Raw genomic sequence first — 113,562 nt, 5'->3', positions numbered from 1 at the left:
GCCTGATTTGGAGATGGCTGGTGTACAACTGTGACCACAGGTAAATTTGTCAGGATACAAGGTCTGTTATGAACCTCAGCCAGGACATGCTTGAGATTTATTTGCAAGCACTAGAGAGACCTTTGGAGAAAACAGAGAAGAAGCACAGCAGTTTCACAGATAGCTAGGGGTTGTTCTGCACACCAGCTGTGGAAGGGTGAGAGCATTGACTTGTTTCTGTTTTGAAGGCAGTGTGTCTGCAGGGCTACATAATTGTTAAGACTGGTGACATCTTCCATCCTCTCCAGCTCTTGCCCCACCAGATGATGCCCAGGCACTCAGAGACTGCAAAAAGACAGTCTCTCTAAAAGCCTTCCGGGGTATACAGGGCAGTAGAGGTGCTTGTCACCCCCTACTCCATTTCAGCGGAGAAGTGATGGTCAGTGCTAGTACTTGCGGAGGAGAACTAGGAGCTCAGGACATGAAAATACTGATGAGATGTCTCTAAAGCACAGGTCTTCCTCTAACACACTAGCATTAAGCGTTGCAAAACAAAGCAAAACAAATTAATAAATCATTAAGTAAAGTATTTCCAGTGTCTCTTCTGAACTTTATTCCTTTTAAGTATGACTTAAGGGCCTGTTACTCTGCTTTGTTCTGCAGTTCACGATTAAAATAGAAGGGCTGTGAAGCTGCAGGGAAGATACTGATGGACGGCTCTGCAAATTGTTCCAGCTGAACCATAAAACTGTCAAAAAAATGATACATGTTAGTTGTGACGGCCCTATGCCTCCCAGAAATAAAGTGGATCCCTAATGGAAGACTTTGGTAAGGAATTAAATATTAATTAGGGCTTATACAAAATGGATATAAAAAAGATCAGAGGTAAACTATTAGGTTTGCTGTGGCAAAAGCTGGATGAAAGCCAGGACATTTATTTCTTCACTTTGGTTTCTTGGCTGATTGCAAGCAATACATATGTACAGCTGAGAAGGTCATACACTGGAAGAAAGCTTCTTTACTCCTTGTTTTGAGAGGGGTAGTGGCACCATGCCCTTACTTCAGAAGCACAGTGCTGGGGGAGTACGTAGAGATCCTGAAGGGTTGTTTCATGAGCTCATGTGATAGCCACACAATGTCTAGTATGGAAATTAAGGCTATACTCAGTGTCAAAGTGGCAGATGGCTTTGTAACGGAGGTGTGGTTTTAATCGAGTACAGTTGGGTTGGCTTGCTCTGAGAAAATGAGCCAATGATAGCTTTTCAAAGGACTCAGAGAGCAGCCGTTGTGATTTTTTTTTCTGGAGGACTTCATAATTTTTTATTCTTGTTGCCTTTGCCTCTCTGCAACCTAGGCAAAATGTCAGTTACAATACACGTCCCATGGAGCGAACAAGTGGGAATGTGGAAATCCTGTGTCTTTCAGTTTTTGAGGTTGGTCTCCAGTTTTAGTCAATACTCTGACTGGCATCTAACTCCAACTTGAAGTTCAAGCCATGAACCATCATTAGTATTATTGCAACCAGCATCACAGATTTCCAAAAGTTTCTGTCAGACCAACCACAGACAGTACTCGTTATAACTTGCAAAAAAAAATAAAAAAAAATCTGTTGGATTCTGTTTTACAATCACTGTGACCCACTAAGAACAGATATATGAAGAATAATAAATATTCACTCCTGGGCCAGCTGCAGAGCGGAAGCTGACACAAATCTTGTGCAACTGGGAGCAACTGGAAGCCCACCAGAGCTGAAGACACATGGTCCTCTACCTGCTTCAGACAGCCAAATTTTTGCACATCCAATAGTGTGGGGAATGGAGAAAAATACTCCTTAATGGCCCTGAGCAGCCTTCTCAGAAGCCCCACCTACAAATCCTGCCTACGTGTCCTGGTTTTGGCTGGGACAGGGTTAATTCCTTTCACAGTAACTGGTACAGTGCTGTGTTATGGGTTTGTAATGAAAGCAGTGTTGATAACACCCTGGTGTTTTAGTTGTTGCAGAGCAGTGCTTGCACAGAGCCAGGGACTTTTCAGCTTCTTATGCTGCCCTGCCAGGTGAGGAGGTTGGGGGTGCACCAAGAGCTGTAAAGGGACACAGCCAGGACAGCTGGCCCAAACTGACCAAAGGCATCACGGACCTACAGTATGATTTGGGTTGAAAGGGACCTAAAAGATCACCTGGTTCCAACCCCCCTGCCATGGGCAGGGACACCTCCCACCACACCAGGTTGCCCAGGCCCCATCCAGCCTGGCCTTGAACACCTCCAGGGATGGGGCATCCACAGCTTCTCTGGGCAGCCTGTGCCAGTGCCTCACCACCCATGTGGATGTCCCACACCATATGGTGTCATGCTCAGCTGTAAAAGGTGTGGGGAAAGAAGGAAGGGAGAGACATTCGGAGTTACTGTGTTTGTCTTTCCAAGTTACTGGTATGTGTGATGGAGCCCTGTTTTCCTGGAAATGGCAGAAACGGCCTGCTGATGGGAAGCAGTGAGTGGATTCCTTGTTTTACTTTGCTTGCATGCACAGCTTTTGCTCAGCCTGTTAAACTGTCCTTACCTCAGCCCACAAGTTCTTGCAGGTTTACCTTCCCAATTCTCTCCCCCATCCTCTTGGGGTGGATTGAGAGACCGGCTGTGCGGTGCTAGCTGCCTGCGGTGTTAAACTGCAACACCAGGGGCCAGGAGCACCACTGCAGGGCCAGGAGACTGAGTCCTTCAATCAGTGATCTTGTAGAAGTGCTGGTCTCAGCCACATCTATAGCAACATCTAGACACGGACCTTGCTGATCTGGGCCCTGATCTATGGACTGATTTCCCACCTTGACCTCAGACCTGCCCTGTCACTGTGAATTTGCCTGATGATAGGGACTCTGGGCTGACCACATCTACTACTTCAGGGTCTGCCCTGCTCCTCGATTCTGGGGCGGTGGACAGGACTGCTCAGGCCCGTGCCAGCCCTGTTTGTCCCGTGAGCTCCCCCTTCCTCAGGGAGCAGCTGGCCCTTTCTGCATACTGACACATTTTACCCTAAATGGTATTCAGAGAGCTAAGCTGAAAAAAAATGAGGCACTATTCACCTGACCACCAAAAAATACTTACCATAGCTGAAACAAGCTCAGGCTAAGACTGTCACGTTAACGTAGAACCTTTGGTGTTATACAGGATTATACGCACCAGGTTACACCTGAAGACAAAAGTAAATGTACAGTGCTAAACTGCAGCAAGGCAATACCCCCTTGGGTCTTGTTGAACCAAGGTGGGTTAGGGGGCAACATCTGGATGATAAGGTTCATTTTCCTGGACAAAAGACAAAGCGTTTATTGAGCAACCCTGGGTTACACACAGGTCAGTGAAAGCCTAGGTAGAATGCAGGGACATATCAAATCCTGCACTTCAATGTATCCAGCTCTGGGATTCTAGAGCTACGCGCATGGATGCCTCTAGAATTGCAAGCAACCACATAAAACTTGTTAAATTTGTTGAATCATGCAGAGCAAGATTCCCAATCACATCTTAGGTGAACTAAGTAATGAGAAGGAAAGCACTCGTGCAGAGCTAGGAAGTATTTTCTTCAGAGTCTGGCAGTTTGCATCTTCTCAAGACTGTGCTGTGTAACTATATACCAACTATTGAATTCCTCACATTGCAATGGATCTGTAGCTTACTTATAAAGTTCAGAAAGTCAACTGCAAAAGTCATAAAACACTTCCCAAACTTGTCAGAATTGTATTATTAGACCAAAAGTGGAAGTAGGGGAAAAAAATAATGATGGTTTGGCACCAGGAAAGAAGTAGACACTGAAAAATAGGAAACCTCGGGGAGGTAATGGCACATCCCAGCTTACCCAGAGGGGTAAAAGAGCATGTTCTCTCCTCTGTGACTGATCAATCCGTGCAAATCCTTGAGTCAGCTAAGTCTATCTGCCCAAAGACCAGCTGCCACCGTGTAGGAATGAGAAGTGATCTAAAAAGCGAGGGCTGTCTTAAGGTGAATGCCTCACCCTTACTAGTGCTTTGTTGTTATGGAAAATATCCACAGATATCTGACCATCATTTTCTCTGGGGGCCAAGAGCAGAACTAATGCTCTGGATGTTTTTTTAGGCTTTAGGTTTCATATTTTGTAGCAAAACATTCTTGTTCCTGCCTTGTGCCATGATTAGATGGCTGTGTCAGAAAGCAATATGGGCTTTTCTAGGCCTTTTCTTTTAGGCCAAGTTTAGAATTTTAACAAGTACTGAAGGTACAGGAGACATCTGAACTGAAAAGCCTCACAAACAAATTTTCTGTGCACTGACAGCTTTCCCCTGTGGTGCCCAGATGCCTGCTGACAGAGAAAGCTAATGCAGCAGGAAGAGTCAACTGCTCCCTGTGAAGGAGTCTGATGTGCCTCTGTTCCCAAAACATCTGCAGGGATGCTGCAGGGAGAGCAGCTGGGACCAAATGGTTTTCACAGTAAGGAGTGACTCAGCTCTGGAGTAACAGGCTCTCACATCTCTCATCTGCCCTGTTTGAGACACTGGATGGATGAATTTCTGCTCGCCAGGCAGCTGGCACTCAGGGAATGGGCGGCTTCCACTTACTGGCTGTTCTCCTGCTACTTCCTTCCATTTTCCCACTATTTCCTATACTTGCATGCCTCCTCAGGAATTGCCTCAGGACAGGAAGTTCCTAGTCTGCGCATGGAGACAGGAGGAGGCTACTGCAAAGCATCCCCACCACCCTTTTGCTGGGAGTGTCAGAAACAGGAAATCTCCCAGGTAAAACTCCCCACAGAAAACCTCCTGCTGGGGCCCTCCCACTCTCCTGGCCCTTGGATGAGCAAAAAGCCAAAGGCAATAGAGGAGCTTCTCTTCGACTAAGGTCTCTATCAGGGCTCTGCCTGATCATCTCCAGAATCATGCCCACTGCAAGCTGGGCATAGGTGTTCAGCCCTGAATCAAACTTATTCCTGGGGAAATGTTTGCTGGAGGTTACCTCTTGTAACCCTGGCATTTGCTCTGCCCCTGGCAGAAGATACCTGTGAGTGTTGTAGACAAGGCCACTGGGAGTGACCAGTGTAGCCTGACATTTGGCCTGCAAATGCCTCCATGGACTTGTTGGCTACCCAGGTTTTGAGAAAGCAAACCAATCGGCCCCAGTTGTTCTCTCTGCAGGATCTCTGCAGATGTTTTGAGAACAGAGGCATAGCAGGTTCCATCACAGGGAACAGGTGAATCTTTTTGCTGCAGTTTCTCCCTGCAAAGAATAAGTACAATCAGTTACAAGGGCATTTGTGGTGAACAGGAAAGATTTTCTGCTGGGAATTGCAGCTCTTCAGAAAATGAACCTTGGAAAATCTTGTTGATTGCTTTCTCAGGCACAGGAAAAGAAACACAGGGCTAATGCTGAGAAACCCCCAATTCTCTGACTGTCTCTCCTTTGGCAAGAATTTTGTCTTAACTTCTGTGCCCCATTTTTTGGTCTGATGTGGGTTGAGCAGGGAGCGTCCCTTGGGGAAGTTGTCCAGAACAAGGGAGACAGACTCCCAGTGAAGTCTTTCCCTTCCCTGAGCTCTGACAGATACCTTCTTCAAATGTCAACACAGCCCTCCAGACTGTTTTCCCTTGCAAGTTCTCTGATAATATCCTCAGCTATCCATTCCATGATAGCCTCATGCTGCTGTCTGCATCCATGGGTCTGTGGTGTTTCAGTACATTTTACACCATGCCCATTATTGTGTCTGAAGAGGGCCAAGATTTCCTGGACAAATGGACATAATTTAGGTTTGACACCTTGTCTTCCAGAGTAGACTTTGACTTTTCAGCCAAACTGAAATGAAACAGCTCTGCTTTGGAAGTCTCTGAGGAAAAGTCAGGATGGCCTCCAGGGCTCAAACCTTCCTCATGCCAACAAGGTCAGTCTGTAGAAGGAAACCATGGGGCCCACAGGGATTCTCCCTTGTAAATTTTCAATAAAATTTGCCGGCAGGTCTCTGGTTGAGAGCTAAGCTGACAAGCTTTTGGCTCCTCTGCAAGGGGTAGCTTCCATGCCCACTGCAGCTTCAGCAGCTAAGCGCTGGTGGTGCTGGTATGCGTGCCTGCACTGCAATGTGTTCTCCATGCTTAGAGGCACCAAGGTGCAGGGTCACTATTAAATCACCCACAAACCCCAGCATGACATTTGGTAGTCAGCTGTTCATCTCCTCCAGCCTGTCCCACTGGAAGGGAAGCCAGGACATTCAGCCCCTTCCAGGTGGCAAACTGCTTGCAGTCCTCACTCAAGCCCAGGCAGCAGCACTCATCCCAAGGACAGCTGCTGCTCCAGCTCTGGGTGCAGCTGGCAACACAGTGCTGGCTTCCATTGGCCCCCAGCTTGTCCATTCCCCCTACCACTGCTTGTTTAACACCTTCCTTGGGTCTCCTCAGAAGGCAGAGAGTTTGGAAGAGACAAGTATTTCCCTGCAGATCCCTCAGGGATGTAGTGCTGTTGCCAGAAGTGTTGGCTGCCCTTGTGCACTTTGCAAGCTCACAGTGAGTCCCAAGACGACTGAAGGTCCCAGGAAACAACTGAAGCTGCAAACATAGGAATCCCAAATCCAACACCCTTGTTGCAATCTGACAAAATCCAGCACCTCTATTGGTGATCTGACTGGAATGCCCCATCCATCCAATTCAACAGAAGTATCAAACACAGCATGGGAAGATCCCTCAGTATTTTGGGACATGAAAAGGAGGCTCAGCTTCCCTCATTTTTCTTCCAGCTCACAAAATCTGATGAAATTCCAGAACAATTTGTGACAGAGATCCTTAGGGAAGAGAGACCCACCTCCATGGCAGACCCTGTCCTGAGGTACGTCACGAGAAATAAGCATTTATAACTTTAATCTAGGCTGCCTATTTAGTGCTTTAAAAACTCCTCGCCGCACCGAGATCGTTGAATACGCTTAGGCTGAAAATAAAAATGGATATGGTTTCAATTATGCTAGTTTGTTCGTTTTTCTGAAGTCTAACACACACAAGGATGTGGTGATAGCGTAAGGGTACGTTTCCCTCCTGTGGCACACAGGCTTAAGCGCAGCAGCAACAACCGCGGGACGCGCAACAACTTGAGGGAAGCGCCTGACAGCCGGCAGAACAACAACAACAAAAAAAGACGAGTTACGAGGCCTCAAACCCAGCCGTTTCGACCCAAAAGACCACGGCCCCGCCCGCCGAAGCGGTGACACCACAGCCGGCGCCCCACACGGCCGCCAGGGGCGGGCGCCCGGCGTCGCGTCCGTGCTGCGTTTGTAAAGGGCGCCGGTGCCGGTGTGGGTGCTGGTGGCGGTGGTGTGCCCTCAGCTCGGCTCGGCTCGGCTCGGCTCGGTTTGGCTCGTCCCGGCCCCCAGTGCCGCCATGCGGCTTCTGCCCTGGCTCATCGTGCATCTCGGCGCGGGCTCCGCCGCCTACGTGGTGTCGGTGGATGTCCGGCGAGCCGGGCGGCCCCTGGAGCACTTTTGGCGGAGCACGGGTTTTTGGTAAGCCTGCCCTGGTCCTCTCAGGGCATGGGGCTGTGCACGATGGCGGGCGACCAAGCAGCGAGGGTGGGAGCCGCTGGCTGGCAGCCCGCCTGAAGGAGAGGGTCCCCGGGATGTGATGGAGGGTTCCGGGCTTCTCCGGGCCTGCTGCTGTGGGGTGAAGGGCTCAGCACCATGCTGGTGGTTGTGGTTTATCCAGAGTGTGGTACACGAGTGGAGCTGGACGTGGGGCCAGTTGAAGTAAGCGGGACGTCACCAAATGGGGCTGGTCCACAGCCCCCCTATCCTGCTCCTTTGTTTCAGGGCCCCTCCAACACGCCAAGTTCTTTCTCCTGCCCCAGAACGGCACACACAGTGATGCCCTGAGCTTATGCCCCTTCCTTTTCAGTGTTTACACTGTCACAGCCCCTAAATAGGCCCATACAAAGCTTTATTGCCTGACAGCTGTAGGAGTTTGTTCTCCCTGCAAGGCATTTTCAGCGTGGACCATCATCCCGATGTGGTCAGCAAGGCCAGTTCATCAAGGTCAGGGGAATGGGCATGAGTTGTGGACAAATCCCAGCTCCACCACTTCTCCCAGTAGTGCTTTACCTCTCAGAGAAAGGCCTGTCTTGCTGAACCAAGTGAGCCTGAGCAGCTCTCAAGAAACGTGAAGGTTTCTAGCAGGCTGAAAAACAAGAGACAGCATATTCCTCAGCTGTGTTGTTATCTTGGTTTAAGCTAACTATGACCCCCTTCACTCAGCCATACAGTGGATTAAATAATAGTTGAAGGATAAAAAGTCACAACAGGGATGGAATCAGCGGCATGTGCTTAGGACAGAAAGGAATTTGTGCACTTTTTAATATAGCATATAAAGGAACTCTGAGAAAACTTGAAAAAATTTCCATTGTTTTTTTTCACATTAGTGGAGAAACAGAGCAGGCCCTAAAAGCACCTAGAGTGTATTAATTATAATACATTCTGGTGAAGAGAAACGTTTGGGCTTTCTGGATTTTCTTTTGCTGTTTCACTTTTGGTTTTAATTTCTCCTTGCAAGGTTAGGAAACGTTCACGAAAGCCTGTCTTAAATAGTATATTTTTCTCATTTAAACTTCAGTCCAAGAAACACCGATGCTTTTAATTGTATTAAAGAAATTTTGTCAGACTACGAGAGGGAGAAGATGTCACAGAGGATGCTGAGGAGCAGAAGCAGATGCCCTCTGGTCAGCAGCTATTCAATTATAGTGTAACACATGGTCCAAACATCGTAGTTCTCAGGCTGTAGGATCCCAGCTCCCTTGAAAGGTCTCACTGTGACAGCTGGGGTCCAGTTGTTAAAGCTTCTTTCTACATCACAGTTTCAGAGAGCTGGTCACATGTGCAGCTGGGGAGCAGCAGACACTAAAACCTGGGAGACTGCAAGGCTTGAGATTCTCTTGGATGGACACTTCGAACTCAGAGAAGGAAAGGACAGATACTGGTACCAGCAGTAACAAAACCCTACTTTTTCCAGCATTCTGTTTTATCTTGTCGTCCTGGGGTTTCTCTCCATCAGGGTGTGAATTTCAGCATGCTTATTCAGCATGGACACAGCATGTGAGTGCTTTATGCCTTGATTTCTGTCTAGTTCGCCACTGAAACAGTGCATTGGTCCAAGTTTGAATCTTAGTGGAGTCATAAGGCACTGCTTCAAAATCCAGTAGTTAACATTGTCCTTATCCACTGGAACAATCAAAACCACCTAAATGGCTGGTGCGTTTTGAGTAAGAGTGAAATCAGTAACTTCTCAGTCTTGTGTGACTTGCAGCAATCCCAAGGAAATAATTTTTAAGTGCCTTGTATGCTAGGGAAGTTGCCCAGTGGGGCTCACACGTGCTGGCTGATTTGTATGAAGCACTACAAGGGTGTAGTGTATGTCAAGACTTACACTTTCAAATGAGGATGCGGGAATGGGGTGGTAGATGGGCAATGTCTTAGCTAGGAGAAAAGATGTTACAAGTCCTTTTCCAGGTCGGGTCAGGCTTTTCCCCCTTTTGGGCACAGATGGTTGTACAGTAGCAAACTCTTTCATTGGCGTCCTTGCTGGAGCTGCGATGAACATGTAGAGAGGGATGGAGGAGGAGATGGCATTGTAACTTCCTAGCATGGTTAAAGTCATCATAGAGCTCCAAAGATCTACCAGTATCTACTGCCGGTGACAGCAGCTGAGTGATTACATTTCAGAATCCCTTGCAGACCATATGTTTTGTTCCAGCAGAAGAGAGTAAAGCTTATTGCTGAAGAGCAGAAACTTGAACTTAGAAGACCTGTGTGTTAGCGTGGAAGCAGTAGTAAGTTTGGACCTCTTGTGTGACCCGCCTATCGGAGGAGGTATCACAGTATGCAAAGCATAAACTATGTTAGTGCATAACTGTATAAGTGAGTAACTATCTGTGAACAATATATTAGAGCACAAGCCATCTCTCCTTGCTATGTGAAGATGTGTACAAGCATTTTACCAGACTTTGGGAACAATTTTTTTTTTTTTTATCTGTCTTGTAATACAAACGCTTTAACACTCAGAATTTCCATATTCCCAGGAGACTTAACGAGAGTCTGAAAGGATGCCCAAACCAACTGACTTGGGCAGCGTTATAAGTTTCTGAATTGTGGAAGGTGGGGGTAAGATCACTTTCCATCTTGCAGCTATTTCTCTGTGGAGATAAAAGCAGCAGGGATTTGCCCCACTGTTTCTTAATTTTGGTGGAATAGGTAGACAGTGAAGTCTTGTTAACATGGTCATTGCTGACCAGCCCTGAGCAGGTTAAACAGTTTGCAGCATTGAATGTAGAAACAAGCCACATGTTCCAGAGCTCCTTTATGCTTAGAGGTGAACTGAGCATTGCTGAAGAATGTAGGGGCTTGGAAAGTATAATTCTGCTTCTAACCAGGTTAGCTTTTATAGCAGAGCAAGGGTTGATGTCTATGCATGGACTTCACCAGGAAGATCAAGCCCATGTTTGTTTTGCTACAGTCCTGGGCAAACCTAGTCCCCACTCCAGAGCCTAGAAGCCACTGTGCTTTCCTTATCATTGGTTACTCAGCATCAAGGTGATTTCTGTTCCGTTGTACTTTAGGCCACCACTGACTGAACTCACTGCCTGAGGAGCAATGACTGCTTGCAATACTTTGCTTTGAGCATGGCAATGAGATGCACCTGAGTAGTGTTCAAATTTGCTACACCTCAGGTGTAGACCCTTTGCCTCAGATAACTTGAATTTTGCTTTCACCTCTTGTTAAGACAGGGGTCCTCAAGCCAGGGAAGATCTTGCAGGTGGTATAGACATAGCACAGGGAGCTCTGGATACGTAGTGGAACTGCTAGCTAATGTTATAATATGTTTCCTCTTCTCTGTCCTTTTCCCGAAGCCCTCCTTTACCTCACAGCCGTGCTGATCTCTTTGACCTGAGCAAAGATCAAGAGCTGAACCTTGCATACATTTCTTCTGTTCCTCACGGCGGCATTGAACAAGTTCGAATTCACTGGTTACTGGAATTGGTTGCTGTCAGGTAAGCAAACAATTGATGTCAAAATTCAATAAAAACAGTTGTGTCTCATTAAGTGCCCAATGAGTGCTCACACTGGTAGATCTCATAGTGTAACTGCAAGATGGGTATGTTTTTGCTTTCCTGGAAGTCAGATGATGGCCAGTTGAGGGGAATCAATTTGGGGGTGTATGAGAAGAAGATAGAGAGAGCTTGTATTGAGAAAGACTTGGTTAACTTTCATCCATTACATCCTAACAACAGTTTAAGGAGCAGATCAAGGCATCTTTTCATCTGAAGAGTCCTGTGGGTGCACTTTTCAGGCTTTACCAAGACCACCTCAGGTGACATCCTGCAATCATTCCACATCTCCACTGCAGCCATTCCAAGCCCACAGTGGCTTGATTCTCAGCTGTGCCCTGACCTCCAGGGAGGCCTCAGGCCAGCAGAAGTGTGTCTCATTGACCATTACACACTTTAAGGTTATAGGGCAGCATTTTTTTACTGCATTCATCCTTTCTAAAATCCTGCTCGGCGCAGACTTGAAAATCGGACTCTAGAGGAGTCCCCAGTGCTTCTTTAAGCAAGGAAGTTTTCTGCTTTGCAGCCAGGACACTTATGCCTAGTATTATAGAGGGAACTCAGCCAGATTTCAGTCAACGGTTACTCCTGCTGTTTTCAGGACACACTAGGTTTATCACTGCCATTCCTTCAGAGTCTGGTGTTCGCACAGTAACACCTTCAGCTACTCAGTACTGAGAGGAAGAACTGGGAGAAGCCAGACTTTGAGAGTTGTTTCAGTCTACAGCCTGGCTCTGCATGTGTACCTAGAGCTCCCTCTGGCTGTAACTCTGGTTTTAATATTCAGCTCACAGTGTTAACACTCCCTTTACAGGTAGCTGTATCTTTTGGGGAAAGCTAGGAACAGAGCAGAATATGATGATAGACGTAAATTCAGTGCATTCCTTACCAAAGCGCTTCAGGTAGCAATGCTGTTCCGAACAAGACTTTTGTTGAGAAGTGTGTTATTGGCTAACAATTAGCCATTCTATGTACAGTAGGAAGGTGGCTTACATTTCTCTCCTTTAGTTTGGGAGACATGATGCAGCAAAAAAAGTCCCACAAAGATTAAAACAAGCCTGATTTATTGAGATTTCCAAATGAAAGCCGCCACTGCTATTACTACTTCTAGCGTCCTTCCCCTTGGGAATCTCTTTTTATGTCCTCAGCCTACCTATGCACTGCATCTAGTGGCAGGTAATAACAACTAAAATATTGTGGCTTTTCATACCAATTTACTACCCACTTTCTAAAGGATTCATATACAAAACAGAATTTCTAATTCAAGGGAAGACAAATATGTGGCGGCATTAAGAGGACAATATTGGAATTCCTTGTTTTTCAAGTCCCATTTAACTTATATCAATACAATGCTCAGAAAGGGAACATTAATGAAAATGTGACCCCCACCATGATAAATAAGACAGGAGAAATAGTGACAACCAAAGTGGAGAAGGCTGAGTTCCTTGACAATTTTTTGCCTCACTTTTCACTGACAGTCACTCTTCCCAAATGTCCCAGGTCCCGGAATCCCAACCCAGGGACTGGGGGAATGACATCCTTCCCATTGTAAGAGACGATCAGGTTTGAGACCACGTGATAAACCTGCACATGGACAAGTCTGTGGCACCTGATGCTTCTCAGGGCCCTGAGGGAATTGGCTGATGTAGTTGCTAAGTTGCCCCATCATATTTGAAAAGTTATGGCAGTCTGGAAAAGTTCCCAGTGGCTGGAGAGAAGGGAGTATCACACTCATTTTTTAAATGGGTAATGAGAATGCTGGAACTTACTGACCAAGTAAGATGATGGCATGTGGATCCTCCTGGATGTTATGTTGAAACATATGGAAGAAGCAGGGGTGAAAAGGGACAGCCAACATGGCTTCATTAAGGACAATTCATGCCTGACTAATCTAGTGGCCTTCTATGATGGAGTGACAGTTTGAGTGGACAAAGGATGAGCTGCGGATGTCAACTGCTATTGATGTCAACTGGACTTCTGTAAGGCCTTCAGTATGGCCTCTCACAATATTCTTACCTTTAAATTGGATAGGCATGGTTTTGAAAAATGGACGACTAGATGGATAAGGAATTGATGGATGACTGTGTCCAAAGAGTTATAGTCAATGGCTCAATGACCGAGTGGAAACCTGTAGTAAGTGGTGTCAGTCAAGGGTCCAGGCAAGGACTGATACTGTTTAATACCTTTCTTAATGGCACAGATAGTGGAATTGAGTGCACCTTCATCAAGTGTGCAGATGACATCAAGCTGAGTTGTGCAGTTGGATACACTAGAGGGAAAGGATGCCATCCAGATGGATCTTTACAGGCCTGAGAAGTGGGTCTGTGTGGGAACCTCATGAGGTTCAGCAAGGCCTAGTACAAGGTGCTGCAGCTGTGCTGGGGCAATCACCAGTAACCAGACCGGGTGATGAACGGATTGAGAGCAGCCCTGAGGAGGACTTGGGGGCACTGGTGTACAGTGAGCTCGACATGAACCATCAGTGTGCACTTGCAGCCCAGAAGTCCAACTGTATGCTGGGCTGCATCAAAAGAAGCATGGCCGGCAGTTCAAGGGAGGTGATTGTCCCTCTCTGTTCTGCTCTTGTGAGACCCCACCTGGAGCACTGCAGCTGGACTCTGGGGCCCCCAGCACAAGAAGGATGTAGCTCTGTTAGAGTGTGTCCAGAGGAACTCCACAAGGCTGACCTGAGGACTGGAGCACCTCTCCTGTGAAGAAAGGCTGAGAGAGCTGGGGTCGTTCAGCCTGGAGAAGAGAAGGCTCCAGGGAGACCTTACAGCAGCTTTCCAGTACCTAACAAGGGCTAACAGAAGGGACTCCTTGTTGGGGATTGTAGTGACAGAACAAGAAGTAATGGTTTTAAACTGAAAGATGGGAGGTTTAGATTAGATACAAAGAAGAGATTCTTCACTCTGAAGGTGGTGAGGCACTGGCACAGGTAGCCCAGAGAAGATGTGGATGCCCCATCCCTGGAGGTGTTCAAGGCCAGGCTGGATGGGGCTTTGGGCAGCCTGATCTAGTGGGAGGTCTTCCTGCCCATGGCAGGGGGGTGAGAATTAGATGATCTTTGTGGCTGCTTTCCAACCCGAACTATTCTGTGATAAGGAAAACATTTTTTACAATGAGAGTGGTGAGACACTGAAACAGGTTGCCCAGAGAACTGTAGTTCACTTGCATTGGAAGTGTTCAAAGTCAGGTTGGAGTACGTGGCTCTGAGCGGCTTGGTGTAGTGAAAGATGTCCCGGACTGTGGCTGTGTTGTGTTAAATGTTCTTTTAAGGTTCCTTCCAACCCAAACTGCTGTATTTTTCTATGATTCCATGTCCCCAGGGGAGTGGGGGGGGAGACGGCGGGGGAAGGTGCCTAGAACAGGATTGATTGGTCTAGGAGGAAATACAGACTGTGGGGAAAAACAAAACAAAATTAAAAAAAGAAAAACACCAAAAAAAACCACAAAAAACATTCAAAGCAGTAATAGCTCTTAAATTTCAGCCTCAGGCTGTTGCTAAGCTGGCCATATTTATCATGACAATCCATGTCACTATTACATCTCCTGTACCTGGCACAGGTCATAAGTTTGGTGAAACAACAACATGAAGGAAAGCTCAGACTTTGAAAAAAGGGATGTGAGCAGAGCAGTAGTGGGTTTCAGAGTGTGCATTAGGAACAGGAGAGGTTTTCTTCCTAGGTATTAGGTTGTACATAGATTTGGTTGGGAGGAATTCTGTGTTGATGCTTAATTCTGTGCATGCGCAATTCTTTTTCTGAATCATTGACTTCCAGAAGTATGTAGAGAGGTTTTGAGTAAGAAGCCTGTAACAGCAAAGCTGTATTACGTTGTGAGGTTGGTGAATAGAGAGGACTTCCTGTAAGATGATGGTAGGGACTTGACCGAAGTACCTTTCTTATAGAAGACAGTGGGCTGGGAGGTACCACCACTGTGGAAGGCTACCAGTAACGTGTGTGGCTTTTCTTCCCAGTGGTACTGTAAAAAGGTGCCTTAAATGTTCCTCCCAAAAAGTAGATGTGTCCACTTAGAAGACTTCTATTTTTTCCTTTTTCACTTCTGTAATGATCTTCCTCATTATGCCTTCTAATAATAAATGACTCAATACTGAATGCATCCCTGTATTTTAACCCTTTTCTAGGACACCAGGCCTGCCTCTTATCTTACACTTTATTGCACGTTATCCTGTTATTTTACCACCCATGAAAGGATACCATGAGGCAAGCTGTTTTCAAAGAACTGCTAGTTTTATTTTCCAACCAAAAGCACACATTTGTCTCCAGGTCATGCCACACAGGATTCAGGGTAATGGGGAACCCAAGATTTCTTTCATGGACTGGACAATTATTTTGCAACCAAAAGCACACATTTGTCTCCAGATCATGCCACACAGGATTCAGGGTAATGGGGAACCCAAGATTTCTTTCATGGACTGGACAATTCCAAGGTTGTTATTTACCAGTGCCAATAAAAGTAGCTATTTTGATCGCTGCATAGTCTGGCCATCCTGCACTCACTAGTCAACAGGAGAGCTTAAGGTAAACACTCCCAACTCTATGCCCAGCTCCATGGGACCCAGACTGTCCCCAAGTTAAGGTCCCTTTTTTATTGTTGTGTAGCAGTACTAAAATTTGTTGGATACAATATGTATGCAAGGCACCACAGTGGACAAAAAATATAGTCAATGTACACAATGGATATAATGTTTTCTAATAGGCATATAACAATTTTATTTCAAAATTAACATTAACCTATTTGGAATTACAAGACTATCCCCAGCTCCTCTCCAAGTCACAGTACATAATTCCTGGTACAATAGGAGAGAAGAGAATCAGCAGTTTTTAACATTTTCAGTCATCATACACATAATCTTGGTGTAACCTAGTATAGCAAACATTAACCTGCCAGAAAAAGGTAAACTTTTTTAGTTACCTTTTGCATACTCAGAAATAGTTCACAGCCTCCCAGTGTCCCTACATGAGAAGGCTGAAAGCTGTTTCCCTGCTGTGTTTGATGTTGTCCAACACAAATTGATTGTGAGCCAGGTCTGTCAATGAAACTGAAACAAACAATGGTTCTTATGGTTTCTTATGGTTGATAGGTTCCTTCTAGCAAAAGACTAAAAGCTCATCCCCTCTGTTATGCATAGAATAGTTTCTCTGCTTTGCTGTCCTTTGGTGTATTTTTCCTACAATAAGTAGGATGAAAAAGAGACTCTTGACTAAATTTCTCAGTCTGATGGGTAAGAAGGACTGCAAGGGCAACTTCTATTCATTTTTCTCGAAAGACTGTTGCAAGGATACACCTTCCTTAGGAATTGCTCTTTTTTTTTTTTTTTTCTCTTTTAAAATAAGATTAATCTAGAGGTAAAAGTATTTTTTCATTTTTTTTCCTTTATGTTCCTAATTGGTAGCTTGACCGATAAGGATAAAAGGTTGTTGGACTCAAAAAATTTAAGTTGACTTCCAGCAGTGGATGCTTTGTCACAACAGCCTAAGAGTGTCTGTATTGGTACTAATTGTTTAGCAGTAATTCCTGTGAACCCACTTCTTCATGTGAGGTTCTGGCAAGACATTAGAAGAGATACTCCTTGATCAAAGAATTGTTACAAAGAAAACCAGACACAAAGCAGCACTTTGTCCTTGGGCTCTGTTCATTTGCTTTTATGACAGAAATAAGCTCGTCATACCAAATCAGCACTTTAAAGAATTATGTAATTAAATTGTTTTATGGCAGGAAAACACTGCCAGTGGTCAATCCTGTAATCTCTCGATAGGCATTTCTGTCAGGTTTTACTGCTCTGGCAGTGCTAACTGTGCAGCTGATATGCTGTTTCGTAATGAGCGCATAAGAATGTCAGCATTGAGTCACTTACCTAATTCTGTGCTATTCTCAATCCCTGTGAAGACATTTTTTATTTTGTCTTTTGGGAATGCATTGCTTTTCCTTTAATGAAATATTTGTTCTTGAGAGCCAGAAAGGCTCTGGGGCACCTGGAGAACCACAGTTTGAGTGTTCTTTCATTCAGTGACCTGAAAAGTTGAAATAAGCAAGTCACATGATGTGTTGGCTCAACAATTTTTTTTTTTAAATGACACAGCAGAGAAATGGCTTCAGCATGTATAGAACTCATTTCTAGAGTCTGCTAAGTGTACAAGGCACAGCTGTGACAGTTCCCTTCCATGCGTTATTCCATGTGTGAACCAGCCATGACTAAGAAGAGAAAGGTAGGGCACCTAACCTACCTTTTATGCAGGTAATTATGATCTTAGATGTAAGAGAGGGTATTCTGCCAATGCCATATGCTAGAATACTAAGTACCAACAGTGATGCAGTCAAAATCTAGGTGTGTGCGTATTTGTAAAGAGAGAGCATGCATATAAAACAAGAAAACTGACTCCGAGGGTGTCATTTGACACAATACAGAATGAACAGCTGTTAATGCAAATTATTATAAAAAGTAACCCATCTCGTTAAAACACGGGTTATTGGACCTCTAATCAAAGACTAACATGGTAGGGAGAAAAAAAAAGTCTGTATTATGTACAAACAGTGGTGACATTTTTCTAGCGTATGGGGATACACAGCTTACAAAGCGTTGTTCACTTCACTTGTCCCAGGTATGCTACTATAAAACTTCATTAGCATTGCATCAGAGAAGACAAGCTCGACATTTTTGTCTGATGCATTGCTCCCCTACTTGGCAGATCAGACTTACCTTCCCACCCTACCCTCTTCCGTTTTCTTCTCCTGCCCTTGCACCCATGCGGGCAGTTGTAGTGGGAACATGTCATGTTGTGGCACGGTTCCGGGGTTTATATTCAGTGATCCTTACACGTCCCTGTGTTAGAGTTGAATCTACCCAACAGAGGCAACACATTTTGACAGGATGGTACTACTACTACTACAGTAACTGTATGATTGTCAGTCAAAGCCATTCAGTTTTCTTAATCACATTTATCCTGTTTTACTAGTAACAACAAAATTGTTCATCAGGGCCATGTTTTTTTTCTGCATTATTAAAGGTATGAAAACTTTTAGTAACTAATTACCACACATCAAAGTTAATAGTATAGTTGACTCCCGGAGTTTGTTTTGGAGGAGATGGTTTTGAGAGGAATTTGTGGTGAATCGTGGTTTCTTCTCGTGTGGCAGGTTGTGTCATTAAGTCCATGCAATCAAAGCGACGAGGAGAGACATAATACATCCCACAATATTTTATAGATGTTATTTGTATGCAAACAGTAGGAGTTGCATCAGAGCATGTCTGGAATGAGTGAAGAGGCAGGGCCTTGCAAGCCACATAAACTGTTATGTATCCAAGATGATAGATTCATTGCATTTTATTGAAGATGGCTCATCCCTCTTAACAAAACCAGCCATTAACCACTGGGAGAGGCAGCTGGCACTGGGCAGACTTCCCAGCACAAGAGTCTCATGATATTTATGTTTGGTCACACATGATGAGGACACAGGGAGGAAATCAGTCTCAAGGTGCCCTTAAGATTGACTTCACAGCACCTTCACATCACCTGCATTTTGAAGTGAAGATGCAGATAGTAATCCAATCTGTTCCAGCCTGGTCCTGGACTATATCCCCAATGACTGTTCTATGTAGCATCTAGCAAACCACAGAACTCTTCAGGAAAAAATGATTTGTAGGCCTGTTGCTGTACACAGACCACAGGATGTCTGATAATTTAATTATTGCAAACTGCCCCTCCCCATCTGTCACTTTTGAAGTGTATCATCAGGGGAAACACAGGATTAAACAGAACAATCTTCCGGAAGCTTTTGGTCTTGTGCAAACTGCACAGCATTGTGTATGCTGTAGAAGAGCATTTCCTGCATACTTCCAAAATCTTTCCCAAAGTAGCCTCCTCTTTTCAGAGAGTCTATCACTGCGGGATTGCAGCAAGCCAGAAGAACAGAAATGTTTAACTCCTTGTAGTCTTTCAGAATTTCCTTTAGAGTATTAACTCCAGTGGTGTCCAAAAATGAGATGGAAGAGCAATCTACAATAAGAGTTTGGAAATCGATTTGCTTAGGAACTAGTTGCAGAGTGGTGTCTCCGCCGCCCAGTCCATTAGCAGTTGTGTGATCTTCCTTTTTCATGTGCTGCTTTTCCTTCTTCTCATATTTCTTCCTTCTAGCAGCTTCTAGGTTAGGATCCAAACCAGTCAATCTGTACAGAGACTTTAGGAAATAGTTTCTGTTTGCGTAGTAAAGTGGTGCCTCAAATCTGAATATTTTGACCTTTGGAATGGAGGAGAGATTTTCATATTCTAAGTCATCCTCGTAAAAGCTGGTGTCCTGGATTTGACCAAGCAGGGCTGTCCGTGGCCGCTGTGTGCGAACAATGATGCATATCATGGAGAAAACAATACCAACCAACAGCCCTACTTCTGTGCTGATCAAGGCAGAGGCAGCCATAGTAACAACCCAAACCACTGTGTCCACCTTGTTCGCGTGGTATCGTGCCGGCACATCTCGGAATTTCCTCAGGGCTCCTCGGAGGCTGACAATGATGATACAAGCCAGGACACACTTCTGTAAGGAGTAGAAGAGAGGTGCCAAGAAGAGCAGCACCAGCAAAACCACCATTGCACTGATCACTCCAGAGACTTGAGTCTGGCAGCCTGTAGATGTCTTGACGAGTGTTTTCGCCAGAGCTGCGCTAGTTGCGAAAGAGTGGAAGAAAGAAGGAATGATGTTGCAGAACCCCACAGCGAACATCTCCTGATTGGCTCGGATGGTGTAAGCGTATTTCTTTGCACACATTTCAGAAAGGGATACGGTGAAGACAAAGCTGACTACAGCAAGAGGTAAAGCATCTACAGCAACACGGAGCATTAAGTTGAAACGTGGTACCTCAGGGGCGATAAATCCTGTTGGAATAGCTCCAGAAACACTGGATCCATAAACTTCGTTTAAGTTTCCATAATGTGACACCAGCGTTGCCACAACAATAACTACAAGCTCTGTGGGTAGAGGGAACTTCAGCTTATGCTTATACCGATCTCCCAGTTCTTTAGCAGCGACCAGCACTACAATGCAAATGGCACTTGTGATGACATCACAAATGTTAGCCTGAGAAATGTTCCGGAAAATATTAATCCAAGTAATTACAAGCATTCCGTGCCCTTGGCTACGTGGGATTTTTATTCCAATCAGATACTTCACTTGAGCTGTTAAAATGGTTAGGGAGGCACCAGTTGCAAAGCCGTCTAGTACAGACTCAGACAGGTACATAGATACAAAACCCAGACGAAAGACTCCCATTAGAACCTAGAGAAACACGGGGGGAAAAAAAGATAAGCTGTAAATGGTACTGCAAACAATTACATACAGATGGGAGAGAAGTAGCTGGAGGGAGATAGCATTTGGCTGTTTGAATCTTAAAACAGGAACTACCCTTCGATGTTTCCAGTCTACTTATAAAGTATGATTCCTTTTACTGTTGTGTGTGCAAACCCAGGAGATGAATGAGGAGTTCCCTAACTTCATCGTTGGTCTGAAGTAACTCCACTGAAGTGGCTTGTCTGAATTTTATTTTCCATGCAAAAGAGCAGTGGAACCAAAAGTGCTTCTGTTAATATGAATTTTCTTTTTCTCCTAGCTAGCAGAGATTAACATTACAATTTACAGCTGTTGCTTTATGAACAGGACTAAGACCTCTATTCTAGTGGCATTGTTACATTAAACAGCTTTTGATTTTAGCATTGTGAACAGAAAGGAGGGTGAAACACAGACAGCCTTTGTGACATGCCTGAGATCAGATTTGGCAGAAGAGACCGCAGTCTTTCCCAGATCCTGGGATATTGACCTAACTAGTTGCTTCTCCTTCTTTTGATGGCTTTGGAAAGTATGCCTTGACATGGGCATTTGGTTGCTTTTGTATGTGACCTGAAAGTTACTAGTAAAAAGAAGACAGCTAGCTCTTTCTTAATTCTTATGTATACAATTAACAGGAAAGTATGTTCTTTGGGCTTCCTTCTGTGTTCTCTTGATATCCTTATGATGGGCAACAGATTGGTGAGTCTCAAAACCATCCAGCACAGTCACTGTCTGAAAAGTGGGTTAGTTAGTCTACTTCCTTGCCTACTTTCTGCTTCTGAATTATCTCTGGATAGCACTTTGGTAGAGCGCAGCAGCCAGTATTAAAACACTGAGCAGCACATTCTGTACTGGTGTAGAAGTAGCCAAATGGGCCTGCCCTTTAATTAAAGTATCCAGGGACACAGAATTATTTAGAATCAGATAATCATTTCTTCATTGCTGAAGTACACATGTACCTCAGAACTTCCCTCATGATGAGATCTGTTTTGGATTCCTGGCCAAGAGCCAGTAGAGCATTAAAACAATGTTATCAGACTTGCGGAAGACTGTTGTTTCGCTTGTACTTGCTTTTAGCTACTACAACTGCCTACGTCATGTTTTCTGTGAGTTGGTTACTCATTTAGGCTTCCTGGAGAAAACAGTCCAAGATCATTTGAGGGAAATGATGCTGTATCCCTTATTGAAGGAGAGTCAAACCAAAGCCTAGGTCATGCAAAAGAGCTTTAGGACTTTAACACCTTGCCTCTGGATGTCAGCACCCACTTACCTGATAGACTCCAGCCACAAATGTCAAGGCTGTGGCAATGCCGATAGCATAGCATTCCTTCCCACACTCGGCATTCATCCCCCCCGCGGTAAGGTTGAAGACAGTTGTGTTGGATTGGCTGTCACTCTGAAGGGAGCCGTCACCCAAGACTGGTGGGGCATCATCATTCAAGTCGAACCCAGCCAAGATAAGTTCTCGGTCCACAACTTGTCCTACCATTAAGCTTATCAAGCTGAAAATGCCAACTGAGACGTGACGGGATGTGCCCATCAAGAAATAGATGATGTTGGCAAAGAATGATGTGTAAAGACTGTAAATGGGCTTCAGACCTGCCAGTAGTGAGTACGCAATTGCTTGGGGCACTAGAATGATCCCAATCACTAACCCAGACATAACGTCCCCCCAAATGTACTCTTTACACTGGTACTTGGGAAGCCATCGTAAAACAGGAAGGAAGTCCATGACGAAGTTCTTCAGTTTCCTTGGAGAGTAGGAGCAGCTCTTCCTCAGCTTGGCTAGCACAATCTCTTTCCAACTAGTCTTCACACGAGTCTTTCTTTCCATTAGAAAGCAGGAAGTGCTCTTTTCCATCCTGGTAGCCTCAAGTGGTCTTTCCATTGTCCCAGTGTTTACTTCAAGTATCTGTTCCTGCAGTGTGAAAACAATACCTGTTAGGTTGCAACTTGTGAAGTTTTTTGTTTTGTTTTGTTTTTTAATACAGATGCATAATGATGAAAGTTTGTCACCTTTTAAGGAAGCTTTTAAGGAGGCGTCATCCTGACACGGGCTACGGTGACCAGGCACATAACACTGAGAAATATGCAAATTGAGTCCTTTCCTGTAAACCCTTAAGTGTGCCTTTGATTGAATCCAATTTGTTTTACTAAGGAAAAGAGGAGTTAAAATAGTTATCTTGTTGTACAACAGCTCTTCCAGATGCTGCATTATAGAGGTTTCTGTCATCAGAGGCAGCACTTGATGGTGTGAAATAAGCATATAGTAAAACATATAGTAGAGACGTAGGCTATGGTCTTTCAAATAGCATATCTGTAGTCATTGATGTGGAATTCATGTGTGATATAGTGGTATGCCACTGCAGATGTCCTCAGTGCACAGGAGATGGATTTTGGTAGTAGAACTCATAAAGCAGAGTTTCCTAGGCAGCATTAATCCTTAGTCTTAGGCAAAACATTATGCACAAACCACTGATGGTTAGAAGTTGTGCCTTACGTTATTAATTGCTATGTAACATAAACGTGTTGAATTGTAGACTGCTTTGATATGCAGCCTCATTAATTAACAAACATCTCCTTAGAAAGACTGCTTTGGCAACCTATGGACCATGCTGCATAATGAAGTCTGTCACCATCTCAGAAGAGTGCTAGATGTTACTATTTTGAGGTTTTAAAATCATAGTTTTCCTAGCTTTTCTCTCCTGGGAATAACGTATACCAACTACTTCATTCTGTGGGCTGCAGAACTAATGAAGCATTTTTTCCTATGGGTCTCCTGCATTTCATTTTTCTGATAACGTAAAGGGTGGGAAAATTTGTCTTCCCCAGATGGAGGTGCTTTTGGTATCTGTTGCCCTTCTGAACACAACTCTTTTACTTCAGTGCTTTCATATGTCATTTGGTGGTAGGATGCGACTGAGAGGCCAAACAGTGTCACATAGAAATGCTTCACCTAAAGCAGTTTAAAAATACAAAAAGGAGTAGAAAGGTGGAAAATGTCAAAATTGTTATGCCAAGTAGCAAGTCTTGTCTTCTGGTTCACAGTGGAAAGAGAGAAGACTGTCAAAAGTGGATGCCTGTATATTAGTACAGATAGATACGGAATGGAGAGTATGTGATGCTATGAACAGTATGCAGAATTTAGGAAGGAAGAACTTCCCAGGCCCAGCTTCTCACATTATAATAAACAGTCAGGATCTCTGCAATACTGTGCTAACACCATTGCTAAAGCCCTTGGCCTGTCTGCTATCCCAAAATATTTTCAGTATTTTGACTTACTAATAAAAGACGCAAAGAATCGACTGCAGTTACTTAGTTAAATGAATAGCTGTTCTTATCTTCATGAGCCTGATTTTCAGAGTTAACTAAGCAAATCAGAATGTGAATTAGTGCTGTTTAGGTTTTTCAAAAGCACCTTATTCCAGTACCTAAATTGTGCAAGAATTAGGTATTTTGTCTCATTTTAGCAAAGAAGAGTTCCTGCCCAAAAGCACTTCTGCTTTTTGCAAAATATTTCATCCCCCTAAAAATTTTGCTTTTCTTGTGTCTTTAGAATTCTACATACAACATCGCTGCTATTGAAAGTTGTCAATTAACATGTCCAAGTACAGAACGGAATTCACCTGCACATCATAATGAAGTGGAAGTACCCAAAGTTCTGCAGAAAAAAAATGGAAAATGGAAATAAAAATGGAAATGCTTTTATTTTTGATAGTATAAATCTTATCTTTTTGAGGACTGTAATTAACATATTTTCAGACTTGACCCCTATTCAGAATCTTCGCTGGCATGGTTATGATGAGAGTGTGAAAAGAAAAATCATGAAAAAAAAACACCAATATAGACAATAACCTGTAAAGCTGCTACCAGCAAAAGTATAACTTTGAGGTTTGACAAGTTCTTCTGTGGTGCAAGTTGTATCTCAGTTAAGAGAGCTGGTGGAAAAATTTACTGAATAGCTATGATGACAAAGCTTTTTGATGCCAGGTATGACATTACAATAAAATGTCAAACTTGTATTAACCCAAAAGCTGAAGCTGTTTTTTAACTCCTTCAACATCTAGAGACAGAAGCCATACTCTTCAGTTTCCTGAAACTTGAAGTCACTCACTGGCACATCATTCTTTTGATATATTTTAATGATGTTAACAATTAATATTAAGTTTAGACTGCAGTGACATGAGTTGTCTTTCCCTGCGTAAACTCCATACTTTGTTGTTGTTGTTCTTAGGAAGAGTATTTAAATGTATTCGTGGTTGGTAACATTCAACTAAAGTGTAGTGAGAAGCTCAATGAGCTTATGAGGCCGACTAGGAATATGATTGATAAACAGGAATACATTGCCAACAGCCTGTAAGCGTGTAATGTATGGGCATGCCTAATAGGAAGTAGCTCATTATAAAGTATTTTCTGTCTTCTTAGGTTATCTATCCTGCTTAAGAACTTTTTTCTAGATTCTAACAGATACCTTCTGTCAGTAAATTGAAAACAATTATTAACTATGTATATGTAGCTACTGCAAAAATCTTCAAAAATGTCCCAAGTTTTATTTCAAATGATATAATGTAATTTCTAAGGCCATCCAGAGTTTAACTTCAGCTTGAAACTGAGTGCTTATATTTTCAGGTTTGTAAATCATAATACAGTAACAGGCAGAAAAGAGATTCTGGTTGGAGATGTGTGAACTGATTGTCCAAACTTTTAATGACCTGCCTAGTGTAAATATATTTTAAACTATTAGTAGATTTCTATCCATCCCAATTACATTAAATGTTTTTTAACTCCCACTGTATACATTTCTTTGTTACAGTTTCTTTCCCTCATAAAGGAAAACTAATTATAATTTTAACGTAATTATTTAGAAAGATTGATGGCTATTTTTACTTGTATTGTCAAACTTACTTTGGACTCTAATGTATTGAGAGTTATGCTAGGCAAGACGTGCCTTGACAGCAAATAGGGTGGATCTAGCCTTTGTTAGAATGCAAAGGTGAGAGAAAAGAGAGAAGTTACAGAACCAAAAAAAACCTTAAGAGCATATGATTAAAATTTACCAAATACTATATGCTAGAAACTGTAATAAAGACATTCATTTTTTTAAGATGCAAAAAACAAACACTTCCTGTCTTACCTGAATTAGTTCAGAGAACGAGAGGCTTGTACTTGAGGACAGCAAGTCCTATTCAAATGCCACCTACTTCTTTACAGGCAAGTGAATTCAGACAGCCAAGAAATAAATGTAATGGCCTTGTTTTACATAGATACAAGCTAGTGGGCAGTTCAATATCCAATGGTTGCTTTTGATAGGCTACATAAAAAAAGATTTCATTGGCTTCTGTACTCTAGGCTTAGATATTTAATTGTACAGATGCTGCCTGCCTTTCTCTAAACTCAAGCAATTTACTTACAAGTAAATTTGTATTAAAAAAAATAGTAATAATAATACATATGCACAATCTGTGCAGCTTGATCCTGAGGGTTGATAGTAGTTTTTAATACATAAGATGATTAGAATATAATTTCTCTAGAAATTCTGTTAAGAGATCTTGTGTATGAATGATAATTTTGTAATATGTCTGGGCTGTACTGGGTAACGTGTATGATATCTGGGCTGCTGGATAATCAGAATGGTAGTTGTCATAAAAGCTAAGAAAAAAGCTATTTTGATAACATATATATCTTTTCAGCAGTTTTGATGCATTTTAGCCAAAGGTCAAAAACCCTTTCTGATGGGAGAATGTGCTCAAGGCAAAACACAGACAAATGCTGACAGGAGGTCCCTTTCTTCATTTTTTTTTTCCTCCTGAAAATAAGGGTTTCCTTCTTGTGAATAACCATTTCTTCTTCTAGATACATTTTCTGAATTCTACGACAAATGAACATGCTAGCTGTAAAATACTCAGCTCTACAATGAGATATTATTGGTTTCCATTTTTGGCAGGTACTGTCAATGTTTACAGCTTAATTGATGTTTTAGAACAACATAGTAAATCCACAGCAAATAATGGAGGGGACGTTGTTACCAGCAAAACATTTTTCAGCTGTGTAAACCAAGAATTTTTAGACTGTGTTAGCTGTACCTCAGTAATAATTTAGTTGCTTCACCAGAAGGAAATGGCATTCCACTGTGGCTCCGTGCTATCACCAATACCTTTGTGCAGCCTAGCAAAGACCTAGGAGCTTCCAATGCTCTTGCCACCTCCAAAGACAGGAGAGCGAAGGGCAAATCTGCCTACTCTTGTACACAAGTAGACTCTGTCCTGCTGATTCTGATGCTGATATACCATACTGTCCTGCCACTGTGGTAACACACAGGCAATATTCAGGAATCTTCAGGCTGCCATTGAACAGATTTCTCTACTGTTTTGCCAAGCTGACCCATTTTCACCTCTGCCCATGCTCATCAGTATGTAGAAACAGGGATAACACACATTTCCAGCTTCTCCTCATACCTCAGAACTTTACAGAACACAGTATTTGCCTTTTATTCAAGTGAAGGTTTCCCATCACTTACTAAAAGAGCTATTCTTAGTAGGAACACACAGATGAAGCAACATATAGCCCAGAACATGTCTACAATTGTATTTGACTTTGATACTGGAACATCCTCAGCTGTTTAATACAGGTGAAAGCTACATGCACACACAAATGTGCCATCTGTATCTTTACAATGAGAAGTAGTCTGGGTTATTTTTAATTGCATTTTGATGTTTGGACTCTTAAAGGATAAGTTTTTTCAAATTGTCCATGAGCATATGAGCAAAAAGCATACCTTTTTTTTTTTTTTCAGTTTGAGCCCTGAACCACTTATTTGATCAGGTTAAATGCAATGACTTGGTTCATCTTGAGAAATAGTGACAGAAAGCAAGGAACCGTTCAAGCCAAACAAACTACCAGTTTTCCAGCTGGCCTTAGTCCCACCTTTCTTCCTGTCTTTTCACCATACCACAGAACTGATAAAAGCTCTCTCCATGAGAGAAAACATTCATCACAACGTGTTCAATGGGAATTCTCTTGGCAGATACCCCAACGGGCAGTCCCTACTGGGACATATGTAACTATTCTTCCTGGCTGAGTTGTTTTCTGCAAAACAGCACAAGCCAAAAAAAATGTGTCCTGATGCATCCTTTTGTCTCCATCAAAAAATCTGAAGCTTTGTATCTGAAAAGCATAGGAGGGAAAAGTAGGATAAGCCTGCCTCTCTATGCTAAGGAGATCTCAGAAATGCTATTTTGGGGACAGAAATCAGACTATGTATCACAGCTCTGTGCTAGCATCACTCCTTTCTTGCTGTAATAGTGATTGCAAGTGTAAGGTGGGATGGAACCCTTTATACAGTTCGAGCCAAGTGCTCGATGTTTTTTCAATGTTCAAATTATGAAAAGTCAGCTAAAAAGTAACGTGGGTGGAGCAAGGTTTGCATTTATGATCTGAAATTTCATTACATTTTTGTTGCATAAGTCACAAAAAAAAAATGAGACACCTCAGTTAAGCTAAGCATTTGATTTAAAACATCTGTAGGTGTTGAGTTAAACTGTTCATGTTACTTACTTGCCTTTCATATCAGCAACCTTTTCTGCCTGTAAGAAACCTCTCTTGGTCTCTAATGGCTATGACTACATTACTGTTCTGCTTTTGAGCATTAACACATTTTTGAAAAAAAATCCTAATAGCCTCATTTACTGTGCATAGATTCAATATAGAGAGGAGTGGTATGCATGCAAACCAGACTTTTTTCAAAGGAAAATACCCAGAAGCTCTTCCCCAGTGCATTCTGACCCTTTACGGTGACACAAAAGCCTAAGCCAGAAATTGGTTCTTTGGACGGATTTGAATAGATGTGGTGAAGACGATTAGTCTTCAGGACTTGAGTAGTCTGAAGAAAAATCCCCTGAACTGCTTATACTGTAATACTACTTTGGTACCAACTGCTTTGATTTATTAATCTTACTGTGCAGAATGACTTGGAAATGTCGATGTGGTAAGTTTTAGAAAGGATCAAGCAACAAAACAGAAAAAGTGAAATGAATGTTTCTCTGTCTTGCATAAGCAATTATGTTTTCAGCTTTAGATCACCAGGAGCCAAATGTACTTGGAAGCAAACTTAAGCAAGGTGCCAGCAACCAAAACCATTTATTTAGGCATTGACCTAGCAAACTTTCAGCCTTTAAACAGAATGTTGGAGTGCTTTTGAGGAAAATCAAGTGAAACTTGATGAGCTCAATTTATTTTGATTATCTGGGCAAAATAATGTAGCTTCAAAGCATTTTCCTATTTTTTTTTCAACATTATGATCATCTGAAATTGAAAGAGGAAAAAATATTACAGTTTATTGATCTGTATAAGTCAGGGAAGTCAGAGTATTTGTCTAACAGTGTTAGTCTAACAGTCTAACAGACTAATGCTGCTCATGCTAAGGGGTTATTCTGAGAGTCAATCAGTCTTTTAGAGATTAAGTATTTCTAACTGAAATCTCAACCACAACTTTTACTTCTAGCTGTAAAACTAATCTAATATTTCCAAGGCAAATTAAGCTCCTTTTCAAATGCATTCATAATTGTCTTTGATTCAATTCATGTTTCTCCAAAGGATTCCAGTGTCCCAGTGAGTAAGAAGACTGCCACGGACAGGTAACAGTCCCAGAGGTGATACAGGCAGGCCAAAAGAGAAATCATACATTCAGCCAGCAGCTGTTGTTAAGGCAGGCCCATCAGATCGCTGTGGGAATGATCAGACCATGGAAATAAATGATCAGGTAGCTCTCTGGGGACTATTTTTGCTCAGGGGTTCCAGAACATGCTGGTCAAAATACAGGCAGTCACTCGAAGGCAAGACTATGTTATTTTTTCTGGAGAGTCTTAGGGCATGACCGCCAAAGAAACATTTTCTGCGGGACCAAAGAACATTCCTAAAAATCAGACTTCTTGCTTTGGAAAGGTTGCTGGTCCAAGGTGAAAGTCTGCTTTTTAAAAATGTCTTTCAAGACAGCTCTCCAAGACCTTAGTCATCAGTCGCAATGCTAAACAGTAAACTGTGTTTGCTGCCCTGTGCTTTTGCTGGATGCCTGTTCCATGGCTGTTTAGCGACTTTAAGCTGTTGTAGAAAAAAAATAAATAGACATATCATTCTTGCGTTTTTTTATCCCCTGATACTTTCCCTGATATCTTAGGTTTAGTACAAGCAATAAGGACAATACTTATCGTCTCTCTCTCTCTCATATTTAATCACTTTGAAAATGTTCAGTTTTAATAATAACACTGAGAAACAGATAAGCTTCATGTAGTGCTTTATAAGTACAAATAAAAACAAGCCAAATGCCTTATCTTAAACTCTTAGACCACATTAGTAGGAAAGATTACTTTTGCTCCAGTTGCACAGTACATGTTTTAAAAACCTCGGCCCAGTAGCAACCTTATAAAGCAAAATTTTTGAAGCACAAAATAATGGCGAAACTTACAAAACAACACCAGTGTGCAAAATAACTGGAAAGAGGCAGTTTGGCACCTTTCAAAGGTGCCACAGGCAAACAGGCAAAGAACAAATACTGAGTTCAGAGGTGTGGGAGGGGAGGAAAATCTCTTACCTGGATAGCTTTGTGACAGGAATGTTCACCTCTGTTTTTGCATGTTCGAATGAATGAAAGTCGTCAGTCTGGCTTTGCTCTATTTGCATAAATGATAATAATTAACTAGGTATTCTTCAAGGGAGGAATTGGTAGTTAGGGAATCTTAAGCTCGCTGCTTGGTAGTGTATTGTCACTTGTACTTCTCTGAAAACTTGGATATATATGCAGCACTCACTGACTATTTGAGTTTAAATAATACATAAGATTATTAATTAACTAACGCTGATCCAAAAATTATGCTGAGTTCAGGCCAGCACATCTCTGACCTTTGAAGCTGTTTCTTATATGAGATTTGCTCTGCTTTATATACCCTCATATAGCATTAGCTTTAATTTTACATATTCGTGGTGTAAGAATTGAACTGCGGTCTTGCCTAAGATTTGTGCATTTCTTGGGCTGGAATAAGTGCTCTTCTGTTCTTTGCAGGGGACAGGACTGCTGGAGGTCAGAGTTCCATTCCTACATGTCAGCGCTTTCAGATCACAAGATCTCTGCTATTTCTGTGTAAACTAAAGACTGTAAAATGTAGTCAGGTCAATGGGACATAGACTGTCTTTCTGCTCATTCCTTGTAAAGTATATAAATGACCAAGTCCCCCCTCCTACCTTAGCTCTTTGTTGGTAGAGACCTACCCAAATGACCAATAATTATGCATCTCCCAACAAAGATGATAATTAATGTTTAATGGTTACTAGGCAGTGTAGCTTAACAGGCTGGGCAAAAGGCCATGACTCACAGGAACTGCATTCAGTTTCTGATCTTGTTCTGGGCCACTGAATTTCCAGAATTCTTATCAGGCAAATTTTCTTGGGCTACAAGCTAAAGGACGAGGAGATGTGTATGTTTCACAGGCAAGACAGAACAGGAACATTTGCATGCAGTAAGAATCTGAGATGGGAGGTGCAAGACCTGGAAAAGGTTGTGTTGCCATACAGGCAAAAATGCTTCTTCCTTGCCAGCAGAGGTACAAGGCACAAACGTATCTACAGAAGGCCAGATTCCAAGAAAAGTGTTTTATCCCAGCACAAGAAGTTGTTTCCTGTTCTTTAAGAGTAAAAAGGAAATATTAAAATGAAGGAAATGGGAAGTCACAACTCCAACACGAGAATGGAACAAAAAGAGAAGCATATCTCACCTCTGTGATGTTAAATGTCATGGATTCTGAAAACCACTGGCTGTAACCAAGAACTCAAACTTCTTTACTGTAGTTGAGACATTCTAAGCCCAACAGCTAAAGAGGTTCGTTTAAGTCTTAATAAAATCATCTCTTATCCCTTTCCTGCAGAAAGTCTTGTCAAGCATTCCTTCGACAAGCAACAATCAATACCCATCCATTTGCCATTCCCAAGGTATTTTCTAGAGTATAGTGTACATACAAGAGGGAAGCAGCTGTATAATGAATTTTGCACACAGTGAAGGCGGTAAGGCTGTGTGTCTCTTTGGCATTGTGGACCACGGACCAGAAAATGACTTCTTTGCTTCTGTTTGTTTCTTTCTAGGTCTGTGGTATTTATTCTTGAAAATAAAGTAAGTTAAAACAAACTCAGTCTTTCAAATCTGTCCTTTCATCCATTTTGCTACCTACTTCTTAGAACCAGGCATCATCTTCAGTAATGAGTTCTTAAGTTGTGCATGCCATAAACTTCAGGACCAACATAAACTTGCCTACTCTGTTTTCCTTTACAACATATCCAATATGATCATTTTTGCAGTCTTGGAAGCATCTAGATATGTGGGTTGTGTCCCACTTAACATTTTTTTTTCTTGGAAGAGGGCTCTCTGCATTTCTATCCAGCAGCACCTTTCCCAGCATCAGGTAATCACCTGATAATCACCTGATAATCAGGTAATCACCACAAGTAATACAGAACGTTCAAGTTATCACTTGATCCCTACTGGAGTCAGTTGTAAGTGTCTAACTTTTGATAGAATCACATAATAGTTTGGGTTGGAAGGGACCTTAAAGATCACCCAGTTCCAATCCTCTGCCGTGGGCAGGACACCTCCCACCAGACCAGGTTGCCCAAAGCCCCATCCAGCCTGGCCTTGAACACCTCCAGGGATGGGGCATCCACAGCTTCTCTGGGCAACCTGTGCCAGTGCCTCACCACCCTCTTAAAGTAATTTAATTAAAGTAAAGAATTTCCTCCTAAAATGTAATCTAAATCTACCCACTTTTAGGTTAAGGTCATCATCCCTTTTCCTGTCACTGCACACCATGATGAAGAGTCTCTCCCCGACTTTCCTGTAGGCCTGACTTACTTTTTTTTCATATGTACAGATGCCTAATATTAACTGGATTAAGAGCAGTGAAAGTCTAAAAGCAAAATCTACCTGATGGCACTCAGAAAAAAAAAAAAAAAGATGTTATAAAGAGATAAAATATATTTGGCTTTTTTGGCACATTTACGGCTTTTTTGGCACATTTACTTGAAGAAAGGAGAATGTTTCAGAAAATTCAAAGCATTGTTACATACAATTCATATCTGGTTACCTAGTTGTATACTTAAAAGCATAATGAACTGCTAAATTACTCATACAAGGAATCTTACAAGTGCTTGTTTATTGGGCTAAAATCAATAACATCAAATTCTCAGAAGTACATAGTGCAAACGAAATAACCTTGTTCCTCTTTTTGCGTGTTTGAAGTTCATAAATTCAGTGAATTAAAAAACAAAACAAAACCAACCAAACAAAAAACACTTAAGCCTAATTAATATCTGTGTGAATTAAAATGCCCTTAGGACTCTAATTAGTATACAATTTACCTTTATACCATGTGGTCACCTGCTCAGGTGATGTGCCTAAACAGTACTTTCAGTCATGTTTTGAAAAGAACAATTTATGGAAATGTATTACTGAGTATTCCAATTTGTGATTCTGATTTTAATATGATAGAGTATTATTTATTTTCCCTCATTACGGTTGGTGCAATCCACAAAGCAAGTCAGTGCTGCTTCAACTTACTGTGGCTTAGTTTTTCTAAAAGCTGAAATACAAGACCAAATGCACCTGGTGGGGCTAAACTGTGCTCTTGGTGGTCTTTGAAGTTGTCTAGTTTGCCATTTAGTCTACTGATTGTTATCAGGACGGTGTTAGGACTGCAGAACTCATTCAGTTCCCTTATATTGGAACTGTTTTCCTCATTTGGATGTCTTGTGCTGCTTAGCCAAACACTTTTTAGTTTTCACAGATTCACAGAATGGCTGAAGTTGGAAGGGACCTCTGGAGGTCACCTGCTGCAACCTCCCTGTGCAAGCAGGGCCACCTAGAGCCTTCTGCCCAGGACCACGTCCAGACAGCTTTTGAAGATCTCCAAGAAGGAGACTCCACAGCCTCTCTGGGCAACCTGTGCCAGTGCTCAGCCACCTGCACAGCACAGAAGTGTTTCCTGGTGTTCAGAGGGAACCTCCTGTCCTCCAGTGTGTGCCCACTGCCTCTTGTCCTGGCATTGGGCACCACTGAAAAGAGCCTGGCTAAAGTTGTGTCTGTTGACCTTCAGAATGGTTATATATTGCAGACATAGCCCTTTGTTCACCAAATGTAATTTAAGACAGCATTTAAACTCACTGAATACTGCAAGGACAGCTGCTAAGAAAAGGAGACTCAGTGCACTCCATGGTCAGTCATGTCACTCCAGAATGCATGAGGAAACTAAACAGTTATGTTTAGAAACTATACATTAACAGTACCATCACAGGAATGACTCAGCTGAGTTAAGGAAACTGCTTAAATCAGAAAAGCAGAAAGGAAGACTTCCCACTGCACTGTGATGAATTAACGTCTGTTGTGGTTTTTGTCTTTTTCCTGTACTTTTTCCAAAACACTGTTTTGAATTTAAAATTGTCATTTTGATAGCAAATCAGGTGTTCAGACTGGTGTTAGGTTGAAATGCTATTTCACTACTTTGAAATAGGAGGCATTTCTCTAAAGAGCTTTGATTTGAACACGTCCTCGAGCTTTTTAAGTCACAACATAAAATAACTATTTTAGTTTTTCAGAAAATTATACCACATTCAAATGATAATCTAGTAGTGACTACATTTTGAATACACATACAAATGCAGTTAGCTAAAAAACAAAGTAATTTGTCTGTAAGTCCATCGATGTAATATGAAGTATCATGAATTACGTTGGTTTTAATGTCTATAGAGAAACAACACTAGCAGGAGTCAGGATTTACTGGTGGAACTACAAACATTTGCAAAGTGCCTGGATCTGCAGATACTGTCTGTGAGCTCCCCTGGTGGCCCAACGGCAACCAAACCGAAGAACATTTAAACGTAGCACTGAAACATCTCGGTGAAGGATAGACTACAGGTCCCCTGAGCGTTCAGGAATAACAGTATTAAGTTTTGTCTTCAGACTATGATCAATGGTAAATATAATAAAATGCCAAGAATGTTCTCGTTGCAGTTCAGGGTTAAAAAATGTAGTATAACATTTAAAATTAGGCCTAGAAATCAGTCAGAGTAGCTGTAGGCATTTGGTAGCAATTTTATATGAAACATGGGAGCAGTAAAAATAAGCATTTACTGCAAAGTCCTCGTCAGTGCCCTCCAACACTTTCAAAGTTATAATTTTGTTATTCCAGTGCTCTAAATAAGCAGAATTAGGGAGAAACAGGTGAACGGAACACTAATGTCAAAAACAGGTGGACTCTTTGATGAACATATAACAGGAGTTTAGATCAGAACAACGTGTAGAAAATCCTTCTACATCTCTCTACTAGCTTCCACTCTCCTACTCATATGCAACGCCCATAACCACCAGCATACCAGGATGAGTTTCAGATCTTGCACCAGTGTTAGGAAAACCACCAAGTCTACAGTGTGTCCACCAGAGAGAAAATACAAGGACCAGTGCCTAAACCCTTCCAACAGCATAGAGTTTGTTAAAGAAAAATCACTAACCCTTTCCTCATCTTCCTGCCAGCATCACCTGGGAAAAGCACAAGCATGTTTTTCAGCACTTTTAAAAGCCCTTACATGCTATGCTTAACACTCCTTCTCTAGCTGTGGCAAGTCTTCAGTGCCGCTGAAAATTCTGTGTATATGGGAGTGGAAAGATGTTATTAGTTAGTTTTCTTGATTTTGTTTTTTAGTTTTCTGTAGTCCCTGCTGGCAGGAGAAATTCTGAGATCAGGAAAAAATCATTGCAAACTTGTATCTATATAAAAATGAGTAAGACCACCCTTTAGTATGCATTTTTCCTACTACAAACATAGAACCAATTGCATAGGACTTACCGAAGGCACGAAGTAGCTGTGGTAGTTCCACAACAGATTTCTTATCAGCACACAGTAGCACAGTTCCTCAGGAGCACAGCTTTCTACAGGAGTAGATTAGAAATTCTGTCATAATATAGATTGAGTCTGTCCAATTATATTACTCCAGCGGTGTTTACAGTGAGATAACATAAATAAATAGTAGCACTGGAGAAAATCTTTGTCCCGTAGAGTGTAATTACAGGTAGAAGAAGATAAGCTTAAAATCATTAAAGTACAGGGGCCGTTAATCTCTGCCTTCTTACTCATCTCTGCTATTCTGTTTTAATAGAGCCAGTTGCACTGCATGGAGACTAAATAGAAGTACAGTCATGACTTTAACATTTGCAGGGGTTCAGTATACTTACTTGATGTAAAAAAAAAAAAATGCACTGATGTGTTGAACGGAATTAAGGTAATGTAGTGTCCCTTATATGTACACAGCGTTGAGCTGTCCATGGTAATTAACGTAGATATGTCCACTGAAAAAGGATTTTCATTAATATACATCATGGGGGGGGCTTGACTAATAAATCTTATGTCCCGGAGGAATTCACATACCTTCGGGTACACTTAAGCATAAAGTGCCTGAGCTTGTCTGTCTAGTAAACAAAACTGCGTTGTTGTTTTTTTCAGCAGGTTCCCAGAATTGCTATCCTTAGTAATGATTGTCAAGAATCTGCCTTAATGTCTGAAAATTACTTGCAAAGATTTTGTTAGTTCCATTGAAAACAACAGAAAAATTACAGCCTCTCCCAGGATTCAGCTCCTGTAAAGCAATGAAATCTCTCCTATGAAAAAGATGTATTCCAGACTGGAGGCTGTCATTACTGAATTTTAGTGATCAGAGGGCTCACAGTAGTCAGAGTTAGTAGCTTTGTCCCATGGTGTCCTGTTCTTTTGACATTTTTATCCCTAAGCAGGCAGAACTGTGGAACTAAAGCTTGCTTATTCATCAGTTTAAGATGAACTTTACTAGTGATACTTGCAAACCCTTGGGGAAAATTTACTATAGCAAAGATAGTCTCTAAGGAACACTAAAGCTTCTTCAACTGTTCCTTGCATTCATGTGTAATCTTACCTGGATATTCAAAACCTTTTCTGTGTGCAAAGGAAATAGAGCATTTCTTACTGCAACGTGAGCTAAATTTTAATGTTTCATAAGTGCACAAGATAATTTACTTTTATATTGAAAAGGGAGAGATTTTCCATATTAGCGGAAGTTGTTTGGGGTAGGGGAAGAAAGAAGAAAGAAGGGTTGTACATGAACTAAAGAAGACCATGGAGTGGAAGAACTGTTGCTGCCGTGTTTAATCATACGTCACTAGCCTAAATTGTAGTGCCAAAGCCAGGTTCATAATAGAATTATCAGCTCAAGTTTTCAGAGAGCTGTAGGTTTGTATTTCACTGAAAACTGCCTATCCATTCAATTGATTAGTTTTATCTGCTTAATTGTAAAATGTTTTGCTACATTTTGCATTCAAGAGCCAGGAGGTGACACACCTGCCATTTAAAGAGCTACTCTTTCCAGATTGGGTTATAATGCTTGTTTGACAGTTCTGAAGTTGTCAGAAACCTCTCATCACAAAAACTCTGAAAAATTAAGAGCAAGACAGTGGGTGACATACTCACTGTGCCTTTTCGCCATCATCATTTAATAAGGAAATGAACTCAGTATCATTTATCGAAGATTCTTTCTAATTTTTTGTTTTGCATATAAGTGATATATTCAAATCAGACGTAGAGGCAAGGGCAGAAAAGGATTAACATAGAAAGACACACCTGAAAGCACATCTGTCCTGTGAATAGATCCAGATGGGCTTAGTCAGACACCACTTTCAATCTGTACTTCAGCTGGACACTAGAAAAGTACATCAGCTGAGAAGGCTAGCTGAGTATCTTCACACCTTCAGTGTGACATCCATGTTTTTGCTTTTCTCTGGCTGTTTGCTAGTTGTCCCATTACAGGTTCCTCCCTACAGATCTCACCAAGTGAAAACAAGTTTTGAGAACCATAGGATGGCAAAAGCTGAAGACCTGGTAAATGCAGCACACTGCATTCGTCCAAAACTTCAGATCCAGTTGCAGCATATGAGTCCAGCCTATGAGCAACGTGAGTGATTGTCAAATTTACAGAGCATTGTTGAGTTTAGTTCTCATTGCATATTTGGCAGCAGGGAGTGCAACCATTCTAACACCTTGTTGAGCTACCACACAACAGTAAATAAGCCAGGTCCTGTGCAGTAGTTGGATTCACGCACTTTTGGACTATGTTTGCACATAAAGCTAACAGGCAAAACAATAGAAGGAGCTCAAACAGAAAATAAAGATGTGAAAATGAGGAAGTAACAATAAGAGTACTGTGTATTTAAACCAGTAAGTCTGATATGTGCCACGGAGACTCCTTACAGTGAAGATGCATTATCACACTGGGTGCTTGAGTTAGAATGCTGGATATGTACAGAGAACAGTCAGCTGCCACTTGGAATGAAAAGTTCAGTGACAGCTTTCACAGGCAATGCCAAAAGGAGTTACATGCTTCACTCAAACTAGTTTTAGCACTTGGTCATCATTCCTCTTTTTTTTTTTTTTGTGCATTTGCAAAGTCGTCCTTTAACATTCACTATGGATTTAATCTCCCTACCCAACTCTCCAAAATTTTGCTTATAGGTGACGTTATTTATAGTGGCATCAGCAATGACAGCATAAAACTACAGTAAACATTTCACTTGCAGTCATGTGTTCTGCAGGAGCAAATCACTTCCACACATCAAAACCGGTCAGAAAGGAGGGTCTGCTCTCGCAGCCCGGCTTACAAAGTGGCTGAGCGTACCAATCAAATTGCCTTTAAATTTGTAGTCAAGAATCAGCCAAAAACCAATTCCTGCTACTGGATTCTGCTTACCGTTATTTGATTAATTCCCTTCACAAATGGATGTATGCTCAACGAATCTCAACAAGAGATCACAATAAGATCTCACGACATACCAAATTATCCATGCCTAGATAATCCGATAGGGTATGTTCACATGTCTGGAGAGGCCAGATACCAAAACGCCTTTAACTGTTACCTCCATTTCTACACTTCCGTAGCCTGTTTTTCTTTTTACATCTTAAATTTGTTTTAAAAGGAGGGAGGTGGGGGGTACAGACACAACAGACTAATAATATTTTCCTAGCAAGCTAACTCACCTTGGCACAGGAAGCTGCTGATGCTTTGTCTGCCTCTCTCTCTTCCCCCCTAACCAACACGCACATTGCTGAAGGAAGGACTGAGACTGTGCTCACAAAAGCAGGCTGAGTAAGAAATGGAAAATCATAGGCCACAATTAACAGCGGCTTGAGAGCATTCATTGTTTGCTTGCACTTCTGTGCATGTGAGATTTAGCCAGATCATAACAAAAATTTTGTGAGTTGCTTTGCAAGGTAAACATCAAATAATGCTGATTTCAAAGAGGAAAGAAATTAATTAAGATGCTCTATAAATGAAATTCAATTTGAATGAATTCAATCAAAAATGAATTTCAATTTTGATTTTATTTAAAAATAAAAAGATGCCGCTGAATGCACAGCTCCTGGCTGGATTGTAGAAGAGATAGTGATTTCCAGTAAATTAGCAAATGTTGTGTTTTGCATGTATGAAGCCAGTTTGTTCCTAAAATACAAAGATTCATACCCGTCCTTCATTTTGTGCATGTATCGTGCTGGTTGGTTGTGTGGATGGATTAACTGTGACAGGCTGTGACATCAGCAAGGGCTGGATGCTGCCTGGCTGTGTAGTTTGGCAATGCATCCTCCCTCCCCTTACTGCTGGGCTGACTCATTCACTCTACAGGGTGAGTGAATTATGCTTAGCACAGGCCCAGTTCTGCCCTCAGAGAGAGGCACAGCATGTGCTGAAGTCTTTGGCATTCTGCCTCTGTGCAGAAGCTGTGCCATAACCAAAGCAGGCAGATTTTCAGTCCCTGTTTACACAAATGGTATTGCTGAGAAGCAAACGAAAAGAGGTATTAATGCTAACAAATGAAGCTGGAAGTGATAAAATATGCCAGTTCTTTAGCTAGATATTATTATTATTTAGTAATATTTGATCTTGCAGCTCTGAAAAATTGTCTAAATGAAGCTTTTTTTTCTGTAAAGCCTGTGAAAAGCGCAGGCCATGTTTTGCATAGGGACTGCTAGGGACGAAGAAACAGTGTTTGTGAATCTGCAAAAGGCTGAGTGATCATGGTCATTTGGGGATACAAAGACTTCACAGAAGAGGGCCGACTACCATACCTGTAGTGACCGTAAAAAGCTAGAGCAAGTGGAGCAAGAACATGGTAGAAGCAGCTCTGATGTGAATGAGTACCATACTGTCAGCTTCTAGCTGCGTTCAGAAGGGGAGTGTTGTTTATTAATAACCCAGGAGCCTGCTGATTTCGTAGTTATTCATTAATGATCTTGTGCTTAAACCTGAGGTATCAATTTAGTAGTTTTTTTGGTTGATGTTGATGAAACCTGGAGCAATAACTGCTGAGAAGGCAGCCTCTGGAAAGGTGAATGCTAATGAAATACCCTGCCCTTCGAATACTCTGAGGTATCATTTCCATACTACTCACAGTCCCGTAGGACCTGCTTCTAAGGTCAGAAGGTTTTAAAGTACTCAGCAGAACAAGAATCTCATGTAGACAGTTGGTGGTTTTGGAGCAAACAAGGTCTTTGTAACAGCCTGAACTTTAAACTGTCTCCATTTCACTCCTCATAGCTGCCAAAAGTCAAGTGAAAAACAGGAAGTAGGATTATTTTGTGCTGTAAGAAGGACTTGGAGGGGAGCAAGCTGCCCTCTTGGAAAAGATAAACTTGCTGACATAGCCAGTCTAAAACTCTTGACCTTCATCTTGAAGATGCTGTGCCCACAGCTTGTGTGGCTCACTGTCACTTCACAGACTGCTTTCCTGGCTGAAGAAGTAAGACAGTTACTTCTGAAGACAGTTCCTTCTGGAGAAGCTGGTAGCAGCAAAAGGTTGAACGACAGAGTTTATCAGTGACTGTGCCTACATCTTTCCAGTGAATATTCTCTAGAGTCAGTTCTCCTTTCATCTGCAAAAAGTAAGACTCAGCTTTGGATGCTGAACTCTCAAGGTTATAGGGACACTTTGCTCATCGTGTACGTTAAGTATGGTCTGAAGATTCATGCTCTCTTAAAATGTCATGAGGAACACTGAAAAGGCAGTAAGCGGTTCCTTAGGACACTGTTTCTAAGGGTTCTCCTTATACTAGTTACCTAAAACAACAGTTGGTTACACTTGAGAGGTGGCATTTAATTACCGTGCATACATACTCATCAGAACAACCTTGACCGTGTCACCTAGCCAAAGGCCACATCCTGGCACCATGGCCAAGGAAGTGTATGCCTGCATGAACCAGCTTACCAGGCCACATAACGATGGTCTGGCACACAGTTAAGCATCTATCAAATGAATACGGGTATGTAATATGATTGTTATCTCAGGTGACACCACACCAGGATGCCTAGTATGCCTAGTACCTCAGGCTCCACCTTCAGTTATCTCTAAATAAGATGGCAATGCAGAAAGCTTCCCATGGATTTGGGGCTTTTTTAGGTGGCTCCCTCATGGAGTGCACCTTTATTTTCTGAGGTCAGACAGTACTCTGTGGAAAAATTACGTTTACTGTTAAGCTGTCATTTGCACCTCACCTCTGCCAACACCTTGTGCCAGTTTTCTGTCCTTGTTTTTTGTCTGCATTCACCACTTGGCCAGCAGTCTTTCCCATGAGGAGCTCCCAGTGAGGATGTAAGCAGGCTCTGCTGCCCTGCTGCCCCCACAGCTAATCTGCTGGAAGAGAGGTTGCATGTAAGCAACAGACATACCTGGCCCTGTTGCTGTTCTCAGACACTGGTGAAAATAAATCAAGTTGCATTAGGTTCTGACTTGTGTGTTAACTACGTCCATGAGGAGTGCTAAGGGAGGCTACACGAGCTGAGTGAGAACGTCTGGAGGAGAAGGGCACTACTCTGATATATAGATACTTCCTGATCACATCAATTCTAGACTAGACAAAGCTCTGTTCAGCAGAAGACCTCTGTTGATGGTCACCTCACGTGCTACCTTTGAATTCCTAAACCGGGCTGTGGTCTACCGATGGGGGTCAGCCAGTGTTTCCTTTTCCGGGGAATTTTGTTCACTACATTAAAGTTTGATAAAGTTACCTTGACGTGTTATCAGAGATTCAATACTTGACTGAAGATTACCTGGAATAGAAACACTCCCTGCCTTTGTTTTTCTTGCTTTCTTCTCTGTAGATAAGATATTTGGTCCAATGTCTGTGTGTGCATTAGGTTTTTAGAGTGTGCTACTATATCCCTTGACGGGATCAGCCCAGGTCAGAAAAGAGGCAGATGCAACCTGCTGAGCACAGGAGGGGAGCCACAGCCACAGGCTAAGGAGCAGAATCCACAGCTGTGCTAGCTGAAGCAGAGCTTCATGTGAACTAAGGTGCTGACACCTTAATAATTACCTCCTTTCCTCCAGTATGTGGAAAGGCTGCAGAAAGCTGTTAACAATGGCCTGTAACCTTTGACTCAGCAAAGGATGGCCCACAAAGCAAGCCATCTTTCCAGAAAAAAAAATAGTAAGACTTTGTGGCAGTAAGCAGGCCCCCTTCCTTACTCATCACTGCTCTTCATGTTCACAGCACAGCTGTGACATGAGACGCACAAGAGAAGCACATACAAATGGTCCTGGAACCATGACCATGGCAATGGCTGGAAAGAAACTTCACCAGCAGGAGCAGGCTCTGGAGTATAGCAGCCTCAGGCCTGGGAATTACAGAGACATTGCTGCCAGGATGCCAGTAAAAATGCTTAAGTGCAGTTCCTTGTTGTGACTGAAGAAAAGGAAGGACTTATCTGGCAAGTCTCCCTGAAAAGCACAGTAGAGGAACTTCTGAAAGCCAGGCATGGACAGGGCAGTGATTGCTGCTCCACATCAGAAATAGCCAGCAGCAAACCGTGAGCAATCCCAGTCTGGCAAGCATTCAGCTGAAATGACGAGTACAGAGACTTCTGCTTGTTCATAAATAGAGGAAGAGCTATCTAGAAACCATGACTTAGGAGCAGAGAGATCAGGGAGGAAGCTGGCAAAAAAAGAGTTTGAATATTGGTAAAGGTTTGCAAGTTGCATCAAATGCCTTATTGCAGTTGTTTCTTACAGCCGCGTTGATGAGTTTTGATCTTGTCGTCAGTGTCTTGAAATTATATTTACTGTCATGTGTGGTAACAGCCTGACACTTGAGCCAGTATTCACCATGTAGAATGTCTGTATTTAATACCAGCTTACGAGTTCCCTGCTGTGCCTCATGACTGACAGTCAGCACTGCCTACAGACACCTCATGACATGCAGCCCTGCAACCCGAATTCTAGTGATCATATACAGGTCATTAAAAAAAACATCCATTTCACATCAGAAAAGTAACATTATAAAGGGTAAGAACAAGGTCTGTGAAAATGGCAATCATATCAGGCAAGTAGTCATTTTATGTTCTTGAAGTTGGAGATAAATTGGTTATACAAACAAGAATTTTCAAGAGCCCGGAAAACGTTATTTCATGCAGCTATTCAAACTCTTGGTCTGATGACTGGTGCTATGTCAAAGCAGCGCCTCTAATGTATTTTTTCCTGACAGAAATTATTTCAGATATTGAAATAGAAAAAGGTTGTAACTTGCATATCTTGTTAATAGCAGGATACATACTAATCCGTCTGCAAGCAAGAAAATATTCTCATAAAGTGGCAGATCAGCCAAAGGAAGTAAGATGTACCTCTACACCTACAGACATAGCACAGCAAATAATGTACTGCCACCTCAGTCATGGCTGGCAATGGCATTCTGTTTTAAATATTTTACTTAGTGGGCATAGGAGAAAAAAATGTAGATTTGCTGGGATCTTGAGTGTACTTGCATAGGACAGAAGGCTTTGTTTATGTGTGTATTTTCACGTAGCACTGTGTAGCCCTTAGACTGGAGTCAGAAAGACATTTGTTCCTTTGCTATTATTTGAATGGTGTTATTAAGTTTTTACAAGACAGTAGAGTTAATCATTCTTATGCTCACTGACTGTAAGTGTGCAAGTAAGCAAATATTTCAATAGAACACAGGGTATAACTGGAAATAGTTAATGGATCTGAGGGAGCACAACTACATTTTGCAACAAAATAATTGTCTTTGAACTTTGGAATAGGACTGACAGACCGTTTTTTTTTTTTCTTTTTTTTAAATGTCTGTGTAAGCCAAAAAAAAATAATAATTAAAAAAAAAAGCTCGTTCCAAACAGCCATTCTTTAGTTCAACAGTAACTTCTGAAATGCTCTTATGGGTACTACAGTAAATCTGACTTTTTCTTCTTTCACATCTGCATTGTTTGACTTTGGCAGGAGCTGCAAGCCTGTCAGTGGCTGCAGGCACGACAATGTCTGTCATGGTGGAAGAACATACTTTAAAAGAGACGAGCCAGCTTCAGGTCTTTGCTAAGAGCGTGACCGTGCTGGGACTAAGAGTATGTGCATGGTTATGTCACAGATGGGTTTGGTACAGTGGATATAGCTTGGATTACATTTGTTTTGCCTGTTCTATTTTGCTCTCTAAGTCATAGTCAGAGATGCTGATGGCACTTTCTCCTCTTTACATTGCACAGTTCCCTTCTGTATTCACTAGGCAATTCTGTCAGCCCTTCTTATTTCTCTGAGACCTTCAAGATTACTATTACAGGTTCTCAACTGAAGCTTTCCCTTGGCAAGAGAGGACAGAGGAAGAACCCTCAGTCTAAGTGGCTCAGACCCCTTCTTCCCTGTTAAGGGCATGGAAAGAAACGAGTTTGTGAATCTCTACACAGAACCCAGCGGTGATTTAAGAGATTTTCTGTTGACTGTTCTGCTCCCACTTTCTACCCTTTGTGCCCAGCATGCCGTGCTAGCTCTGATCAGTTAAAATCCCTCTAACTGATTGTCTCTCCCCCTTCTATCATACCTAGGGCACTCCGTCTGCAGTTCATTTGTACAACCCAAGCAGAGGCAAGGTGCCTAGGACAAAGTGGTCAAGGCAGCAGAGGCAGAGCTCAGGCTGCAGTGTACCAGGGTAGGTTTCTCCGGCAAGAATGGAGAAATCAGCTCTGACAGATAATGGCAAGACCCTAAACATCTTCGTTAAGGGTCTTACCAGGGCTGCACTTAGTCTCCAAGGGTCCTTACAAAACCTTTTGCTCAGGACATTCCGAAGCAGAATTTGGACATCAGCCCAAAGCTGTGACTTGTGCCAAATGGCAGTAAGTTACCTTAACAGAATACTGTCAACAACAGTTAATTTTGAATTTCTTGTTGATACTTCAGACTGCAAGACTTTTCCTGCCCTGTCAGATTTCAGCTAAATCAGGCTACACGTTCAGAAGTTACGGGAAACTGTACACAACCTACATATCACATTATATTTGTTTTCAGTGGGTGCCATGTGAGAAAAACCTTTCAGGAATTTAAAGTATATCTTCAAATGTATCATAGATCATTGCAAATTGCGTTTCTCAGCCCCTGGGTAAAAGAACTCCAGTGTTCCCATGCAGTTGCACACCCCAATTTTGCACTGCTGAATTTTGCACTCCTGCAAGAATTGCTGACACAAAGGAATGTATCATGGGGCTTTTACTAAGTCTTTGAATTCACAGAATCATAGAATATCCCGAGTTGAGATATTCAGATATGGAAAATTCAGATATTTAAATGTGGCTGACAGAATTCCACTTCTAAATACAAAAGCAAGTTGGAAATACAAATTGTTGCAGCCAGAGATCCAAGAAGTACAGGAGAAATAGTAAGTGAATGCTAGCAATAAAGTAAAAATTACAGGTAATTACAGGCAAATTACAACTGTGTGTATAAATTCACCATTCTTTGAAAGGCATAGAGCTATTTTCTCAACTCGTTTTAAACCCATGAGAACTTTTAAGGAACGTCGGTTGTATATTGCAAATAAAAGAGCATTAAGAAAGACTGCATATGAGACGAGGTGGAAACCAGCTGGCCTGTCAGTAGGTGATCAATTCAAAACTGAAAAAGGAGGATAGCCAAGAACAGTCTCGGTAAATTTTGCTTTGGGAGGAGGATAGGGAACCTAACACACTGTAAAACACTCAAAACCCAACAAGCAACCTCATTATATTACTTCTGTTGCTGCTGCTGGAATAGGGAAACAGTGTGTGTTGGACAAGAAAAATGGCTTGCTTATGGTGAACACCCTTTAGAGCAAGAACACGTGCATGCAGTTGCAAGAAACCTAGTTATATGTAAATTTTGAGAGCCAAAAGAAGGCACACATCTGGCTTGTCTGCAAACAAGTGCTACAATATTTACATTGGACCATTTTATCACCTGTATTCTTCAGAGTGATGAATGAGAAACTTCACTACAATTTTACTGCCTTGGATAACCTTATGGATCTCCTGTGGGAAAACAAGTTAATTCCAGGTAAGAGCAGCTCCCTCCCCTCACTGCTAGCCACATCTGTTTGACCATATTGTGCAATCATCAGATAGAACCATTATTAGTGAGCTTTGCCAAAGCTGATTTTGATCAAAATTCATTTTTTTACTGCTTGCATTTAACTCACGTCCATGTAAATGTAAACTGTGTAAGAAAAGCATTATTAGGGCACTTAAGACAACACAAATGCTTTTACATTGCTTGCAACAATAGTCTGAGATGTACCAATTGGGAAATGAGATTTCTTGAAGAGGAGCAAGTTTTGTACCCATTAACTTTGTGCCTCAAAGGGGCCAAAGAAGCAGGTCCTCAAAGTATAGCTTCCCCTGTATTTCTGCAGTGTTTGATGTTCACCCTGTACCTTCAGTTTGTGATTGTAAGTATTATTATTGATTACTATTGTCATCAACAAGTAACAAGAGCGAGCAACCTCAAATCTGAAATATTCCCAGTGGGGACATGTAGAAACAGGAAAGAAAACCTACTAAATGATGCTGCTTGTTATCTCTGTTTCTTCACTAACAAGGTTGCTTCAGATAATGCAATAACCCTTTAGCTAATCAAAAGGGATTATCATTCACAATAAATAAATAAATTAATAAATTAATTAATTAATTAATTAATCTTTTATATATATTTTAGGATTTGAATTGATGGGAAATCCATCAGGATACTTTTTAAATTTTGAAGATAAAGAGCAGGCAGTAAGATGGAGAAATTTAATTACACTTCTGGCCAGGAGATACATAAGTAAGTTTCAAAAACAAACAAACAAAAAAACCACACATTCTTATGTGTTTTAAGTTTTAAAAACTTATTCTGTTGTGATCCTTTCTAACTACCTCGAAAAAATCTGGGTTGTGTTCAATTTCATGACACTGGTATTCATCACAAAACAGGGAAAGACCAGATATACCAGATATCAGGAAATACCAGAATAGCCAATGGGATTATTGCCCCATTTTTCTGTTCCGTGTCCAACAGCCTGAATGAGTGTGTTCTAGGCAGCACATTTGGCCTTCCTCTGGGGTCTGAGTTTTAACTTCTTTATGTTATTGTGGTTGTAAACCACCAGCTCGCATTAGGGCATGATAACCTGAATGCATCCAACGTGACAGCTTCGAATATTTCCAACAAAGCAGAAGCCTTAGCCTGAGTCTCACTTAGCCCGGATGCCCTACCCACAAAGCTATTATTCACATCACCTCACTGCAGTTTTGTGTTGGTGGTCCTTTCATCTTTTTCACATATTGCTACATCCAAAATGAAGTATCATTTTGAAATCACCAAAATTGCATTTGCCAGCTTATTAAAAATAGGTAATTTACACCCTACTGCAGTATAACAGGGTGTATAACCTCATGTATAGCACATGACTAACTGATAGGATTGTCTGTACATGCACTCAACTCACTGATAAATGAGGCCTCTTACACAGATAGATACAGACTGGAGCATGTTGCTAAATGGAATTTTGAAACTTGGAATGAACCAGACCACCATGACTTTGACAATGTGTCTATGACAGTGGAAGGTAAGCATATTTTGGTGTACTTACTAGTGTAGTAAGGGAGAAGTGTGTGTGTGTTGGGTGGGAAATAGTGAGAAAGGAGAGATGCTGGCAAAGTAATAAGGTAGATAGGAGAGCTAAGGAGTGTGGAAGGTGTATCTAATCTTTTTTGCTCAGGTCATATTACTTACTACAATAATTACTCTGTTCCCTGCTTGAGCATAAGTGTAATACAGGGCTAGCAGAACAGGGAAAACAGAATAGGAGTTAAACTGTTAAGTCCTGTTCATTGGTTATAAAATACTATAAAATAGTTTACGAGGAGTAACAGGATGGAGGGTGGGGTAAGGGGAAAACCATTCACTGATAGATGCATGCTTTGGGAACCTGTCCTCACAAGACCTTTGAAAGAACCTTGTGAATGCAGCAGAGGTTTTCATGTCTTCTCATGTTGTCATTGCCTAGGAAAGAGTAGACTCAGCTTGTGAGGTCCTGCCAATAAATGCAAAAATAGAAAGAGTTATAATATCTCCCCATAGTTTTAGATCAAGATTCTGTTTTGAGTTATTATTGTTGATACATGTATCTGCTTGGACTTCAGGGTTCCTCAACTATTACGATGCCTGCTCAGAAGGATTAAGAGCAGCCAGTCCTCTACTAAAATTTGGAGGGCCTGGAGATTCCTTCCACCCTTTTCCCAAGTCACCCATATGCTGGAGTCTTCTGCGTCATTGCTACAATGGAACCAACTTCTTCACAGGGGAGACTGGTGTAAGGCTGGACTACATCTCTCTTCATAAGAAGGTTGGTCCAAGACTTCAATTTAAAGCTATTTTTAATCAGTTTAGTCCAACTTACATTTTATTCTGATTTATGACATTGATTCCTAGGTGAGTGTGCAACCTATATCAGGAATCATAACTAGCTACCTATTCTAAAGAAATTTTGAAGAAGATGGTCAGTTGCAAGACTTCAACTCAAAGGCCTATGCCTAATGCCCACGGGGATTCAGCTCCTCTACATCTTTTCCATTTTATGTTTTAGGAGGAGCTCATACAATCAGCGGATACTGTAGTGGATTAGGTGTAAGATTCTAATACTCTGTGGTCCACAGCTCCTCAGGGACTCCAGTAACATATTTTCATAATGTGTTTAGGTCTCCATGTTGTGTCTCTACTATTGTTTGCTCACTTTCACTACGCAGATATGAAATATTGTTGCAGGGAGGTGGGCGTTCTCTCTACATCTTGGAACAAGAAGTGGAAGCAGTTGGACAAATTCAGAAGTTGTTTCCAAATTTTGCTTCTGTTCCCATATACAATGATGAAGCAGATCCTATGGTTGGATGGTCCATCCCACAGCTGTGGCGAGCTGATGTGACATATGCAGCTATGGTTGTAAAGGTAAAACATTGTCACAGTAGGGTCTTCTGAACTGTTAACGCAGTTGCAAAAGTAGACTTAGAGTCATTTTTTCTGACTACTCAGAATAATAGAGATAAAATAGAGAGCCTAAAAGATATAGCTGGTGTTTCCCTGAACAGTTTGTTAACAGTAGCTTTATTTACTTTGTATAAATTTTCTTCATTGGCCCCCCCCCAAAAAAAAAAAACCAATAACTAGCCATCCATATGTTGAAGAATGTGTTGGGTATTGTACACAATTTCCCAGTTAAATCCACCTGATAAGACTATACCCACACATTCTCTCTCCAAGCTGTCACTTCACTTCTGTGGGATTATTTCCCAGTCTCTTCACAAGTTTATCTTGTCAAGGGACATCAGGTATAATTATGAAGTCCACTGAGCTCTAAGCATAAGCCCATTCTTTGTCTTTTGATAATGATTCTCTACATATGGTCGTATTAATTACTGCTAATACTGCTCATGATCAGAAAAGCAGGAGAAGAGAATGCTCACCTTTCCTGCCCTTGCAGGAACTGTAGTCTGGTCCCAGGGCAAGCTCAGGTCTTGCCCTTACAAAGCAACAGTTCCCACTGCATGCCTGTTTTGTGACCCACTACCTTATAGAGCATCCAGAGTCCAAACACACCTGTGCAAAGCAGTAATTCCCAAACATGGGAGCATGTGTGTCACCCAGGAATGGGATACGTGTTGTCAGCTGTGCCTGCGAACAAAGGCTTCTAGCTCCTTTAGCCTGCATACAGAAGGATTCTTCTCCAGAGCAGTAAGTCACTGGCTGCACTGCAGGGAGTTTTTGAGAGAAAGAGCAGTGTTTATAGTGACATGGTGTTATGAAGGGATAAAAAAGACCTATCCAACAGAAAATTAACACTTCGGTAGATAGGAGCTGGAGCCTGGTGTTGTTAAATGCACTTTCTTCAGAGTCACAATTATGAGACCTTCTCTGTTGTCAGCTTTCTGAAGTAGTGTTTGATTCTGATATCTAGGCACAATCTGGTAAACAGAGAGCTTGGGAACTCCGGCATTTTGCAGAACAGCCCAGTGACCAGTGCAATACTGAGAGAGAATGTATTCCTTGTTAGCACTAAAAGGATAAAACTACTGATTGAGGAATGGAATGGGGGACCAACTTATAGACACTAGTCTAATGGCTACAAAGTAACTCCAGATTTGGAGTTTTTACATTTACATTTATTTCAGCTAATAAATACAGTTTACTAATCCAATATTCAAAACAGAGGAATATCATTTGTAGTTCAGTCACCACGGAAACATATTCATAATTTATGCAAACTACTAGTAGTAGTCATTTCAGAGAATTTTTATTGCCTAAACTGTGTGGATACTTCAAATTTTCCCGTGATTAATGTATTACCTAAAAATAGTTTCTTCAAGAGGTGTGAAGAACAGTTTTGTTCTTCACACTTTTCTAAATGACAGAGTGACAGTTCCTTCTAATACGCCGTAAAGATTAAAAATAAAAAATAAATAAAGATATCGTGTTTTCTTTGGATTTTTTTCCGCGATGAAGTTCCATTTTCTCCATGATTTTGCAGGTAATCATCCAGCATCAAAACCTGCTTATTGCCAAAGCCAACAACACCATCAACTATACACTACTGAGTAATGACAATGCCTTCTTGAGCTACTACCCCCATTACTTCACACAGCGGACTCTGACAGCACGTTTCCAGATGAACAATACAAAGCCACCTCATGTCCAGATGGTGCGGAAACCAGTGCTAACTGTCATGGGCTTGCTGGCACTGCTAGGTATGGTAATCACCGAGGAGAGAGCACATCAGTAACTTCATCAACCTAGGAGCTTCATGCATGACAGAGATTGGGTCAGCCATCTCACTCTTGATAAAAGCCAGATTTCTCCTACCCAGCTGTGGTTGTTACAAAAATGAACTCTCATTTCCTCTGAGAAATTAATAGCTCAGGAGAATCTTCCTGACAGTCTGTCATCTCTTTGATTTAATCTACTGCTTTGTTTACAAATTCTGCATGCCAACCACTCTTTTTAGTTGACTGGTACTTCCTCATGTGCTATCACTTCAGGCTGCAAATGACTTTAATAAATGCCTACAGCTGTAAGACACATGCAGCCTACTAAAGGGAGATCCTAATTCACTGTTACATATGTAGACTTTGTTAGCTGAACTGCTAAGCATAAGACCTGCTGTGGTATGTGCATGCTCTGCAGTAATAAAATCCACCCATAATCCTGACTGATGCTATACCTGAAAAAAAAAAAAGCTAGAACACCACTCAACCTATAGATCCCTATGTTTTGACCTTTTTTATATCAGAAGTTGGGTAGACTAGCAGTTATGTTTAAAGAGTTGTCACATTTTTTCAAAGGAGAAAAACAGATCTTTGCAGAAGTAAAGAGCAGTGAAGGCGAAAGCACTGAAAACGACTCAGTTGGTGTCCTGGCATCTGTGCACAACCCAAGTGAGCTGCAGCCCTCTGACAGTTGGCAAGCTACTCTACTGATTTATTCAAGTGAAGATAACAGGACTTCATCCAATATCAGCACTATCACAGTGAATGCCACCCACTTCCCCAAACTTAGAGGTAAGCAAACATCATGTAGGCAGTTCACATAATTGATTATGAAGGCAGAACGTGTGCTGAAAAACTTCTGATGAGTTTATTTTCCTGGCGAGAGTGAGTTTCATTTGCTAACTTTCTCACTCATCTTTTGGGCACTCCCATTTTTTTCTGAGATATGATGGTGCTCTTGTAGGAAAAACTCTTTCCACTTTGCCCCTGTCTTTAACAACAGCTGCAAATGCTACCTTCTCAGAAAGCTATTTATCTTGGCTGGATAATGCCAGGCAACAAATTCCCTTACCAAGATCACTCCAAGGTAGCCAACATGACCACACTATTACACAATTGATGCAGTTGTCCAACAAATACATGCAGCACCTCTGCGAAAAAATAAGTGGGCCTCAATTCTGGATGTGGACATAATAACTTAAAATTTGAACTTGGAAAATACAGGCTGGGTTGTAGAACCTCATAAGAGTGCTAACCCTATCCTCATGACTTTCCACTGGAAGCCAGGCTCCAAAGTGCTGAAATCGCTTTTGCGAATGTATATATCAGCACCTTCTGCTAAATTTATTCTTGTTGGTATTTAAATCCAAATGAAGGGTTTACTTTCTTTCATTTGTGTTCCTGAAGAGCCAGTGTATATGACGTATTACCTGGATAACAACCAAACCAATCCCTACCTGAAGTGGAAGGAACTAGGAAGCCCTGACTTTCCGTCCCCAGAGCAGTTCCAGCAAATCAGGGATGCTGAGGTATGACCGTGTATTTCCTTGAAGTGTTGTGTGGCTAAAGTGGTTGTTAATTGGTTAATTAAAGATAAAGAGACAAGGCATCAGCTCAGGTAGTCAAATTTTTTTCCTTAGTCCACAGTCGTGTGCGTCTCTTATGCATTTGAAAATGGACTTGCAGCCATGCAGAGAAGCGTAACTCACAGACAATTGATAGCTTTGCATTCATGTTATACAAGAGACTAAATGTAGATCACTAGCTTCTCTGCTAGTGGCCCCAAATAGGTCACATGGCCCTGCATCTATTACAGGAGGGTCACATTGCCTCAGCAGATAGTTGAAAAGAAAAACCCTCTGTAACAGAAAACAAACAGCCACGTGAGGTGGAAACTACCCAGTACTAGTTCAGAAGACACTTGGCCTCTCCTTGTGCCTCTCAGGGGCTCCTGGGGAGGCCTGCAGTTTCCCCTCATCCTCACCAATTCCGATTTCACCCCAGAGGGGACTGAGGAATAAGTTCTCAGGTGTCCCCCCTCACTGAGGAAAGCCATGCCCAGATTACTTACTGTGTATGAGAATATGTGAGTGGCATTTAATTTTAGCTCATTCTCGCATAGCATTCAGACCCATGGGTTAAAACAAAGGAGACCACCTTTACCACCTCAGTGCTCACAGGCAGTAATTGCCTTCTGACTTAGGTGTACAGTAGTACTGTGTCATCTCTTCCCAATCACTATAAACCCCTATTGCTAAGGCCTATGGGATCCTACAGGAGCCATCAGGTTTTCCTTTGGCAAGACAGCAGAAAGGCTTTAAATCCTTTTGGCCATCCTGTGGAACCTCATCTGAGTGGCTGTTGTAGCTAGCAATAACTTTCAGTGCACACTGGAGATCTACAGCAAAGAGGTGGCGCAGTTTGTAAAGACCTGAGAGCCTGAAAGGCATGCCTGAGAGGTTAATTAAACCTGCAGACTGCAGCTATAGGGCATTGTGGCCTAGTATTTTGTGGGATGGACATAATATGTGTGTTTTGTGAAGAGATGGAATACAGCCAAAATAGAAAAGAGTCTGCTAGGTTGAAGAACTTCGATGGTTATAAGCCATGTATCAGCACATATTTACAACTCTACTAGAATTTTTTTACAGCCCCTAAGTAAATACACACTCATTTTACACTGATGTAACAGTTAGATATTACATTCCGTAATGTTAATGGAAGATTATTCACAAGGCCTGTCTTTGAATCCACAGGATCCAGTGGCAACAGGCCCCTTCACTTTTCCTGAAGGTGGCATCCTGACACTGAAGCAAGACTTCCCCGTTCCCTCAGTCTTTCTCATCCACATCTGTGCAAGACCCAGTTCTGTTCCTGATCAAGTATGTGTGGTGTTCTACCAACAGACTCGCCAAATTAGAAACTGCTTCCTTCTTCAAATCTCATTAAGCATTTGGGCCTATTATTTATTAAAAGTACCACAGTACACTTAGTAAATAAACAGTTCTCTCCTTTGATAAGAAGGCTATCCAAGGCGTAATTCAAGATAAAGCATTCCACAGCAAGTGATAGGAGCCATCACTGAGATAAAAGCAAGTTTACCAATGGTAGGAAAATAATAACGCAGCAATACAGTTTCTGTTTTAAAATTATGTCATGTGCTACCAGGCTTGACAACAGCTCTCCAGTTAATAATTCATAGCTAAAAATGAAGTGAAATCATGCCTGTCCTAGATTAGATATCTGTATCTGCTTGTTCAGTCCCAAGTGATAACCATGCTCATAGTGGTGCACAGAGCCTCTGAAGGTCTTCTGCAAGGTATAGAGGTTGGAGACTTCTAGTCTCCAAAGCTGCAGAGCTAGGAGTTTTGTCTTTTAATCCAAGTCTCAATGGAAAGAATCAAAGGAAAAACTCAGGAAGGTAGGATGAGGACAGAACATCTGACCTTACTGATTGGTTTGTACAGCTTTCTTATATGGGCATTTGTCTTTGGACAGGTGACTGGTGTTCGTTTCATCCCTCTCACAAAAGGACAGGTTGTTGTGTTGTGGGACGATGGTTGTGTAAATTCAAAGTAAGTGCCTTTTAAAATGCAATGGGTATAACCAACACATGACTTGCTAAATTGCCACCAGTCCTTCAAAGTGAAACAAGTTTACTAGTTAATGACTACTTGCTCCTTGAGTGATGCTACAGTACATTTGCATGACAAAATGAACTGTAGAATCCCTATGTATTTAAAGAAAGTAATTCTGACTAATTTATTGTCTGAGCAAGAGAATCTGCCTGCTGCTCACCAGCATCCAAGGACATTTTTGAGGGACTTTCCTTCAGCATAGCACATAGGAAGATTCATGATAAAAACTGTTGTACTAACAGGTGCTTAGGTAGAATTATCCATAAGGATATAGGTTGGAAGAGAAAACCTCCAGTTCCTTGATCCAGCAAGCTATACTGGAATAGAACTTTCTGTAGATGAACTATCCACAGTGGCCCAATATGCATCCAGAGTTCCTCAGGAAGCACTGATACAGCTTCTTTTCAAGTCAGACTTCAGCTTTGATAACCCCTGGTCTGGGAGTAAAAAAGGCTTACCAGTTTGTGATGCCACAAGTACCCCATATTGCAAGTCAGGCTGGGTTTTCTTCTGTGGCCTGTTGGAGCTGTGATTCCTCCTAATATAGACAATTCATGCCATCCTGCATTTGATAGCCGTGAGTCAACTGAATATTTTCTATTTTTGGCCTTTGTTGAAATGTCTCTGAGATTAAGATTTGATAATTCACTGCATTATCAGTTGTGTTTACCAACTCATCTGGTTTTCTTTTCTAGATGTATAAAGACATTTGAAGTGCAGTTCTCACCAGATGGAAAAGCCTACCAGCGGATTAATGCCAAAGACACAATATTCACTCTCTGGGTCTACAGTCCAGGTAAGGCCAAAACACACATATCACATAATTTGTCATGTTAATAACTCCACTGATAAATGTGTGAAACTCCATTTAGTAACTACTGAAAACATGTAACTTGCTAGTGACATATGTTCCCATCACAAATAAGAGCATGTCCCTTCCTTTAGGACTACATTCTTAGTGAAATCCTTATTTTCAAGGACAAACATTTATTGAAAAATAGTCATGAGGACATTATTATGAACATTGCTACAAGTAAATTCTTGTCACAGAAACCAAAGTCACCCAGACATGGGCCTGGCAAACTCCCTGGGAGGCAAAGCAGCTCCTTTGTCTCTGTTGTTACGGGTGTAGAGGCATGCAAAAATGAGAAAAAAAAAAATTGTTCCACATGATCAGAACTTGGCATTGTGCTGATCCTGGCATTGTACTCTTGGTTGTTGACTCAAAGCAAGACAATGCTGAGGTTTGGGCTCATTCCCACAGATATTGGCCATGAGTTAGTCTGAGTGTGTGGCAAATACAATTTGTACAGTCCTGTTGGTGTAGGGTGGTAGGAGCAAGCAGCCTTTATAACATTTGTTAGCACCACCGAGTCTTGAGGTGTTAAACTACCAAAGGACTTGGCAACACACAAGCAAGTGTGAGGTCACATCCACCTTTCTTGCAGGGGTTGACTGTCATACATTTATCATGTTCTGAGCTGCAGCAGCAGAAGCTTGCACTTCTGCTCTCCTCCTGGTCATCTGTCCCTGTTCTTAAACCCATTTATATGGTTTGACAGGCTTAAGCTACTGAAGCCCCCAGTTTGTAAGAACAGAAGAGGTCCTTCTGTATGACAGTTTGTTTTAGCTGTCTGAACACCTAACCAAGGAGAGACTCCTCTCTCTGCTGTTTCCTAGAGCCTTCTTTTTAGACCTGACTGGCTGCCTGAGTTTTAGAGGTTTCACATTAGAGGGAAGTGAAGTTCATCTTTGTCAGCAGGCAAAGCTACTCCTCATGACTGTGGTCATATCTCCTCAAGTACAGCCTAAATGCAATGCAGACATACCCAGATAAAAAAGGCTGAAAGAAGGCTGTGATGTTTTCTTTGTTATTTTCTTGTTTGTTTGTTTGTTTAACCATAAGTGGTCAAATTCTTAATGTGATTCTGCCGAACAAGAATTACTAATAAGCACTGATCAGAGTTGTGTGAAACACTGACAGACCTTACCTCAAAGTGATACTAGTAAGTTGCAATTCAGAGAAGCTTTTTCTAGAAACACAAGCTCATCTTAGCCTGAGAAAGGCTTTAGCAGTGGGCACATAATAAAATTCAGAGCTCTTGTTGCAACATAAAGGCTGCACAAGTAACCAGAAACTGTAAATCATGGCCAGGGCAAATCTCTGAGATTAGAATTCATTATCATCTAGTGCTGCCCATCTGGGAAACCTACCAGATTTACTTGCTTGTTTCAAAAATTAAAAAGAAGGAGTGCCTGAAAAAGTCCCCCATCTCTGCAACCGTTATAGCTAGGTACATATTTCTTACTCATTATTTCTAGCCTTCTTTTTTTCCTTTAAGAAAAGAAAACATAAAATACTAAATCACACATAAAAGTCAAGTAAATAAATTAGAAAAAAACACAAACATTTATATCGTTTGTGAAGTTCAAGTGTCTGCTAGTGAAGGATGTGTTCTTTGAACTGGATCAAGGATGAAAACCAGGAGAGCTGCAGAACAGGAACTCACATACCTTTGGAGTAAGTCGTCCTGCCACCGGAGCAGAGGGTTTTCAGTCAGCCTGCATACTTCTTGTTCTGCTTCTTTGTTGATCCTGTCTGCATATAACCTGTCCCAAAGGCAGAATAATAGGCAGAATTCAAGTGAGTCAGAAAAAAGGAAATTAGTAGAGATGTCCTAGCCTCATTCCAAAGGGAATGCTGTGAAAGCAATCCTGTAACTACTCACAAATCCTAAGAAGAAGAGAGGAGGAGGTACATGGTGCAAATGGGGAATAAAAAAAAAAAAAAAAAAGATCTAGTGTTTGGCCTTGAGGAATTTATAATCATTTTTAGTTAGGCAGGTACAGACACACTTACGTAGGGTGCAGGACTGAATTCACTGCTTCTCCACTCCATTCCACAAACCTACATTTTATAGACACCCTCCAAGCACCACTGGTGTCAGCCTTTCACAGTGACCATTTCTAACCTTTTCATTTGCAGGAAGCTCAGTCTCCGGCTTTTACAAAGTGCGTGCCATTGACTACTGGGGGAAGGCAGGCCTGTCCTCCGTTCCTGTGGAGTATGTTGAAGCTTTCAAGTGACTCTGAAGAGTGGTGCCTGGTTTGTTGACTGAGTGGTATATGCTCCCTGCAGATGACAACTCCCCAGAAAAGTAAACTCCTCCCAAGCTTAGGAGGGAGTATTGAAAGGACCTGATGAAGCAAGTTGGGAATGCAAGTTGGAAGCAACTGCCCCCGTTAACTCTTCAGAGCTCAAAGTCAGCATTATCAAACAGACACAACTAACAACCCAGCTTGTACAATTATAGGACTGGGATTTGTTTTTCTAACTAGGAATTATGGAAATAAATTTTTGTTATTCTCTATTTTACACTGAGCTAATGCCCAGGACAACCTAAGATTTACTAAGCCTTAATGTGCTGCAGGAGCTGTGTCATCTCTGTGCTGTATGAATGAGGATGGCAGCAAAGGCACAAGGAGGACCTGTCTGAGAGTGAATGGCCTGTTTCAGCTGCCTGGCTGCCTTGACATAACAGAGTGATGGAACGGCACAAAGCAACCGGACAGCCACATCCAGATCATGAAGTGAAGGGTCTCTTTTTCCCCACCATTTAATCATAGATGGTCCAGTGGATTATTTCAGAGCACTTTCCCTGTCTTCAGATGTATGAGGTTCTTCACCCTCTCACAGAGGGATTTCTATGCAGCTGTTTTTGCATTTGTGGCTGTTACTTGCATTCCAGAGCTATTCCCATCACACAAACAGAAGGAGACACAAGAAGCTCTAGTCTCCAGACCAGACTGCCTCTTACACTCTGTGCTTTTGTCCAAGTCACCTGCTTGCACTGTGGAGGCCTGTGTGGTTGTACAAGCCTGTCAGCCAACGCCTTTTAATGGTGAAGGCTCTAGCCCTCAAAACCTCTCTTTCTCTCCATTGCTATCACCTAGCCTAGCTTTCTATAGCCCTTCCGGTAACATCTCTCCCCAACATGCTTCCTTTCTAGAGTTTCATGCTTAGACTTTAAGGGAGCTGAGGCTTGGCTTTGGATGGCCAGGAAAGTTGAAATTCTAGTTAGTGCCTTTTGTGTTTTCATATTACACCCCAGCACATGCTTGCATTTAACTACTACCAGCTGGGAAACTAATCAAGAGCTGTTTGAGTTTCTATGTTTCTTGAAGCATGTGCACAAGTGTGTCACTGCCTCAGATGAGCTACAGAACACCTCTGGCTGTCCTTGCAAATGCCAAACACTTTATGTAACAGCAAAGTTCCCTGAAATTGCAGGGATGTTTTTTTATTCATCCCGCTTCACAACTGGCGCAGTTTGAACTGTGCCTTTAAAATGCTTGTAGAAGGAATGATAATGCCAGTGAAAACAGCTGGAGTGTTTTCCATAAGAGGAGCAACTTTGTCACATAAACAAGTCCCCTACTGCTCTCTTTGCTGACATCAGCCACCTAACCAGCATAACAACAAAGCCTGCATATTTGATGAAACATTCAGGTCACAGACAAAAAAAATAAGTTCACACAGTAGGAGAGAGCTAAACTACTTTGAATGGCTTCATATTTACAGCACAGAAAAGAAACATATAGAAAAAGTTGGTGTATGTCAGATGAAGCTTCATATCTCCTTACTTTCTAGTTACTTGTTCATGTGCTTATATTGAAAGTTAGCCTTAAAGATGCATCTGGTCTCAGAAATCAGATGAAATATTTCTTGCCTCACTGAAGTTTTACTAAGGAGTGATTGTCACATCCTAATCTGCCAACTCCTTACCTGTAAAGGTTTGTGTAGAACAGAAAAAGGACATCAGAGCCTAACTGATAACTTTCCCAGTTTCAGAAAAGAGTTAGTGAGAAATTCCACCTAGATGAAGATAGTAAAAGTTTATTTTAAAGTTGTTATAACTACATCTAAGTGATAAATCAGGAAATACAGCCAAATAAATGCAGCAGCTAAGACATACTGTTTTTCCAGTATGAAGAGGAACCACACAGAAAACAACCCTTAGAAATAATCAAGTATTGGTCTGTAAGAGATTTCAGTGCATCTGAAGTAGGGGACGATACGGAAGCTTGAGAGGACAGTTAACCCTGTTAGGATGTCATATTTGCGTAGTCTTCTGCTTCACAATCTTCCCACACTGGTTAGCAGAATGTAGTAGTAGTTTTCAAACCAAGGACCATGCACTACTTACAGAAATTTTATCTGCAAGGGCAGACCTAAGCATATTGTAGATGCAAATAAAAACTAGGCTCTTAGGATGCAGTCCAGCCACTTTGAAAATCTGTCAATAGCTCCCTCTTCTAGGGTTTCTACATTAAGCATGGGCCAAAGGGTGGACGCCACAGTGCTTTTTTCAGGTATTTTGCTGGCAATGGCAAATGTGCATGGAAAATAGAGCTGACCAAAAATGGTGCACTGGCTGTTCAGAAACGTGATTTGAATATTCAGCAATATTTATTTACGTTTTCTTTGCTGCTTTGGTATGAATTTACTACCTTAAGCAAAGAGCAAGTCTAAAAATCTTCAGCAGAAGAGAGAATTTGGTATTTCTAAACTGGAGATTGTTTCCAACCAACAACATATAGAAGTTTTGGGCCTCTCTGGTCTTTTTTGTAACATAAGGCCTACAAAATTTCCTACTTAGTACTTAAAACTTGAGTTTTCTATAACCATCTGTCAACTGATTCTGTCTCAGAGAGCTTTCAACATTGCTTGCTTAATCCTTCAACTCTACCATCTTCTCCTTTACTGGGGCAGCAATCAGCTCCCCCTCACACATTCAGCTTTTAGAAGTGCTGGATGTGCTTAGCAGTAAGTGGAAGTAACACGTGTTTGGTGGTTCTGTACAACCAGAACAAAAGCAAGATGGCAGAGCACTCAGGTGTGTCTCTTGCTGACCAACCAATACAAGTAACTCTAACTGCAACTGCAAAATTAGATTGTTTGTCTGCTTTTCAACAAGCAAAAGTTTTCGAGATTGTTTTGCAACTATTTGTTAAAATGAATACAAAGGGAAAACACTTTCGAAGGCATGTTTTATATTGTCTAGTTGGGTATATATTGGATGTGTTACCATGTTTTGTGCTACACAATAAGACCAGATTTAAATCTTTGACATACGTCCTGTAAAAACAGCATGTGATCATTGTGTTCTGGAGACTGCTCAGAACTCTTATGTCGACCACTTAATCATGTGAATTAAAGCCTCAGTTCTCAAGGTAGAAACGCCTGACTGGTGCAAGTGCCAGCCCTATATAGAAATGAAGCATGAAGGGAGTGTGACCATAAAAAGACTCAAGGCTGAAGTAGGACCTTAAATGCATAGATTGCCTCAGTTATCACAGCTTGGGACACTCTTCTTTAAGCCCAAAGGAAAACTGGTCTAACACAGCGTGATCTCAGGACTTGCAGCGTCCTTGCTGGGAGGAGGTGCACTAGCGTGTGCAGGACAAAATCCTTGCAGTGTCCCTCCTGCTGTTGCACAGTCATAGCCTTTCTGCCAGCACCAAAGGACCTTCTGAGGACAAAACAACAGCCCTTTTCATTCGTAAACAGCCTTTTCTTCTCTCTTGTTAGTAGAAATCTGTGCAGAATGGGAAGTATGACTTGGGACATATACACACGCTTACGACCAGGAATAATAGCCTGGCTCTTATCAGCCAGCTGAAACAGCAGACAGAAGTGCGTCTGCCTCTAGACATATCCTAAATATCATATATGGAATTCAGTGGAATGAGAGAAGTGTGGCTTGGAGCAGAATGCACTCATTGCTACCTACCCCACCTTACCTAGCCTTTAATGATCCCTGCAGTGAATGGAGAGGAATGAATCCGAGCTAGTTAGCTAGCTTTGGTCTGTTTATTAACTCATCAGATCAGATGTTGAGGGCCTGCATGTGGTCCTGATGGGAATGTGTTCTTCCAGTTCTTCCAAGGACAAGGCAGGTTCTTGGGGCACATGTAACTCTGTGGTGTGTTCTTCTAGAATCACCACTATCCTTCTGCATCTGTGGAGGCACAGTCTTGCATGACAGAGGAGGGATTTCACTGCCTAACTTATGGACTGACTATACCTAGCACAGTGAGGATGTGCTTGGTCCTGCATCTGGATCAGGCTTACTATAACTCCCATCTGCCTTGGCCAAACAGCTGCTATAACTGCAGACAATTAAAATCCCACTTCCCTAGGACTGGTAGTATTGGTCTGAATGTCTTGGCCAAAGGTCAGGCACCAGGGGCTGCTGTTGTCTAATTAGCTGTGATACAAGTCCTAAGTTCACAGAACTCCACCCCAATACTTCCTCACGGGAGAGGTGGACAAGTGGTGAACATTCAATCGATTCACCAACCTTGCACTTAGTCCAGCACAAAAGGCTAATACTCTTTCGACACTTGATAGTCTCAATCTGTGTGGTTTTCCTTTTGCATTGTGTGCTGCTCCTCTGCTTCTGTCCTTAGCTTTATGTGGTAGTTCAACATCTTGCTTCCCTTCAAGGTAGCTATTCTATACCAGAAGAGTGAGCAACACCTCTATCCCATAGTTTCTCTGCTAGCTGAGAGGCTTAGGAGCCCTGCCTGGAAAAAGCAAGCTTGAGAGACCTCCCAGCAACCTGAGGATAATGTATCTGGCCCTGGAGAAGTCTTTAGTTAGTGTTTTATATCCTCCTTCCAGCAGATACAGTGGATAGTCATTAGTTGCTGTAGATAAGATATTGCATGTTGCAGAAGCTGTTCAATGGTGTGGTGCTCTGAAGCTCTTCACTGAATATAAACCTTGTACCACATACCTTATGAAGGCCTCAAGAGCTGAGGCTGCCCAGCTTTGTATTCCCTGTGTCCTTGTGTTGCTGCCAAGCTGCAGGGTTCGGCATGGTGTTAGGTGTGTTCTGGTCTGGCAGTTTTATTCATAGGAAATACTCAGAGTAAATTTGATTGTACTACGAGTTGTGGAAACTCAAAAATGCTGACTCAGGTTACCCTTTTTCCACAAGGAGCTCTCTAGATGTTATTCTTTTGGTTCCCTCTATCTATTAAATTCTTAGCCACAAAACCTGCCAGTTTTTTATTTCAGTTCTACAGCTCTCAGATACTGGAGACTGGATTAGGAAGGCAGTGGGGAGTAAAATACAGTTTATGCCATTAGAAACACAAGTAGCTGCTCATTTAAAGCGATGGCCCAGTGTTGCTGAAAGGAACATTTTGTTATACTGCATTCTAGAGTCAGGGTCTAATTAGAAGTGCTCTTAGGGTATTCAGATGTACCATAAAAAACCCTAAGACATTACCAGGCAGCAAGGATCACTTGTCAGTCTCACTTCAGAGGTGATGATCAAGAGGATTTCTTCAGAATCTGGACAGAAATGTTGTTGGAAGAGGTATGGTGTATGTGAAGTCCCTCACCTGGGACCTCCACCTAGGTACCCTGTGCCCATGGGCCACAAGCCCACTTCAGCTCAGCTAAGCCCAGGCCCAGGCCCCTTGGGAGCCTCGTTGCCGGTAGCTCTGCCCCTAACCATCCTCCAGTCCTGCTTCTGGCTGGAGCCACATCACAGGCATTCCTTGGCACTGCCCCAAGCCCTACCCTGAGCCTCAATGCCCTCATGCACTGGGTGGGCTGCTGAGGTGAACCCCATAGCTGCTGTGTTGCTGTGTGCATGGTGCAGGGCAGGGACACTGCCTGGGCTGCACTGGGGCCACCGTTGGCTTCTGGCTCTCCTTCCAGAGAGGCAGCCCCACTCCTCCTGCTCCCCAGCAGCATGCAACAGAAAGCAGTTACACAGACAGGTTTTTAAAAAACATTTATTGACAAATGCCACTTGAAAATTCAGACACCAATACTGTATTGCACAGAGTTTACGAAATCCCCAATATTTTCATGTGTTTTTTGGAAAAACACACTAGAATTTATTTAATTAGCTGAGTGGCAACTTCAAGACCAAAGGGTCTGGTTTCTGTGCTTAAGGATAGAATCAGAAGAGTGCTTTTAGCAGGCCCCTGCAAAGAAAGAAAAAGAAACTTCAGTCCATGTAAGTAAATTTGCAAAGTGTTGTAAAGTCCTTTTTGTCTCAGGTGAAACTAGCTACCACATTGCTCGGGTACTGCTGATTCATAGTAAAGATTAGGATAAATTGTGTTATTCTGTGCCTGTCATCCCATCTTTTGCCAGTCCCAGATGGCCATGATTTTTTGGCCTGGCTTGGGCTTACCCAGGCAAGGCCTTGTGTGTGCAAATGGTGTGGGTGCTAAGCTGCCAACGAGAAGAGACATTCCCGCCTCCAGCATAGCCCTGGAAATTTATCTGCTCACATCAGGAACAGCAGACGAGCTAGATGAGCTTCCACAACTCCAGAAAAAAAGTGTCCTCAAAATAGGCTCTAGGCATGCTTTGTTTGCATGCATGTGGAGCAAGTGCTGACTTCCACCACCTGCAGACACAGCCAGAACGGCTGCTCACAGCCCCTAATCTCTGCTATTCCGACAGCCCAGGACACAAATTGTGGTGGAGCTAAGGAGAGCAAAGGTGCTCCTTCCTGCAGACAGCTTTCCCTCCTTTTTCTGGTGGACAGTGCACACACCTGAAGTAAGATGCTGTTATTTGGGTGGCCAAGCCAAACATGTCCAAGTCCAGAAACACCAGGCTGTTGCACCCCAACCTATCTATCTGCTAGTGAAACAAAGAGCTGATCTTCCTTTGGTAGTGTGCCAGCATCAGCACACAGGATTCCTACGGGGGGGGAAACTTAAGGCTGCAGAACAGGCTCTCTCCCTGCTATAGGCTTGGCTTTTAAAGCTATTTTCTTAATAGATACAGATATAAGGTTGCCAAACGAATATAACTTGGCTTGCTACGGTTCTGCTGCATTTACAGCAAATGCAGTCACCTCCCCTACAAGCTGCCCATGCAGCCATTTCAGCGAGTGTGCGGAGCAGCTCGAAGTACCTGACTGAAGCACAGGCTGGAACTGGCCAGACATGCAGATTTCCTCCTGCTTCTGGCGCACAATGCGCTGGATGGCGGGGGGCAGGCCACGGGGGTTGCGAGAGAAGATCAGGGAGTAGCCATCGTCACAGGAGCCGTCCTCCTTTAGGCTGCGGCAGGCATAGGTGATGGCATAGTTGTCGTAGTCGGTGTCAATCACCCAGTAGTTGTCCCCTGAAACACCAGAGCACATGTGTATCACCGTGGACAAAACAGACCAAAGGTGGCGTGGGCCATCCAGCAGAGAGAGGCCTCACTTTGGCACAGGGCAGGGGCAGCCTTCCCAAGCATCTAGAGCCACCCCCCGCCTCCAGCAGATCCCCGCATGGTGTGTCCCGCGTCCTTGTGGTTCCCCACCTTGCTTTGTTTGTTTTCACCCTTGGTTAATAGTGTTAGCACGACTAGGACTTCTCAGGTTTTCAGTGACAAAAATCTCTTATGTTTCTTGCCTGGGTGCACTCTGACCTCAACTGTTTTTTCCTGCTCATGTGCTGAAAACGCACAGATCCAGGCAGCAGTTAGCTACAGGCTAGCCCAGGGAGGAGGCAGAAGGAGTTCACTCACCACCGCTGGACAGGTAGCTTGCCAGGCCCTGGTATGTCATGTACATTTTTGCTGGAGTGGTTGGGTCCGGCACGGTGTACTGAGCGGCCATGTCAGCACAGATCACCCAGAACCTGCAAGGAGATTGGGGGGACTGAAGACAAAACTCACCAGCGGGGTGCACCCCACTGGGGACTGGGCAAGTACCAGGCCAGGCTCAGCGCAACAGCCTAGGGCATGTTGTTAATGCAAAGTCATTGTTTGTCATGAAGTACAGCGTTTTTGATCCCCATCAGTGCCAGTGCCTTGCTCCCACCTCCCCTGCCCTCTGCAGTGCCACCGTGATGTGTCTGGGGCCAGACTCTGACCCTCCTGCAGCCCAGCAGGCTTCCGACCAACCGTTTGTGCACAAGCAGACAGCCACCGAGCAGGATGATGGATGTTTTTTGACTCCCTGCTGGCAGCAGCTTGCAGAGTGAGCTGATCTGCTTTGGGGCTCCTTTGGGAACCTGGTGGAGGCTCTCTCCTTACCCAATCCTCCTTCTATCAGCACAGGGGTGCCTGTTACATACACAGAAACAAGTGCAGCCTCTCTGCTGTCCAAACCAGTCAAAAGCCTTCACACAGGCTATGAGGACCCTGTACCTTCCTGAAGAGCTGGTCTTCTTTATTTCCTCTAATGAATCTTTGCACTTGCTTGCTTGGAATATCACCCGTGCATGGTATGGCAAGTGTTACCTGGGTTTGTGAAACAATGGGAGGATCTTCATTTGCTTTCTAACAAGGGATGTGCTTCCTTTTCGCCCTGCCTTTAAAATAAATATCTGGCAGCCTTGAGATCCCACCTGGTCCCTGAAGAGTCCTTTCAGGAATCTTCCCACCCAAATATCAAATAGATGTTTCCCTGCCTCAAATATCCTGGAGTGCTGTGCTCATAAAATAAAACTAAGGTTTGCAGCCACATACTCTCCCATATTATACATGCAGTTAGGCAGTTTTTGGTAGTTAATGCAGAACAGAAGTAGTGATAGCCTGTTGGAGACTCCAGATTGTCTTTTCCATACCCAGAAAGCTATTTAATCCCTTTGCATGCTGTAATCCCTTATAGAAACTATGACTGACAAGCAAAACTCTTAAGCTTCCTTCCATCTGTCTGTTCAGGAATTGCAGAGGTATCCAAGAGTTAACTGAGTGTTTTCCTCAGAAGTCCATCCAAAACTGTGTTGAAAACTCTGCAAGAGCTATGCTCGCTCATGCTCATTTCCATCCCCTGAACCTCTCTGTGAAATCAAAGCTGTGGTGCACTTATCTACCTGCAGTATTTGCTAGCTCTTCTTTCAGACGCAATTTACTTACCTAACTACTCCATATTCAAGATTTAACTTTATAATTGAACTGGCAGTTATGCAGTAGTTTTGTGATGGACCCAGACCACAACCAGGGTGAGAACCAGCCCAGACTCAAAAGTGTAACCTCAAAAGTACAGACTTGACTGAGCTTTCCTTTTTGACAAAGATAACCTGGTCATGTTGTGCACTTATCCCCACCTCTCGTACCTCATGACAGCTGCTAGGGCTGAAAGTCAAGAAAGCTCACCCAAAAAGCTTCACTCGGCCCTTGGAAGATGCTGTCATTGTGCCATCTTCCTCAACGGTGTATTCAGCAGAGATGTTGTCCTGAAGGAAAAGGCCTTCTGGATCCTTCTTGGCCAGGGCATACCATTTCCCTGCATACTAAAGTGGAAGGTTATTACTACCTGGATTAACCACCATAGCAAGATTAGAGGGAAAAAAAAAAAAAAAAGCATTTCTGTAAACACTGTGCCCTTCTAACTACCCATTGCCTGGCCTATGGAGAAAGTCTGAGTTTGGGTAGGTATGTCCCACACAGGTCCTGCTATGTGGTGTGGTAAACCCTTGCCTCTGTGCCCCAAGGAATGGATCTAGCAGCTCTGCATTTCAATATCCACTTGTTCTATCACTTGAGACAAGCCTGTCACAGCAACCCAACTCTGAAAGCTTCTCCCACCCTGAAACACCTGCCGTGAATCAGGCCAGTTCTCTGTTCCCATTCAAACCCTGGCTTTTCTATGGAAGATGCCAACGATGACACCAAAATGCAGCCACAGAGGCATTAGCATCCTGCCTGAGCCACTTTGGTGGCTGCCAGGGGCCAAAGTTGATCTCTGACAGCTCAAACGGTCTACCCAGTGAAGCAGAAAATGTTATGTGCACTATGAAGAGGAAAAGATGTGCTGGGGAGACCAGCAGCTGGGAGGGAATGAAGTGAGATTAAGAAGAAAATTCCCAGGGAAAAAAAAAAAATGGTTCCCTGAAAATGTAAAAGCAATATCTAGTAAAATGAAAAGAATATATAAATAGGTTAGTGACAGGCATGAGCTAATATTATCAGTATTCTACTAATATTATCAGTAGAAATTCTGGGGAAAGCAGAAATTAACTGTGTTAAGTTTGACTGTCCAGTAAAGGTACCGAAATCTGTTTGGCAAGTTACATGCTGAGGTCTGAAACAGCATGCGTAATTCCTAAATACAAGGCCCTCAGAAGAACTTAATTTTTAAAAAACCCTCTCCAGATGTGCTTGTTTCCAGCAACACCAATTTTATGCAGAGCAAAGGCTGCAGCTGGAAGTGTTGCTGGTAGGGGTCCAGCAACACGGGCACTGGCACAGCTGTCTGGTCCTGTCCTGCACCAGGTTAGCCCATACTTCCTCCTCGGAGACAGGCAAATTAAGTGCTGTGTTTAAAACAAAAGTCCTGTGCACAGGATATCCATCCAGCCAAATTTTCAGCTTGCTGCGACTCCCAGGGATGGCCTGCAGTGGACGCAAGTCCCCCAGGGTACCCGTTTGGGCTTTGTCTCTGATAGGGATCTAAACTGTTTCATCTCTGTGACTGCTCAAAACCAAGATCTCTACTGAATTTCAGCTAGCAGAAGATTATGTCTAATCGTGTGACAACCCTGACCTGTGAGGGCAGTTTTACCACAGTGCTCAGGAGGTAAAGTAGTAGCAAGATGAGCAAACTGTAGAAGCAACGTTTGAGACACAGCATGCGAAAAGTTAACTTGGTGAGGAACCCCTTTAGATAAACATAACCCATGACTTGGAAAACCAGTTCATATAGTGAAGTTTCTTTACATATAGTCTATCTACCAGATGAAGTAACCATAATTACCCTTTTTGGATCAAAATTGTCCTTCACAGAGAAAGACTCCACTGCGCAGGTCTGAGCTAGGCTATATTCGATAGTGGAGAGGATCGATGCCAGGAAAACATACTGTGCGTATTTCATTCTGCAAGACAAAAGCAAACATGCAGAGCTTTATTTCATGCAGTAAATGTGGATAGTTAACGCTGTACCTACAGATACATTCTCCTCATTATAAAACTGGTTTTGTTCCACACTGAATAGAGTACTACCTTTTGCCCTGAGAATCTTGGTCATTGTGGAGCCTGACTCCAGACAAATCTGAGCTTTGGTGGCAATTACTTTGCAAGAAAATTTTGCTTGACGGTAGTAGCACAGCAGATTATGACATTTTTACATTATAAATCAAGCCAGACACTGGGTAAGGTTGTTAAGAATTGAAAGAAATTTGAAATTTGTTGATTTTTTACATTGACAACAATGATAATGTTTTGATGTGTTCTGGCATAGCATAGCATAGCATAGGTTGGAAGGATGCTATTTCATAGTGAGTGCCCACGTCACTGAGAAACTAGCAAAGCTGTGTTGTTTATGATCAGCTCTTGTCACTACATCAGGCTTCTCCTAGCAAAATACATCTTAGTGTTATTTACCCTTACACTATTTTCCCTACAAACATAACAAATAATACTCAGTTTCTGGAGGCTTGATCTGCCATTGCAGCGCAGCCACCAGATGGCCATGGTTGTATTCACATCCCAGGGTATTCCATTTTCATCCATACCCCAGCATATTTTTTTCCCAGCGTTTGGGAAGAAAGAGCATACACACTCTTGCAGAGTACTTGACCCTGAATACCTGTTCTGATGCAAAAATAAAACACAGTCACCTGAATCTTGCGTTCAACATCCAAGCTGAACTACCAACTCAGGAATTCCAAACACCCAAGCAGCTACCCTGTTCCCAGCTGCTGCTACATGAACTACACTTTCCTACTGCAAGAGATGCTAATCTGGCCCACTTCTGCTGAAGAGAGACGTACCTGTCGGGTAGAGGTGCTGGAGATCCCCGAGACTACTCTGCACCAGTCTTTGGGCTGCAGTCAGCAGGAGAGTTTTGTGTCAATTGCCCTCCAGCTGCCTTTAAATAATTAATCTGCAAAGTCACTAATTGGTTATTTTTGCTCGTGTGCCTGAATAAAACGCTTAATCTGGATAATCCATTATGTAAAAACCAACTGTAATCCTCACACTGGTGGGTCTGACTGCTATACTAATACAAACACAGCTTTTACATAATGGAAAAAGCTGCCCAGAAAGCTAATAACTTTGCTGATGTGATTGTACCACACCTTTGTCTCATTGAAGTCTTTCTGCTTCTTACACGTGTTGGGAGAATAAGCACAGAGCACTAATCGGAAACTCATGGACCATACATGCCCATCTGCATAGGCATGTGTTCATTTTTAACTGCTTCCATGGGACAGATAGATCATTATCACTTCCAATATCTGCATCATCAAACGAAGATGATCCCTGCTAGACAGATATTATGCATTATCTGCTGAAAACAGACAAAAACAAACAAACAAACAAAAACACAAGAAGTCCAAAAATAAAGACTTTTGCCTTCATATTCATATCAAAATCTTGGAATGCCCAGTACATCTATACAGTGAAACATCTTTACACACATTCTTCCCAACTTGCCAACATTTCCAGTTACATAAATGACATAACTGTTACAGCCCTCTCCTTCCCATGATGCTCTTCCTGGGTGCTTTCCATGGGAGTGCAATAAGGAACAAAAGGAAAAATAAAATAAAAGAAAGAAAGAATGCAGAAATGGCTAGGCTAGGAAAAAAAAAAGTATTAGTAAACACTGCCTGCCATTCTTTCAATTTCCCAAACTCATCAAAACATTTCCCCAACTGCACAGGCTCTCCACGTGCTCTTCCAACCCAGGAACACCTGGATGGAGATTGAAGACTTCAGACACTCACTCAGGAGTTGCCATCACTGGTGGCTACTTCTCCCACTGGGCTGATGGGTGCCACGAAGCCTTGGACATCCTCACTAGGGGTGACTGTAGTTGCTATGGACTAAGCCCTGGGAGTTCTGAATCTCTTGGTACTGTTCAGCAGTCTGGACACTGATAGTAAGGGTAAAGCTTTCTGGGTGTGTTGGTCTTGTTGCAGAGATTGCTTGCAGTTGCTTGCCCAGAACCCTTTGGCTGGTGTGTACTAGCAAAGACAGTGCCAGCTTGCTGCCAAGGGAAACTTTGTTTTGGCCTTTGTGCAGCTTCCACTTACATGTTAGATGGAGACGATACTTTGCATCTGCAGTCTGGTGGAATGACTGAGTGTGCCTTGTTTTTCCAAGTGAGCAGAATGAAATTGTCTTTCAGTGTCTGCTTTGCAAGCAGACCCTTCACAAGCCCGTCCTACATAGAAAAGCAGAAGCTTGCTTTTTGTTTTTGTTAAAAACAAAAGACTGGATTAAACAAAAATTGGCTTTGGAGCCAATCATAGCCAGTGATGTGGTAGGGAAAAAAAGCAGAGGAGTACTCCATGGCTAGGAGTACACCTGGGCCCTTGGGTGGTGAAGACCTTGTGCAGAAGCACTTGGTGGGACATCACCTTCACATCTCCAAACACCACCACCTGGTCTGTACTTGATCCCTGCCCCAGATATGCACACACAGGGTATTGGCAGCTGCCAATAAAATGTCTGCGGGAGCTACTAAAATACTGTTTGCAGAATTTCCTGTCGTTACAGGCAATTGCCCTTCCCACAAAATGGTGACAAAGGTATTGTCTCCTGAAAATGAGATTGGGAGGCCGTGTGGTGAGCTGGGAAGCAGAACACGGCGGTGCTGAAAGTGTTGTGGCCTCAAAGGCATCCTGGGCAAGTTCACAGGGGAGTGACCCTCTAGAGACTGGTGGGTACCTAAAACCTGATCCTGGGTGAGGAGCAGGACAGGGCTTTGCTCCTCAGCACTGGTGGGAAGGGGAGAGCTGACGGAGCACTTGGGGGTGGTCAGCTTTATGAGTGATGGTCCCTTCTTCTCCCTTTGGTTGTTTGTGTCTGGGTTTATCCAGGTACACCAGGACCTGGAGATGTGGGGAGATGACACGTGCCCAGCTGCTGCAGGAAGGCACGGGGTGCCTCATGACCTGGGCAATGTGGATCTACCTTGTCCTGTCTGGACCCTTGGCCTGTTTTTCTAGAAAGATGCCAAATGGCTGTTTGCCGAACTAATCCTTCAGCTGCAGCTGTCCGCTCACCATATGTACTGTGCCCCGGGGATCAGCGGGGTCCCTGAAGGGATTGCACAGGGCTAGCAGCCTCCAGCACCAAGTGTGAAGGTAACCAGCTCTGTCAATTCAGGCACAGCTCATTACCTGCGGCCTCGTGCCCATGCCGTGCTGCCCAACTTCAATTTCCCTGGGACATGCTCCTTGTCTTCCCATCTTGCCCACCAGCAGCGCTTGCTGCGTTTAGGAGTGGAAGGAAGATCAGCAGAATGCTTGAAATGCTTGGCCACAAGCATTGTGTGACAGGAGGAGTAAGTCCCTGAACTGCTTTAAGAGGGCTGGGTGCCCACCAGCTTTTCAGAGGAACTTACCCTGAAGCATCTGAGTGCAGAACTGTTCTTTTCCACCCCAAAGTGGTGAGCTGAGAGAGAATGAACTACAGCGTTTTCTGTAAATTAGAAGGGCTTTAAAACACTTATCACTTCATCTGTTTCCAACAAAACAGATTAGTTTATGTCCCTGTGAGACATAGGTGACACTTGAAGCCATGCTTAGGTGACCACTTAATCCCTTGGAGATTATAGACATGCTAATAATAGCTAATCACAGCACAAGATTTTGGTTGGTGACCATAACATCTGTCACTCCATTATTTGCTGTTTGGAGAAAGAAGGAAACAAAATCAAACTAAACTTCATTTTTTTTTTTTCATTTTTACAGTATTATGGTAGTTCATGCTGGGCATAGAAACATAAAAATAAAAATAAGAGGGGAAAAGCATCTAAGTATACTCCCAGGCCTGTTAGATCTGATGTAACATGAGAAGGATCTTATAAAAACAGAGGTACACTGGAGGGTCTGGTTATCAGTGAAGGTATCCAAGAGCCTGTTCCAGGCCTCCTCACCAAAACTATCTGTTTGTTTGTTTGTTTTATGTAAGAGGTGCTCAGACCAAATAAAACCCATGTCCAGTCTACTGGACTCAGCCCAAGAGTAGATGGTAGTTTGAAATGCCTGCAGTAAAACTGGAGTGCAGGTGAGATGATTACTGTCATCTTCTGCCCTATCCTATGAAATACAGAAGCAGCAGTTTGGGTTTTCCTATCCTAGCAGCCCCCCTTCTTATACCTTATTATTGGAATAAGCATTGGGTAAACTGCTCTGGGAATTACTGCAATTGCACTGCTGGCTCAGATTTAGCAACATGTGCTAGCTCAGCAGCCGATGGCACAGTCTGAGATCTCTAAATAGCCTCCCGCACCAGGCCTTAAGTTCCCTTCTGTCCAGCAGGCAATCAAGTTGTGGGCTTGTTTACCAACACGCTGGAGAACAACTATATGCAGGTGCATTTTGAGTTGCCCTTGACAGATACAGTGGTGGTTATTGCACTGTAAGTCGTGAGGATTTCATGCTGTAGCTTCAGCTCCAGTTCATGCTGTTACGGATTCAGGGCTTCCTTCTGGGGTGTTACACACCTCTGGTCCGCACCCATATCCCCACCCCAGGTCTGCCAAGGCCTGAGAGGGCAGCGATAGTCTGCCCTACTGCCTCACCCAGGCAGGGGGCAGGAGAATCAAGGCTTCCCTGTGGCAGCAGAACACGCGAAAGCCATTGGCTGGGGACTTCTCAGTTTCCGTGACTTCTGCTCAGAAATGCTGATCTTTTCCTACAAAGACAGTGGTGCAATATCAATGACGGGAAAATCACTTGAAGTTTGTTCCTCTGTGATTCAAGGGTAAGGTTCTTGGGTGTGTTGCATCATTAGATAAAAAAGCAGCATAAATCACTGCCTTATGACTCTTAAGGCGCCATTTAAATACCTCACTGCTTTAAATGACATAAACTGAAAGGTACCTTTCCCTTCTGCAGTATGATAATGGCATTCTTGCTAATCATATTGACTGGCAGTTTATAGACCAGGGGCTTGTTTTCTGCTGTGCACATGACACAACCCAGGCAGAGACAGAATCACACATCCCCCCAGCTGGCAAGCAAGAACAGAGGGCACGGAGGAGACAAGAAGTCTCAGCTCCCCTGCTGCAATGGATGCTTGGCCCTGGGGCTGGCCTCCTCCGTCCTGCCTTGTCCCCTTTGCTCTGCATCCCTGGGTTGCAAGGGATGACGGGAAAGTATTATGCCCCACCACCATTCCTCGCACACCACTAACCAAAAAGGTGTAACTTGAATTTGAAAGCCACGCAGGGACATTTGCTTTTTCCTTGCAGCTAGTGCAAACTTCTTGTGACCTTAGAGGGGCCATTTCTCTTAGACCTGCTGCCAGCAGGCAGATGAGACCCAAATGCTTGTGTGCTTCCTTTCCAAGGCTGCATTGCAGTTAGTATTGTATTCAACATGATCATTGACTTGTTCTTTCTTCTAATTGCACTGCCTTGCTGAAACAGGCCTGGTTGGACTTTTCTCACTTTACATTTTCTCATGCTTCAAGAGCACAGTCTCAGTGGTGGTTTCATCAGGGACAATGTGGAGGGCTTGGCCTCTGTCAAAAAGGTTACAGCCTCTGTCCCAAGCCCCTCAGCCTTGGCAGCACAGAGTGAATACAGAGGTGGCTAAATCTCTCCTGAAGTGGGATGTGAACATGCAGGGATCTTCTGACCAAAGGAGCAGATCAGTTTTCGTGCCGTCACCTGTTTTTTTCACAGCTGTGTGGAAGACGGTGGCAGCTTGATCAATAAAGCTTCTGGATTCCACTCGAAGTCATGACAGTACCCCTCATGGCCTCTCGCTGCTCAGAATCAAGAGACCATCCAAGCCCAGAGCAAAAACTCGATGAAAAAGACACTTTTTGACCATTAGATAAAGTTGATACATATTTTATTATTTTTATTTTATTTTATATTATATTATACCTAGTATTTGCTATTAGACTGTTCACCATAGCATGTCTACATTTACTACTACTGAACTGGGCTATTTGCATATGTTGGCAGATTTATCCATTACAGTTGCAACATCTGTTTAAAGCCATAACATTTTGTATTTTTATGTCACTGCCCCAGCTCCTGGATCATGGAGGGCACCCACTACAGCACTGCGCTTTCAGGGTGGATGATGAGGATGGCATCTGCAAACAGAAGGGGAATTAAGCTGTCTGGGCCTAAAGTCTTTGCACTTGAAGACAGTCTTAGGGTATGTTAATGGCCTGATGTTTTTCTTTTCCTGGGGGGAGACAGGAGGAAAGGAGTTGTCTCCTTGATGCAGACAGTGCCTGCCACCTCACTGCACTGTTGGGTGACAGACTGGAGCTTGTTTAATCCCTGGAGTTATTCCCAGGATGTTTCCTGAAGAAGAGAGGGACAGAAGGCGTGCGAATGTCCTTGAAGGTAAAAAATATGTGTGTACCATTCTAGGTCTAGTTTCTCTTCTGTTCCTGAATGGAAGAAGCTTAACACCAAAAATTCAGGAATAAATCTATGGACTCTAGCCTACTGTAAAGCACAGTCTAAGGGTAGAACATTAAAATGCTGCAGACAGCAAGTGCTGCCTCCAGATTATTCCAACAGGGTATTTACAGCTCCTTACATGGCATGCATCTGAAGGTGCTTTACAAAAGACATACTGTTGGCACAGAGCTTGAGCAGTTCTGGATAAGACAGGATGTCCATGCCAGCCCTGAAGATGGATTTAAAAGCTAAAATCAGAAGCACAAATTACCAAAGCCATGGGAATCTATGTGCATGCGGCCAAAGACCATTAGTCAGGCACCTGGCCTTAGTAAGTATTAAAGGACACAGTTTCCATCTGCAACAGAAGGTGGAAGCAGACTAAGGAGGAAAGGTTTAGGTCAGAGGACTTCTCTGTGCTGCAAGGAAAGGGCAGTTGTGAATATGAGGCTTAGTGAGTCACAGAGCTAGAGAATAAGCCAAAGGCTTTCACATACACCTGCATTTCAGCTTCCTCTCTCTGCTTCCTCTGTGGAAGGAAAAGGTGGCCTACATTATATTGCTTTGTAAAAGGGAAAATAACTGTGGTGGGCTTTTTTGTTCTCTTTTTGTTTTCCTAAGCTATCAAAGATGATTAAGCTAATACCGTTTTTATGGAGGAGTTTCTTTTTTTTTTCTTTTTCTTTATTTTTTTTTTTAAATTAAGCAGATGATTTTCTTTGAATCTGCAAGAACTGGGATAGGGTAAATCTTTCATGGATAGAAAACTTCAACATTCTCACCTTGGCATGCTTCTTGTCAGCTGGGGGCACTCAAGTAACAAATTGATTTATTTTACAGAGAAGTCTGAAGGTTCCAGTCAACTCTCAGGGTCCCAACATGTTACCAACTCTGGAAACTTGCAGCTTGAATGCACTTGACGCAAAGACCATGTTTATATCCACTTCAGACTGAGCAACAAGAAGGAAACACTAGAAATTGCAGTACTGCTTCAAAGAGATGGTTACAAGTGCCCGCTCAAAATACTGTTATTATCACTGCATCAACCTCTGCTGCAGGAAGCAAACATTAAGCATTCCTCAGCCTGCAGAGAAGCGAACATTAAACATTCCTTGGCTGCAAGGAGAGAAGGAGTAGGGGATGAAGTGAAAGTGAAGCCATTTTCTGTGAGCGCGTGCCAGTGCCCAGCACCATCATATCATCCTGGAAAGGCCTGTCCCTGAGCTGCTACCATCTTCATTATCTCAGTATGCCATAAGCCTCGTTCTAAATTCACTGGAACATATAATTCTCTGAGCATCTCCCCAGCCTGGTATAGTTGTCCTAGAGCTGTTGTGGTGAGAATTACATGGCATCACCTGCTGGCATCTGAGCAGCCAAAAGCAAACTCTGAAACACTCCCTGTGGGACCCCTGCAGCCCTGATTTTCCTCTTACTGACAGCCCCCTCGGCATGCAGCAAGCACCTTCATCCCCCAGATCTCTGCTGGTGACAGGCCCAGGGGTTTCTCTGAACAGGTGATGCCAGAAGCACGGGTAGCCATTTTCTGATAACTTTTACCCATGGCCCTCCTGGCTTTTTAACACTCTTTTTAGTCACCGTACTCTCTGTGCTCTACATATTTCTTCTTATGTTTCAGTCCTTGGCTGTTTCCCCAGCTTTTGTTGGTTCATTAGCCCATTTTTTTCTTCCTTGTTACGTTGTCATCTTCTTCATTCTTTCTTTACTCTTGAATTTAGAAACACTTCTCCATATCTTCTCTGCTAGACAGTCCTATCTTCTGCCTTTTCTTTCCACTGTGGCCATGCTTTCACCAATCATTTCACTCATCTGAGATGCTACCCTCTTGTTCTCCAGACATCTGCAAAAATTGATTTTTTTCTTAGAATCTCTGTTCTCTTCTTCATGACATTGGTGTTCCTTCTTAAAGTTTCATGTGTTCTAACATTGCATTTTCCCTAATTTCATACCCAGAGTATTTGGGGAAGGTGGCTGCACAAAAAAAAAGTGCACATAACAGAATTTGCAAAGAGTTTAATGATCTTTTTTTGTTCTTCAGCTTCACAGGACATTTGAGCAAGTAAGTAATATATCTTATTTAAGTTTCAGTGATTTGTTCAAAGAGCTTTGGACAAAATTAGCCAATTGAAAGATAATAGACCCATGTAGTCTCATTGAAGAAATTACCATCTCTGCTATATTGTAATGCTCTTTTTTTAAATTGAGACATCTTACCTTAAAATTAAGAGGAAGAGAATCTTTGCATGTTTCTGATGGATACAAGGAGGACAAAGACAAGAAGTCATGTCTCCAGAACATATCTGGTGGACTGACTTACTCAAGGCTTGGCCACCACTATTCTGGCATAGCAAAGATGCCTTTTCTCAAAGGTCTCTCTCAAAAAATATCATCCAGAGCTGCTAAATCCCAAACTGACTTATGTGATGGAGTGTAAGGGAAGGGCTGCCAGTGTTGAAATCCCAGAACATGACCTGGACTGCTGGTCAGTGCAAGGGCCAGCCTCTTACACAGATCTATTCCCTTTAAGTGTCTCCAGCGTAACATCCTTCTTAACACTAGGCAATTACCATGGAAAAAAATGAGTAAATACTGCCATTCATTTTAAAACTTTGCAAGATTCTGCACACAGAGAGGGTTTTTTGTCTGATTTTGGCTTACTATTGCTTTTTTAATTTTGTCTTTTGTCTTGTTTTGCCTTGTTTTGGGCAGGGCGTCCGCGGGGCCCAGCAGGCCACGCAGGGCCCCGGGGCGGCAGGGCTGTGCTGCAGTGCCATCTAAAGGTGCCGGGGGGGACCGGGAGGATGCGGGAGGGAGGCTTCTGGGCAGGAGCCCTGAGGTTTTGGTCGCCATCCCCTCGTGGTGCCGGGGAATTGGGGGGCTGTGGGCCGAGGAGCGGGTTCTGGTGCCAGAGGGGCGAGGGGTGAGGGATGAGGGACGAGGGACGCGGCCGTCACCCTCAGTGGGCTGCGCAAGCCCGAGGCAGGAAGGCTTATTCTTGGACACAAGCAGGTGGCATGAGAATATTACTTGGTAAATCAGATAAGCTGAAATCTTGTTATGCCGACGGATGAGTGAGCCTGAAAGGTTTGAGTGTAGCTGTCAATACAGCATCCTGAAAGGATAACGGCTAATCAAATTAGCCACCCGCAGCTCCCCACCCCGCAGGCTCTTGGTTAGGAGAAAAACACTGTTCCCATGAAGGAGGGGCACAAGCGTCTTCAGACCCATCATACCCAGCTTTTGCCATCACCCTTTGTTGCTTTATGGGTACTATAAGCTCTGTCTGCTTTGGACACAGTCCCACAAATGTCCCTAACAGCAGTATGCTTCGCATCACGCCCACTGGATTGCTTTCCTTCACAACTGGAGCTTTCCATAGAGAGTCTGAGATACAAGTTGTTCAACGGGGAAGGATTTTATTCCAAGGGACTCCAGTTCATTTTCCCAGCTACCTGCCAAACCCTCAGAGCAGCTTAAACGTTTGGGGTTTCTAGTAAAGGACATCCATCAACACCCAACAAGGCGGAGGTCTTATGCCGATGCTGCAATTCAGTTTTAAAGCTATTAAAAATGAATGTGTGCAACCACACGTGCTCAGATATTATTATGCTGTGAGAGCCTAGTGCAAGTTTCCTAAAATAGCAGCCTCATCCTCCTCCAAAATCCTCCATTGTCTGCCTAAGCCCAATCAAACAGCATTATCCAGATGCAAGCTTAGGCTGCATCCACCTCAATTATCATTGGTATGCCAGCCACGGTGCCACAGGTTTCCCTGAAGGCCTCAAGAACACATGCAGCCTTTGAACCATGCTTTGAATTCTGGGTACGTCAGTCCATCCTCCTCCAAGGGGGTTGCTCTGGCAGCCCTTTGCACTGATGATTTAGATTCCCACCTGCCAACCCTACCTGGTTTCATTTACACTGCAGCACTGGCTTGGCTTAACCAATGCTACCTCAGTTTGTCCTCTTCTGTGGCTATAAACTTAAGTACTTTGGGACCTTTGTTCGTTCCCCACTGAAAATCTTATTGCCTTATTTAGTTTCCAGCCCTGCAGCTGGAGGAAAGAACTTGAATATTCTTTGTTTGGAGCCTGGAGTGTCACTGTTGGATACTGTTTAGTTTTCTTATAAATGTTTCAAAACAAAAACATTTATCTTGCACTGAACAGAATGTTTTGTACTGAGCAAAGTGCAAAAGTTTGCCAGGTTGAGATCCAAAAGAGTGTCAACTTTGATTCAATAAAAACAATTTCCCCATTTGCAATTTTTCAGCTCCCAAATCAAAACCCAAAAGTGCATACAATGATTTGTATACCCCTTAAAACAGTCACCAAACCTGGTTATGTCAACTTATGCATGAAAAATGAAGCATGGAAAACACCATATGGTACCAATCTCAAAGGACCTTCTGTTCAGACACAGGGCATCCTGAACACACACTCCAGCTGCATAGATCTGTGCTGAGATATCTTTTGATGCACAGCCTGTTTCTTGGGCATTGAAACAATTCAGGAAAGTGGCTGTTAGCTCCCAAAGAAACATTCATTCCACAAAACTGACCTGCTGGGACAAGGAAGGCCCACTGGATTAGGAAAATTGTCAGGCCACAGAGCTACACTTAAGTTCAGACCATCCTCAAAATCCAGGTGATAGGAAGCTCCATTCCTTTGGGATACCAGAATCCAAAATTGACTGTGTGTGATCTTACACAGTCCTTTTCCCTCCCTGTTGGTACGGGATGAAACAAAGCTGGTGTTTTACAAAATGCTGGAAGGGCTCAAGTCAATATTAGGGTGGAGGTCTTGAAAGGCAGGATGATTCTGGCTTTCATCATGAATAACCACAAAAATTACTCCCATCTGGCAGGCTTACACTGCTGCAAGGAAGCTTTTCCTGGTGTCCAAAGAATGGTTTCCTTACTTCTAACTGTCCTAAGAGGCTGTGGAGAGGGAAGGTTGGGCGCTCAGGAAAACACTATTTCCTCCACCTATAAAAAGTTGTTTGTCCATACCTCTTCCAGCAAGCTGGCGTCATTTTGTGTGCATCACTTGTGGCATGTTTATTTGGAAAAGGATGGCATCTCTCTTTCTGGAGGTATCTAAGAGAAGATGAGAGTCATCTCTTTCAGTGTTTCACTGTTCCCACTGTTGTGGAAACCATTCCAATGCAGATCTGATATCTTCTCCTGTCCTTCATGACCATGAAGAACAGGCTGTTTCCTCTGTCTTGGCAGTAGTCTTTTATACATTTATACATATACTGTTTTGTTTAAAAAAAGAGATGACTCAAAAGAGACATGACAAACCTCAATCTTTACTCTGAGGTCACATTTTCCCAGTCTTCCAGGTAACTTATCTATTTTGTACAAGTTGGTAAAATGTGTTACACAAAAGAAGTTTCCTTCTAATATATGCATATCCCCTTCTGCACATCAGTGTTCACATGTGTTCAGCCTGTGATAAGCTCACATAGTGGCTCAGTGCCCACCCTGAATTCAGCAGGTGACTGTTCCACATAAGCAGGGCTTTTCATGCACCCTCTGTGGGTTGTAGTCCACACCTGTTTGCAATTTATTTTAAAGATGGTGCTCAATCACATTTGCAGACACCTGACCATGGCATATATGCTAATATAATATGCATTTTTCCACCCATCAGTGGAAATACTGAGATGCTTTACAGTAGGACAACCTTTGCAGAGAATCCTACTGAATGAGTTTTTACATTTCATTGCTAGTAAGCTACTAGCAATTACTCCTCTTCTTCCGAAGAGATTTGTCACTACCTTTAAAGTACTTCATTTAAGCCTTCACCTTAAGAGAGATTATTTTGCATTTCATTTCCTGAAGCAAAGAGCTGTGACACTTGCTACTTTCCTTCTGTCCTTAGACTTCGTACTCTGGCATAGAGGAATTTTATGCTGGTTGGACACAGTTTTCTCTTGACAAAACCACACTGGATACTTCTTATCTCCTCTAGTTATTTACAACAATATATTTTTTTCCTGTATTTTCTGAGATGTTATATTTAAAGCATCCTAATGGAAGATTCTCAAACTCTTTTTTTTTCTTTTCAGTTTTACTAAAAGAATAACTACATCTAACTTTTTTCTAGCACTACAGAATCTTAGAAGATCCTCCGTAAATTAACAAAAGAACATTGACAGCTCAGAGATTATTTCATGTAGCTCTTTAAGCACTTCAGACCTTCAGTACTGTCCTTGATATTCCTACTCTTTCCAATATGGTAACTGAAAATGCTCATTGTCCTTCATGTTCCTAATTTCATCTAATTTTGCATCCTGGCCTTTCTGGCTTTCCATTTTTTTACTGATTCATGGTATTTTTATACACGACTCTTAAGATTAACTCTTAGCATATGGTAATATGCTCTTTCTAACAAGATTAACAAAACGTCCAATTTCACTCTCTTAAACTGTCTCCCACCTTCAAGTTCTCTGATATTTCTTCCCCTTGACTCCAGTCAAAAGAAAACTCCCTCCTGCTCTTTCTGCCACCCTCTGTAACCAGAGAACTACTGTAACATGGAAGACCTTACTGGACAGCCTACGACCTGTTGCGTTCCCTGCAGATGTCAGGCAATTAAAATTTCCCATTGCTACAGGGTCCTGTGCTTGTTGCTTGCAACAAGACTCCATCCTCTTCCATTTTGGAGATCTGGAGCAGACCCCCACCATGCTAGTGCTTAGATGGTCCTTGTCCCTCCATTGAATGTGGTCATTGAAGGCAACATGTGCACCCCTGGAACATACCACCTAATGCAACAGTCTTCTTGAGAAAAAATTATGTTTTAATATCTTGGCCGTGTGAACTACTGCTGCAAATCTCTGCCATGCTAGCATGAAGGTGTCTAAGACATTCAACCAGCTGATCCAACAACTTACTGCATCTCCATTAATCCAGGGAACTGAAAGAGGAAATAGGAAAAAAAATGAGATTATAGATAACAAATTTTTAGATCTTTATTCCAGTATCCACCGTTCTGCCTGTAATCTTCTGAAAGGATTTTTCTCTTAACCACCTTCCCCTACACTTCTGTTTGCACACCTCTGTGGGAAGATGCTAACCTCCTCTTTCAGAGTTGGAGAGGTACTGATCAGCATCTAGCTAATCTGTCCTCGCTGCTGATGGGAGATAAGGTCCTCCCCATCTGCCCTCTTCCTGAGCTCCAGACCCATGTGCATATGCATTTATAATATTGCTGCCTCTGCTCCTTCTCTTGTCACCCTCCTTCTAGGCACCCACAGTCACATTTGGGCTGTTGTGCACTCTTGGCAGTAGTTCCAACATTCATCTGGGCAGGCAGCCTGGACCTTTTCTCCTGGTGCAGGTGAGCCTTGGCTATCTTCCAGTAATGTGGAGAATTTAGGATGTTGGTTCCCCCTTTTCCCCACAGATGAAGACCCTGACATATTTTTCAATTTTCCTGTAGAGTAGTGGCTTCTGTGGCATTTGCCTCAAAAGCCTTGGCTGAAGCATTCAGGATTGGTGCCTTACAGCATCTATAAAAATACAGATTAACCTTTACAGCAGCAGATAAACATGCAATAAAGGTAACCCTAAAAGAGCAGAATTATCTCACTGTTTTTGTTCTGACCATTGTTCATTTTTTGTGAAGGATGTGCTTCATACCACTGCATCCAGACCTTGCATGACTGGGGAAGTTCCCACTACTAGATGAAACCCAGGGATGCAAGTCCAGCACCCTGCAGCTGTAGAGGTTTTTCAGGCCCACTGCTACTGCTTGGACAAGATGAGCTCAGGGAGATCTGTGGCTGATTGTGGCCTGGCTCAACAAGAACATCTGACTGCAGTGGGCTTAGGAAAGCCTCTCACACAAGTAAGAGTTATGGCATGGCCTGGTCAATGAAGGTGAAAATTCTAGCCCATACTTTAAGGGATTCAGGGATCTATCTGCCTAAGCCTACGCTCTTGAAGGCATCTTGTGTTTTCAACGCAGTTAAATGAATAGATCAGCTCGTGTGCCTCTTATCTGGTGGTGCAACACAGCTGTCTGTGGTCAGAATGCAGGAAGCCGAAATCTCAAAAGGCCAGCATGAACTTTCTGTTGCACACGGGAAGCACAGCTTGCATGGAGAGCTGAAGAAGAAAGAAATGCATAGTCAGGCAGACAAATCTCTACCACACCCAGGGGCACAAACTGCAGCCAACTCTTCTCTGGCATTAGACAGCTTTTCCCTTTTGATGTTGGTTGCTAGTCACATCATTCAGCAAACTATTCTGCTAGCAGACGCTCAAGATCCTGGACTGCCTCCTTTGCTAATCTTGACCAAGAGTGTCTGTAGATTGTACCTGTGAAGTCTTTGCATGTTATCACTCACTTCAAAGCCTCAGTTCCAGGAGAAAAGCTGTCCAAAAACTTTCTTAGGGGCATCCTGAAGTGCTTTGTCCACGTTCTGTCTACTAAAGCAGTAAAGAGGTATCCTTTTTACCCATAAGACAGCTATTATATACATTTCTGTCCACCGTGGTAATGGGCTGCATCTATTCCCACTAAGACACTTCATCCTAATCTTGGAGGATTTCTGTATTTCTTCTCCCAAAAGATGGCAGGGAAATACAACTGAGTGCAAGAACTGGCAGAATGCATAGTACAGGTCTCAAGGCAGTGGCAGGGTAGGAAAATCAGGAAGACAAACAAGATGGCCTGGGTAGAATTAACCCTGTCAACATCAGCATTGAAATTATGTTAAACCAGAACTGGGTTTTGTATTTTCCAAGGCAGGTAAATTATTCATAGTGGAGAATTTAAGTGCCCCTTCCAAAACAGTGTGTGGAAGGCCATTCGGAGAGCTTCTCCCATTTTAACCAATGAGAAGATGTTATCCACTTCCCTCATGAACAGAAGTGCTGTTCATTTCCCATCAAAAAAGCCTCACAGATTTCACATAGAGTCTCCATGGACAACTGGAGTGTGCATGTGTACTTACCTTATCTGCACGGAAATGCCCATTCTTTTTAGTGTCATTAACCACTTCAGCAGAGGAATTTGGAATGGCTAGTAAACATAATTTATAGTTGCCGTACTCTACCAATAACTTCATTAAGCTTTAAAGATTGACACATTTAACATTCAATGAGAGATGTTTCTTAGCGAATCTGGGAGAGCAGAAATAATAAGATGCTCACCTTGTTAGCCTAGGATTAGGTCCAAGCAGTATATATTTAATTAGACTTTAAAGAGCTTATTTCAATGTTAGGAGATGCAGCTCTTCTCTGTTGCTGCTACCTCAATATAATTGTTTCTGTAAGTTTTCTGCTTATCAAAAGAAAGAACAGTGCTTTAAGATATTGTGAATACTCAGTTTTTGTTTGCATTTAGATTAAGAAGAAGAAAGTTGACCCAAAGCTTTTGTAGAGGTCATCTAATCTGTTTGGTTGAGAAGATCTGTCCTCCCACAGACTCACCTCCGGCAGTATAAAGGAATACCTTCCTGATGACAGTCTCTCTTTGCAGTGCTACCTTATCCCTGGTTGTTCTGGAAGCAACATCTTCTATTATGAAAATTTAGGAACTAGATCAGAGATAAGACTGCTTCTCACATAGATCGCATCCTTGGAGTACTACCTGTTACAAGATCCAGGACATTCACAATGAGCATTAGTGAAGACGACGTGGAAAAGTTTCTTGATGGAAACCCTGCTTTTGCCAAGCAGTACTTTGAGAAGAAACTGAAAACAGAGTCCTGGGATGACAATGAAAGTGATATACTTTTTGAGTTGATCCAAGACATGCAAGAAAGCATCAACATGGAGAAAGTTGTTTTCAAGACCTTAAGAAGAATCAGGTCCCTTATTCATGCGGACCGCTGTAGTCTTTTCATGTACAGGCAGAGAAACGGCACACCTGAACTGGCAACAAGGCTTTTCAACATCCAAGAGGGAAGCACGCTGGAGGAATGCCTTGTCTCCCCAGACTGCGAGATAGTCTATCCGTTGGACATAGGCATTGTGGGCTACGTTGCACAAACCAAGAAAACCATGAATATCAAGGATGTCAGCGAGGTAGGTCTGGCATTTATTCATTCACTCTGTAGACAAAATGCTTGCATGCTTACTTGTTCTAAGGGGTCAAGCGATATCAGGGAATCTTGGTGCTTGATCACTCTTCTTGCCTTGTAATTGCTGTATAGTGGAAACCAAAGCACCAGCAGACAGCATGTAAGTTGCTTCCAATTTCACTTATGGAGCAAGGTGAAGCTAAGCACGTTCAATTACACTGGACATTAATGCCTTCATACATGTGCTCTGTCACACCGTACCTATTTCGTTAAAAATAAATAAATCACTCCTAGTGCAGCAGAGAAGAGGGAGTGAGGTACAGTCAGATCTGCACTGAATGCACCTAGAATTTTCCACACACATTTATCTTCCTTCCATGAGTAACAGTCAGGGAAAAACCCTTTACGATGAGTCCATAAAGGGGTTTCCACCACTCATGACATTTGGAAGTGTTTGTTGTCTGATGCAGTTTGGGCCAAGGACCTTTAGAAGCATTTTTGTCAACCAAAGGTGTGGACCTTGGAGCAGGTGAGTTAACTGCAACCTGTGTATGACTGGTCTTCATCAGAGGCAGTAAGAGGTATACTTGGACTAAAAACCACTCTTTCAGTAGCCACTTCACACTGCAATACCAGGAGGGATCCAAGGAATTTTCATGTTTTAGTCTTATGCTTTCATGACAGTATTTACCCCTCATACTCATACTTTGAATCATGTAAATCTGAATGGCAGCAATTACAATCCGCTTGTTCTAATCATAGGTATAAAACTAAAATCCATGTGACCCAAATATGGCATTTGGGATTACTCAATCTATTGTTTGCTAGTTACAAAGAGACCATCTGTTTATCCATCCATTTGTTGCTCAGGATGAGCATATGCAAAAGCTTCGGCAATATCTTTGTTGCCCTCCATGGAACATGCTAAGATATGGATTTGGTTTTGCAACCACTCTTTTGCAAAATTTGCATCAGTGTATAACTTAAAATGTTTAAGGCTCACTCTTCAGGCATTTCTCCAAGAATAAGGAAGGATTTCAGACTGTCAGCCAAGTGCTGCAATCCAACTCTAGTTCTTTCAGGTGCTGCTATTCTTACATCAATTCTTCTTAAGGAAACACAGACAGTTAAATGCTTGGTCTGCCTTAGTTGGCAGGGAAGGCCAACAGTGGGGGATATATGGGGAGAAGGGGCACTAGGGAGTGATTATTCTTTCAGGTGCAGCCTCCCTAGTGTGGTCTGAGGAGTTAAAGCTCTGGGCTTTTTCTCTTCAAATAAAAGGAATTGTAGCTGACAAGATGTTCAGCAGAACAGGGAGATGATCTTGGGTCAGCAAGGCCATCCCTGCACTCCCTGTCAGCAGGTGAGAAAGAGGATGTCAATAAGGCACTGTGCGGGACATTGGGCTATGTGCCTTCCCCACATTACACTTTCTGAGCCTCATTTTCTTTTGGCATGAGGGGGACAGTGACATTTGCATAAGCAACTACTGGTTGAGTTCCCTTTATGCTGCTCCTACAGCATGACCTAGCGCTCTCCTGGTGGTTCGAATGGTGATTCCCTAAAGGACAGGACTCCCTGGGCAGCCAAACTGTGCTGGTGCTATGTGCACCTTGCAACCCCGACCAAGACGCTCCTGGGGAAGGAAGAGAGTGCCAGGAACCATGTGTCGCTGGTGTCAATTGTGTATCCCTGGGATAACCTGCCTTCCATCCCATGAACATGAAAGGCTCATCATCATCGTGGTTCATGCTATGGTCACTACCACATGTTTTTTTTCTCTGGTTTCCAATATCAGCCAAAAACCACCATCACATACAGTGGTGATAGGTCGGTTTCTCATGTCTGCTGCTGCATGAAGGAGAGGTGAAGTAACAGCTAGACACTGTGCATGTAAGACTAAGGATGATGATGCTCACAGCAACAGGGGAGGGAATCCTCTGGAAAATATTTTTCAAGAGAACCGATGACTATATAGCTCCATGGAGTCTGCAAACCAGCAGCAGTTTCAGGGGCCAGGGTGAAGCAGAAGAAAATTGAGAGGGGGGTAAGCGTTCGTCATGACTGTACTAGAAAGCACTGGTTTAAAAACTGTGGCTATGCAGCACAGCATAGAAACTGGTTATATGCACCTCACAGTGTCAATTCAGTGTTGGAGGAAAGGATGCAGAAGGTTCAATAAAGGATATAAATCACCTGAGGATGGTTAGTGGAGACTCCTCATGGCAAAGTCCAACACATTAGAGCTCTTGATCAGCAAGATCTTTGCAAAAAGCGAAAAAGTGCATGTGTTGCACTTTCTAATAATCAAAAGCTACGGCCAGTTTCTCTTTGTACTAGCTTTATCACCTGTACGTTGTCCAATTTTCTTATTCATTTATCTTCTTCAATAACTGAACAAAGCTTTCACTAGGCAGCTTATCTAGGCTGTGCTTCGGTTTGGCTTTAAGACTACAGATGTTGTGTTAAGTGCTTAATTTGTAAATTCTCCTTTGAACAGTGTGCCCAGTTCAGTCCATTTGTTGATGAGCTCACAGACTACACTACAAAAAGCATCCTTGCAACACCGATCTTGAACGGCAAAGATCTAGTTGCTGTCATTTTGGCTCTTAATAAGCTGAACGGCCCATACTTCACCAGCTCTGATGAAACAGTAAGTGGTCAGTAGCTCAGTTTCTATCAAGCAGTTGTCGCTTTTGCTATATAACATGGATTCTTCCTCATAACACTAGGGATGTCTGCTTTACTGAAGCACCATGGGTGAAAATTTCCCTACAGGGGACTCACCCTGTAACAGATGAGGCTTATTATGAGGATGCTTATCTCAGAAATCTTTCAGGGAAATTACTGTGGGATAAGCCTTACCTCACACTGGTGCAAAGCAAAGCATTTATCCAGGGGAATTACCATGACGTTGCTATAGTGGTGTTATGAAATCCAGTATACACGAGCCTGCTACTGCATTTGACTAAATCGCATTGTTTGCCTTTACAGCTTTTCCTGAAGTACCTGAATTTTGCATCCTTAAACTTGAAAATCTATCACTTGAGTTACCTTCACAATTGTGAGACTCGAAGAGGCCAGGTAAGAGCAAAAAAGCAGATTGGGCTGTATCTCAAAGTCAAACCCAGTTTTTCTGGTTTCAAAAACGAAGCTGATCTGCTTCAGAGATCTGTGCCTGAAGAGCAGAAAGAAGAAGGTGTCCACAGATGCTTTCAGATACTGCTCCTTCCTTAGAGTCCCTCATTAGTTTCTCTGCCTGCTGTTCTTGGCCAGACTTCAGGAGCTGAAGCAGTGGTACCACCTTCAGCAGGACTGAGCTACAGAGGTTTTTTTGAGTTCAGTCTATGAAATACTCCTGATGCATTTAGCCACTTCATACATCAGCACTAAAAGATCTCCAAAAACAATTAAGAATGCAGTATTTTCTCCTTGTGTGATTATTAAAAACAAAACAACAAAAAACAACCAAAAAAAAACCCACACTTTAGAATATCTTCTTAGTGACAGTAAAATGATTCTCACATGACTGTTCTCTTTGCCTCCTTTGGTAGAAATTAATATAAATGATGGACTTAGGGTATTTTGAAAAGTACAAATTCAGCCATGATTCTTTTCCATGATTTGCTTCGTGAATTTTTCGGGATGGATGTGAATCCATGTGATCACTTTCTGCAGCAGACAAAGGGTTGTCATTGAGGAGGATGTGTAATTAAGACTACGCTTCATGGCAGTCATTTTCTCATCACCAGTCCATAGGAGGATGAATGTCTGTTTCAGCAAATGGATGGAGAATGAAAGTTTATTCCTGAAGCTTTTTTCAGCACCTACATTTAACAATTCATCATCTCATGTTCGTTGTCTAATTCTTTCAGTGATCCTAAAACTATGAATAATGGTCAGGTGATAGAGCCATCTAACAATGCTGAGTAATTAAAATAAGGTAGAATTAGTTCAGGTTTATTCCACTTGTGGGCTTAGCAGTAATGCAGTAGAAGTTGAGTAGAACCGGAGGAGGCAAGGAAGGCGCTAGAAAGCAAAGTGGATATGCAAGACATGAAAGGTCTAATGCCTCCTGCAGGCTGTTCTTCTCTGGACTTGAACCCAGGAGTATCTAAATACAGATTAAGTACAGACAAAATGTTGAATTGTTTCAACAAAAATGACATTTTTGAAGATAGTCTAGGATTACAATATTGCAAGGTCTCAACCACAAAACCTCAGTCATACTGTAAGTAAAATGGCTTGTGCAAAGACAATTCAGGCTGCTGGTGCATACTCAATAAGAGTCTTATTAGAAGACCACATAACGTTTTGCTAGACTTCTTTTCATTGTTCCATGAACTGGTCTTTCTACAGGTGTTTCTTACAGTCCTTCTCACTGCATTTGTGGGTTTGAGCCTTTTTTGTTGCACACTGTAAAACAGCAAAAATAAGCCATTGCTAATTTTCCACTAACGATTTGCATGACAACAACACTATCCTATCTACGGGTTGCTGAAAGGCTGGTGGCATTTAGCATGTCAGGCTCTGAAGTGTGGTGGAGTTTTCCTATCTCATGGATTGGAAACAGAGACCAATGCAGGTCAGAATTGTGAACAGTATCTACTAGTCCCCAGTGAAGCAGTGATGCACTCTTTTCCTGCCTTTGGCCATGTAATAGTGCCTCGTGTCCCAGGCACGGGTGCAGACAGCTTCAGGTAACAGCTGTCAGTGCTTTTGAAGTGCTGCCACTGCTGTCTCCTGGGCTCTGGTCTAGTAGAGCCTCGACAGGCATGCAGGCACTAGTTAAGCTAGGCATTTCCGTTTCAGTGATGATGAAGTTCTCCCTTTGGCCCACAAAGACCCTCCATTTTTTACCAGAAATATCTGCCTAATTCACTGCATAACCTCAATTTTTACAAATGAAATAGTAGTCTATTAGCAACAGCTTTCTTAAGGATGCCTCCACATAGCACAGCATGGGGAAGTGGGTTGTAGGCTGATGCACACACAAGACAGCTGTGCCAAGGCTTCAAGGAAAGTGTTCATTCAGATATTTCCAACCTTCATTCCAGATATTGCAACCTTAGCGTTAGCTATGTTTGGATGCAAGATTTTACTAATTGATAAAAAAGAAGTAAGTAGGGCAGTCTATTTGTTTGGTACCACTACCGGTGCAAGATTTGACTTTAACATAGTGCTCCATGATGGCATGACCATTCCTCAGAGCGCATGCTTCCTTAGTAATTCCCAGTGAGAATAAGCAACGCTTTTACATTTTGCGGTACGTATTGCTATTGCACTTTTCAGGAAAAGTAGCATTAAAAAAAAAAAAAGTTTCCTTGTTAATACAAACACATTTGGGAAGTCCAGGTTTCAAGGGGAGGCTATGCTTACGTTTGCTTTTTACCCTTCAGGTGCTGTTGTGGTCAGCTAATAAGGTTTTTGAGGAACTGACAGATATTGAGAGGCAGTTCCACAAGGCATTCTACACAGTGAGAGCATACCTCAACTGTGACAGGTACTCAGTAGGCCTTCTGGACATGACCAAGCAGAAGGTAAGTGTTCACATATGAGCTGTATGTCTTTCGGCCTTTCTGCTATCCACTGATGGGTGATTTGTAGGGATAATGTTTATTAGGGTAGCCAAAGTCCAAGATAGATTTAGGTCATTTCCTACTATGTTTGGCATTTTTTCTTCCATTGTACAAATGAAAAGTCTGGGATAAAGAAAAGAGAGGGAGAGGAAAGAGCTTATCACTGGACTGCCTAAGGAGCTAGAGACTGGGAAGACAGAGGAGGGGCAAATATGTATGACCATTGAACAACAATCCTGGTCAAAGCCTGAAGCACATGCACAGCCTTACCAAGACTGTGTATGCCAGAAATACAGTGAGATGCCTGTGGAGCACTGCAGCACCAAAGCAGCCACACTCTTATCCATATCCATATTATCCAGGCTTTTAGGTGAAATTTGGTTTCATGAAAATGCAAACTTATAAAAAGCTGAGTTACTTCTGCCACTCTGATTTGATCTGATTGCTTGCAAGCTGATTGACAAGCTTTATGCGGGGGTTACACAGAAATATTTTCATAGGAGCCCTGCTTTACACTATGGTCAGGCTAACTGAGGCTACCATTGACTTTGATCTCCAGCACATTGGCAGAGCCTTTATAGCACTTGGTCTTGTGAAGAGACATATTAAAAGATCATTAGTGTAGTAAAGACTCTTTGGTCAGCTTTATAATGCAGCCTAAGAAAAGGTGTTTTTTGACTTTAGCAAGGTAGCAAGTCAGCCTTGTAGCCACACTCTGGGAAATGAAGAACAGGGCAAATACTGAAATAGCTGCTTGCTCTGTGAGTGCAGCTCTCGCTGTTCACTGAATGGAGTCGTGTGTATAATGCATTTTTCCACCCTAAATATGCTTCTTTCATTTGAAACATAGGAATTTTTTGATCTGTGGCCAGTCCTGCTGGGAGAAGTTCCTCCCTACTCAGGACCTCGCACTCCGGATGGCAGAGTAAGTGATAATCAGATTTCTTGAAGTCTCTCTTGTCTGGCTGGATTGTCTCACCTCTCATTTTAACAGTGCTTTTCTTTTTACTTGTAGGAAATAGTCTTTTACAAAGTCATTGATTATATATTACATGGAAAAGAAGACATTAAAGTCATCCCGTAAGTGCCCAGCCTACTGTTACTGTTTGTGTGTGCTTGGTTCTAACAGGGTGCAGCTAAAACAAGGGTTATTTCTGATTTAAAGACCTTCCTAAGGAGATATGCAAAGAACCAACTGGAGACTGAGTAAGAAGCCAGATTGTAAGCTGATGCTTTGTCTCACATTTTGTGGGACAGAGATTTCTTCCAGGGCAGTGGGATCCTGACTTGTAAGTTAGTCTCCAAGAGTCACTGCAACATACAATTTTTTATGCCCAAGCATTAACTGATTTGACTACCTGCAGTTTTACTATTCTTCATGCCAGGTCAAGTTGTAACTCCTCCTTGGTGCCTACCCCATGTCAGTGGCTGAGTCCATGCATCTTGCCCTGGTGTTGAGGCACCTGCTGTCCCAGCCCTGCCTGCCATCCCTCTGGTACCCTCCTGACCACTCAAGGTCTCTCCTGTTTCCCCGCCTATCCTCCAGCTCCCTTGCTTCTTTCTTCTCTTCTGGTCATTCCACCTCAAATTTGTCTCTGACCTTTCCTCCTCTCTCGACCCTACACTGAGACTCCCTCCTTCTGAAAACCACCTTCTCTTCTTGCCACTGAATTTTTCAGAGAAGCCTCGGGCACCATTTCCCCTTGGCTCTGAGAAGACATTCTTCACAAAGCACTCTCTACTCTGGTGGTTTAACTCTCCAAACTAATTCTGTATGACATCTTTCTCTCTGCTTTCCCCTCACTTAACAAAAGGTGAGAAGAGAAAAGCAGCTGACTGCACTTGCAGGAGCTGGTGAAAGAGCAATTCACTGATCAAGCTTCCTAGCCCATTATTATGTGCCCAGCCAGCTCCTTTCCTCCTCATATATCTCCCTTCCATCTATAGATATACACCTGCTCTTCACCTCTTTAAATTCTTTCTTGCATCCCTCAGCACTCTCATTCTCTATCTTCTCCCACCAGCGTAGGATGTGGTTAAATGTCAAGTGACTGACAAATCTGACATAATGGAAATTTTGCCCAGTTCTGGTCACCCCACTTCGCATTGGTGTAAATTGGATATCCACCTTCATGCTTCAAGAAAGGCCCCCATTACTTAGATACAGCAGTGGTCAGTCTGGCAGACTCTTTTAACCAGAAACTTTCTTTTATCTTTCTGTATGCTGTAGCTCTGAAACATGAACCCCACTACTGAGAACAGTTTTTTTCTTAAGTCAAATATTCTGCAGACTAAGATATTGTATGTGCTAATCTGTACTGAATCCTTGAAGGAAAATATTTACTATGAAAATATTTACATGAAAAATTTATGCTAGCACACATAGGCAGGTTTGAAAGTAATAGGACTGCTTAGTAACTGAGAATGAAATGTGTATATGTGGATCGTGCAACCAGCTGAAAACATTTAATCTCTGAGATCATCATTGTCCTTCAATAAATTTATATCCTTAATTCTCTTTTTAATTTTTCTTTCAATCAGAAATCCTACCCCAGATCACTGGGCACTAGTAACTGGACTGCCAACATATGTGGCTGAAAGTGGATTTGTAAGTACATAGTTTGGACTCCATTAATGTTTTCTGAATTGAAGCCTGACCAATACTGCTTTTCGTCAGTTCAGATTTTTGTTTGATATTTAAACTTCTCATTGTTAAAATTATACTCTCTCTATATTTATTTATTTATTTATTTATTTATTCTTTAATCCCCTAGATTTGCAACATTATGAATGCTGCTGCAGATGAGATGTTTAACTTTCAGGTAATGTGCACACTTCAAATTCTATCAAGTATTCTACTTTTCTTACAGAAATGTAATTTACAGTCAATATTAGGCACACGAAAATGTCTTTAGCCATAGGTCATGATGTAAAATGGGATTGCTGCTGTGTTTAGAAAACACATTAAGTACATGGTGTCTTTCTGCTTGCTATTGCTTCAAGGAAGGTCCTCTAGACGAATCAGGATGGACTATCAAAAATGTTCTCTCCATGCCAATAGTCAACAAAAAGGAAGAAATTGTTGGTGTTGTCACGTTTTATAACAGAAAAGATGGGAAACCGTTTGATGAACAGGACGAGACCCTTATGGAGGTATAGTTCCTTGCTATGGCTAGAAGTAGTTCATATGGTTGAGAGATCACTTTTTCGCATTGCAGCCCTGCAAAAAGTCCCCCAGTGTTCTGCAGCTAAGTAAGTTTATTTGTTGCTTATACAGGTATTACACAGTAATAGCTTGAAAGTTTTGAAAGCATCTAAATGAAATGATGGGTGTTTGAAAGTTTTGAAAACTCAGCTGTATTCAGATCATTTTGTTTTGTCATTCTTAGATTGACTGCCTAGCTGTGAGCAGCCATGATGTAGTAACAAGACCATTTTGACCTGTGATCAGATACAGCTGGGCAATTCCCTCCAGCAGTTACACCTGAGTAATCTGTGTGGCTGTGATACAAAGTGTGTCCAGCTATTGAATCTACCAACAGCAGCTTTCATCAAAGTCCTTGTGGCTGAGAAATGTTTCTATGCTAGTTTCAGTCCAATACAAACATCCAGCTCTTGGCATCTATTATCAACTAGAGCATTTCCTGAAATAGACTTTTACTATCAAACAAAATGACCAAGCAAAAAAATCAGTTGGAATTGGCCGCTGAACAGCAAACAAGCTGAGTGCAAACACAGAGTGTGAGTAAACAGATGTGAAAGGTGATGAGATTGTCTTGCTCTCCCTCGATACAAAGGTTCCTGACCTGCTGTCATGGTTATGACACCAGCCTTTCCATAGGCATGGAGTACTATACTGAACACCTGTAACAACACATAAGTAGCTTTCTGTATGCTGAACATGACAGAGGGTCCTCAAACCTTCGTCATGTGGACACTCTTGAGACCTAGTCAGATCCATCAGCTGGGGCGCTGCTGTGCTGAAGAGCAAGTAGTGGTTGGGAGCAGAGGCGTGATTGTGCATTGCTAGACTTGGAGCCAGCATGAAGCTTACGTTGTTACAAAAATACATCATGTGGTGTGGAGATGCTTTGGTTAGTTTACCATTTCTCATTTTTCTTCTCTCCAAGTCCCTGACACAGTTTCTGGGCTGGTCCGTACTCAACACAGATACATATGATAAGATGAACAAGCTGGAGAACCGGAAAGACATTGCCCAGGATATGGTGCTCTACCATGTGAAGTGTGACAAGGATGAAATTCAGGAAATTCTGGTAATGCCTTGCAAAGTGCAGCACACCCATGAGCATACTGGCCTGGCATTTGCATACAGGCCTGGTCAGTGCCAAACAGCAGCTGTGTCTGTGGACACAGGTCTCCCATACCTCAGAAATGCTTCCAGCCACCACAGCGTACAGGCTGTGCCCAGGCAGCAGTTACTGCACAATGGCAGAACAAGTCTTCGTTTGGCTTGAGGCCAGTTGTGGTCTGCCCTTCACCTCAGCAGGCTGCGCTGAGCCATTTCTATTTTCCTCAGAAAAGCCAGCCCTGGAGGTGAGCTCACCACCTCCAGGGTGTGAGCTTCCTGTGCTGTGTGACTGTGAGGTGGGCTGTGGGGGGTGAAAGAGGAGCTAATTTATGTCCCAAAACCTCTTCGGTACAGAGGATGTGGGGTTACTGAACACAACTGAGACACTGGGAATTTTATAGGGGAATTTTGGCAAGTGGAGGAAAACCAAGCCAAAATCAATGAAAGGTAGGACATTCCTACAAAGAAGAACATGTTAAAACAGCAGAAATAAAAGCAAGGTCTGGAAAGAAAACATGATCTGCATATGAGAGCTGCCTCCCATAGTAGGTTCACCCTAGATTGATCTAAAGCAGCACAGCACAAAGTCCTGTGGAATACAGTAGTCAATGTAAAATGTCCGTGCTCTTTGCAGCCAACGCGAGAAAAGCTGGGGAAGGAGCCAAATGAGTGTGAGGAAGAGGAGCTGGCAAGTATCCTGGTAAGGGCAATGTATTTCTGGAATTGGAAGTGATGCCAAACAAATACTGCCTGGGCGGGGTCAGGAAAGAGTTGCCAGTGCTGGCACGCCCGTACACAACAGCAGGGCACCCAGTGAAGGGTGAAGGTGAAGCACGCCCCACCCTTCCTGTGCTGTGCAAGTGTGAGGCCTTTATGGTCATGTAGCAGAGAATGCCTTCCCAGCTCCCAGAAAGTGACTGCTCTGTGACTCTTTATCTCAGGAGGTTCAATGTCCATCTGGGAGCACGTCAGCGGCCTTGACATATCACACATTTTGTTCACTAGAGCAAATAAGGAACCTTAAGACTTCTCCTGTAAGACCTGACAACTTTGGAGTCTCCAACCTAATCAAATCAAAAAGAAGAGTGCTTAACAGAAAGCAAGCAGTATTTCTCAAGATTGACCAAAAATGCTTTACCTCTTCCCCCACTAATAGGGTTATCATGACAATCTGCATTTAATACTAAAAGGGATGGTTCCAAGCACAATCAGACTGATAATTTTTTATTTAGAAAAAACACTTCCAGGTGTTTCTAGGTACAGCATAAATGTCACAGCAACAAACCCTTCCACCTCTTTTGCAGAAAGAAGAACTCCCAGGGCCCACCAAGTTCGAAATCTATGAGTTCAGGTTCTCCGATTTCGACTGCACCGAGCTGGAGCTGGTGAAGTGCGGCATTCAGATGTACTACGAGCTTGGCGTGGTGAAGAAGTTCCAGATCCCGCAGGAGGTAGGAGCTGGCAGTGCACAGGAACTCCCACCTTGTCCCGTGCCCACAGGCACGGGTCGGCCAGCAGCTCAGAAATCAGGCAGAGGTCTGGGTTGCTGTGGGCTTGCAGGCAGAGGGGCTGGCATCCTGAGTCCCCAAGCCCTGCTGAAAGCAAGGAACCCACTCTCAAACCTGCGGTGGCCAATATGGGTTTGGAGCTTGAAGCCATCTGCTTCTGTTCTGAACGGTCTGAACTTCTGCTACAGGTATGGGCTTGCTATCAGGTCTATACAGATGAGGACTGCACCATGCAAACACTTGCTTACCCCAGTATAGAAACTTGTTCAACCCCAAAGACCCCGATTTGCAAATTCAAAGCCGTTTGCAGCCATCCGTGCCCCTGTCAGGCTCTGAAAATTGGCGTTTAGGCAGCGCTGCGCCTCTCCGAGGGATTTTTCAGAGCCTCACGTGAGGCTTACCTCCATCTAGTGGGTTCTCCGGGTAACTGCGCGCAGAGTTTTCAGCCGGACATCCCCCACCCTGGAAAGGCAGGCTGGAAAGTAGGAGGGAAAGGAAGGGCTGGGCTTGGGAATTACTTAGCACAAGCAAATGCAAAAAGCATTCACTATATCTACTCTGGAATAACTGGCTTCTGATGCAGGTGTGAAAAACAGCTATTCTTTGCTGTTCCTTTGAGCAGCTGAGATTTTAAAAAATGAATAATCATCCATGATTTATTCCCTCACCAGTGAAGAAAAGCTCTGTAGCTACAAGAACTTGTCCACATAAAGAAGTTGAATGCAGAAGGAAAGAAAACACAACACTATTATTTAATACCCTATATTGTAATAGGTGATATAATATATTCCATCTCTCTAGACCTAAAGAGCCATCTCTTTTCAAGCAACATAAGTATTAGTAAGTCAGAATATATGGAAAGGACAAGTCTTACTGATGAAAACATAAAGAAACACAGAAGCTGAATAAATTCACAAACTCTAGGAGGAAATCTTTGTTCCTCCAGCCATCGCTGTTTCTCATTCCCCCCACAGACATCCCAGTGATTTTAATTTTCTTAAGAAAGGAGAAAGATGTAGGAAAGTAGAGAGCTATATTTTGGTCATCTCCACTTTAGTGCACTTTAGTGCACTTTAGACCTTGCAATGACAGCATTGCCAGGGAAGCCTGACAACATTACAGTTTCTGATTCCTTCCTGGAGCCATCTCTGAAGAGCGGCTCTGATCTTCATCCATGACTTCCATACGTGGTCTTTATCCCAAGAGCAACAGCTACCAGCTCCAACCACAAGTCAGCTGGCATGACAAAAACTAACGCCCTCTCTCCCAATTTGCAGGTTCTGGTGAGGTTTGTGTACTCTGTCAGCAAAGGCTACCGGAAGATAACGTATCACAACTGGCGCCATGGCTTCAACGTTGCACAGACCATGTTCACGCTCCTAATGGTAAGGTAACACCACCCCAATTAGTTCTGCAGCACAGCTTTTTCTGCAGTATGTCTGATGTTGCACCCTGGAGACATGCAGGGCTCCCTTTGAATCTTGTTGTAGGATACGTTTGTCACTCCTAGCACATTTCCTACCAAATGAGGCCTCCATTCACCTTAGGTGATGAGTCCATGAATTACCACCCAAGCTGGGGCCATACCCACTGAATGGAGCACTTCACTTCTCGTGGGCACAGACAAGTGTGGCATTGAAAAGCCTCCAGGTTACCCCTTCTGCAGGGTAGGGGAAGGACTGCAGGACTCCCCTTCCTCCAACAGTTTCTAACAGTAACAGCTGGGCTGACATTAGCTTGGATGAGGACAACCTCACCTCCTCCATTTGAAGGGAGGACAGCATGGGTGTAAGTCTTTGGCTAGCATGACTGTGGCAAGTGCCATTTCTCGTGGGCTGTCAGGGTGACAGGAGCCCCATGAAGGAAAACGGCATTGGACATGTGCCCCACACCAGCAAAGGCTCAGCCCCGTGTCCCAGTACAGAGGGCATGCCCTGCACGCCTGGTGGCAGAATTACACCTACCACCCCCAGCCCACCCTCTGAGCAGCTCAGCTTTCTGGCCCACTGGCCAGAAGGACACAGAGAGCCTTGTGTCCAGTGAGAGGAGAGGTGTGGCTATCAGAGTGCAAGTGTCGCGAGGGCATAAGGCTGCTGGAGCAGCGGGTAGCCAACATCACAGGTGGGCATCGAGCACATACGCATGACACACGTGCATCCTTGAGTCTGAAACGTTTTGTTTCCAGCTGCTTCCCCACGTTAACCTAAGTGTACCATGTATTGTATCTAGCTTCACAAATATTTTCAGTTCTCCTGGACTGTTTCAATGCGGAGATCCCCGGCACAGAGCAGTCACAGCCCAGTACCTTTTCCTGTAAGAGATACTAACAGGGGGCATGCAAATTCTCACCCTCCAGACTGGCAAACTGAAGCGTTACTACACAGACCTAGAAGCCCTTGCAATGGTAACTGCTGCTCTGTGCCACGATATCGACCACAGAGGAACCAACAACCTTTACCAGATGAAGTAAGCATTCTCCTGCCACTTCCAACCATTTCCTGCTGCTTTTGCATAGAGTGGGGTCAGGCTGTGATCACAGCAAACTCCAGCACAGCTCTGTTTTACACAGGTTAAGAACCTTCCTTTGCAAGTAACTTCTCTTTTCACCTTGCCTTGGCACTTGGGCTTATGCCTCAGCCAGTGGGGAAGCCAACATTTTGCAGTGCTCACTGGGGCTTGCTTTACCTCCTAGCAGTCTGGCCTTTGCTGTTTGGTTAAAGCAACGCTCTACATTGCTGTTAAAGGGGGGGACCAAGTGCAGTGCAGACATTTAGTAGCCTGAGTATCACAGGACACTCAGGATGCTACTGGGAGCATTCTGGACATGCAAAGCCTGCTTTTTACTGGAAGGTATCTATGCAGAAAGCACCACGCGCTGAGCACTGCCCTCGTCTGGAGAAACCTAGCACCTGTGAGGATGTGAGGGCTGCTTTGGGTAGGTAGTTACCAGCTTCACAGAAAGAGCTGCATGATTTCACTGACCAGTCAGGCCTCTGTTCCTGGCTTAAGGCAGTGTCAGGTCACAGGTTTAATGAGTGATGGCTGTACTATCTAACTGATTTCTGGAGCCTTGGGAAAACATAAGTGAAGCTGGCCGGTGCTTTGGATACAAGAGTGTCCTGCTCTTTGGCTAGGGAAGTGTTCAAGGGCTGCTGGTTTTCCTGTTGCTTTTACCAGATGTAAACATATACTTCTTCAGAAACTAAACAACAAGCTCGCAATACTAACTAATAAAAGTACTGTTCTGAGCATTTTAGGTGATATTCACAGGTGGAAGGATATTTTATACAGTGTCCAGATAGCTATAAGCAGAGTCACTCTCTGTTACCAGTTAGACTGAAGTTGTTAGCTATTAAAAATATTACTCTTAAGCCCTTCATAAAATGAGTTGAACTTGTGTGTGTGACAAATTTCAATTGGGAGACTTTTTAACTAAGTGCTATACTAACATTTCCGATTTTTCTCTTTACGCAACCAGATCTCAAAATCCATTAGCTAAACTTCATGGATCCTCAATTTTAGAGAGGCATCACTTGGAATTTGGAAAGTTTTTGCTCTCTGAAGAGGTTTGTAATGAATTGTAATGTAAGATCCTGAATAATTTACTTGCCACAAAGTCTTTTAGCAACATACACCATGGCCGTCAGCTGCTATGACTCTTGCCCAGAGACTTAGCATTGGATATTTCTCTGGTTTGGGTTTCTGAGAACCTGCAGCCACCTCACTTCCTTCTACCCCAAAGTGATTTCTGCTCACCAGAGACCAAAACCCTTAGGCTTCCTACATGCGTGGCTTGGTTTCTTCAGAAGCCATGTCGTTAGCCCGGTAGGAAAGTGTTAAAGACAGGGTTCTCCTCCTGTAGCCCCTCTGATAGGACCAAGGCTGACACACATCCCCAGCTAACTTTCAGGCAAATTCCCACTGGGGTGAGCAGACGTGGTTTAGGCACAAAGTGTGTACCAAACTACAGACACCAACCCTGCTCAGTGAGCACAGGGGGGGAGTTCACCAACAGATGGTGAACTGGGCTCACAGCCCTTGCACCTTAGGGGGAGCAAGCTGCAAAACTTAGAAAATAAATTTTAAAAAGCACATTTGAGAGAGGGAAATGCCCACTAGCTCACAACAACATGGAGCTTGGATTCTGCAGCTTCCTTTGCTTATTTTTCAGTCACTGAACATATGCCAGAACCTCAACCGGAGACAGCATGAGCACATGATTCACCTGATGGACATTGCCATCATAGCAACAGATCTGGCACTGTACTTCAAGTAAGTCGGTCACATACGCTGTGGGTGAAGGGCAGGAAGCAGCTGGTGCTGTACAAACACAAAACATGATGCTTTGCTATGAGAGCCCCTCCATGTGGCAATCCTCTACACAGATGCTTCCTCCAGAAGGCTCCTCTTAATGCTGATATAAGAGGTGTGGGGAAGAATTCAGATTGTTCAGAAGAATTTTGAGCTTTTATTTATTAGATCATGTATGTGACTTTTAGCCTTCTATTTCCAACAAGACTGTGCTATATGACCCCCTAACTGAAAAAGAGATGCTTGTGGTGTTTTTTTTACCTATCACGTCAGCACTAAAAATACTTATTAATGGTCAATGGCATGGCCTGGGCTTCATTAACTTCTCTGTGAAAGTAGCACAACTCAAATACTAAGTGGTCTATTATAGGTGAATATGCAGTTCATAGTCTATTTCACATCCAAAAGTCAGAAATGCCCAACACCATAGAGTTTCATGCACTGAATTCCTAGGGCATAAGGCTGTGAGTCAGCAACACATGACATCCTCAGTAGCAAGGAGCTTTCAAAACGTGTTTTCAAATACAGGGCCAAGACCAGAGACTGCTTCTATGTTTTACGCTGAAGAATCATTACACAAAATATAAATAGTCCAAAAAAAGTAGAGTATGAAGAAGAGCCTAAGACCCAGTCCTCTTACTTTGAAGGCTGGGTGTTTATATGGGAGCAGACACCACTACTTCCCTACCAGGTGGGAACAAGCTGGTCTTTGCCATCTTTGGCTCACAGTCTATAAGGGAAGGTTTGATTTAGATCAGATTCCAGGCAAAACAGTATGGACAGAGAACATCGTCAAGTCTCTTTGTGGATCTGGCCTAACTGTCTTACTTGCTAGCATTAAAACAGCATTTTTTTCATGATTTCACACCTGTCAAAATGTGGGTGTGTTGTATATAAACCCCTCCCCAGAATTTGCTACACGTACCTAGGTATATAAATAATATTAACAAGGTCAGACAGCATTTATAGAGACAGGTAGTCTTACAAATACTCCAACATCTGGGCCAGCTCTATGTTTCTGCCATTTCCTTAACATTCAGGCAAAAGCCTTCCTGTGTTGTCAGTAAAGCCAATAACATTTCTCAGCTTGCATAACCTGCAGTAGCGCATACTTTCAAACAACCTGCTCAAGTCTCACCATGACACTTTTTCTTTAAGCCATTTGCAATGGTTTCACTTATGTAAAACAAGCAAGTGATGGTGCTTGGTTTTGTTGGGGGCTTCCTTGAGGGCCTAACTGCCAGGACAACAACCACTAGAAACCCAGCCATCTGTTTTTAACACAGTTGCTTCTTTTTCTTTTTTTTTTTTTTTTCCCCAAAGGAAAAGGACAATGTTCCAGAAGATCGTTGATGAGTCTAAGACATACGATAACATGAATGCCTGGACTGAATACCTGTCTCTGGAGACGACAAAGAAAGAGGTTGTCATGTGAGTAAATTATCTCTTGAGAGATTAATGATGTGGTTGTGTCCTTCTTCCTGGGCTTACCAGTGGGAATTCCAAAACATGCCTATGCCCACAGTATATCCAGTTTTAAAAAGGATTCTTCTGCTTCAACAGCAATGGTCCCTAGATAATATACTCCTCTGTTTTCAATTTCTAATGTGAGCTGAGCAGGAAAAAAAAAAAAAAATCTCTGGAATTGTGCAGTTACTGCATTCCTGTGCTTCTCTTAGCATGAGAGCAGTATGTGATGTTTTATTGTCCACTCAAATATGATCATTTGGAGAAGCAAGGAAAACAAACAAACAAAAACAAACCGAACAAAAACAAACCAACCAACCAACCAAACAAACAGGGAAGAAAGCTTGAAGTTTTTCTTTCCTGACTGGATGGAAAATCCTGACTGGATGTGGGACATCCCTTCTGGTCATATACCCGTTAACAAGATGGAGGATCTGTCTCAGACCACAACATATGCCACAAGCTGGAGCATTCTACAATGGTGGAGCAAATGGAAGCCAATCTGTGATTTGCTCTTCCTAATAGCAACGAGAGTTGCACCATGCTGTTGTTGTAACCAGCAAATGCTCTGCAGTACAAGTTGCACTGGTGATGGAGCTCACCCATAACCTCAGCTGTGACCTGCACTGTTACACCTCAATGAGGGACTGAAATGAGTTACTCCAAAGTCAAGAAGTTCAGCTCAGCAGTGACCAAAGTGATGAACTTCCTAGTGTCAGAAGCAAGCAGTTCCCTAGCGCAAATCCATTTGTATCAAGCGAGCAATCCTTAATGTGTGTCCCAGTCCAAGTTTGCTACAGCAACCCATCTCCTGTATCTACCCCATCAGCACAGAGCTGGGACATTACACGGTATTGGGTGGAGCACGAGCATCCTGAGCCTACAAGAGGCAAGGTAAGGGCTCCAGAGAATAAACTAATTTCTCTTCTGTTTTTAGGGCCATGATGATGACTGCTTGTGATTTGTCAGCCATCACTAAACCTTGGGAAGTCCAGAGTAAGGTCAGGCGCTTGATATACTGTCAGATTTCTCTAGCTTATACTTGAAAGTAATGCAAATTTCTAAGCTGCCTGAAAACTGAGTCAAAGTTTCCTACTAAAACTACTGAAAATACTTCAGAATAATGATGGTTTTGATGGATAAATCAATGTTTAAGACTGAAGCTGTGAATTCTGTAGGAATTTATGTTCACCAAAGGGAAAATAATAATTATAATAAAAAAAACAATAATACGATAATTTAATTTCTTGGGCTATTATTGGGCTAATATTGTCGTGCATGTCACGACATTTTTAAAATTTATTTATTTTATTTTTTTAGGCAATACCTGCTGGCTGATCTGTTGTTTGATTTCCTTTAGGACTTCCTTTCTGAACTGTACTTGCTCAGTTGCTAAGTAACAAACATTAAAATTTAAAGAAGGATAAAAAAAATAAAGTCACCTTCATGTTCAGCATGGGAAAAGGACAGCTGAGGAAGTCCTAATAGGAAAACACAGCTCTGACTGTGAAGCAAATCCTTGCAGGGGACACATTAGAAACATTTCTTAATAGATGAACAGAAGAAAAGCTCCAATAATAAGTTGGCGTTGGGCTGTCACTACACAGGTGCAGACCTGTTGCCACTGCTGCCATTTGCAGCGGAAAGGTTGGGGCTGGATGTGAAGAGATGGAAGGGCTGGAAGTGACATTTGCTTCATAAAGGAGTCCTAAGTCCTAACTAGAAAGCCAAAATCAGTGCTAACTTTTCTTTTTCTCTTCTTGGCAACGTAGGTAGCTCTCCTGGTAGCAGCTGAGTTCTGGGAGCAAGGGGACTTAGAAATAAGTGTCCTTCAGCAACAGCCCATTGTAAGTATCCCATGAGATCCAAACAGCTCAGATCAGAAAGTAGGTCTCAGCAGAGACCTTCTGCAAGCAGTGATGCTCTCAGGGTGCTGTGATTCTTCCTAAAACTACCAGGCTGCCCAAAATTCATCAGAAAATTGGCCATTCAGATCGAAAAGACCCTTTGTGACAGGGCCTCTTGTCCAACTCTCCATTTAGTTAGAATGGGTCCCAGGGGCTGTGAAACAGCAAGGAGTGACTGTCCCATTGGAGGTTTTGCACTGGTCCTGTACAAGAAGGAGGAAAACAAAATACCTACAACTTAGAGGAAAGCAGACTTTACACTAAAGACAGAAACTAAAAAGAAAAAAAAAAAACCAACTTTTTAGAGTCCAGAAATTACTTTTGGTAAGAGGAAGTACTATAGAGCAGTGTTTCTAATTTTTTTTTTTTTTCTGCTATAATAATAAATTTTAAAATTTGGCAGTGAAAAAATCAAGAGTTAATCCATGACATTGCATCCACCTGCATGTTTTTGATTTTCTGTAATCATAGAAACATAGAATATCCCATGCTGGAAGGGACCCAGTAGATTTAAGTAGACTTACGTAGACTCCAATATAGCCCCTGTCCCCACAGATGCGCTAAAAATGATACAATAAATTATATGACCTTATGAGAACATAATTTCGTGTTCAGGTATGTTTTAGAGAATAAGAAAACTCTTCAGCATTTTGTCACACAATCCTTCTCTCGTTAAGTCCTTCTCCTGGTTAAAAGGAGCAAGGAAAATACTCTGTCCCCCTCCCCGTGGTGTACACTGAAAGAGTTGTCTAAAATTTCTGCTGAAACAGCACAGGAAATGAGCCACTTGATCCCTCTGAGAAGCAAGGTGAGGGTTGTGGTGGAGAGCCTTTATGGCCAGCAGAGCAGAGCAGCCAGGCTGACAGAAAAAGGCAGCTTTGGGGGAAAAAAAAGAGAGGAATGTTTTTCAATGCGGTGCTCTCATAAATCATGGCATGTTTGTGTCCTCCCACAGCCCATGATGGACAGGAGGAAAGCCGCTGAGCTTCCAAAGCTTCAAGTGGGTTTCATCGATTTTGTGTGCACGTTTGTCTATAAGGTAAGCATGCCCATGCACACCCCATCCTTCTCAGTAGAGAGGTTCAAGTCCCAGCTTCCAGGTCAGCCATGGTGCAGCAGCAACACACTGAATTGTGCTGATGGTTCTGTTTTGGTCAGGAATTCTCACGTTTCCATGAGGAAATTCAGCCTATGCTCGATGGGCTGCTGAACAATAGGAATGAATGGAAGACCCGTGCTGATGAGTATGATGCAAAAATGAAAGCTCTGGAGGAAGAGAAGAAAAAAGAGGAAGAGAAGATGGCGGCACAAAAAGGTCAGAAAAAACACTGATTGTTTCATTCCTAACTCAAAATATGCTTATGCAATACTCTCCTGGATCTGCAGCAAGGTTTGTAGCCACAGCAAAGTCAGATGCCCAGAACAGTTTCCTCAATCCTGACCAATTAGCAAGGTTTTAAAAAGAACTCCAAAATACACCTTGTCTTCAGGCCTGACACCATGACTGGGTGTCAGAAAGGGCATCAGCTCAAAAGCCCAGGGGCTTGTGCCTGAGAAACAAGCAGTATTACATGCAGCGCAAGCTCCCATGCAGCTGGGGCTAGCAAGAAGTCCTGGGCAGTGTCCATAGGTCCCTGAAAAGAGCAGGGACACATCCCTTTGTACACAAGGGCTGTCCAGTCCCATAGGTTGTGAAGCAGGAGGAATAAAAAAAAAACACTAACACACTCCTAGGTAGCAATTTCAAATCTCGAAAGTAAGTGATTTGGAAAATTTCAGAAGAGTTATTTCCTAACTAAGGAATCATTTTTTAAGTGAGAAAGGTTTCTGTTAACTCTAAAGCAAAGTAGCTTTGCATGTACAATTACTTTGCATAGCAGATATCTCTAGATGTGGGTACTTTAGATATTACACTGATCAGTGGGTAACTTACAACTCCCCAAAACTCCTGTGGTGACTGAGAAGAGATTATACGACACTTATGACTGTACTTCTAATTCTTTGTTTCTTTTTATATGGCAGATGGAATAACCTGTAATGGAGGAACAGCTCCAGCTTCAAAAACCTGCAGTATACTTTAGACCTATTTCCAATGCAATATACAACACCCAAAATGAGAATGCCCATGCTTTTAAAAAAAAAAAATATCATGGCTTACAAATACATTCCTGATTGGACTGTTTTGCTACTTTAATTAGGCTTACGACCAACCAGGGAAGGGCTAGATCTCGTTTGCCTTAATTGCATCTCTTCCTGATGGTGAGGAGCCCGTTCTGTCCTGTCCCTCTCTCCATTTAATGTACCCGATGTTGTCAGATGGCATGTGGCAAGTCAGAGCAATGTTTGGCCCAATAAACCAGGTTGTATGACTGCAGAAAAAACATTTCTCCAGCACTGAAACATTTCAAACCCCAAAGCTGATAGGGCCTGCTGAATTCGTATCCTGCTTTGTACAACCCTACGTGATTGATGTTCAGAGTAGACAAATTGAGGAACAGCTGAATTTACCATATCTAAGTCCACATCTTTGAAGATATCAAAAAGAAATCTATATGTAGGGATAAAGTATGAAAACCTTTGAGCTGTTCTGAAAAGTTGCATTTCCATGTAAATCTGAGGGACCCTCACGGTGACAATAATTCTGTATTCACTTCAGGACTTTAGGTAGGGTGCTGCTCTAAAGCCCGGAGCCATGCGTGCAAGATCGGGTAGCTGCAGAATCTGGTAGCTGCTATCTTCTCCAGCAGGACCCATCCACGCTGTGTGCTAACCGAGGCTTTGGCCCGTGACACGTGATTGTAAGAAGACAGCGTTATGATTGCTCATTGCAGCTCCAGTTACGGTCACCCAAGCAACCTGAATCGTGGCATCTAAATTCATTCTGTTTCACCTTGTAATGCCAATGTAATTTATTGCAGTCCTTTTCTGATCGGTCCCAGCCCTCCTTCCTTTTCTCCTTCTGCTCTGAGATGTCTGGCTTTCTCATTCCCCTCCAAACTTCAAAGGACTGATGACTTCCACTCTTTTATTTCAGATAAAAGTTAGTTTTCAAGTTTATTAATGCAGCCATATTAGAACATTCAATTGCACTCTTACAGAGACACCCTTCTGTGCTCCTCCTGCCCCTCTTCCCTCTCTCTCTTTCTCTCTCTTTCTCTCTCTCAGTGCATGGTGTATCAGCCATGTAACAAGAGTTCAATTTGTGGGGATTTTATTCATCTTCTATTACTCCTGCTACCTTCAGTGCTTTTACCCTTCAGGAACTTATTTTGCATTACAGAAGTACTGTAAGTAAAAGGAAAACTATAGCCATAGTGGTATCTGGTGCTTGTTTATCCAGGTCCCAGTGTACTAAGCAAGATATAATCCTCTATTGCTACGCAGCCGTTACGTGAGCAGCAAGTTGTCCTTCAGGAAAATGCAGAAACCCGTCCACTTGCATGAAAGCTAAATATGCAGCTAGCAATTGCTTCACACTGCGTGTCTCAGCTTCATTAGTGGCCACGTAGGAAGCTTCCATCGCATAGCAGCACTTCCAGGATACGAAGCCAAACAAGTCATTGCTTTCAGCCAGCAAAACGCCATGAGTTTATCTTAGTGTGGCACGGCAAGAAGTGGGTTTTTAAGATCACCTCCAGCCACTGTACAGTGAAATGCCTGTTGCTGAGAAAAGCTCTCTGTGACTTCAAACATTTTCCTGGAAATAAAGAGCTAACTTCCCGTCCCGTGTGCTGGATGCTGCTGGTGTGGTGGGTGCTGTGGGTGGGTTTCTCATGCTCAGGGGTGCGGGACCAGCACACGCAGCAGTGGCTGTGCTGGCAGGACCTGGGCTGGGAGGTGAAATTGCTGAGTGAGGAGGGCTGCGTCCCCTCCTGCTGCCCCCCTTCCACTCGTAGCACATTGGACGTCCCATGCAGAGCTCACACGGCTCTGCTGCCCGAAGCCGTTTGGTTGGACTGTCTCTGCATGTCTGTGCTGGCTCCCCAAGCCTTCTGCCTCCTGGGTGTTGTAGCCTTTCCCTCAGGCATGCCCCACCACCTGCTGTAGGGCTCCACGTTTTCTCACCAGCAGAAAAACAATTGGATTGGGTTCCTCCAACCCGTGTCCCAGCTGGCCCCTGGCTGACAGCCCCTCGTGCTGCTGTGGGAAGCCATGTGCAGCAACCAGTGGCAGCAAGAGAAACGGCAAGCCGAGGCTTTTCCCTCCCCTTTTGCCTTCCCCACCTCCCTTTCCCGATCGGGTGCGGTTTCCAGCTAACTGTTTTCCCAGCAGCTGAATCTCAGGGGGCCGCAGAGATGAGCAGAGGCAGCACCCCTGCAGCAGTCACACGCGGATTCTCGTCCTTCACCCCTGGCACTGTGGGATGGGAGGGGATGGGCCCCTGCTCCTGCCTGCCTGGTGGCTCCTGCAGGGTGGGAGCTGGTGGCACGAAGAGGGACCGTCACCCACCCTGTGCCCACCTGTATGCACCGCCTCAGTGGGCTCAGCAGGCTCCATAACACACAAGGACATGCAGGCTTTTCTGTGTCTTAAATTTCTTTATTGCAAACTACTAAAAATTACTGTTAGTAAAGCACGTATATATTATAAATAGCGATAAATTACCCCAAGTAAAGCAGGTGTATACTTATGATCAATTACTTATATGTATCCCTAAATTTACATATTATTTCTAAATGATAGCATTATAGCACTCATCAGATTGCTCCCAGAAGTGGCGCAAATCGATGCTGGACAGATTCTCACCGAGAAGATGGCCCATGTCGCAGAGCCTGGAGCCAGCCGGCCACCCCCAGCTTTGGTCCAGCCCATCCAGGTCTCACATACAGAAGTACATGGTGGGGAGCTCTCAGAGAGAAGCTACATTTTGGATAGAAAGTGAGTCATTTTTGTATCATTAGAGACATAAGGGGATGTAGGATGCCACCATCTGGGCAGCCAATAGATGCTGCTAACTTTTATTTTTTGCCCGGCATACCCAATAGGTGGTGCTGTTTTTTTTCTCAGGCCACTTTTGACTTTCTCAGACTGTTCTTCCTGTATTTCCAGCGACAGCAGTCAATAGCAGTTCCCATTTCCTACATTTTCAGACTCTTTTCCACTTCCCAGATAAGTTTGCTGTAAGAATTAAAGTTGTGTTTTTGCAGTGGAAAATTCCACTAACCTTGCACGTTCAAAAGTGATTGCACAGGCGTAACAGCGGGATGTATGTTGAGCAGATAAGGGGACAGTGAAAGGTGTCACTGTCCCAAAATAAAGAGGATGGCTAGGAAAAACAAGACAGGCAGTTGCAGAATGAGCCAGAACAAGAAGCTACGATATCATGGACCCCTCCAGTTCCAAAAACAAAAGGAGAAATTAAAGGTTGGTCAAATAAAACTGTACATACAGGACATAGTAATAAGTGTCAGGTAGGATGTGAACTTGTAGTACTCAGACAGTGAGGAAACGGGAGGAATCAAGCATTGGGTAACAGGCAATATAGGGCTATGATACAGTTGTTGCTGTGTGCTTCTGCTTGCAGGATGCCCGCCATTGCAATCCCGAATAAAAATGCTACCTCACCGAGATCCTCCCCTGAGCCTGTGTTACTGGCTGCAGATCGTTTCTCACATTTGCCATCGCGGTTTCTTGTTTTCACACTTACTGAGAGTGTCTCGGATGTGCCAGGCTCTCAGGGACGCAGCTGCACTTCGAGGATGCCAGCTGTGCTTCTCACGGCTGCTCCTGGCTCCGAGGCTAGCAGGCATCTTCCCATCACATCCAGGTTGCTTTTGGGGCTGCTCCCATCGGCTGCAAGGGCCCAGGAGGGGCAGCTGGTGAGCAGAAACCCTTCCCTCCAGCGCAAGGGGAAGGAATGGGTCTCCCTCCCTCCCTGCAGGGCAGCCTGCCCCTCCTTTTTGCTCATCTCTGTCCCTCCCTCCTGGTGCCTCACACGCACTGGGTGTTTGAGGGGAACTTTCCCGTATTACGCAGGCAGGGTTGTGGAACCCATTTTTTTGCAGAATGGTAGTCATCACCACGTAGTCACTTTTCAAAAGGGTAGGACTGCTGTCCTTTCTGGTCAGCAATCCTTCACTAACAGGCGTTTCTCCATCTCGTGGCACCGCCACAACCACACCGCTTGCAATTTGCTTCCCGCTCAAGGAGTTAGGCAAGGTAACCAACTGCCCTGTTGAGTGCCGTAATCTAGTTCTGCTTTCTGAATATCTGCCTAGAGCCCGTGGGGGTAGTTTCAGCTTTGAATCAGCTCTCAGCTCCAGTGGGAGAGCAGGAGGGGACACTGCAAGATGTATTATAATGTTCAGAAGAACTATTACTAGAGCTGTTTAGCATTGGCTTTTTTAAAAAAAAAATTATCCCAGCACAAAATGTTTTACAAGAGGTTTGCTTGCCCGGCCCTGCAGCCAGGTTTTGAGGACTCCATTGGCACGGTGGCACTTCCACCTCCACCACATTCCACCTCAAGGCAGCGCGAGCTGCAGAAATCCCGCGTGCTTCCTCCATCACATCCTCTATGTACAGAGCTCCCATCCTGCTGCACGGTACAGGCTGGGACCTGGTTGTGTTAGTTGTGCTGTGTTTACTCACCAGGACAGACAGGCTCAGCTCTACGGGGGGCTACCAAGCTGACCCCAAAGTGGACAGAAACAGCACTGGCCCAAACACTGCAGTGGAAGAAAAGGGATGTGAGGATGGAAACTTCTCCCTCTCCTGCATCCTCCGCACTTAACCAGGCATGTGGTAGGAACCTGAGAGTCCACCAAAGCGAGAAGACGTGAAGGTTGGGATGGTTAGTGTTCTGGAGAGAGGCAGGCCACCACGGCTGTTCCACAAACCACGCCCAGTCCCAGCAACCCCCAGCTAAAAGCAATGCTGACCTCCATGGCCAGTCCTTACTGGAACAATGCAAGTATTTCAGCTTAAATACCACTATAATCACATTCTGTTTAAGCACACAGTTACAGCTGAACCCCCAGCGTTGCATTTCGGTGTTTTTTTCAGTAACCTTTATTTTACGTAATCACTGCTTGACTGCTTAAAGCTTAGAATCACAAACATGCCTGAGCACCAGTGCTTTAAAAATAAAAATAAATAAATAAACTAACACCGAGTTTTCCAGCAACTCAGATCTTAGAACTCCTGAAAATAAGCCTTTTGAAAGGATGTTGGCCTTTAAGTAGGCAAAACAGCCTGTTATCTTGTGAGGTACCTGCAGAGTTCAAACATTTTAAAAACAACCTATTAATAAGTCAGCACTAATTCCTCAGATTTCCAAAAGGCTCAACAAAATAGTGAAATTTGACAGCAACTGTGCAATACAAGAATTGCACAATTATCCACATTGGTAACAAAGCTGAAAAAAGATCACAGCAACACTCTGGCCTATCCGATTAATACAAATTACAGGCAGCAAGTACAATGCCAGCCTTTTCCACGGGCTCAAAAATATTTTAAATTCAATTGATGTCCTGATCACAAACACTCCCTATGTGCAATAGGTGTGGATACCAGCTGTGATGCCAGAGGAATACAAGGGAGTGCTCTGTCAGCAGCAGCAATGGACAACTTATGATCAATGTCTCCTTCGACACTGTGCAAGTACTTCTGTTGCTTTTCAGTGCAATTCAGTCAAAAAGTAAGTAAGTGTTGTAAGTATTTTATTGATAGAATAACATACAGAGTCCATCAACCACTACACAGTTCAGAGCCTAGCCACGTATTTAGGCGTGAAATTAAGATCCGATCTTATGTTCATTTCAAAATGGAATCTTCACTCGCTAGAAGGGAAGAAAAAACAAACATAGTTAGGACTACTCGTCACTCCCATGCAGTACTGAAATTTGCAAAGCATTAGCAGGATCAAATGCTGCCCTTAATTATGCCATTTCTTCCTAGCTGGCTTTTGTAACTCACACTTCTGCTTATTCAACAGAAGTGCATTTCTTTCCTCTAGCGTAAAGACACTTTTTGGTCTTACTCGTTGGTAAATGACAGTTTCTTGGACCTGCCACTTCAAAGAAGCCAAGAAAGAGTTATCACTATAGATACTTACACTTATCCATTTTTAAAAAACAATCTTCAACTACTGAAAAGAATCAAGTTAAACAATTGCTTTTCGTACTGGAGAACCATGCCAAATTGCTGCTGAGAAAGCAGACAGGCAATTACAGGACATTTAAATAGATTAACCATCCTACGGACATCATCACAGAATTCCACCACTAAATTCAGTAGCAATCCTGTGGTACAGCATCTGTCCCCCAAAATGCAAAAAGCTCCACCTAAACTAGAAAATATTTTTAAAAATAATTTGAATAGTTCAATGAAAGCTACATATTTAAGATGGTAGAGCTGTGCAAAATAGCTATGCCTCCATTAAAGAATACTATTCAGCAACTTGAATATTTGATTTTATGTATGTGTAGTTTGTTTGTGATTAGTTTTAATGGGCTTTATTCAGCATTAGCCTCATTCAGGGCAACACAAATGCCAGTATTACCTACAGAAAAAGTAACTAAGCATGTAACTACACCAAAAACCACCAGGGTTATTAACCAGTAATCTTCAAGTCTTCCCTTCTTCCCTTTTATCAGATTTAATAACACATTCCACACTAATGATATTGGAAAAGCATAGAAGACCCAAGAAATATTGATAAGGAAGAGGGAAAGCATGCTGCAGCAGGAATACTGTATGGTAGAAAGGAATGAGATACAGAAGCAGCGCTAATCCCAGCAGACCACCTTCATCATATTCTTTTCATGAGACGCCACAAATGAAGCTGACCTCTAACACTATGCTAGCGACTGCATTTCAAAGTGAGTTGCAGTCACAAGGAGGTGTGTAAGACACCTGTTTTTGACCATCAGGTGCCTTTGTGAGAGCTGTGTTGCATGGATAAACTGGGACACAGGTTTACTGCATCCAGCTGAAAAGAGGTAGCTGAGTACAGTTAACATGCAACTCCAGTTATTCCTTCCAGAATAAGCAACATCTTTCAGCCATTTGTTTCCTCAGTGGAAATTCAGATCGCTACCTAAGCTAGCCTAAGTTCTGCTAGGCTACAACAGCGCTTTGACCTGTTTCTCTACACACACAGACATCCTGAAGAGTTTGGGGACCAACAGCACCAGCCAGCCTTCAGAGCCCTGGCCACCGGTCAGTGGATGCACAGGGCCTGCAGCCCATGGCTTGGCGTCTCTGACAAACATGGAGCAGCGTCAGGACTCCGGTAATTTGCACAGTTACCTTCTGCAAGCTCTTTTGCGATCCTTTCGAGCTCTTCACGCTTCTTCTTCTCCTCAGCCTCTATTCTCCTCTCCTCCTCAGCGATAGGCTTTAGGTAGTCTGCCGTTAACACAGTTGGTTAAAGACACGGTGCCTAACGCTCGGGGAGGAAAGCTGCGCACCTGCTAGCTCGCTCAAACCGGGATAAAAAACACAAAACAAAGAGGCGAGGAGAGGCGCAGCCACACAGACCCGCACCGCCCGGCGCTCCACGGGGCCGGGGGGAAATGGCGCCCGGGCGGCGGCGGCCTCAAGGTGCCCTTGCGGGGCGGGAGGGAGGCAGGGAAGCAAGGACGAGCCCGGGGTCGCTGCGGAGTCCCCCGTGCGGCACTCACCGTATCGCTTCTTGCCGTAGATCATCCCCATCAGCAGGGCCGAGTACCGGGTGAACTGCGGGGAGCAAGAGACAAGGGCGCGCCCTTCGCTCAGACCCCGCCGCCCTGCCCGGCACAGCCCGACCCTGCCCGGCCCGGCCCCGCACCGCGCCTCCCCTCGGGGCGAGATGGCGGCAGGAGCCGCCGCGGCCTCACCTTGATGAGGGGCGAGACCTGCACCGGAGGGATCATCCTGGC

At 43.1% G+C, this 113,562-nt stretch overlaps 5 protein-coding genes across 12 annotated transcripts in view; 2 read left to right on the top strand and 3 right to left on the bottom strand.

Annotated features, from left to right (window-relative positions):
- Positions 1–7,102: 7,102 nt before the first annotated feature.
- IDUA (alpha-L-iduronidase) lies at positions 7,103–60,460 on the top strand. 7 transcript variants are annotated; one of them, XM_013188296.2, is made up of 15 exons: positions 7,319–7,476; positions 8,817–8,938; positions 10,866–11,006; positions 45,734–45,816; positions 46,474–46,581; positions 47,270–47,365; positions 47,943–48,145; positions 48,565–48,744; positions 50,321–50,537; positions 51,132–51,347; positions 51,963–52,084; positions 53,312–53,437; positions 54,054–54,130; positions 54,889–54,989; positions 57,180–60,460. In XM_013188296.2, exons 2-15 carry the CDS (start codon positions 8,835–8,837, stop codon positions 57,278–57,280), a joined length of 1,875 nt encoding a protein of 624 aa, XP_013043750.1. In that variant the 5' UTR covers positions 7,319–7,476; positions 8,817–8,834; the 3' UTR covers positions 57,281–60,460. The 7 variants fall into 7 exon arrangements, with proteins under 7 accessions (XP_047906972.1, XP_013043749.1, XP_013043752.1 ...); XM_066987895.1 differs by lacking the exons at positions 7,319–7,476; positions 8,817–8,938 and adding exons at positions 8,954–9,054; positions 9,716–10,119; XM_013188295.3 differs by lacking the exon at positions 8,817–8,938 and having other exon boundaries at positions 7,104–7,476.
- SLC26A1 (solute carrier family 26 member 1) lies at positions 18,837–57,299 on the bottom strand. 2 transcript variants are annotated; one of them, XM_013188293.3, is made up of 5 exons: positions 57,166–57,299; positions 56,708–56,803; positions 35,282–35,364; positions 21,676–22,323; positions 18,837–20,357 (listed from the first exon to the last, which is right to left on the bottom strand). In XM_013188293.3, the coding sequence occupies exons 4-5, from the start codon at positions 22,291–22,293 to the stop codon at positions 18,837–18,839; spliced, it is 2,139 nt and encodes a 712-aa protein (XP_013043747.2). In that variant the 5' UTR covers positions 22,294–22,323; positions 35,282–35,364; positions 56,708–56,803; positions 57,166–57,299. The 2 variants fall into 2 exon arrangements, with proteins under 2 accessions (XP_013043747.2, XP_013043748.2); XM_013188294.3 differs by lacking the exon at positions 35,282–35,364.
- A 2,545-nt stretch (positions 60,461–63,005) lies between the features above and the next one.
- On the bottom strand, positions 63,006–69,234 carry LOC106040441 (purpurin). Its single transcript, XM_013188303.3, has 6 exons — positions 68,942–69,234; positions 67,927–68,044; positions 66,327–66,463; positions 64,752–64,864; positions 64,149–64,361; positions 63,006–63,202 (listed from the first exon to the last, which is right to left on the bottom strand). Exons 2-6 carry the CDS (start codon positions 68,041–68,043, stop codon positions 63,192–63,194), a joined length of 591 nt encoding a protein of 196 aa, XP_013043757.1. The 5' UTR covers position 68,044; positions 68,942–69,234; the 3' UTR covers positions 63,006–63,191.
- Positions 69,235–83,553: 14,319 nt separating this feature from the next.
- PDE6B (phosphodiesterase 6B) lies at positions 83,554–106,504 on the top strand. Its single transcript, XM_013188249.3, has 22 exons — positions 83,554–84,622; positions 87,119–87,271; positions 87,613–87,702; positions 90,018–90,158; positions 91,048–91,122; positions 91,213–91,277; positions 92,739–92,805; positions 92,972–93,019; positions 93,201–93,350; positions 94,328–94,471; positions 95,141–95,206; positions 95,811–95,957; positions 97,292–97,399; positions 98,371–98,480; positions 99,493–99,580; positions 100,186–100,286; positions 101,649–101,756; positions 102,730–102,793; positions 103,565–103,639; positions 104,655–104,738; positions 104,858–105,014; positions 105,722–106,504. Exons 1-22 carry the CDS (start codon positions 84,212–84,214, stop codon positions 105,778–105,780), a joined length of 2,511 nt encoding a protein of 836 aa, XP_013043703.1. The 5' UTR covers positions 83,554–84,211; the 3' UTR covers positions 105,781–106,504.
- Positions 106,505–111,343: 4,839 nt separating this feature from the next.
- ATP5ME (ATP synthase membrane subunit e) overlaps positions 111,344–113,562 on the bottom strand; it is a 2,429-nt gene continuing 210 nt past the window's right edge. Inside the window, exons 1-4 of the mRNA XM_048051019.2 lie at positions 113,521–113,562; positions 113,326–113,380; positions 112,952–113,050; positions 111,344–111,480 (exon numbers count right to left, since the gene is read on the bottom strand). The exon at positions 113,521–113,562 is cut by the window's right edge and continues 210 nt beyond it. Coding sequence (XP_047906976.1) covers positions 111,455–111,480; positions 112,952–113,050; positions 113,326–113,380; positions 113,521–113,562 — 222 coding nt within the window. The 3' untranslated portion in view covers positions 111,344–111,454. The remainder of the gene's footprint in view (positions 111,481–112,951; positions 113,051–113,325; positions 113,381–113,520) is intronic.

This window comes from Anser cygnoides, chromosome Z, assembly GCF_040182565.1.
Source record: "Anser cygnoides isolate HZ-2024a breed goose chromosome Z, Taihu_goose_T2T_genome, whole genome shotgun sequence".
NCBI classification, from domain to species: domain Eukaryota; kingdom Metazoa; phylum Chordata; class Aves; order Anseriformes; family Anatidae; genus Anser; species Anser cygnoides.
The sequence above is the reverse complement of the archived record's forward strand: the minus strand, read 5'-3'. Positions and strand labels throughout refer to the sequence as shown.

What these genes read in the sequence shown, in the direction of transcription:
- SLC26A1 (XM_013188293.3), bottom strand. Translation starts at nt 22,293, where the DNA reads ATGGAAAGACCACTTGAGGCTACCAGGATGGAAAAGAGCACTTCCTGC. An exon ending in TTGTGGCTGGAGTCTATCAG is followed by an intron (nt 20,358 to 21,675) that starts GTAAGTGGGTGC and finishes GTGTTTCTCTAG; the next exon opens with GTTCTAATGGGAGTCTTTCG.
- LOC106040441 (XM_013188303.3), bottom strand. Translation starts at nt 68,043, where the DNA reads ATGAAATACGCACAGTATGTTTTCCTGGCATCGATCCTCTCCACTATC. An exon ending in ACAATTTTGATCCAAAAAGG is followed by an intron (nt 66,464 to 67,926) that starts GTAATTATGGTT and finishes CTTCCACTTTAG; the next exon opens with TATGCAGGGAAATGGTATGC. An exon ending in AAGCTACCTGTCCAGCGGTG is followed by an intron (nt 64,362 to 64,751) that starts GTGAGTGAACTC and finishes CTGGTGTTTCAG; the next exon opens with GGGACAACTACTGGGTGATT.
- IDUA (XM_013188295.3), top strand. Translation starts at nt 7,355, where the DNA reads ATGCGGCTTCTGCCCTGGCTCATCGTGCATCTCGGCGCGGGCTCCGCC. An exon ending in TGGCGGAGCACGGGTTTTTG is followed by an intron (nt 7,477 to 10,865) that starts GTAAGCCTGCCC and finishes CTTTTCCCGAAG; the next exon opens with CCCTCCTTTACCTCACAGCC. An exon ending in TCTGGCCAGGAGATACATAA is followed by an intron (nt 46,582 to 47,269) that starts GTAAGTTTCAAA and finishes CCTCTTACACAG; the next exon opens with ATAGATACAGACTGGAGCAT.
- PDE6B (XM_013188249.3), top strand. Translation starts at nt 84,212, where the DNA reads ATGAGCATTAGTGAAGACGACGTGGAAAAGTTTCTTGATGGAAACCCT. An exon ending in CTCGCACTCCGGATGGCAGA is followed by an intron (nt 91,123 to 91,212) that starts GTAAGTGATAAT and finishes TTTTACTTGTAG; the next exon opens with GAAATAGTCTTTTACAAAGT. An exon ending in AGGAGCTGGCAAGTATCCTG is followed by an intron (nt 95,207 to 95,810) that starts GTAAGGGCAATG and finishes CCTCTTTTGCAG; the next exon opens with AAAGAAGAACTCCCAGGGCC.